This window comes from Chlamydotis macqueenii, chromosome 1, assembly GCF_036417535.1.
Source record: "Chlamydotis macqueenii isolate bChlMac1 chromosome 1, bChlMac1.mat, whole genome shotgun sequence".
Classification (NCBI taxonomy): Eukaryota; Metazoa; Chordata; class Aves; order Otidiformes; family Otididae; genus Chlamydotis; species Chlamydotis macqueenii.
In genome coordinates this window covers 54,518,884-54,643,545 of record NC_141556.1, presented here as the reverse complement: position 1 = coordinate 54,643,545, position 124,662 = coordinate 54,518,884, and the positions used below count along the sequence as shown (strand labels likewise).

Genomic DNA, 124,662 nt, shown 5'->3' with positions numbered 1-124,662 from the left:
ATGCGTGCAATAAAAATATTCATAATGGAAACCCATGGACGTTTCTATCGTGTCAGACGGGACTTCTCTGTAAACTATGTGAGGGCCATTCTAGGTGGCTAGGTTCCGAGAAGCTGAGCACTCCTGCTTTCTTCTTACCCTTTGGACTTCGTACTTTCACCCACGCAAAGTGCAACACAGATCTGCTCGAGCCCACCGCTGCTCTTTGAATGGGAGAGAGAAGCGTGGGCTGGTTGCGGCTGGGAAAGCTGCGTGCATCTGCCCCGAGTCTTTCCCACCCATGTGTTACACAGGCTGTGGCATTCAGGTATTGACACCAATACTCGTGATTGCGGCTCCTAGTTTTGCTTGTTTTGCTGAGCTAGTAATGTTGATAACCTCAGAGACTGTGCGCAGAGCAGGTGCGGATGTTTGTTGCCTCTGTAAAAGCAGCGCTGAGTGTCATCGTCTCCAGCTAAGAATCCGAGAAACCTGGCAAGACCTGCTGTGGGGGGCTCCAACCTCAGTCTGACAGTATGGGGAATAAGAGTTACAGCAGCCGAGCCCTTTCCAGCCATCCTCTGCAGCAAGCACGTCTGCTGAGCTGGGGATTAACCCCTGTTGCGTAATAAATAAGGTGGTTTATTTATATTAAACACAAAACTTAAATAACTGATCATGAACAAGGAGAAGAAAACACGGGCAGCTTTGCGGTACCTGTGACCAGGGCATCAACGGGCTCTGCAGGTAGTTGTCGCTGCCAGATCCTAAATGGCTGGATGGGTAGATGTCGTCTGTTTCCGTCGCCGGAGCCTGCCGGCTGCCTTCTGCCTAAACCATGGGGTTTACTGGAAACTCAGGTTAAACAAAACTCACTTCACAGAACAGCTGCCGTTTCCCTGTGCCACAGTGGGAGGCACATCCTCTGTTTCTTTGGCTGGGAGCAGAGCCAGAAAAAGCTTGGCCGCCGCGCGCAGCCCAAAATACCGCAGCTCTGCTCCCCGCTCGGGATTTCCCAGTGCCCTCTGTCCTTCAGCCTGACCCTGCCCTGAGGAGCATCCCATCTGTGGTCCAGGCTGTCTCTGCGCTGCTGCCCAGCACCCCCATTAGAAAATATTTCTCCCGATTCAGCAGAAATTACACTTAAGAGCCTTCAGTTCCTTCGAGATATTAAACAAAGCAAACCACAGGAGAGGAAAAAGAAATAAACCAAGCATGCATCCTCTTCCCCCGGGGTGGGGGGGGTGAGTGTTGGCAAAAATGTGATGACTTTACAATTAAACCACAAATTTTTCACAGCAATACCATTTCAAGGCAAAAAAAAAAATAGGCTTCTGGAGCTTTTTCGTCCATCTCTAGAGACCCCTGAGATGTAGTACAGAGGCGTATAACCCTATTAGAGATCTCAAATTTTATGAGGTATTCCTGTGTTCATCATACAAGGACTCGGCAAATCGTGCAGGGGAAAAATAGAAGATAATTTTCCAAAAGATTGAAAGTAACACTGGAAGGTGAAAGGAAAGAACAGCAAAGCGTGTCACGGAGAGCATGGTGACATGCTTGAGGGCATCATTGCTCGTTTTGTCTGTGCAGGAGGAGGTCAGGGACTGCCCTGTGCTGCACACACCTGGCTGGGCATCAGACAAAGTTGACCCACTGTACCCCAAAACTGGACCAACCAGATGAGTTTATGGTGCCTCTGTGGAAAGATGTTTAAGAAAGGCCAGTGAATGCTGAAAAAGGAGAGACAAGGCCAGGGCAGGTACAGCACCCAAAGGGACAGTGACTGGTGGGAGAGCCCGTGCTGGAGCAGTTGAGTAGTTCACTAGGAGCAGCAAGAGCAAAGGGACCCCCACACACCCACCCCCAGCTCCTGCACCACCCAAAGTCTCACCAAAGGGCCTGGGGGTAAACTGAGGCATGGGGGTGTGGGACCAGGACAAGGGAGGAGAGAGATGTCTAAGTGTTGGTTGGTTTGTAACTTGGCAATAAATTAATTGGATCGGAAATTTCCCAACTCAAAACAGGTATTTTTTTTGGCCCACAACAGGATGTTTGACAGTGTACCGATTGAATGAGTGCCTTCATAATGCCGTGTCCCAGACAAGACTGGAAAAAGCAGAGGAGATGTCCCCTAGTGAAGCTGAGGTTTGCTTGTGAACAAAAACCAAAGGTGAGGGAAACAAAGGGTGAAAAAGGGAGATGAAATGACTAAGAAAGCTAAGAGGGAAGATGCATCCTTGAGCAATGTACATTGCTACCACAGATCAGGCCAGAGAACCGGGCTCACCACCACGCTCCAGCTTCTCCCACCAAAAAGCATCCACAGCAAGTCAGGGTGCACCAGGATCTACAAGGAGAACATGACACCTACAGAGAGAAGGAAAAGTTGCAAGCAAGTAATTGTAGAAAGTCACATCCCAAAGAAAACCCAGCTCTATCTCCATGCTCCGGACCGGCCTGAGCTCCTTTCCCTTTGGCTAAAGTTGGTGCTTCTCTTTCTTCAGGAGCTCGGTCTCTCCTGGGCTACCCATGTCAAGCACCAGATCCGTGTCCTGCTCTCAGCCAAAAGCTTGGTGCTTTCCCCATCAAACTCCTCCCAGGCGGTTTTGACTCTGGCTCCCAAGGCCTGGGAACCACCAAATCCTGTGGTGCTGTCCTTGCTCCTTCCTCTGCGTCCTTGTGCTGGTGGCCAGGCTCAGCTGAGCGGCGCTTTCCTGGTTTGTGTTTGCCTTCAAAGAGGCAGCAGTCCTGGTGGCACAGGACTTTCCCTCAGGGCTCTCCTGAAATCTGGGAAATTTTTTCTGAGGATTTTGGGATGAGAAAGCAGAAGGCTGTGCAGCTTTCTATCAGACCACTCTTCGTTTGCTGTGGTGAAAAGGGAGAGGTAGGGAAGGGGAGGGTGGTTTTGGCAAAGTCATTTGAGACACCCTTTGGCAGTGGTGGGACACAAGCCCACCAAGACTGATCGGTCTCCATAAAGTTGCAACCACCAATATTTCTGCCCCAGGATACCGGGCTGGTTTTGCTTGCCATGGCACACATTCCTTCCTCGCGCCTGTTCCTTCCATCCCAAACAATACGAGGTTTTGTCTGCGCTGAGCGTCCAGCAACAGTGGCCATTCCTCAAGCCCCTTAGCCCTTATTTCATGTGTGTGCCCCGGGCTTAACCAGAACATTCCTGCCAGAGGTTAAGCCCAGGCATCGCGTGGATAATCCAAGATTTTTTTTTTGCCTCCCATGCCAAGTGACCGTGACAATAACGGGCCCGTACGTGCTGTCTGCAGCTCCACACTGACCCTTGTCCTGCCCCTTATCTCTTTCTCTCCCACAGGCAGATAGGGCTTAGGGACAGGACAGAGATCCTGGCTGCAAGCCAGCAGGATTAGGGTAGCAAAATGCCTGTGCTTCCAGCCTGGGTGTCCTTCACCCATTTATCTCCTGCGTTAAAATGCCATGGCTTGCAAGGGCACTGCGGTCACAGATCATGTGCCCATGCTGTCATCACTGTCCACACAATGGTGTCATTTTGGGCGGGCGATGCCTCCCACCTGCCTGGTAGTGAGGCTGGGAGCAGCCGTGGGGTGACCCCCTGCTAAACCAGAGGGCTGTTGGGAAAGCAGTGACCGTGGCAAGAAAGCAGAACTGGAGAGAGCTGCTGGAGCTGGAAACGGGATCTTTGGATTGAAGGAACAAGAAGTGCTGAGAAGAGGGGACAGCAGGGCACCATGGCGCCCACAGCACAGCAGCGCTTTCGGGAGCAAACCAGGAAAAGTGGTGCTCGAGCAAGGGTCGCCCTCAGGAAAAAGAAGTCAAGCATTCGCCTTGGCAGGGAGAGGAGAGCTGATCTTTTCTCTTTGCCACTGAAAACTCCCTTTTTTTTCCTTTCTCTCCTCAGACAGCAAGATCTTTGCTCTGGCACTTGAGGCCACAGTGAGAGTGCTAGTCCTCCCTCCTCATGTGGTTGGTTTCTTTCCTGATTAAAAGTGATTAGGCAGCCCTAAAGCCCGCAGAAATGTGACTGAGGGGAACGGAGACAAAGAGTCCATTCAACATCTCTTAAATCCCTAGGGCAGTATTTAGAGAGCCCTGAGGAGAGAACTGGAGCAGAACCGCCTCGCCAGGACCTCCCAGTCCTTCTCCCTCCTGCTGCGCCCTTTGTTGCCAGCATCTCCTCCACCATGTCGTTCTCTGAAGCAGAGGTGCAAAGCGCCCGTGGCGCCTGGGAGAAGATATACGTGGATGCCGAGGACAATGGGACAACTGTGCTGGTCAGGTAAGGAAAGAGCCCATCCCACTGCTACCCCAGAGGGTTGAAGGAGGAACGGCAAGAAGGACTGAGTTACCACCTAGGAGCACGTCTTGATGTTTTTTTTTATGTAGACCTTGCTGGGAGCATTTTGGTTTGCTGGTTTCCTCAGGGAGGGAAGAGGGAAGAAGGCAGATCCACACAAAGAAAAGTAAAAGGAAAGTGGAAGGGGGTGGGAAAGGAAGAAAAGATGAGAACAATTTCTTCACTCCACCCATTTAAGGTAAAAGAAAAGAAAGTGTGGTATGAAAGAGAATGGGAACAAAACATGGGCCCTGTTTCCCTCTTCCCCTTTATCCCTAAACTCCCCTAATGATTTTTTTTTTTAACTTGCATGTCCTCAATTTTTCTCTTCTGATTCTCTTTCAGTCTTTCCAGTCCAGAGCCCATCTGTTTCATTATACTGTACCCTGCCTGTGAGCTTTCCTCTCTTAGTTTTCACTCTGTTTTCCTCTCTTCTTCCATAAGACAGAATTTTCTTTTATTAATCTTTCACATATCCCTCTTTCAGCTGGGACTGACATCACCTTCATACCCCCTGCTCAGTCCAAATAATATTTCTGGTTATCACACCTTTACCACTCCCTCTGGCTTTCTTGTATATCACATCTTGCGCCTGGATCAGCCTCAAAAACTGTTGTGCACTGCTCTTTCCTTCTGCAGTCTACGCAACCTGAGGACAGCTAGGGTCAGAAACGCAGCTATAAAATGCTAGTAGCATCCAGTGGCTTGGCTCCCTGGGGTAATTTACTCTAGAAGGTTTTGCCTTGGTGTCCTACAGCCCCAGACCTGCTTTTAGAGAAGTTCCAGGCTCCCAAGTAAAAGAGAGACATGGACATACTGGAGAGAGTCCAACAAAGGCCCACAAAGATCATGAAAGGACTTGGAGCACATCTGAGAGAGCTGGGACTATTCAGACTGGACAAGAGAAGGCTCAGGGGGATCTTATAAAAGTCTATAAAAACCTGAAGGGAGGGTCCAAAGAAGACAGAGCCAGACTCTTCTCAGTGGTGCCCAGGGACAGGACCAGAGGCAATGGGCACGAACTGAAAGACAGGAGGTTCCCTCTGAACATCAGAAAACACTTTGTCACTATGAGGGCAATCGAGCAGTGGCACAGGTTGCCCAGAGAGGCTGCAGAGTCTCCATCCATGGAGATATTCAAAAGCCATCTGGACACGGTCCTGGGCAACTGTCTTGACTGGGGGCAGTTGGACCAGATGACCTCCCAGAGGTCTCTTCAAACTCAACCGTTCTGTGACTCTGTGAAATGCAATCTGGAATTTGCTATTGCTGTTTCAGGTAAATAACTGGTTTACCCAATGGAGTAAACCGCTTTTTTTTAAGAGCTTGACCAAGTTGGCTGTAATTGATGTATTATAAAAGGCAATTCCTTTACAAGTGGCATTGAACTTACTTTTGAATAAACAAAATGAGCAGTACCCAGTACTCAAACAACAGTCCATCATGGGTAGTAAGAAAGCTTTGGGATTGACTCTAGGAAAGTGTTAATTAACAAAAGCAATAGTAGGCTTTCTCCATGAAAACACCCACCGAGAGCACAGTGGAAGTATCTGCTGTCCAGAACATCTCTGGGAATATTGTACTGTCACAGTCGCTCTGTGTGAATGCGCTTCCACTTCTCTGTGGATTTTATCTCCACCTAACACTGAGTCAACACTGAGGAAAAGTTTACTTTAGAAACACTGGAATAAATTAAGGATAGGTAGGTTTTAAGGCAGAGTAAGCAAAGGGAAGTGCCCCGGGGAGAGGCAAGGGAAGGAACAGGCTGCTGTGGGCGCAGGGGTTGTGCACAGATGGCAAGGGCAAAGGAGAACCAAGAAACCCAGGGGAAAGTGGTGTTTGTTCTAATAAAGAGAAGGAAAAATGGCAATAAATACATAAGACAAGGTCTGGAACATGAGGACATATCTGCATCTATGCCTTAGTCCACAAACTAGGACATCTCTCATTTCTTGACAGGATGTTTACTGAGCACCCAGACACCAAGTCCTACTTCACACACTTCAAAGGCATGGACTCTGCTGAAGAGATGAAACAGTCGGATCAGGTCAGGGGCCACGGCAAGAGGGTTTTCACCGCCATCAACGACATGGTGCAACACCTGGACAACTCCGAGGCTTTTCTTGGGATATTGAACCCACTGGGCAAGAAACATGCCACCCAGCTGAAGATTGACCCCAAAAACTTTAAGGTGAGCCAGTGGACCTCTTGCCAGGTGGTGTAATGGTGATGGGAAGATGTCTTCCCTTTGGAGGGGAAAAACTGAGGAAAACAGGATTTGTATATATCAATATATATTATATGCTTCAGAGATTGGAGATGGTGGAAGGTGAGATGGTTGATGGTGAAAGATAATGGGAATCTGGCATCTGTTGGAAAGAAGGCTGTGCAGCAGATGCAATGCAGGCAAGTCTGCTCAGGTGGGAGCTGCCCACAAGCTGCAGTGGGTTTTCAGTGCAATAGGATTCCCACACATTTGTCATTTAATAACAAGACAAAGAAAAGCAGCTTACGCTGCACTTCAGTCCACGATGTCTATTTTTTCTCTAGTAACAGGAGCTGAGCCTGGACAACTAAACCAGCTGTTATTGAGCAACAATGGCAACAGCATTGCCATCACTAAAGAAACACAGATCATAAATACAGGATCAAATAACTTGCCCAAATCCACCTAAGGTCACTAGCAGAGTGCATTTATAACTATTTTGTCTGCCTTACAGAGCACAAAATGCGAAAAAGAGGCATCTTTTGGCAAAGGTCAGTCAGGCACCAGGAGGGTGGTTTCCAAAACAGAGGGCCCAGTTTTTAATAAGTGAGGATTTCTGTCTGGAGAGATCCTGAAAATACTTTTTCAGGCTAAAGATGCACACAAAATCATAAATGTTGCACATAAAAGGAACTGACATTTCAAAGTACACCACCTACCTAGTGACTGTAAGGAAAAATATCCCAGAGTGTTAGATAGCTAAAGAGCAGGAAAAAGTAGGAAGAAACTTATCCCCCAAGCCATGTATTCCATAGGTGTCCGACACAGGGCTCCTTGTGGCCTCTAAATATTTGGGACAGTCCACTGCCAGGAGAAGGATCGCAGCAGATGGACCAAGTGAAACAGCCCTGTACAGCAGTCTTTAAGTGACTGTGTATATGGGTGCAGTCAACATTAACCAGATACTGCAAAGTTACAAAAATAACAACAGTGACCACATTTTTATGTGAATTCTATAATGCACCTCATTTTCCATAACCTATTTCCAGCTCTGCATGCTATATGCCACCAAATTGTTTTTGCACCCCCTTTCCACCCTCCAAGAATCCCCAGTAAAAAAAATACATTTTGTTCTTACACTTCTAATGTGGAGGAAAGTTCACACTGTTTGTTTCTTCCCTTCTCCTTGTTTAGATTATCTGTGACATTATCTTGCAACTGATGGAGGAGAAATTTGGCGGAGACTGCAAAGCTTCCTTTGAGAAGGTGACCAATGAAATCTGCACTCACCTGAACAACGTCTACAAAGAGGCGGGTTGGTGAGGGTGTGCAACCTCCAGGCTCTTCTAACATCTTGCCAGCACTGATTTGCTGCTTTTGGGCCTCCACCCAAGAGGAGGAAGAACGAAAAAGTTTTAAAAAATTAAATAAATAAAAAAGCAAGAGAAAGGCTTCTATAATGTAGATGACAATGTCAATAACTTCCTTAGCAAACCGAGTTTCTGCAGTTGAATAAAACCTGCAGATACGTCAAAGCCAACCAACAAATCCTGATGTGCTTTGCAGCTTTGGTGCTCCAGGTGGGTTTCTCTGGCCACTGTCCTTGAAGACTACATTTTAAGATTATGACTTTAGGCTTGATATTCCTGAGAGAAAGACTTGCTCCTTCCAGCAGCACCAGCCGCTCTTCATCTCAGCTACCACCTCTCCATCCTCATGAATGACGAGCAGGAGACCATTTTGAAGCATTTTGAGGGTCTTTGTAGAGGCATGGGTCTTGTTTTGTGTTTGAACTTTAAAAATGGGGGAAGTGGTGTATGGGAAGGACTAACATCTGAGAAAGACATGAGGAAACTCCTGTCCTACATCAGCCAGCGGAGTTCCCCAACCTGGGGAGAGGTTTCTAGGAGCAACTTGCAGCACAAGGGATGGCAACACTGAACGCGGTCACCAGTGGGTCTCTCTGGGCGGGGAGGAACAGCTCCAGCGTGTGGATTTTGCAGTGCTACTCCCAGCAAATTGCTCTGGCCACGTACCCAGGAGAGGGCAATAGTACCGACCTCTCTCGCTCCTGTGCTTCTCAAAATGCATCCAGCTGAGGGAGGACGCTGCCCTGCTGAGCAGGCAGCGTGGCAGGCTCAGCTCCGTGTGGAATTTCTACGGCACTGCCCTCATCCTGTCCTGTTGCACGGCCTGAGCCTCCCTTCAGTGGTAACTGAGTCCCAAAATATTTAACTGCTTTTGCTTGCATTCCTTAGGCATGGCGAAATCATCAGCTAATAACTGCAAATAACTACACGCCGTTTTGCTTCAGTGTAATGCAATAAACACAGAGAAAGCACACGCATCCTCTCATCTGTAACACAGAAAAGGCACTTGCTGTGCACAGCAGTGTGACTTTGTACACAGTGCACGGTTACTGGTTGTACTGGGGGGTTTATGGAAACCAGCTCGAGCTCCCACCCATGCACCCACCACACTTGCAGTGATCAGTCTCCTCAGGTGGTAGGAAGGGAAGCTTTTCACTTGACCGTGAAACAACAATTCTGTGAACAGCTGAAAATGCAGAACTCTCCTTCATTCGAGGTGTAGGGTGGGTGTCTCACCCATCCCATTTGTTTGGCAAGGGATGCTGAAATCCCAAAGTCCAGAATATGAACTCTTTCTTGCTGGAGAGGGAGGATGGGGCAGGCTGCTTTACTGGATTTGGTATTTTATCCCACTTGGTGAGAAGGGGAAACATATTGCACAGCATCATCAAGTATTGTAAGAAAAGGAAAAGATTTGTAAAAAAAAAAATTACAATCTGAAATCCCTTTGAGGGAGTACAAGTAGTTAACACTCTGAAAAGCTTAAAATAATTTCCCCTTTTTATTTACTTGCTTTAATGCATGTTAAGAGCGCTATTTGCCATGACGATGGTTAGCTGTAATGACATGCTCGTCACTGCCGTAGACACCCTGGGCTGACAGGGGTCTGAAAACACTGGCTGATGGTTTAGGGCTCTTGTGTTCCCTTCTCCTGTGATGGAGAGAAGCATAGCAAAAGCAAAGCGTGTGAAACAAACAAAACTCAGGCTTAAATCAAGAGGGAATTATTTTTAAAATCCATTTGCAAAGGGGGGACACATTAAATTTTTAAAATTTGTATGATGTGAGTGGTTTAGGAGTATATGGCCATTATTTTTTTTGTTCATCTGAGATTTCAAAGGACAGCAGGAAGCTTTCCCAACAACGCATAGATCAGACTACATCCTGACACTGAGAATGCCTGAGCTGGATTCCTAGTTTTCCAGCAGCCTCACCACACAATCCTGTCTGACTTTCCTTGAACCTCACTGTGCCTTTGCAAAAGAGCACCATTCACATACTTGGGAGGCAAACCAAACATCCTCATTGCTTATCGAACAAGTAAATACGTGGTGCTATACATACTGTATGCGTTCTTAGAGATAAATTTGACCCTGTGAAGACAAACCTAAGGAAAACATCATACCTAAAGGTAGCAGGAAGAGATTTCCCATGGAGCACCACCAGTGAGTGGGACCAAAGACCTCACACCAAGCTTCATGGTTTTCTTACAGCCTGTGGGACATCAGGAAGGTGTGGGTGAGACGACAAATCTGTGACATAGCACAGGGAGTTAAGTGCCATGGAGTCATCTTTGTGTCTGACCTAAACCAGAACAGTGCAAACACATGGAAAATACTGAGAAAGGGGAAGAGGAGAGGGAGCTTATGGGGGAAGATTATCGCCTCAGCTAATAAAATCTAAGTGCTTTGCCAATCACGTTGCTGGAGAAAAAAAGCATCCCCACAAGAGGAACTTAACCTTGTAGAGACAAACAAACATTTTCCTGATTCAAAATATTACCTTAACACTGTAAGAACACATATGTACTTAGATTCAGTTAATGGACTTTGTTGAATATTGTAGTTTAGCCTCGCTCAGGACCAAGCTACGCAGTCTGTCTCTCACTCCTCCCACCCTCTAAGGGAGTAGGGTGAGATAATAAAACAAAAAAAGGCTCAAGTTTTGAGATAAAGACAGGGAGAGATCCTTAAAGTTACTGTTAGGGGCAAAGCAGACTCAACTTGGGGAAAACTATTTATTTATTATTAAAACCAAAGCAGGATAATGAGAAAGAGAACAAAGTAATTTCCCTCCACCCCTCCCTCTTCCCAGGCTTGACTTCATGTTCAATTATCTTTACCTCCTTCTTCTCGACCCTGAGCGGCACAGGGGGGAATAGGGGTTATGGTCAGTTCATCACACGTTGCTTTCTGCCACTCCTTCCTCCTCGGGGAAGAACTCCACACATTCCTCCCCTGCTCCAGCATGAGGTCCCTCCCATGGGCTACAGTTCTTCATGAACTTCTCCAGTGTGGGTTGTTTTTCCATGGGGTGCAGTCCCTCTGGAACTGCTGCCCCAGCGATGGCCCTCTATGGGCCACAGCCTCCTTCAAACATCCCCTGCCCTGACGTGGGGTCCTCCATGGGCTGCAGGTGGATCTCTGCTCCTCCGTTGGCCTCCATGGGCTGCAGGGGCACAGCCTGCTGCACCACGGGCTGCAGGGGAATCTTGTCCAGGAGCCGCATTACTCCTCCCCCTCCTTTTTCACTGACCTTGGTGCTGGCAGCCATTCCTCTCACAAGAAATTCTTCACAACAGGCAGGCAGATGCCTCTCAGGTTCTCTTCACATCTCATCTCTTCTCCATGTCTCTCAGCCAGGCTGGGCTGAGTCGGGTCCACTCGGCCACCCAGCAGGAGGCCAGAGGGTGAGGCCTGCAAGGCCCACAAGGCTCATGCCTACCCCTCTCTGCCCCCACTCAGCTTCTTCACATCTTCTTCTCTTTTATAAAATTATTTTTCCCCTTCTTAAATATGTTATCGCAGAGGTGTTATCAGGGAACATTCTTCCACCAATTGGCTTGGCCCTGGGCAGACAGTGTGTCCGCCCTAGGCTCAGCCGAGTCCACTGGACAAAGGAGAAACTTCTAGCAGCTTCTTGCAGAAGCTGCCACCGTAGTCCCCCCCTCACTGAACAAAATCAACATATTGAGTGAACTCAGACTTTCCAATGAGAGCAGCTTTGGGAAACAGAGGAAAATAGGCAAAGAGATGAGAGAAAATTAACTTAAAAAACTTGAGCTGCTGTAGTAACAAAGCAGAAACTTACCCAGAGGCAGGCTGCACTTGCAAGGCATCCCTGTGCAAATACAAACGGATGTTGGGATAAAATCCCAGTGGTATGCGACAGCACCACTGAATCGCTCTGAGACGAGGGCTAGGAATGTACCGAGGCAATTTGAAATGACAGGGAGTGTTTTACAGAAGTAGCTAACCCAGCTGTTGAGGCATTTAAGTCTAATAATTTTCTTGCTAGAGAGTCTGAGCCAAGGAGCCTCCCTGCCCCTGCCAGGAGCACGGGCAGTAGAGGGGCTCAGCAAGGCAAGTGAGGGGGAGAGGTCATCTCAGATATCCCAGGGCTGCCTGGAGAGGGGTCTAGAGACCTTCCAGAGAATTTGGGGAAGCATTTCCCCAGGAGGAAGCACTGTGGTGGCACCACTCTTGCAGGCAGCAACACCATGTTTCATTTTCCCCCTGCACAACCACATGGGAGCAGACGAATCAGGGACATGCTGCTGGTGCTGCTGATCTCCATCCAGCCTTCCCAGGCTGTCCACCAAGGACACCCGGCAGCTGCTAACTGCTGCCATCAGGCAGAGCAGGGTGATCGCAGCATCATGCTGAAGCTTCCCATTAGCACAGGCCACCAGCAGAGCTTTGCACGGGGTTACAGGCAGAGGGAGAATTTGAGGACAAGGAAGATGATGGCTGTGAAACATTAGAGCTGACACCTGGATTACAGTCCTTCCATCAAGGCAGCAGCTGCCCTTGCCTGTTGGAAATGGGCAGTTCTTTACTCCTGTTGCAAACCAGTTTGAGCTTAGTAACACGGCAGCACTTGAGTAAGTTACGGTAGCTCGATGCAAAGTTCCAACCCAGTTATCACCTTCTGGTGGAGGATAGATGGAGGCTTGAGCAGGGCTTTGACGTTGGCGGTGTCTGATGGCTGGTGCTGTGAAAGCTTGCAGCCCCTCTGAGCCAGCACCAGGAACAATTTCTATCCTTTGTGCTCCTGACTGAGCATCACCATCAACACTACTACAGTCAGCATTCACCAGATTGCTTCAGCCTAGGAAATGGCTGTAAAGCCACAGCAGTTCCTGCTGTCCCGCCAGGCCCTTTTTGACCTTGCCTGTGGCCAACTCTGCTTTGTTGCTAGCTAATTCTGACTCCTCACTGGTGCGTTTCCTAGGATGCTGCCTGCCTGCGGTGCTCTGCGCAGCACTACCAAGAACCTGGAAAACTGGTTGGGACTGCAGTTACCCCAGCAACAGGAGGAAAAAAGCCAGAGCCAGGAGAGACAAGTCATGAGAGAATTTTCTAATTGCCTGCTGACTTGTCCATTATGTGCCTGGGAATGGGAAAGCACGGATAAAGAGGAGAGCCTGTGGTAAAAACAAACATTTCTTCCTCTCTTCCCCCAGGCTGCTGATAGAACCCTTGCCCAGCAGTCCACTGCTTCCCAGTTTTGCAGGCTGCAGTGAAAGTCACATCTCCAGGTCGTGGTAAGAAGAATTATTAAAGAATTACATGAGCAGTAACAGTGCAAGAATTTATTAGGAAGCAAGTAGGAAAAAAAAAAAGTGATCAAAGGGTAAAACAAAGAGCAAGAACCATACAGGACTGAATGAAGATCGCATTAACACTTTTTTATAAGCCACTCCATCAGGAGAAACTAACCTCTTCTGTATTCTGAACAAAGGACAACTATACTGAGGAAGGCTGACTGCAACTGCAATCTGCTTGAATCCATGAGTCCTGGAGGAGACAGCACACACATCTGAGTCACAACCAGCACCACAGGAGCTTCTTGTTGCGATACTGAAGTTTCCAGAGCTAAAAGTGTTCATTTAGATGCACCCACCCAGGCCTTTAGCTGTCTTGCATTGGCCCCACATGCCTTAAAACAGGTTGCTACCATTCTCCCTTCAGCTGAACAGACAATCCCTGCCTCAAGGCTAGTTAAGGTTACCAGTCATCCATTCGCACTGGCTTAGGGCGTTCGTTCACACGTTTGCTCCTGATGCCCCTGGGTCAGGATGGAGGATGCCTCAAAGGCACCAACTGGTGCAGAGGGATAAATGCCAGGTTTGCTACCTGATGGAGACAAGAGGACAGATAGGAACAGCCTCCTCTGGCAGCTTCATCCCCAAGTCTGATGGTGGCTAAGGCGATACAGCTGCACCAGGCCAAGCATCTCTGCTTGGAAATGTCACCGTTTTACTGTATGGTCCGTCCTGCTCCAGCAGGAAAAGCAACTCGTAAACATTCAAGAGAAACCTCATTTATGGTAACGTGCCATCCTCTAGCTGCTTACCATCTTAACATTTTTTCTGTTTTATGCTCTCCTGACTAATCCAGAGTGAGACCTTTCCCAGATACAGGAGTAACGTTTGCAGGGTCATTGCATTTCAAACACTTAAATAATCTACTGTTTTTTCTCAATTTGTACACCAGCAGTCTGATAAAAATTGCCATGGAGTTACAATTGTGTCAGTAGAATTTCAAAGAGATGCTCAACTACAGCATCTTTAGGTTCCCTCAGGAGCTTCGTTCTCTTCCCATAGTGCAGTCTGCCTCCTTGCAGGAGAGGGAAGTATTATCCTCAAGTAGGAATGGCCTTGAGCACTCTCAGCACTCAGGCCCTCCCAAAAACCTGCAGACCTGCGAGATCTTTTAGCAAAGAAGCAGAAGCAGTAGCGATCGTTACACAGGTTACTGCACAGCAGCATCCCCCACAGATCTCCTGTGGGTCTGGCACCCCACCTCTGGCGCTCTCGATCTCGTAAGAATCAATGGCTGCAGCCAAGGAGAAAAGCTGGGCAAGCAGGCTTGGTGTGGGAAGTCGCAAGTACGGTGCAGACGGGACAGTCAGTGTGATGTGAAGCTAATATATCCATGTCCACGGGACACATCTGGTCTGGGTTAGGGGGTTGAGTGGGTTGATCTTCTGAGTGATCTCACCATTGTATTTATGAGTTGGTTCCAGACCAGAAGTCAGATTTCACAATTGCTGAACCATTTACTGAAGACTGGGAAATTAAAGACCACAAGTAATGATGCCTGAACTGCCTGCTTGGTGTCAAAGCTCTTTCCCTTGTATGACGCAGCAGAGATGGACAGAGATTTTATTTCCCTCAGATCCCTTTCATAATCATGTCGACCATGCAAACTAACGTCAGTCAATATCGCTCTTCAGTTGTTCACCAGGAAATATACGGGTGATGAACACCTCAGTTTCATCCACTTGGAAATTAATGTAACTTGGTTCTGACGGAAGGGTGGAAGATCCTTATTTACTCAGGCACGGCTAATAAAGCAGTCTCCCTTTCTGATAGACGTTCCAAGTCTCTTGCATCAGGAGACGGGTGTTTCAATCGCCTTAATTCAGTTCTCTTCCTAACTGCACTCCAGTCCTCATTTCAGACCTGAGGCAAATATTTCCGCATGTAATTCAGATTATTTTATCAGGGTACCAGAGGTAAAACTTACCTTCTCTCTGTTTAACATTGGTGTGGTACTTGGATACTATGAAGTTCACCACCCCACGAAAACCTATAAATAAGGAAAGGCCCAAATCCAATCACTCTTTCCTGAATGTAAACGCCATTTGTAAAATCAACAGCATATAATCTGGAATTTGTTAGTAAGGGGTTTAAGCAGTGTTTTGTCACAGTATGCAAATTCCCACCCCACTCCCCTTTTAAAATATAAAATTTCTAGTTGCTGGCTGCAGGGGGAGACAAGTCCAGTATTTCTGGAATATTTTTATTCCAGAAAGGAATTCCAAAAGAGTTAGCAGCCCACCCAATGGCAATTCTGCTATGCAAGACGCATCTGGAAATTACTGTTCCCTTTTTGTCACACTGCTAGAATTCCATTAACAAAGGTGTGACAGTAGATGTTAGCAAGCACCTACAGAGTGCTCACACCAGAGGGACAAACACTGGTAACTTAGATTCATCACGCAGCGGGGCCACACAGGAAATCATAAAGCATTCCCATGAAGAAGACTCACGTTCAGATTTCAAATGGGTAAATAACAAGTGTTAAGTAGTTAGCCATCATTATTACTGTATTTCTTTAGGAGCTTAAAATGATGTGAATCCAAAGTGGAGGGGATGCGCTACAATGGATACCAGTCTTTGCTGAGATGTAAAGGCTCTGTTCTAGCTTTCACTACCAGTCAAAACACTACTGAACTATCTACTGTGTTAGAATTATCACTCGTGTTCTGACCATACCAAAAGAGGCTACAGAAAAGACACTAGGGAAAAATGCACACAGCGAGTTTATAGTGACACCACAGACCTACAATTAGCAGGCCTACAGAGGCACTTGGACTAGAGAGATACAGAGGAGAGTCTGCAGAAGCTGCTGAAAACGCCAGTAAATCACTACAAACACTGCTCTTAAGTGTCACTGTTAAGTAACTCAGTGGTGCTATCTCAAAGGGAACTTACCGATCTCTCAGTTCTTTCTGTGTGAGGGCAGGGCATTATCTTAATAATGCATGCGCTCCAAAGCACTTTCAATCCGACAGAATACACCAACCCCTTTATGTTAAGGCAGCTTGCACTTAAATGAAATATTGCTTTTTGAAACCGAAGTCATTAAGGAGTTTGTGGCTGTGCCACAGTCATTACAACTCCACATGGTTTTGCCTTTGAAGATCTTTGGACAGTCTTTTGTAATCAGAAAGCTTCTCCTAGAGCACATGTGCATGTTAAAACTCTTAATAACCAAATGTTAGTTTTTAAATGACTGAACTGCTAAGTAACCATCTTAAGAGACCAGTATATATCCTTGTTAAGTTATTGGACAATGTGGTTTCTTTTTTTTATTTTTATTTTTATTTTGTGTTATTAATTTTTGTTTGTTGTTGCTGGTTTTTGTTTGTTTTTAATACAATTAAGGATGTGCTGTTTACACCCCACAAGAAAAAGCAGAAAGAGTCCTTATGGAAAAAAACAAATATATTGAACACATACCAATCAAATGGTACAGATATGGGACTGGCTTTGATTTCAAAATTTAAGTAGAAATAAAAAAAAAGATGTAATGCAACAGCTGTTCAATTTCCAAGTCTAAATAGGCACTGTAAGAAGACATTTCCACTTTCTCCAGCACACATTCCTGTCTAAATGCTCCCAACTGTAATCAACTCCTAGGTTCCCAAACAAAAATTAAAAAAAAAAAAAAAAAAAAAAAAAAAAATCATCACTGGGAACATAACCTTAGAGTAAAAGTTAATATCCATCCACCCACCCTCTTACAAAAAAAAAGCAAACAAAAAATTCCCCCAAATACAACCTTTCAGTGCTGCTGTTTTGACTGGAGCAGAATTGGAGAACTTATAAAGGTTCAAAAGCACCCAAGGCAAGTAGTACAATATAATTTGTTCACTAACTTGTATTGGAAAGGAGATTAAAAACATTAAGATCTGCATCTTGGTACATAAAACTGCTGTCCTGAATAAAGAGAAATCTTTCAGAAAAGTTTTACAACTTGGTGGAAGTCCAGGACCCAGCTTTAGGCATCATTAATTGATGGGGTTTAATTCTGACTTGGTTATAACCACTTTTATATACTGTACATCTACCCTAGTTGGATCAGTGTCTGGAACTGCTCACTGGTGTCCCTTTGAACAACTGTAAACTAAACCATAGTATGCAACTCCATAGGAAGCTAGAGATCAGGTGAATATACAGCCAGTTATATCTCCCCTGCTTCACGCTCTTCTGAGCTCCTCGGGTCTTCCGATCTGCCATTAGCGCTTTCGTAAGAACGTTTCTTGTCTTTGAAATCTCGCGGTGACCTCTCTCTCGAGCTTCTATCTTTATCACGTGATGTTCTATCACGGTCTCTTGAACGTTCTTTGTCTCTGGAAGATCTTTCTTTTGAGGATCTGAAAAGTGCAGTAAATTTGAGAATTCAAGTTAGTCACAAATCTGTAGGTATCAAACAGCATTTTGATTTTATGTTTTTCTTCTTTTTCCAACCCACTTTAGATTCATTTAAGAAACCAGAAATCTTTCTACTTTTCTCCCTTTCCTACTTCCAACTTCAAAAGTCAAATATTGATGTGGGCAGAATTTAATCTACACTTATTACAGAGTCCAGATTAAGGTCAACGTGCTTCACTCTTATTTTCAACCTCCACCTTCAAGCTTGCAGTAACAGAAGTTTAATTGAAATTTCTCATCTGTAGTCTCTAGCTTGAGAAGAATGTCTAGCCTACCTCAGATGCATAAATTACAAACTAAAAAAAAAAGTGTTCAAAAAATGGGAGTTTCATAAAAAGCAGGGGGAAATTAAACTCGTGTAATTCCAAAATGACAAATGCATAATTCTATTAAATGACAAATAAAAAAAAAATCTGGAATCTGTGTTACAATTAGATTTTGTTAAAAGAATTATCCCTTGTGTGATTTTGCAATGTTGAGGTGGCACTATTTTAAGATATTTAACTCTTAAATTAGGCATCTCCAAAACCTTTACAATGGAGCCAGAAAAGAGCTGTTCTGTTTAACAATCCACATAATTTAAAATTAAATGAGCTGCCTGTATTGGGAAAATTAGAATTAGACATCCTGCTCTATATTTCCTCACAAACTACACCTAAGCCTGTTGTTGAAAAATATCACATACTCATTTTAAGATGTACTGCAATCATAAGAGAATCTAGTATATTCACAGAAAAATCTTTATAGTATGCTGTTAAGCTAGCCACTAATTTCTTAGGCAAAAGACCTGGTACACTAGACAGCGAGACTGTACTCTTTCCACTTACAGAAAACTACTGTCATCACCTCAAAGCTTCAAAACTAAAGTTTGCAAAATGCTCCTGCACTAATTTCCTTTTATAAGTTTACAAAGAAGTGACCTTCCATTTTAGCTCCTCAGCTGGAAAGATTACTTTCCCTACAACATTTTTGCAAGGCTTAGTATTTGCAAACACTGAGATCCAGAGACATTACTCCTATTCCACAAACTACATGTCCACTAACAAGAGGAGCTACATGCCAATTAAGAAGTTAATACTGGAGTTAGTACAGCTGTTTCACGCATATTTTGCGCTGCAAGTCCCCTGCAGAAGTAACAATGCTTCCGAACAGATTGATTCAGGCTAACTCTAAGTAATTAATCCTAGAACAGGCAAACAGATAGGACGGCTGGACGAATGCATCTTATATTCCTCCATAAATGTGTTGAATGAAAAGCCGAAGCTGTACATGGCATCACATCCTATCTCTCTACAGGTAAGTCTCTAATCAGCTGACAAGAAGATTGGCTTTAATGAATCACAGTATAGTGACATGAAAGTTTATACAATTGCTTTAGCAAGCAGTATTACTACCAGAAGACTTAGAACTAAAATACCACTTCCTGTCTTTCTCAAGGGCAAGGTATAGCCTTTACAATCAGAACCTCTACTAGACTTACATTATCTAGAATGCTTGGAAAGCATTACTTCCTAACTCATCAAGTGGATTCCTTCAGCAGAAATCGCCACCTTCACCGGATATGTAGGCAGCATCAACACTGTCACATTCCCTAACTATGAATTGTGTTATACTATGTGATACTGGTTCCAGGACAGTATCTGTGGATGCCTGCATTGAGTTTTAGGACAAAAAACTATAAGTAGTCTTGGAAAAAAATCCTAGAGCAGCCAGTCAGACCTAGGAAAACAGGGAGAGATACTCCCTGCCCTCCAGCTTTCTCCTCAAAAGAAAAAGTCTGTACTGTCTGTACTTCTCTACCACATCCTGGTTGTCAACCAGGATCTGAAGGATATTTTAAAATAAAGTTGTCTAAATGCTAAGAATGGGATCTATCTCACCCAGCTTTAAATGTCTGCAGTGTAGACATCTAAGCTAATCAGCCAGATTTCCTTAACAGTCAGCAGAAGAAACAGACACTTTAAGGCATAATTTATGTCATCTTAAAATAGACAGAAAATTATGTCAAATGAGTCTGTAATGAGACTCATGAGATTTACATCTGACCTAGTCATCTAACACCACCTTATCACTCCAGGTATTCTATTTGTCCATACAGTGTCTGTACGGGAGTATGTTAGCCCTTGTCACATGAATTCTTACAAGTGAGCTCAAGCATCCTGACACAACCATCTCTCAATTTACCCACACTTAGGTCTGCTGTCATGACTAATCTTATCATTGAGTATGCATCTCAACATCTAACTGCAAATATTCACTTTCTCATTGCAAATCAAGAAGCACAAGTTACATGCTTTGTTTCTAAGGAGATGAAAGATGATTCATTTTAGTTATTTAGAACTTATAGTTAACAGCAAGGAAAAGTAGAACTTTATTTAGACCTGCTCTTGATAAGCCAGTAATCCAAGCCCCGGTAGACCTAGGGTTCCTATTACCTTAAGCATGTTGCTGTTATTACCAGATGGGTTCCCATTATCTTAGACACATTTGCTGCTATTGCCAGATACTTTGTATACATTCAATTGTACCCACAGAGCACGGAGGTTGGCTCTTTATATTGATAAATTTGAAATGAGAATCCAGCCATTAAGAGATTTAAATCTATCCACCTGTTCAGAGGGTGAACAATGACACAAACTAAAGAAAACACATTTGTCAGACCAACGTATATATTTGTAGAATTTTCTCAGATACAGCACAGAATAAACATCCCTTTACTTTCAGAATGAAGAAGTATCCGAGAGGCGGCAGGTTTTCATTTATGTGAAAGGCTCTTCGGAAAATACTTTCTGAAGAAGGGTGGGCAGGAAAACCTGAAGGAACTGCATGGTTTGCTGCAAACAATAACACCCAGCACATGTTTGCCTGTGATAATGTTGTTATACAGAAAAAAAATGGGAAAATTGCTTCCAGGAGAAGCATTCTCCAGAGTTTCTCCAGTAAGGAGTCTAATTGTGTAGTATGCTTACATGTTGAAGCCATAATGGAGGCAATCAAAACTGAAAAAAATCCAGACACATCAACAGCTTTTACAGCAGGATTCAGCAGCCTACAATAACTGTATTTTCTCGTACTTTAACCAAGCCCAAAAACCACACTGAAGGCTTTAGGTTAACATAAAATGATGCAACTTTTCCCATACAGCAACCACCATTCCACACTTATCTTAAGGCCCTAGAATTAGTGGCACCATGGGCTGCCATGGCTGCAGCTTTCAGCTATCTTTCTGTTGCTCCTCGTGTCACACACTGTTTGTCTGCAAGAGTTTAGCAAAAGCACCAAGTTACCCAGATCTGGATTTATTTGGTTATTCAAAACCAAAAGGCTATGACTCCTCCCTGAACAAGTTAACTTGCTGGAGTGTCTTATTTTCCAGAGCATTCTTTGCCAGAATTCCTTGCACAACTGAATGCTTTGAGCTTAAGGAAGACTGGCTTAAATAAAAATATTTCATATCAGGATTTTAAGAAATGCCTCAAAAAAAAAAAAAATTAAAACCACAATATACATACTTTTAAAAGTAAAAATTTTGCTTAACCTCAGAGAAATAAGACGCATGATCTGCTAATGATGGCACAGTAATTTTTTCCCTCAACAGTAATGCCAAACTCTTATTTGTACCAAGGATTCTTCCAGCACATGTGTATCTCATTCCCTCAGGGCAGGAACTGACATCAGGAGAAATATTTACAGTACTGATTATCATAAAAGTTGAAATCTTGTACCCTGAAGTATGTTGTATTTTTTAACTCATTCACACAAAACAAAGCTTGAAGGGCTTATCCTTTGACAGCATCTTGCAACAGGACACTGGCTTCATCTTCAAATTACCTTGTGCTTTTTCAATTCACCTTTGGCAGCTGAGACTGACTGTTATATAGATAGCACCAATGGTCAACACCATTTCCTTGTTCTTACATATTTCTCTGACAACATATAGAAGACAATGCATCATTTGCATTGTGCATATCGTATTGGAGAGTTTGAACAACGACGATGACAATCCTAGAACAATCCATCAGCCTAGTTTTATTTGAAGGAGTGAAATTGAGTCTTGCAAGGCTAGACTTCAAAGTTGAAGAATTAAAGGCAATTTGAGCATATGCTCTATACATTGGTTCATCCAAGTTAACAAACATGTTGACTCAAAGGAAAATGTCTATTTTAAGACTGAAAAACCAGAGGTTTGAAGATTTGCTAATCTGCCATTACAAATGCCTCAAAGAGGCAGGCTCTTTAGGGTAATTGTGATGACAGGCTACAATCAAGACGGAAATTGCTGAGTCTGCAATGTTGACTTTAGGACACTAAAGTAAAGAACACCTTGAAGAAATTTTTAATACCAGACACTAGTGATTATATCAGCTAGAGTGCTGGACATTTAAATTTTATCCATCTGCAACAAAAAGAACGAAACAAGACTTAGACCAACTCTGTCTTCTATGCTCTCTTACAGAGCACAATGTGACTACAGTCACCTACCTACTCCAGGAAGAAATGAGCCCATGAGATACTTTAATAGATTCAGCACATATTTCTCCATCCCTAGTGATTTAACCCCTAAAATAATTTGAATTATAAACCCTGCATGTGCAGCCACTACAAAACCAGATCTTTTATCCTAAGTCAGCACTCTGTCAGGGTTTTAAGACTGGGCATCCAGTCCAATATGCTGCTCTCAAATCTATGTCACCATGGCTGATGTATACAAGAGAGGAATCCTGGTTATGAGCAGACCTCCCTACCAGATACCTTGTTGTGCAATTCCAACGCTCTTTTTAAATTACGCTTGTCTCACTTATCTAAAATAAGCCAGCAAATCCTCAGTAGACAGCAATTGAGTCATTCAAAAGTAACAGCCCCAGACTGCTCTCTGCAGTAATCCTTCAATGAGAGATGGAGCCACTATCCTTGTAAAACAACATCTTCAGATGCAATGCAAGAAGTGTATTTTCAGGCATATCTAAACTTGTTTTCATCTGGCACAATACACAGTAGATGGGCTCCAGTGCTGAGAACGACAGCTCAAGGGGAAAACCAAACAGATGGCAGCAAGACGACTGCCAATATCCCTGGGTTCAAATGCAGATTGTTTCACTTTCTACACTGCAGGAAGCTGGTAGTATTATCATCTTGACCCCGATACCCTATATAACTCCTCCAAAACAGAAATAATACATAAAATTCTATTAATTTTTATTTTTTTAAAAATTTCACTACTGTATGTCAGATCATAGATATGCTAAAGGTGTAACTGAAATCTGCCACAGTCTTAAAATGGCTTTAAATTACTAAGTGATAAATGTAAACTTAATTTAGTGCAAAAATTCTCATCATGCATATAGGAAAAGTAATTTATTACTAGGCCAACATTTACCTCTTTTTGGAGCTGCGGTCTCGACTTCTCTCCCTGGAACTATGCCTGCTTCTATGATGGCTGCGACTCCGGCTGCGGCTGTTAGAGCGAGACCTGTGACGATGGCGTTTCTCATGGGATTTGGAACGAGTTCTTCTCTTTCGTTCCCGGGAGGCTGAGCGAGAGCGATGCCTGCGGCGATCTCGGGACCTAGATCTAGGAACCGAAAGGACTTAAGCCAGACATTGCATTCACCTAGCTACCCTATCAGTGTACTTTGAATTTTATGCACTCTATGCGTAAGCAAATCTGTACACACAGTGGTCCACAGTGTTCACAGCTACTGCATTGTCCTAGCACAGGCAGAGACGGGAAAGCAAAATTAGAAATCCTACAAACTCCTTTGTTTGTATGCAGACAATTCTACAGTTAATTCATGACTGTACGTAAGGCTACAGCATAGTCAATTCAGGCTTCTGAAAGGAATTAAAATATAGAAAAAAAATCTACATTTTAAAATTTTGAAATCTTGTCTTTATCAGGCAAAATTGTAGGACTTTGTGATGCAGTGATAGGGATCATCTATCAGAAGCTGCATTATCATGTTCTTAGAAAACAGGACTATATCCTTCCCCATAGCTACTACAATAAAACCAGTCTGTAACGTTCTAAACACCACACAAATTCATTATTTTTTTTTTTTTCCTTTTTTTTTTTAAAATCACTGTGCAAGAATACCTCACTGGTGACCTTCAACTGTGCAGTTTAGGAAGAAAAGTACTATTGATGGGTCACCTATCTGGTGCTTAGGACTTTAAAAACATGAGTTTTCACCAAAACACATTAACCACAAGCTTTTCTTTTGAACAAAGAGCAATTCTGTGTTCTAAGTGTTACTGGGGACAAAGTTCTTTTGTGGTAGCCACAAAATAGATGTACACATATAAACTCAGTAGCATGGTGATAAATACTGTATAAGCACACTAAGAGATGACTATGTAACAGAATGTTTTGCCTGTAAAGATGGACATCTTAAACTAACAGTGCTAGACAAACATATAATGTTCCAGCTTGTGAAAGGCTGGCTTCACTGTTGGTATTCCTTGTCTGCAGATTTACACACCTTTTGGTATGCTTGCTGTGGGATCTGGATCTGAAATAAACGGAAAATAGTAAATAATTTTTCTTACAGAATAAAATTATCAAATAAAGTACAATTTAGTAATAATAAATCAAACTAGCTGATCTCTTATTTTACTAGCAATTATTTAAAGGCCTTTCAATTGATGTTAACATCTTTAACATATTTACCAGGAAACACATCCCTCTGACAACTGTTTTCTGTTTGTTGGTTTTTACTTATTTTTGAGTCCATCATACTACAAACACAAAAGAATATCTAATCTGCTTTTTTACTCCCCAGAAAAAGCTTACAGTTCAAGTCAGTATTCCCTTATTTCTTGTCAAGCATGTATTATTAGACTGCAACAAATTTCAAAGTGTACATTGTTAACCTCTGAAGCTGACTTGCCAAGAGAACTGCAGTTCAGATTCTATTCCACTCTAGCCCCACAAGGCCTGGAAGCAACTATTTCATAGAAGAACAGGGAATTGGTTTCCTCAGTCATACATTCAACTACTTCCAGGTAAGGAAAAATTTTGAACATCTATAAAGAAAATAACTAACATCTAACAGATGTCAGAAACACACATGCGTGTAAGCTCACATCTGTCAGATCTCAAAACAAGGCACACACCTGAAAATTATTTCATTTAAAGGCCATTTGTTCAAACATGTAGAAACACTCCTATCTGTTGTTTTAAAAAAGGCTTTCTATGAAAACAATTCAGGTTTTAAGAGTTAGACATGAAATTCAATCTCAATCCTTGTAAGTTTCCAAGTAATGCACACTATTGTGATTCTCCAGATTTTAAAATGTGTACAAACTACATAATAGTCTTCTCATTAAACTTAAATAGGTCATTATGTAGACAGAATTAAAATAGATCCCTACCTCCTTAGTTTCTCCCTTTCTTCTCTTTCCCTCTCCTCTCTACGTTTCAGACGCTCCTGATTTCGTTTCTCCTGTTTATCAGCCACAATCCTCTAAAAGCAAAGGAATATATTCATTAAGTTTCATTTCAAAGTTTCTCAGATGAAGGTGCTATAAAAATAACCTAGGCAGTTAATATTAAGTTATTTCGTTCATGTATATTCCCTTTCCCTTGTGTATATTATTCCCTCTCTCTTCCTCAGTGTGTGTATATACACTTTTTTCTCCAAGAAACAGAAGTTATTGCAGAAGAGCTGCAGCAATGGGTGTTACATGAAGATGTGAATTATGTAGAGCTGTATTACGTTTTCCACAAAGGGGAATTCCAAGCAGTAAGTCATGACTTTAATGTCTTTCCATGCCAATCCTGTCATATTTTGGCCACTGGGGAAAGGCAGAAAGGAAATCAGAACTGTGAGAGTTAATTGTTTTATTAATTCCTTCAGCTACGCGGTGACATAAAGAAATCCTTAGTCTTAAAGGACTGGGTTGGGTTGATACCTAGCTTTGAGGCTACTTGTTTCTGTGTTGTGAACATGAGACATATAATTAGAGAGGATGCTTCAGTTGATAGCCCCCAGGTTGAACTCACTACTACTGGGGACAAGGCACGCTCAGTAGAGGGCCCTCAGATGTGGAACTCACAACTGGAGATCTGGCCAAACCCAAGTCTCGCCACCTTCTGGACATGATGCAAGAAATTCAACTCTTTGTAAAGACCTTCTTCTGAGATGTGGAATTGCCCCAGCAGCATCTTGATTAGATCTCTGAGGAGAGCTCTGAGGAAGGAGGGGATAGTTATTGTTTTCTTTTTTTGTTAGCGAAGTACTTCAAAAGATTATTTTATTGATGCTTTGGGAATGTGAAATAATTATCCATGCATTTTTTCCAAATGGTGTAAATAATCAGTTATTTCAACCCTTTATGTCAAATTATATCTATACTTCCTTGTACAATATCAGTAATTAAACTACAAGCAAAATTTCTTGTTCAAGTGACTCTCTACTTAATTTTATGGAGTGATGACAGGAAGCACACATGATCTGTTCTAACCATCTAAGGTTTCAGTTACAACAGCTATATTTAGGTGCCTAAATTGCCAATACAGTCAACAGAAAGAGCTGGGCTTTCCAAAGGGTATGTCACAGTATTCATGCAAGACAGCTGGAATATTATGAATTATAAACCAAGCCAATTTACTTAAACTCAGTGGCAGCATTTTCTGCTTTTAGGGCTTCAACTCATTTAGCTACTGTCTTTAGTGATTTCTACAGTTAAATGCTTAATTGAGCCTTGAACTCCATAATTTGCATATTAAGATCATAAATTGCATCAGTGTCCGAATCCATCCGCTTGAATACCAAAAGTCTAGAAAAAAATTCCAGTAAGTCTTTCCTCCAGTACAGGATTTCTGGTGAAAACAGTGTTGTTTAGGATAATATTCCAACTGGATTTCAAATCTTCACGCTATAGAGAACATGCAATCTCCCTGTAACAATTATTTTAATAGCTAGCTTTACTTCAAGATAAACATCTTTCTGTATTCTGACTTTGGATAGCTACAGTCTTGAGTTGTTGGAACTTATTTATTTAATCTATTGCCAGTTAAGCTTAAAAACCTTCAAAAATGACTTTTAAAAAAGGAATCTTTTTCAGTTGTTGGTACCTACAAACTGAAAGTCACCTCCTAATCTTTTTACGGATAAAATAAACAAATTGAATTTTAGTTTTTCACCATACATCAGGCTCCAAGTGCTTCTGTAGATGTTTTTTTTTTTTTTTTTAGAAAACTTTGCCACATGTTGTCACTCTCCTTACATAATGGTACCAAAAAAGAGGATGTCAACACCAGCCCTATTAACATTTTATCCCCTATATGTTCTTGTATTTTTAAAAGTCTCATTATTGCTTTTAGCCAATCAACTGGCTAAAAATAAAGTTCATTTGACTATCTCCTACGACTGCTAAATATGTTTCAACATCACGGTCATTCCAAATACAGTTCTCCATTTTAAAAGTGGAATCACACTCTTTGTTCCAGAGTTGCATTACTTTGAATGTGTTTTAACATACCTCAGTGTAAAAGAGGTCCTCTTATCAAATTATCCAGATAACTAATATTAAGTTAGAATGTTTAGTGTTTTGTAGACTAACGAAATCCCAGATTTTAAAGTAATATGAAAAAAATTCACATAACTAAGAAAGAAATAAGGCTGCCTGGCAAATACCTAAGTAGGAGCACACACACACATATATACACACACATGAAAATTATTTACCCTGAGTTCCTCAAGCTTCTCTCTTATTTCGATAAATCCTAAATGTAGTTTTCCTCCAAAGTGGTCAGCAAGTCGTCGGTCATTGTCATGAAGACCAAGATAGGCCGAGCACACTTCACAAACCCGTAGCTTCTGCTGCTGAAAGCTGGAGGCAGGCATAGAATTCCTGTATACTTCCTAGAAGAAACCAAATTTGCTGTTACTTCTCAGTGCAGAGAAATACAAAGATAACACTTTATCAAAGATATACTACAAATTGATAACTGAATTCAATGTACACCAGCACATCCTTTAGTTAATTCACATTATTACTAAATCAACTGTCTCATTAAGATATGAGGCAGGTTCCTTACTTTGAAGATTGGACATATTTAAAAGCAGGACATGATCAACTGGTTCTGCAAATTAAACATAGTGGGGTGATTATAACTGTTACTTAAGATCAGACTACTTAAAAGGATGAACAACTTTTTCATGTGCAACAATGAATACATGTTAACACTACAATTACTATGTTAATGTATTATGAAAACATTAAACTAGTTTTAAATCTGAACCCAGTTTAAAACAGTAGTAGTTCCCTGAGAAATCTACCTGCATTTTAGACTCTAATTAAACAAGTTATCTAAGCAAAATTTATCTACAGACACTCAGATGACAGACAAGCAAGACTGTCAGCAACCTCTCTGGTACCATTAGAACAACTGCAAGTGTTTGTTTCTATAAATTTAAGGATCTTGGAGAAATATAACACAGAGAAGCTCTTGGTGAGTTCTGCCACCTGAAAATTACAAACAGGACCATTTTGGCTTGCCTGAAACACAAGTCCTTGGCTAATTATCCTTCAGTGAAGACAATGTTTCACCTCACTGAAGCTTTCCAGCGTGAGCCACATCAGCACACCAGAAGGCACAACAGGGCTGCCACAGCAGGAGTTGTGAGACCCAACAAGATGAGTCCAACAGACACAGAGACACAACTGTAGTGTCCACAGACAAACCGGTCAATACAGCTAAACTAAGATAAACGCATCATCTGTGGAAGTGTGTATAATTTTAATAGGAGAGGAGTCTACTTAAAAGTAGAAACTTTAACTGTACAAGATGCTGCAAAGCAAATTCCATAGTTTTATATAAAGCAATTACTTAAGGACGTGACACCAGATAAGGTAATCTTGCATTACACAGATGCCAACCAATTTAACATTGGACCCTGCCCTATCCTTCCCCCAAGCCTTACACAATCAACTTACTTCTGCTTCTCTCTTCTTTACCCGAGCCTTCTCCACTTCATCCATGACTTTTTGAGACTCTTCCACATTTCCATCAGCTCCAAGTTGCTCTACTTTGGCCAGCAGTTTCCCAATTTCTTCATTCAATTCATGAACTCTTTCAGCCTTGAAATACAAATAAAAGTTTAACATAGGAAATGGTTTTAATTATGGAAAACAATCTGAACTACTACTGAGGTATTATACACAAAATAGGTAGGACAGAATTAAAAGAAACATGGAGATAACTTCTCCAGGTAAAACTGAAACAGAAGTTGCCTCATGTAAAAACACACAGATAAAGGCTGAGTTACCAAGTCTATGTACCAAGTCCAGAGCAGGATTTTGTTCAGAAACATTAAGAAATTCACACTGTTTTATCTATGCCACATAGTCTTGCAAAATTAGTATTTGTACAACCATTCCACCTTGTTTGTGCATACATGTGCAGAAAAATGAAAAAAGTTTTTTTCAGTTAGAAGATCTAGAGAAAAGCACATCAAGTTTTGTTTACTTTATGGATGAAGTTTTGATCAAAAGTGTAGGAATTACTAACATTTGTATGGCATGGTATCACAGAGAGTCAAGCTTCCTGTGCTCCAAAATATCAGAGGTCTCCTCCCTGTGTAATCCTCTCCATGCTTTAAAGGTAGTTTTTGGAACAACAGAGAAAACATCAAATTTTTCCCCCTCCTCAGTATGAATTCTCAGATTGGTAGCTTGACAAGCCTTAAAGTTGGCTCCTTAGAAAAAACAGACCTTCAAAGAGAGTTCAGTAATTAATTTTAGCTAATTCACATGCTTACTTTAGCTGCAACTTCAGCACTGATCTCTTCTTGGGTTTCTGCTAGTCTTTTCTTAGCCACTTCTGTTCTCCTGTCACAGTCTGCAATAAATGACTGCAGGTGGTCCATTGCCTGAAACATCAATAAGAACACTGATCAATGCTGTCAAAAAACTATGAATATTTCATTAGCCTTAACACTTTACAGGTTTATTAAGACTTAAACTTTCATAAGTTTTTATTAGTGAAACTTACAATGATCTAGCAGTTTATGATGACTATAATATGTGAATATTGTGAATAATACACAACATTTTAAAAATCGTAGTCTACAGGTTGTCATAAGTATTTGCAGAAATTTGGAAGTGAATCTGTCTTAAGTCTCCTCTAAGAATAAATAAACATTTCTAACATGCGTTAAAACTCTTCAAAGGATATTCAGGATTCAGGTTCACCTCACTCAGTCAATACATGCACTACTGTAACTTTTTTTTCTCTAGGGTTTTAAACTATTAAGCATATTAACACCATCCCTCCAAACAACAACAGAAAAACCCAAACCTTTTTGTCCTATTGAAGACTATAACTTCCTAGTCAGGAGTTCAAAACTGCATTACTCAAAATACAGTGTACTGAAACATAGCCTATGGCTTGTTATCCCCAATACAAAATTACTTGCTTCAATAAGCACAGAAGTTAAGACTCTCTTCAAAGCATACACAGCCTTAACATTCACTTGCTATTTGATAACATTAAAACAGTATCCAGGTTTACGGTAATTATTTTCTGTGGAAGGCTGTTAACAGTTCCACTTAAAGCTGACTACCAGTACAAATCAAATACTCATATATAATAACAAAGAGGTATGTATCTTTTATGTAACTGTGCAGGGGTTTCTCTGCCTCCTTCTATAAGATTATTTTCCAAAAGTCTTCCTTCCGTGGAAGGAACTTAACTTTTGTTGCTCAGTTTATCCACCTAGGTACACAAATTATGATCTCTCTCCACCATTAAGACAAAATACATACATCAAGCTCAAAGAAGAAATCTTGATCTTTGGATGCTATTTCATAGTCTGCCCTCAATGCGAGGTCATGCACCTTCAGACATTCTCCAAGGTCCATTCTCTGAAAAGAGACAGAGGGAAAGTGGTGTAGCTTTTCAGAAGTGTTACAAGGAATGAAGTTAGCATGATTTTCTTTAACATTCAAATACTTTGAAGCAAATAATCTCTGCTATGGGAATGAAAGGACAGTTTAATAAAGCTGTAAAACAATATCAGACCTTTAACAAACAGGTATGAATCTGGAAATAATAAAAGCAGACAGAATGAACAGCTTATGAAGGCTGTTTGCACTACAGAGTATCATTAATGTCCTGCAAAAATGTTGTTTTACTGAAAGTTTAAAAAAAATGACTGCAGTGGGACATCCTGCATTGAATTAAAACAGCTTAGGACAAACAAGTTCCCTGCAAATAAGTGGCAATTAAATGGTCAAAAGCTTGATTGGAACTATCTGCACTCTCTGTGATCATGTTCCAGTTATATTCATCACCTCAAAGAGCTACAACCACAGCATCACTGTAAGTGCTGCTTAAAAACTGTTCTTGAAGCATTTCAAGTAAGATAGCCAAAAATCAAATCTCAGCAAAACATTTTGCAGATGAGTGAAGATGGCCTGAGTGTTGGACTACATTCACGAATCAGGGAAGAAAAAGTATAGATACTTTACTTGTAATCTAAAATCATTCTAGAATGGGCAGGAAGGAAACATGAACTTAAAAGCAAGTAAACTGCATCACTAATCTTGCGTACAACACAAGAGAAGAGTGCCTAGAATCTTATCAGGTAACAAGTACTTTTTTGAAATTGAAATTCGCAGAGCATATAGCATACAAATTCTAATTCAATCTGTTCCCTGAAAATTTGTTTGGTGATCAAGACAGAGCAATGTACACATGACAAAACAAAAACCAACCCCCAAACAAAACAAAAACCCAAATAAACAAACCCCCAAAACCAATTTGTAATGGAAACAAAATTGAACAAAACCAAGGCAACCTCTCTGCAAAAGCTCAGGCTGATGTATAATTATTGAAAGTGATTTTTATTTGCATCACTTAAAACCAGCACAGTTTCAATTAAGTCTACTCTTGGCACTGCTCACTTACTACTAAGAAAAATTAAACCTTTCTGAACATTGAAAGCACATAAGCAAAGTTGCACTCTGATGGAAAAAGCTGTTACTGTTGTAGTTTAAGAGTTTTAGAACCAGAATGAAAATAATTAATAATTTGTGTTGTGAGTTTTGAAAATAAAAGATGAGTTTTAACTCAGAAACTGCTGCAAATCGCTTGGTATCTAAGCCAAACGAGTGCCTGTTTTTTTTTTTAAATAATGAAAATACTTGGATTTAAATAGCAATTCAAGCCTCACAAGCATAGTAAAAAACCAAACATCTCAATCAGTTTGACGTTCCAACAAATCCATTAAAGTAATTTCTACAGAATTTGTTCATTTATTTCAAATGTCAGAGACAGAAAATACATTCTTAAAATACAGAATTTTGGAAGTTTTTGATCAACTGTAGTTATTTAAATACCCTTCAGCCACCATAAATCTGTTTTCCAGAAAACACTTGATTGCAATAGAGAACATGTGATTACTATGCTAAAGAAAAAGATTAGCTTTTCCTTGTGCAACTACACAGGACTTCAGCAACTTTGTTAACTGATGCAAATCCACAAAGACCTTGCAGCTGAGTAATGTATTACACATGCCTATTTCCAAGTCATTAGACGCTGACATTATTTAAACCGCAGCATTCTTTCAGGAACGTACTTCAGTACTAGGGAAACAATATGAAAGAACATTTTAAAATTATATTAAAATTAGACACTTAAAAATCCTCCTAAAATTGTGAAAAGCTTATTCTTATGCTGATTCATCATTTATTCTGATAAGGTATTTAAGGTTATACTGTAAAACTCAAGGCCAATTATCTTTTAAGTGAAACACTCCAGTTCTAAATGCATAGATAAGGCTAGTGACACACTTTAATAGATCTGAATACGATGACAAAAAGCCTGAAACACATCCACCATAGTATCACAAGAATGCTATTTTAATATGCAATCTACATAAACTTTGAATAAATGCATGAAAAACTTCCATCACAGTCTACTACCTTGTGAATTCTGCTGACTTTACATGTGTTTTACGCTTCTTTTCCCTGAAAGGATGGTAATTACTCTGAGCTAGCATTACTCCTGAAAAAATTTTTGTCCTCCCTTCATCACTGTGCTGTGCCATCCCATACTGGCACATCTGCCTATGCAGTTGAACATAATCTGGGTACATAATGCATAAAATGTATCTCAGCAAATCAAAAACAGAGACAATTTTTCAGCAGTGTACCTTTGTCCAACTTGTCAGGCAGCCACATAAACAGATGTGCCAAGTGTAATAGTGGACTTAGGCAGCTAGGATCTCTTACAGTATCAATATGCCACTTCAGAAGCTCTAACTTCAGTAATACCAGCAGCAATTTTGAGAGATGGATGGGTCTTAAGGAGGATTTATTTTTGTTAGATGTCTCAATCAGAGGACAGGGAATTTTGGCTCCCCTTCCCTCCTTTGATCCAAGAGCGCAGCCTTAAAAATACTCATGTAGCATAACAGGGAGCAAGAACAAGCAGGTACAAGAGGAAAAAAAAAACTATTTTTCATTGGCTTTGCTGCTAGAGAAATTGTATCGTTGTTGGAACTGCTCCTTAATGCAGCCTATACTAGTCTTGGCTAACCCTTTGAAAGCACCTTCACAGAAATATTACTACTAAATGTTTTTCTTAAAAGTTCTATCAGCAAACCCCAATGTAGAGAGACATAAAAACTCCCACATTTAAAACTCCTAAATTAGTTTGCATACTATGTGCAAAATCAGGCTAAAAAGCACTTCTGCTCATATAAGTCATGCAACATCAGACAGAGACAATTTATCTTGGGAATGATTCACTGCTGTCAGAAGCCTACACTGGATCAGGATTGCCGAGGATTTCCATAAGCACAGAGCAGCTCAAAACTTGGCTCATATGGCTGGCTGCAAAGCAGGTGGACAGCAGAAGGAAATGGACAGAAGACACATTAATTTCACTTTCCATATCGTTCACCTTGCAATTTGGTGCCAAGACATGCCCTGCCCCAGAGGCAAAGCAGCTGCACTGGTAGTCAGCCATTTAAAGACCAATCACATCTGAAACAGAAAATGGCTATGGGGAAGACTAACGTTCAGACATTGAGCTACTAACGGAGGCTTAAAAAGAATGCACATATTTTTCACTGTCCATACACTTTCAGACAGACTTACACTACTTAAAGTGATTTACAGAGCAGTCCTGATGAGTAAAGCACAGAGGTGAGAACACTCAAGTCCTCAGGCTAGACATAACTAAAGTTTATTGAACATGTGAAGCCATGCTTTGGGGCTTTTTGCAGTTACCGCACTTTTACTGAAGATTAAAACTAGAAAACAAACAAACAACCCTACATATTTGGAGAATCTTTCTTACAAGTGAAAGTTATAGCTGAAGATTAGTCTAGAAAATAGTCTATGCAACCACATGCAAAGCAGAGTATCAAGAGTCCTTTTACTATTGCTGAGCTCTGCTTAAGAAACTAGTGCCTTCTACTAAAAACTTGCTCACCATTTTCTGTAACACTTTTTTTACTTCTCAGTGTTAGGTGAGCAATTGAAGCTACTTGATTTCCCAGAGCTCAGGTTTAGACAACTGGTCTTTCATCCCAAACAATCTCATATTGAAAGGACTTAGTAATCATTTTTTGTCATCCCATCCACAAAATTGATAGAATGCCTTTGGTATTAATACAGAAATATGGATTACATACATTTAGTTTAATAATGACACATAGCTCTGCTTCAATCAAATCAGGTACCAAAAAAAAAAAAAGAAAAAAAAAATCACAGAATTGCATGTGTTAAGAACAAAAAGACAAGGAATAACTGGCTGAGGACTCAGGCAATAGAGAATTCAGTCTGAAGAGTTTAGCTGTAAAACAAATGTGCACTCACAGTAGCTGATATTAATAAATGAAACAGAGACCAAACTCTGACATAATGTTCTTTCTAGAGTATGAAATTAAGGTGGCTTTCTTTTGAGATCTTGAGCTACCTACAGCAAAATTCCCTTTTTGGCACTTTAACAACTACTGCACATTCCTTTGACATCTGAGATTAGATTGTTGAATGTACTCTATATGGAGTGCAGAAAGAGCATAGAAAAGGCAAAGCTACTTAAAACACAGAGGGCTGATGTTGAGCCAAGCGTGACATAGTAGCACACGCTATCAATGCTTCTAAAAACAGCGTGCATCTTTTGAAAGAAGATACTCTAGGCAGTGTTTATGTAGAAAACTCTTTCTAGCTATGAAGATACCCATACCAAAGCAGTTCACATCCAGCAAAATAAGGGGTTTTTTGACTGCCTGTTTGCTTAGGGAGATCTGACATGACTGAAAAATTTATATTGGAGGAAACAGATCTCTCCCTTTATCAAACTGTTAAATTGTCAATTCTCATACTGGGGTCTGTATGAGAACACCTATGCTATGGATAAAATGAAGCTGCAGATAGACTCCTTGCTGAGATTTTTGTTATTATGGAACTCACTTTTCATCTGTGCTAACTGTTTTGTTTCCGACATATTTCTAGATTTGTAATAAAGCCCATCCTTTCTTGTAGGCAACATGTTCAGAAGGGGAGTCTTTAGGATGATATAACAATGCATGATTTAAGTCCTCTGACTCCACTAACAAAGTTAAGTTTTGTAGAACTTCACTAGCAGGAAACAATTGCTGAGCTAAAAAGAGGCAGAAATTATTAAAGTCCTTAGCAACGCCCGAAAATTACAAGTATCTTCAGAAGTATAATACTTATTTGAAGACACTTTTCCCTTTAACCATACTCTCACTTCTGAAGACTTCAAGTCCTTAGAATAGATCTTCACTGGAAGACAAAGCTAGCAGCAGTCTTTGTTATTTATTATTTTTAAATGAGATATTTCAGTATTTACATAGGATTTGATTTCATAGCCTGACTATAAAGTATATTAACATCGAAGTTACATAACCATACAGAGAGTAACAAAAAAACCCTCCACCTAGATAAATTAAGCCCATTAAAATGGAATATGGTACAATTAGTTCACTTTCCTGACACTGGTCAACGAATTAAAGAGTAAGTTTCAAGAGACTGACATGATCACTTGCCAGGACAACAGAGCAATTTATAATTCATCACCACTGAGTTGAAGGCTACAAATTGAGGTAGCTTATGCAAGCCTAATTTAATTTGATTTGCAAAGCTAAAGCAGTTCACATGATCAAATCAGTCCTGAACTGAAAAGCTGACACCCTCCAGCAAAATACTCACTTTTTGTAACGCTGCACCAGATAATCACAGTGGCACACCTAAGTTTTACGCATGGGAATAGTTCCACTGAAACAATGGGACTACTGGCAAAGAAAACAACTTCAGATTAAAATATCTTACTAACACCTATTTGCAGATATGTGAACTATCCAAATTTCTTTTCCACAGTAAAAGGTGATATAGGAAGTACAGCCACTGAGCCTAAATGTATTAAGCCCACCTTGAGAGTGATACCCAGTGTCAGATGAACTGAATCTTTCTCGAGGCTCCACTGCCTAGATCCCTTCTGACTCCAGTGCAAGCTTCGACTCCTAGCTCCTCAGCTGAAACCTAAATTTAGATGTTTTAATCTGGAGATGAATTCCACCCCTAATAAGCTTAATGTTAATATTGCTAAACCAAGCTCTCAATCAATATGGTTTTAGTCAGCAAGAGTCCTGAAGAGCTGAGCGCAATAAATTCATGAGCACCTGAAGATATGCTTAACTGCAGGACAGAGCTGACAAAGTATACTTTGAGGTCTGTATAAATAAAATGCAAGAAGCAATGTTCCACAACAAATATACAGACAAAGTTAATCCACTGAGCAGAAAGGAGTTTCTCAAACCATGGTTTGTAAGACTACCTACAGTGTTTGTGACATTTTTTTTTCCAACAGGGAAGCACAATTAAGCTAATAAGAAAGCCAGATTGCTGCAAAAGTGTTGAACTGCTCAGACTCTTCAAAGATAGCTTAAAGGTTACTATAAATACTCAGGACACTACTACTTTTAACCTCATTAAAGGTATTTTCTTTACATCTTCTCACTTTGTCTTCATTAGTACTCAGCTATTTATTCAGAAACACAGAAAGATAGAGAAAACACATTCTTACAAATTTTGTAAAACCTGCCAAAGACAGCACAGAGCTTACATCAAGAGAATGTCACTTAATAGGTTTGTACCACTAAAGGGGAGTTATCTGACTCCTACATGTGTAGCTTCAGTCCTAATCTCATAATATAGATAAATACAAACAAACATTTTGTAATATTGATGAAAAATAACTCAAGAATCATAGTCTGGAAAAAAAAAAACCACCCCAAAACCACAAGCCTGATCATCAGCAACTATTAAGGATAAAGCTAAAGTAAGAGTGTTAACCCTTTAAGATAAAAAAAAATTAAATAAAAATTGCTAATTGGTAATATTCACTGTGTCACAGTACCAGGGTTTACAAAGTCTTACTAATCTCTCATTATAGAACTCCCGACTTGAAAGGAGTGAACTTTTAAACCACTGACTTACGCATATGAACCAGTGCCCAAGTGATCATTATGAAAAAGCAGAGCACCAAAACATGAAAAAAAAAGTCAGTTAAAAAGAAAAGAGCTTTTATGAGCAGCATTGTCAAAAGCAGATTCTGAACAAACATTGTTCCACAATCTTGAATACAAAGTCATTTCCGTGATCTTACCAATTAGTTTACTATGTGCCTCACACAAACTTTAAAGCACATTTCAAATAAAGCGATAATCACAGAGCACAACAGATTTGGAATTGTAATTTGTATCTTTGTTTACATTTTTGCTGTTGGGACTCACTATTCTACCTATATCTTCAACGTAGCTCATTATTCTCACTGCCCCTAGAAGCAGACCACAAAAAAATCAGAACTTAGACTCTCTCTGTCTCTCCCCAAAGTGACACGAAGTAATTTCCTGTGGCACTGAGACACCTCTGACTGCTTGACTTAGCATTTTCAAGTCCACAAAATCAGAAATCTAGTAGCGCAAAAACATGTTCCTAAATAAAATGAAATAAACCAGAAATGAAATGAAACAAAAACATCCTGATTTAAGTAGGTAATAATTGAAACTCATTAACAACTAGATGTCTATCCAGAAAAGTGGAAGAAGACGGTAACTGATACAGAATGAACTGTTCTGTGGGCAACAGCAGCCAGAAGAAAGAATCTAATTTCAAAATATAGCTAATTCTTATGGCTTTACACTCTTAAGTCAAATATTTAGGGCTCCTTTAAAGACAACTTTATTGTTCCTTTAAATACAAACTACTCTGAGGAAGCCAAAGTGCAAAAGAAAGCTCAAAAAAGTAGGAAGCTTTCCATTGTTGCCAATCTAGACAATGGAAGTTTCCTAGTAAAACTCAAAACTTTACTAATGTGTATGGATGGTTTTTTCTTGATACATTTCTGATGTTAACCAAAAGATAAATCTGATCAAAGAAATTTGAGGAAAATACCTACTGCAAGTGTTCCGGAGAAGTCTAGAAATAACAAAAGATTTCATACAGTATTCTTAAAACTAAGCACAAACTTCATCTAACAAGAGAACAGATAATATATGCAGAAATCTGAACAACAAAGAGAAAGTCTCTAATCTTATAAGAAAAGTATACATGCATTACTTTCACCAATACATACTGCAGCCCGGAGAACACGATTTTTGCTGTCAAGGGAAATAAATTCTTTGGCAGAGTTTTGGGTATTTGGCCATTAAGCAAAAAAATCACACTAAATGAACAAAGCCTAGTCATATGAGTCATTTTGTTTGTCTTGCATTATCTGTGAATGTCCTCCTTGAGTGCTTTTGAAAGAGTGGGTGGACTGGTATAGCACAGAAGCCTGCATTTTGCAGACAGAAACAGTAATATCCAGTTTACAAGAATTGCATGGATTATCTTGTGACACAAAAAAAATGGAAATTCAAGTCCAGTATTTTACTGATAATCTAATCAATGAAGAGATTTAACATCATAAAATGTCCCCAGATAATTTATTCTTTCAGAAGCATAAGATTCTGGATTTGAATTAAGAGAATCACTCACTCTTTGTTACCTACGGCTCTTGAATGTGAAGATGCATCAAAATTTTCCTATCAAAACTCAGGAGAAAACTCCACAATCACCTTCCAAATCAACAATAAACTGTTTAGTCACAGTACATGCTTCTTGGCTTTTAAAAAATTGTGCTATTAAGGCATAAGGTCCTTTTCTTCATACCCATGACTGTGTAAACAGCAGAACATCACACAGGTCAGATAAAGCCCGACTTTTTTCTTGTTTTTCTGGACCCAGAATTACAAGTGGAACACATTTTGTGGTCCAATGACTAACTGCACTATCGGGGGAGAAGAAAAAAAAAGCAAAACAAACAAAAAAGAGAAAGATTTGTATTCACTGGATAAGTAGTTTAGATTAATACTCCAAGAACAGCAGCAGCAGAATCCCATACGAAACAGATGAGAACTTTCAGTGAGGACTAACAAGGTGGGCAAACAGCCCCAACCTACATGCTTGCTCTGCACCGTAAGAGGCGTTATTGCATGACACCTGTGACTTTACCTGTTCTAAAGATACAACATTTCTTATTTGCTAGAGACAGCCATTCTAGAAATCCTCACTTATAGAGATTAGATCACAATGAAAAGTTGTCAAATAAATCTTTTAACAGTATCTTCTTGTGGATTCTGACCCATCACTTTGTATGTTTTTGTAGCATATATTATGTCCCATATCTTCGCCCAACCATGAGCTATTTTGCTCAACACACAACCAAAACACCAGACAACATAACAGATGGGCAAAGAGGAACACACTCTTCTCCCTTTCCTCCTCCCATTTTGTTCGGACAGTAATGCACAGAACAGTTAAAATAAGACTACATATGCACTGATGCATAATGCATCGTTATCAATTTGTTATCACTTATAAAAAAGGATGACTCGAAGGTAAGTAAAGACATGCATAATCTTCAGAGTGAATTATCTTCCATATATGCCAAACACATCACATTAACTTCAAGACATCTGACTTCCGTGGTATGACAGAACTTTGCTATACAAAGGAAAGAGTGCCTTTAAGGATTGGAAAAAAAATTGGGAAGCCACAAGAATTATGAAGAAGCTCAACAAGTGGACGTTTTCTGTTCCACTGCCTTTTTATTAAGACAAATGCTAAGTTTTTTAGTTTGGTTCTACTATTATTTTGCCTCTTCTCCTTCTGCTTCTTAGCAATTAGTTGTGCCTACTTTTACAGGGACTGTTAAGAGGAGGGAAGGACAGACCATAACTATTGCTCTATCAGTCCAAGTGCCAAAATTAGTAAACCAAACAAAATTAGTGTGTGCACACGTTTGAAGCCCTTTGATGAACCACAGCTGTTAACAGTAATTTTAAAAAATCACAGCTACTTGGAAAGCGTATTAGAGGCCAGGTGACAGGTAAATCAGTAACCAAGTCTACATATTTCAGTTTTCCATTTTGCAAATGAATTTCATTCTGTACTTCATTAAAAGTTCCAGTCAAGTTAGTTATTTAGAATGAGATAGCATGGAGAACCAATAATGCTTCAAATAATCCTTAAGACAGGTTTTCCAGTACTCACATTCCCCTCTGCCACAGGGTAAGAAAATGTGCTAACGTGAATAAGGAAAGCTACCAAGGTGCAGCATTAAGAACTGCAGGCACACAAGACTGCATATCGTATCATATCATATCATACTACATCTCTCCACTGTTAATTCTTCTAATTCCATGAAGCACTAGGTTAAATAATCAATGCAGCGTAACTTACCTGCCTTTCACAAAGAATAAGCTACTTTAATTAGGCACGACAGGGTAAAGCACGGGCACACTGACAAAGCTACCAGCCCCTTGTTTGCTATGCTCAGGCAGAGGAACTCTGCTATAGAATACACAAAAATCCAAGGAAAAAAGTGAAGTTTTTAAAATCTCCACTTAGGACATATTAATATTGCTTTATAATTTGTGAAAATGGCACAGTAACTGAATATTGTACACCGAATATCACTCGTGTTCAATATATCTGTTTCTAGAAATGAAATTATTTGAGCATCCAACTGTTTTCACAAAAGTATTTGTGAAGAAAGATCACCTATCTTCCCTATACAAATATTTCTGGAATAATTTCTCACTGCAATACAAAGTTTTAAGATAGTAACTTCACAGTTTATACATAAATTATATTTTCTTTTTTTTTTCTGCTAGTTGCAACAGTACCAGCTTAAAACCACTTTGCTATAGGACAATTCATGTAAGTAACCTTATGTATTTTAGAGTTTTTTTATGTTATAGCAAACAAAGATGAATTTGTAAGTAATAATTAGCACATAGCATCAAAACTTCTAAAAAACACCTAATTTATGGGTTACGAAATTATTTATAAAAGCTCTTCTAAACTACCAGAGAGCGCTAGACAGATACTGAAAGCAGTGAAGTTGAAAGATATTATGAAGAACAACTATAATTCAATTTCTCCATTCTTATCTAAATAAAACACAACATTTAGCTACATACAGTTCCAGAGAGCACATCATGAGGGCAGCAGTTGAGAAGGTGGCTCTTGCACACTCTGTCATCACTGAATTTGATTCGCTGACGGGTCGTGTCACCTGCAATATAGAAACCAATGCATTCCAGGTCAGAAATCTGGGGAAGCCAGGTGTGTTCTGCAAGTTACATGCAAAGCGTTAACACTGCCCTGTACATAGTGAAGGCCTATGGAAACTAGAACTTAAAACACTGTATACTTCTTTGCCAAATAACACGAAAAACACAAATACATGTTTTAATGCTCTAAAACGCTATTTTAAAATCCTCTCACACTTCTCCTTCAAAAATGCAGTGTGAAAAGTGCTTGAAACCAGAAAGCATTAGCTTAAAAAATACTTTGCTATAACAGCATTTGTTAAATGAACTATACAACACTCTATTCAGATTTTGCATGAAATAGTGATGTATTTGTATGCAACAATTAGAATATTAAAGCAGCCTCATAAACACAAGATGATACACATTGAGTCTTCACCTGATACTCATTTTATGATTTTGCTCTTGGATACAATGCACCCTCTCACTTCTGATGGGAGTAGCATAAAGAGTTGGCAGAAGAATGATTTTAAATGCTTACACACCTGAAAAAAAGTCAGTCAAACAAATGGACATAGCCTATATGCAAATTATTTTACAGATGTTTGCATATCTCCATATTTTTTTTCTACATGCTGTTTGTTGGGCTGGAAACATCTTAATTTTATCTTCATCATGGCTGGTTGTAGCTCCTGCATCAGCAGAAGCATCAACCTGCCCAGACACTGAGGTCCAATTTCAAGTTTAAATAACTCCATCTTGGAGCAAGACCTAAAGTCTTCAGAACAAAGTAACCAGCTGGTATTTTGGGGATGAGAGCAGGAATATGTTTTCCTTCCAGTCATATAATTGTCACTATTTGAGATTCGGAAGAGAGATCACTGCTACAGCTCTCTTGTTAAGACACAGGCATTATAAAATGCCTTAATCTCTCTCAGGATGTATCTATTTATTAATTTTTTAAAAACATAACAACTTGTTAAAATCTCCAGTCATTGAAAACCTACTGGTGAATTACTGAAGCAAGGAGAGCTGCTGTCAGAAAAAAAAAAAAAAAAAAAAAAAAAAAGACATACGACGAGTTCAGATAGCAGCCTTTTCCATTTCATCAAATATTTTAACTAGTATAGATATATTTTGCAGTTATTAAAGTTTCTTATGGCTTCATGACCTGAGACAGACTTTTAAATCTATTAAACAATTCAAGAAGCCAAACTCATTACTTAGGTAACCACAGAGGGGAATAAAAAAAATCCATACCTTAATAGTCAAGCCTTTCTTCCTATTATGTAATCAGATTTTTATATATCAGTTCACTGCATAGGATGCTAATATATAACGTTTTCAGACAGGCCAAGTTTCAGATTATTAAGCAAACAAAAGTTTCCAAAATCACCACATGCTTAATTTGCCTGCAGGACATAAAAGTTAAAACCTGTAATCCACAGGGTAAAGACAGCTTCAAAGCAGTTCAACAATAGGTTTTCTAGAAGGCGACCGTACTGCTTAGTTATCCTTACACTACTAAAAATTTAGAGCAATCCCTTTATAATCATGCCTGCTACTGCAGTTAAGGGTTTTGAGTTTTGCTTTTCCTTTTTTTTTTTTTTTTGTTTTTTTTTTTTAGGAGGTGGATCCATATTTTTTTTAAACACATAACTGCGTTTGTTCCACATTCATTAACACATCTGAAAAGTTATTGATAACTCACGGCTCGGCGAATGCGGGGCCTTTCTGACACTCCCTTGCAGATTGATGTAGGCAGGCAAAGATACATTGAACCTTTATAAATAAAACAAGGGGCCAGATTGTTCAGTTTGTATAGAATAATAGACTCTGCCAGCAATTTTAACACAGCATCTAGAAATACATGTTGACTGTAAAGGATCTTCTATATAAAGACACATGAACAAAATCACAAAAAGTATTTTAAAAAAGACAGCTGATAGCCTAATAGCACTAATCTATCAGGAGTCAAGGAGTTATCAAAACCAGAAAATTGCTAAAAACCTCATGGTTTCTTCGGTAATGTTGGCAAGTAGTGGCATCTTCTCAAACCTCAACATCTAGACGTAGCTTTTTTCATACCTCTACCACAACTAGGAACTGATGCTACAATACATTTTTTTTTCATCTAAGTGGCTAGCATGATAATCACAATTACCAAACTGAGATAAGACAACATAGGAAAAAGAAAAAAAAAAAAAAAAAAAAAAAAGGTAGCAGAAATTGATCAATGACAGCCTCAAGAACGTGTTCCACATTTACATTTTAAATATTTATCCTTTGGTCTAGTATTTAAGAGCCTTCAGAAAGGCTCCCATACACAAAACATTTAGGTATTTACCTTCTCCTTCCTATGAAAAGCAGTTTCATACATACATTTGCATTTATTTTTCATCTATGCTGTTTCAGAAGGAAAGGTTTATCAAAAAGAAAAGGTGTCATACACTATGTTCTAACAAATGACTGAATTTTGTGTCCCTCTGGCAGCTCATTCCAGAGTCTGATAACCTCAGAAGAAAATGCTTTTATTTCTTCTTTAATTTTGTAAGCTCCAATAGCCCTAAATAGTGCAGACTTGCTGGCAATGACAGAAGATGCATTCTGCTTCTGACCTATGGATAAATCATCTTGAGCAAGTGATGACCTGAGGTCTACATGGGTTGCTGCGGGGAAGGGCAGAATAAAATCTACAGATCCACTATACACCTGACATTCAGCCCATAGCAAGACACTCTTCTGCAGATGCCTTCTGAGAACTAAACCAACATGAACAGATGCGTTCTTAAGCCAAAGACTTCAGTGGTATGTCAGATAACCAAGCCGCTACTTCTCTCTGTCAAACTGTATGTAGGTTGACACATTCTTTGTATGGCAAACAATCAAGTGAATGCTAAGCAATGTTTGTATTTTTTAAAAGGCTTCATATATTCTGAAAAAAAAAAAATACATCTAGATACCAAGTAGCTGCAGTCATCAGAATTTTAGAATTATTCTTAAATGTTTATAAAGGGGATGCTATCACTGATATTTCAGACCTTGCAACAAGTATTTTGGCTCAGAATAACAACTTACTTAACCCTGACTCTGAAGAATAATGAGGTATTCAACTGCTTGATCTTTAGGACTCATGCTCATTAAAGAAATCATAGTAATTCACCAGGGCATTACAGGAGTCAACATCTACTACTATAAGTCATCCCTGTGTTTCCAATTAGATTTTCTCAATTTAAAAAAAATATACCATATGATCAATAAAATTTATGTGGAGATATAGAAAAAATAAATTAAATTTTCCCCAAGAAGCAGCAGATACTTAAAGTATCTGGCCCAAACCACATTTCTATAAGAGACTACTTTCTAGATGAATGGAGAACTTTGAAACGAATAGAAACCATTCAAGAGAAAAAGCCCAACATCAAGGAAATTTCTACACTTGCACATCTCTCATCCTTTATAAGGATAAGGAAACGGCACACTAGGGACACAAAGAGACTATGGCACTAATGTCAACTTTCTAAAGGAAATCTTCTAGCTTGTATTAAATGTGCTCACTACAAAAGTAACATCAATATTCAATACCAATGCCTACTGCCGATTAAGGAACATCCAGAGGTCAGGATCACAAAGTGCATTTGTACTATACAATTCACTTTGAAGTCCCAAGTCTAACCCATTAAAATGCCTCCACAATGTCATTCCTGTTCAGTGTATTTTAACCACAAACCATCACAATGAACACTTATGTATCAACAATGCTTAGCATTATAACATGCTTGTAACAATGACTTATTTGATCCAGCACCTCTTACTATTCCGATGTATCCTAATACACTACTAACAACCCCAGAGTATTGACGAGAATTACCCTTTATAATCCAACTGTAACCTCTAATCGCACACTAATGGTGCAATTCATGCAAAGACAATAACGTGCATTTTCATTTTCATGCTGTTGACTTCCACCATTAAGCTACATCAACCGAAACTGGTCAGCTTTCCACTCAAATTTTTGAAGCATTAGTCCCAACATGCTGGCAAGGGACTCTGAAAGCTCTGCTCAGGAAGAGCTACTAACTGGGTGGAATACCAGGCTAAAGACTGTGTATCAAATTTCACCAGCAAAGCAAGCCCTGGATAACAAGTATTTAAGATCACTAATTGAGGCTTATACAGTCACAGAAGATCCTGTTACTGCTGCATACTGAACCGGCAGCTAATTCTGGTGTTCTTGTCACTAATAGTGGATGCATCTTTACTGTAACACCTTTAGAATAATACATTTCTAAGCAGGATTGCTTCTAGTTTACAGTGTGACTGAATTAATACTTGTGAATGCAGACTACAATTAAACTATTTTTTATCTAATGCATTACAAGTGGAACAAATATAGGAATGATTTTCTATGAGGTATGAATATGCCCATTTGCTTCTTCAGAAATGCCAGTGTCCCAAAACTAGACTAGAAAAATTCCTCAAGTCTTTCATTGTTCTCCTCATTTTTAAGGGCTGAAGTACTGAAAATTTACAACAAAGCCAGCAAGTACATGTAATTCACTAAACATGATCTTAAAGCCTTCTGATCACTCCTGACTGACAAATAATCTTTCCATGAAATCTGCGTGGTGCTACTACTTTCAGGTTTCTGAGCTGATATAAATTCAACATTTTGGGTAGGCTTTGCAGAAATTAGTGTATACAAGATACTTTTTTTTCTGCCCTTACTTTGCTGCCGATCTGTATTTGAAAGAAGAGTCTCAGAGAAGGCTCCTGGCTCCCTCATCTCGCACTCAGCCTGAAGCTACCCAAATGGCTATCATGATGTCCTCCAGTAACGGACAATAACGTATTGAAACTGACTTTGAAAGCACACACTACCTTCCACCTGCAAGTGTAAAGCAAAGTGGAAAACAGAAGCTATGTACCCTGAAAATACCAACCTCAACTCACCACCCATCCTTAAGCACAGAGAGAACTCTTCAACAATCCCATATGGAAATAAAGACATTAAAAAGGGGTTACACGTTCTAGACTACACCTCTCTTACTATATAAAGGGTGTCACTAAACACAGAACGACTTTAAGACAAGCATGAGGGTGTCTCTTCAACTCCTCCCAAACAAGGAGGACAGAAAAGTCACACGTGAGTAACCACTACTAAGGGTAACTGAACTGGCCAGTGCAAAATTGATTAAGATGTGAAGAGATGCAGAAGATACTTTAAGCTTCAATGCCAGAAGATGATGATCTAGAATAAGAAAAGTGCTTTGCTAGTAACAGCTAAGGAACTGAGTTAAAGACTCCAAATGCAGCGGTTCAGCTCAAAAACCTAGCAGGTAAAGCAAAAGAGGTGCTGATTGGCACTTCATACACACAGGTTCTGTACATCCAACGACTCAAAAATTTTTTGTGCTAGTTACATAGCATAGAATTTGTTAGGATGTTTGGGAAAACATTTTAATGACCACATCCAAGTCTCAGAAGCACGCACAAATTTCCCTGTCTCTTCAGAAGAATCTAATTAACTTTGCTACTCTGCTAGTGTTTCATATTTCTAGACTATAACCTAATTTTGATGCAGTGGCAATTATTTAAAAAAACAAACAAACAAAAAACAAAAAAAACCCCCAACACACCACCACCACGTTTCTTTGCAACAGTCAAGTCTTGGCAGTTTCATGGTGTTGTGTTGTTCCATGGCCATTCTGATCTCCTCTGTGTCTGCACTACTGTCAGAAGTAATGATCCTGGCTCCACCCTCTGCTTCAGCACTCATGCGGCAAGGCAGAGCAGGTAACTGACCTAGCAGAAAATGAACCAGTTGAGCAAGACAATCTGATTTAAGATAAAATGGAATCTTTACAATCAGGGCTTTTAAAGAAAACTCAGCAATCTTTGCTCATTCCAGCTATATTCTGAAGGAAAAAGGGGGCCTACAAGAAAGATGGGGATAGGCTGTTTAGTAGGGCCTGTTGCGATAGGACGAGAGGTAATGGTTTTAAAATAGAGGGGGGTAGATTTAGATTGGAAATTAGGAAAAAATTTTTTACGATGCGGGTTATAGAACACTGGAACAGGTTGCCCAGAAAGGTGGTGGAGGCCCCATCTCTGGAAGCGTTCAGGGCCAGGCTGAGGCTCTGAGCAACCTGACCTAGTCAGGGATGTCCCTGCTCCTTGCAGGGGGGTTGGACTAGATGACCTTTGAAGGTCCCTTCCAACCCTAACCATTCTATGATTCTATGAAAAAAAAAAATCCTGGGCTACTAATATGAACTGTTAACATCTCACTCAATTTGTAAATGACTTGATTTTATTTAAAACAGTTATGATACTATTTGTAAAGATCACTCCTGTTTTCTAGAGAATAAGGATGGCAAAACCAAGGTTTACCTAAGCATATTAAAAACGTTTAATCAATTTTACACTTGAAAAATAGTATTTAAAAAAAAAAATAAAATCCACACTTTTCTGTCAGCTTATTCCTAATATTTCTGAGTGACAAGTTCTGGTCATCAACAATAAATTAAATTTGAACTAATCCTTTAACTATTGACATATGTAATAAAAAGTCCTTTAGTTTAACTGCTGACAGTAAAAAAAACAACATGAAGAAAACATTTGGATGTAAGTACATAAGCTTAGCATCTGGTCTTTAGCACTCCTTATTTCTCAATATCTGGGAAACCCATGTTTTGGGTTCTGTATTCAGTAGTTTATATTTAAGCTTCTTATTTAAGTATGCCAAGTGATCAGTACTTGGAACGACATACTTCAGGAAAGATTTTTTTTCAACCTGCAATCATGACTATATTGAATTAGTCCAGCTTTTCACTAACATCAAAATCTAAGCCACTTTTTTTTTGTCACGGTCCACATGCAATTCAGTTTTCCACTTCCTGTCAGAGAAGCATGCAAGAGAAGTTTAAGTTGGCTATATTTAAGGTATTTTTAAAAGCACTTGTTTTTAAATAATGTGCTTTCCCAGGTGTGTAACAAAACCACACCTGCCATTTACAGAATGATTTAATTGTAGTGACATTAATAATACAACTGCTTTTTAGATATCCAGATGAATTCTAAGAACTGCAACTCACTGGGAACACCCAAAAAGCACCTGCCAAGTCCCTTCTGTTTCACTCCTCTGTCAGGTGTCTGTCACATGAACAAAAGCAAACACAGACCAGTGGGGCACCGGGGCGGGCAGCTGGCAAGAGGCTGCCTGAATCTCACATCCTGGCAGGTAGCAGGCAGCTCATCACACGCTGAGCGATGCCGTGTGACTACAAGTGTGTCTATCCCACTGCCAAAATTCAGACAAGGGAGGAAGCAGGTTGCCAAAGCAAGTCACAAAGCTCTCTGTTCTCCCTTGCTCGCAAGCACAGGGCCTTCTGGGAAAGGATACAGCAAGGGGCAGGCCCAGAGCCGCACGCATAGTTCTAGACAGCCACACACCGGGCAACTCTGGAACAGGAAGCCTCCTTACTAACACAGCTTATTTTTTATAAATATTCCTACAGCAACATTAGGGCTCAGTGGGTATTTTCTGAACCAATTTGTCCAACACAGAACCGTGCTTTCTAGGTGTTCCCAGAGCTCAACAGCAAATCCATAACAACATTTCATAACTACCTCCTTCAAGCTTCTCCATTCTAGCCCCAGGGACACCAGTCATAACGACCGTGCACAAACCTCCACAAATTACAGCCTACAGCTCATTTCCTAAAACCATGTTTGAGCATCTCATTGTGGAATTTTCAAAATAATTTTCAGAGCACACTCCTGTTTTCTACAAAGGATACTATATGCTAAAAAAAAAGTAACATAGACTACATATTCAGGCACCACTATTAGCTTTAAATTTACATCAGTTTGCTCTATTCTCACTGAAGAGATCAGATGTTTGATCTTCCTTTTCTAACATAGGTAAGAATTTTAAACTTGCACATTCTAGGCTCCTCAAAACCCCCCCAAAAAACAACCACCACCATCACCACAAAAAATCTGAACTATGTAAAGTATAAAATTCTGTTAACAATGAAATTAAAAAGCACTTGGGTAATTTTGAACATAAACCACAAACATCACTCAAGAAAGATTATTTTTTAAGAAACATTTTAAACTCTATTGCATTGCCAGGCACAGCAAAATCAAAGGAAATGGGCGTAAGTGGTGAAACAAGAGCTACAATCTACCAAAAAATGGAAAAAAAAAAAAAAAGCCACATTCTAATGAAAAGCTCCAATTTGCATATTACTAGAAATAGAATATTTGTCAAAGGTGATAGGAACATAAAAAAAAACCAAATGATCCCAAAACCTACTACTCTCAAGGTTAGCAATATTTCAATGACCTTGAGCTTGGCCTTGAATTTAATTAGCACTAGCTCTGAAGAAAAAGATGATTTTCAATCCCTGTGTACTTCATTTGAAGTAATGCTTCACTGGATTTTTTTATTCTTTAAAAAAAACTAGAATGGTGTTACACTGAGATCCTCAATTGCCCACTTAATCCAATAATGGAAGCCAGTTTTGCAAAGAGTCTTTTCTCCTTATCCTTCCCCATCCTGCCCATTTCATTTAAATGCTTCCTCTCTGGTCAGTTAGTTTCTGAACAGCTCAGCATATGCAATTTGAGAATTACAGGGTGGCTGTAAAAAAAACAACTACCAATAAAATAACTGCTTTCTCACAAAACCAAAGAAAATCTAGTCTGAAATTGCTTTTCTCGGTTTAGATCTTAGACACTTAGGATTTTCAAGCAACTGTCACAGGTAAATCACGCTCTTCTCCCACCATGCAACAGAAAATACATTCAGAAGCTGAAACAGCCCTCCTCCCTCTTTAAACCTTCTGTGTAGTCTCAGGTAGCTCTGAGATAAGCCACTTCGGTGCCAACACTGGGAAAACTTGAGTTTCATGAGCACAATATTACTTTGCCAAGCACTTTGACACATGCAGCCACAACAGGAAGTATTCAAAAAATCTTCTGGGCCCAGACTAACGCTAAGTCAGATCCTGCATGATGACTACTCACTAACCAGCCTTGCTCTGGAAGGCAATCTCTGCAGAAAAATAATTTTCCAATGAGATTATCACGCCCTTGTTTAAAACAACTACAAACACTTAGCAGAAAGCATTCATGACATGCTGGGTATGTGAAAACTCGTTAAATTTATTTACAATTCTAGATTATACAAAAAAAAAAAAACTGTCAGAAAGATCAGATTACCAACAGATGACTGGCACATACAAGGTACGTCCCAGTTCACCCATCCTACTCAGTGCATGGGAAAACAAGTAACCATTAATTTGGCGTGAAGCTTCAACAAACATGTAACATCTGCAAGTACAACATGCAGAACATTAAAATAATCTCTAATTGCAGACTACCCTCGGGTGCAGCATTCTCTTGTTCATAAGTAAAACACTACAGAGCATAAACAGCAACAGCGCCGGTCTAGCCCTCCCCAAACTATCTGGATTTATGGATGGCAGCCAATTCAAACTTTCACATTGATCACAGTGCACCCTGACAAAAATTCTGAGAAGCTTTACACAGCGGTAATTCTTCAGTTCACTACGTGACCGCAGAGTGATCTGAAACTTGACTGTACATCTAGTATCTCTCTCCTGGGATTACTGCCTCTAGATGTTAAGCTTTTAGTTAGCCGCTTGGGGCTTGTTTGTTTTTAAAGAGTTCGTCCACTCGGGTTAACTACTCTGTCTCTTTCAGAAAGCAACAGCCATACCCACCTGCTAACTGAAATGATGGTTTGGGTCAGACTTTAGACAAAACTATAATACAGTTTTAGTAATAAAAACATAATGTGTCCCCGCTGGGTATACACACACACACACAAAAACCCTGCTCTACTGAAGCGGCTGTTGGTTTGGGGGGCATTTTTTGGTTTGCTGCCTGCCCACGATCTGGCTTTCGCAAACTGCCGTCTCCCTCCGCGGTGAGCTGCGCGGGAAGGCTCGGCGGGCGCGCCTTTAGCGGCGCGGTTCCGCTGGGAGCCCCGGACAACGCGGGGAGCAGATCTTAAACGGCAGCTAAAATGGCAACACGACCTCCCGCTGGCAGCTCCGCGGAGGGAGGCGGCGCCCGGCTCCCCCGAACCCCGGGGGCGGCAGGGCCGAAGGCCCCCATTCCGCCGCCGACCTACGGCCTCAGCAGGCCCCGCCCCACTGGTGCGGGGGGGGGGGGGGGTGTCCAGGGAGCACGCCCCGGGCCTGCCAATCATGGTGAACGGCCGGCCGGCCTGCCCGGTACCGCCGTGTCCTCGGGGGCTTCGGCGGCTCCGCTCCCTCCTTCCCTCCCCTGCCCCGGCCGGGGGGCACTTACCGTCCCGGGACGTGCCCATGAGCTGGTCCAGCATGGCGCGCATCTGGGCTTGCGCCGACATCTTGAGCGCGCGGGGGGCCGGCTCGGCCCGGCCGAGTCACGCCGACAGCGGCCTACAAGGCCCGAGGCCCGGCGCGGCGCTCAGCCCTCCCCCTCGCGTCACTGGCGGGCCCGGGCGGAGCCGCTCCCCCGGCGCCGCGGCGGGGGGGGCGCAGGGGGAAAGCGGGCGCTGCCTCTGTCTCGCGCTCCCGGCGGAAAGCGGAGCGAGAAACCTGCCTCGCACCGGCCTCGCCGCTGCCGCCACTACCGCCTGGCCTGGCCTGGCCTCCCCTCCCCCCTCCGCTCCTCCCGCTTCCTCTCACGCCTGCCACGCGCGCGCGCCAGCGGTAACGGAAACCCGCGCGCACGCGCCCTGGGCCTCCTCGTCCGCTCCTCGACGTCAGCGCGGAGAGGCCTTGGCACCTCCTGATTGGCCACGGCGCGCGGTGTTCTGCCGGTGACGCACCGCGCGGCGGGGTCTCTGATTGGACCTTCGAGCCTTTCGCCGTGCTGGGCCCCTGAGGCGCAGTGATTGGCCGGACGGCCCCGCGGGGCCGCCGTGACGTCCCCCGTCTCCAGGTGAGCGGTCCCCACCGGGAGCGACCCCAGGGCGGCGGGGGCCGCCGCCTGCTCCCGGGGAGCGGAAGCCGGGCAACGGCCGCTGCGGTGCGTCCGTGCCGGGTTCTTGCCCGTCTGAGGGGAAACCCAACCGGAACAGTTTCACGACGGTTGATTCTAACGCGCCAGAGCACGTGGCTGAGCTGACATGTAACGCAAAGCAGGGGGCAACCGGGGCCGTGTAACGGCGGCCTCGTACAGCTCAGCCGCCCGGGCCGGGCACCTCCGCTTGGCGCTGGGACGCTCCCCGAGTGACAGGGGGGCCCGGCATTAAACGCCGGGGCGTGCGTACACGTCTGAAGTGGAGAGCAGCGGGAGCGAACGGGGTCGTATGCCTGAGCTGGCGCTGAGGGAACGTGCTTCTTGCAGGCAATTCCCTTTATTTGACTGACATTCCGCACCGCTTCAACGGCTCTGTTCTTCTCTCAAGCGGTCAGGTGCAGTCACGGTGCGTGGGCGAGGAAAGCTACCGTAATACTCACTTTTTGGAGAACCTCCCTTAAAACTCAGGCCACTGTTACATGCTGTCGCTAATTCAACTTACAGAGCACCAAGATCCAGTCTGAAAAACAGTATTTTCACAATTTCTATCTATCCTAATGCCTGCATTTTGTGACTGTCCCTTTCTTAGCCATCCCGTTGCCATCTAGTGCTCAAAGGCCGCCACTGACTGTCACAATGGTCGGTTCTAGCTGTCCACTGCCCGGGGTCGTGTTCAACTTGAAAGGTTAGCTTAATGCAAGAGAGAAAAGGCAACATAAAAAAAAAGCATTGAAAAACCCTGACAACTTCCCCCAGGCATCTGGATTTCACAAGGATGCTCAGACAGGAGTCCTCTACAACATGTTTAGGAAAAGGTTCCCTACTCTGCTCCTCAGCCCCATTCAAAACACATCCTGGCTTCATTTCTTCTTTAACATACACATTTACTTTTGTTAGGCATTATATTACTTTGGACTGAAGGTGAAGTAATTGGAAGAGATACAGATAGTGGTTAAAATTTCCTCTATTAGTACCTTAGTATGTTTAGGGGAAATTGAGACATTTTAGCTATTATTTGCACCCATACCGTACAGCCTTTAGCTCCAGGTACTCTTTAAATAAAGAGCATTGGTTTCTGGCCAAATCTCAGCTTTTCTTCCAAAAGCGGTTTCAGTGAGACACTTATTTTTCTTCTGGAGCAATATACTGTAGGCTTTGGATGGACTGAACCTTTAGTCCGAATGGAAAGTTAATTGCAGAATGCAGCAGCTGCATAAAATACCTCAGAACAACAAATACATTCCCAGGGTATGGTGACCTCCCGTAACTTTCATCTACTGAGCTGCAAATAGGTTGGCACTTTCCCACCTGACGTATCAACACTTTTCCAAAAAACAACCAGTTTAACTAGTGAGACACAGCAAGCATTGCATATAGATTTAGATGAAGTAATTCTATTTGCAATGCTTTTCTGACAGAATACTTTGTTTTCCTGGTAGTAAAAAAAAAAAAAAAACAAAAAACAAGCACTCTCTTGTTAGCCTTGCTTATAACTCCTCCTCCATGTAAACAAGCCTCACATTTTTAGCCATTTATAAATCATCCTTATTACAGATTTCTTACACATCTTGCATATAATTCAGCCTTCTGAGGAGAGGGCAGCAACAATTCAAGCCAGCACTTCTTTTCTTACAAAAAGAAGTTTGCTGTTCCAGATTGCGAGACAAACAAGAAAATGGCAGCCTGATTTCTGTATCTACTGTAACTGCCAGTAATCAGTTCACTTTAGTTTTTCTGAGATTCACAATGTGTAAGAACAGCACAGAAAGCCTACAGTCGCAGTTGACTGCTCAGAAACACTAAGAAACAAACATGTAATTCATTAAGTAGTATTCGTTTCTTTGAATTGTTACCACTAGCTCACTGACATGGAGGAAAAAAAAATCTTCAAGATGAAAGAGGTTTGTGCTACCGTAGTGCTTGCCAGAATCCACTAATGTTCTAAAGAAAGGGCCTTCACTCTTGGGAGAGCAGAAAATTCCCCCCTCCCTCCACAAAGTGGCTGGAAAAACCTGAAGTAAACAGACAAATTCTTTCACCTACAGATTTTGAGGGGGAAACCAACAGCCCTTGCAACTCCTTAGACGTAACAGTTTAGCAGTGAAGGCTTTGTCATGTTTTTCCACTATAAACAGCCTTCCTCTCATTCTGTGGAGGAGGCTGCCTGTCATACCACACGTTCAGATCGAAGGCGTGTGTTAGGTATGAACCGAGACAAGGATTCCCAGTCATGGCTCTTTCACACCACACCTGCAACCTAAAATGGACGGAGCACACAAACTAGAGACCCCAGTCCATTTCCATAGTCCAGGGTATTTATTCAGGAATAAAGAGGGAATACGACACAATCAACTCAGCCCTTCCCTCCCGGCTGCTGAGGCAACCTGAAGCCCACCAGGCCGGCGACCTCCTCGGGCGAGCGCTCCCCCTTGCCGTGGTACTCCTGGTGAAGGGCAGCGTGCTCCCGGACGCTGCGGAGCAGGCAGAGGTAGGTGGCGGCCTGGAAGTGCAGCTCCTGCTGGGCCCGGCACAGCTTCTCGCTGGTCACCTGCCGAGAGGCGGGAACAAGCCACGGAGGCTTCACCTCCCCTCCAGGCGGCGGGCAGGAGCGTTCCCGCTTCGCCTGCCCTAAGAGACGGAGGACAGAGGGACGGGGATGGGGGAGCCGACGCGTACCCGGTGGGCGCGGAAGGCTGCGGCGATGTGCCGGTAGGCGGGCGTCTCCCGGTAGGGCCGGCCGCTGGCGTGGCGGAGCTCGCGTAGGAGCCCGCGGAAGGTCCGCAGCGGAGAGCCCAGCGCCGCCATCTTGCGGAGACCAAGCGCCGAAGGTCGAGCGGCGACAGCAGGCTGCGCACGAGGCCCCCGCGCGCGCCCCGTCTCGCGCCTGGCCGTTGAGGCGGGGAGGAGCCAGCCACCACCGGCCTCTGCGTGGCGCGCGTGGGCCGCTCGCGCCGGCGGGAGGTAGCGGACGGGGGGTCACTGAGAGGCACGCGAGGGGCCCATCCCGCTGCGGGAAGCCGAGCTGGGCCGTGGCACCTCGCCTCCCCGAGGAGCCCACGCGTGTTTCCGAGAAGTCCGGTGTGAAAACAATCTACACCTCGTTAGAATCCCAGGAGACGCAGCCCCGCAGCAGCCCGCGGCTCACGGCCAGCGCTGTGGAACGCCGCGGGGCTTGGAGCGTTGCGGACCTCATGCGGGTTGCGGCTGTCTCGCCTCCGACACAAAAGGTGGGAAAAAAAATGCCCACCCCAGATGGGACTCGAACCCACAATCCCTGGCTTAGGAGGCCAATGCCTTATCCATTAGGCCACTGGGGCTGCCGCGAAAAGGTTTTCTCTATGCCATTACTTCTCCGCTGTCCCCGCCCTTCTTTTCCTTTTATGGAAAGCGTTGCCAACTGCTGCCTGGGCAGCGCCTCCCCGCGCGCGGCTGGCGGACCGGAAGCCTCTGCCGCGCAGGCCCTTGGGAGCACGGGGAGGGGCTGGTGCTGGGAGGCGGGAGCGGCGGCCGGGCCTCGGGGAGGGCTGGTGTCCCTCCGCGCCCACAGCGGGGCGGGGCGCCAGACTTTGCCTTGGAACAACGGCCCCCGAAAGGCTTGAGCTCCGTGCTATAGTAATCATCTGCTACTTTAAAAGCAGCATTTCCTTTGCTTTTGTGAGGAAAGCTCTAACCCTCCTTCAAAAACAGACCCCACAACTCAAAACCAGTGAAAAAACCTCCAAACAACTGCCCCAAGCAACAACCCTTCAAGTGAAACCTTTTAACATCTTTATTTTTTTTTTTTTTTTTGTGATAAATCACAGAAACTGGGCTCATATGTACATTCCTCTTTATTTAATACAGCACAGACACATGACACATAAAAAAAAGAAAAGTACACTCATGAAAAAAGCCTGTCGCAGCGAGGGACAGGGAACAGCTACGCCAAATTGAGTAAGGCTCCCACTGCAGAACAGGGGTCTGCCAGCAAGGTTGGATCCCAGACCAAAGTCTGCTGCCAAGAAAATCTTTGCACTCCTTTCAGGAAAGCAGAAAACAAAAGGGCAGGGCCCTCTTGGAACAGGCATCATCTGCAAGGCTCGCAGGATACAAACCCTATTACTGTGTTTGGACAAAGCATGGAAAATGAGAAATGCTCTCCAGCTATTCTTGCAGAGGGCCAACAGTCCTGACCTCTGAAAACATCAGGCTTCTCAGGGATAGCAAACCTGAGTATCTGCAAGGAGTGAAAACATCAAGTAGTCATACAGAAGAGAATTAAAATTAGTCTCCCTGATAGGGCTCTGCTAGCCACAACTGGGAATGTGCAGGGGAACAAAACAGCTTCCCAACTAACAAAAGACTTAACAGCCATTAAACTGACCAGAACAATATACACATTTGGAACTGATGCGGGCTTTTGTGGCAGCAGCTTCTTCCTTTTCCTGCTTCAGTTCAGGATGGAAATTAAGCAGGCACCAGTTCCTCTGGCAAAGAGCCTTACACACTTTTAAAAAATTAAAATACAAAAAAGGGAGACAGGTGTATTTACAAAATCCATGGCTGGTACAGTACATCATTTTTAAGACACACTAAATGCTACAATCTTTCAGGTCCTGAGATTATTACAAAAAAAAAAAAACCCCAACAACTCAAAATTGCGTTCAGGTCCAGTTTTATATGGGGAGAGGAAAGAAATCACACATTTGAAACACAGTATCCTTTGAAGTTATTGGAACACACCTCCCTAAGAATCCAAATAAAAGTGGTGCTAACCACCCAAATGTAGCTGCGTTTGGTTGTTCAGGCTTGTTATCACAAGAGGGGAGCATTTCACAGGGGAGTTTATTTGGAGAGCTCATCAGGTAAGCACATGGCTGTTAGGATCCTCTCTCCATCACTAAGCCCCATGATCCGAAATATGCAAGTATTAAAAGGAGGAAGGTGACCTTGTACAGTTTTATGCTGGACTGAGTAAAGCATCGCAGAAATCACCAACTCAATTAGGTTTGCTGTCTCGTAGTAACTGTGCATTCCTTTGTTTGAAGCTGAGGAACGCAAATAATTTGTGATTTAACATCCATTTATAACAAAACACTTGCCAGCTGTTTGTTCTGAGCTACCTAAAGAAAGGCAGGAAAACTTCGTCCATCTGTTTCTCAGCCTTTCATTGTCCTGGTGATCACAGCAAGTCCAGTAGAGTTAAGCTAGCTATATCCAAACTTGCTAATATATATATATACACACACACACTGAAAGTGACACCAAACAAAGGATACTGAAGCCAAACCTCTGTCGAGAGGATGATCCCCACTGCCATTAGCTGTGCAGGCAGGTATTTGGATGCTCTGTTCCTGACTGAACCTCTTTATTGGGCAGAACTAAAGGGATTTGAACACACATCTGTTGTTTTTTTTTTTTCCCAATGAAATATTCTGAACATAGGGCTTTTGTATCATCAGAAGTTATCACCACAGATGCCCTTTTATTATAAGCACCTGAGTTTAAGCTAGAGAATGCCAACATTTTAAAGAGTACTCATGAAATGCTTCTAACTCTCAGTAAAAGAAGACTACAAGAGACAAATCACATAACAAGGGTACTAGTTTACCTGCTAAAATATAACGCTGCTCAGTAGACTTCTGAGGGTAAATAGCAGTAGTTAATTTTGTATTTTTTTTTTTAACAGTAGTCCAAAAATAAAGTTTCTCCATCTATTTCCAGTATGGATCTTGAGAACTATGCAAGAACATGGTACTAATTGCTACATGATGGAATCACCGGCAATAAAACACACACTACAGTTCTCATCTCTGAGCTAAATTGTTATTTGTAGTTACATACAACAAGACTAAAACATCAGTGAGAAATACCTGGGGATTGTGATTTAGCTTTTATTTAAAGACACAGCTACTGCGTAGCTGCTAACTCCCCTTGTTTAGAAGCAACTTCATTTAAGTGAGAAATTGACTTAAATCACTCCTAACACTGGAAGGAAACCTGGGATGTCTCATTAGTTTCTCCCCAAATCCAATCTGTACATTAAAAAACATTGCTGCGGCTTCTTAAACCAACTTTTGAGAGCTGAATATTCTAAAAAGCTCTCAGACTAAAACCTGTCACGAGGCGTCTTTAGCTTCCCTCTTGAAGCAACTTCATGACACTTGACACTTGGTGTTGCACCAGTGAAAGGGTTTCTTTTTTAAAATACAAATGTCTTTCTTCACATTAGCAAAAAAGACTTATGCAGTACAGACATTCAAAAAATATTCAATTTTCTTTGGGCAAAACGTGTTGAGAGGGGTAGCTGGGGGAAGGAACGCATGTAACACTGAAACATGTAAATACTTATCTGCATAGTTGATATTAGTGACTACTAATCAAACTAAGGCCTTATCTAGAAAAAGCTGAGAACACAAGAAAGTTTCTTCCCTCACTCCCCACTCCTCTGATGAAATCTGGCAAGTCTCAAAGAAGCTCTGGCTGCCTTACCAGCTACTTGGTTTGGCCTACAATGGTGGTTTCTCCTGACTGGTTTTGGTCGATTCTTTCCCTCCCTTTTTCTCTTGGTACTAGACAGTAACAAACATAACTATCTGTTGATAAAATACATCTGAGGGAGGAAAGAAAAACAAAACAAAAACCCCACCCACAAACAACCACCACCCAAAAAAAACACAAATAAAGCCTCTTAGTATTGAGCATAATAGAAGTCAAACATAGTGTACACTGCTTGCTTTGGATTACTTCACCATAAAGAAAAACTTACTAGTTAATGGTTATTATTTAAACAGGAGATGACAACAAGGGAAGAGACAGAAATTCACTTCTAAGTACAAAAGATGGGGTTTGTTTTTCTTTTTTTTTTTCCCCCCTCCAGAGTTGCTCTATAGAATTATAGCTGTCAAAAATGGCTACAAAATAGAGACCTATATCCTTGACTACTGACAAGATTAGCACAGTTTTATTTATGAGGAGTGTGCAAAAACAGCTGTAGGGAATCTTTGTACTTCCCCAGTTTTGGGCCAGTTCCAGGCCATGCTTATCTCTCAGCATAACTCATAGCAGCAGCATGGCTTTCCATGGCCCCAAAAGGCTATTACAGCAGCAAGGGATCACCAGGTCATAGAAAAAGGATGATGAAGCCACACCAGAAGTTTCCACAAACAAAGCATTCCCCTATGTAACAGTTATCTTTCCAGTGGGCCAGTAAGCATACTCTGGCTGCTTATTTTGGCAGTGATTTCTTAAGCAGTAGACAGATACAGATTTTCACAACAGCTGCATTTGTTAAAAAAAAAAAAAAAAACAACAAAACCCCCCCCCCCCCGTAACAGTCAACCATCATCATCAGCTGTAGATTCCCCATCTCACAGATCAGCCTAGGATAAAGAACATGTGGGCCCAAAATGAATTAAATAGCAACAGAAGAGCCTAGCTATCTCAGTTTACTGCCACAGGTAGTAGCAAACTCCACTGAAGTAACTCCACTGATGCATCCTCATTATCACTCCAACTGGCTGAGCTACCAGCAATAGTCCTATCTTTGACTGGCACCATTAGATTGGTAGAAGAAATCTGCCTGTGGCCTAGTTTACATAAACAGGTTCACTGAAACATGTGAAGACAAGCTAAGAACTGAAACAGCAGTGAGGCTATTCTCTTCCTCATGAACATGTTGTATTTGATATCCTATTTTCTGCTCTCTAAACAAGTTCTCCACCTATGAAGGACTCCTCATTCCATTCCCATTCTGGAAAGTAAATGCTTCAATTCAAAATTAGACCTTCCCCAGGGGAAGCACATCACCCAGCTAGCACAGTCTAGTGATGCGTGTGAATGTTACCTTAAGTTTAGCACTTGGTCAACAAGTGAATTGTTAATTTCAGGTATGCATATTTATAATAATCTTAAGTTAGACAGATTCTGAGCACAGAACTGTTAAAATCACTAGATGATCTATTGCAGATTGCTAATTTTGTCAGAGAACAAGGGAACAGGCATAGACACTATTATGAGGGTTCACTTGCAGCTAACACCACATGAATTTACTGTTCATTATATTAAGATAACAAACCATTAATGACATTCCAATAAACTGCGAAAAAGTTCAACTAGAAAAGTACTTCATGGTGAATGATTTAGGCAGCATGTGAAGTAGCACCAGCTTGAACTTCCATTAGCAGCTGCACTCTTGCAGATTTTACCAAATTCCTTCTTAGATGTGATGCATGGTAGGAAGTGACAGCTTGGGTAAATGTGAGAATCCTTGCAATAATTGGTGTCAAGTAGATATGACTAGCCACATACAAGATTCCTTGCAATTCATCTCAACTCAAACTTTTTGCAAGCTGCTATTTTAACCTTCTTTTGCCTCCCATATCCTTGGCATTGTCAGCCACACATCTTTGCCCGAGACTCAGTAATTGTGTGAAGTGGTCCAGTATTTACTAAGGCTGTCAGACAGGGCCCATAATGTTTTACTTGTGACCTAATTCAGATCCAAATTTAAAACCTTCAGAGAAAAATGCAAGAAGTTTCTTTCCCATTAGCCACTTCCTTTCTCTCATGCACATTTACACACACTCACACACACTCTTTTATTGTACTTTGCACAAACGTTCACCTTTAAAGTGTTTAACAGAGCCAGGACAATGTAGGAGGATGAACAGGTTTCTCAGGAATATTGCTGTTTATGTGTGTGTGCGCACGTGTGTGAGTGGGAGAGAAAGAACGCACAAGCACACAGAACCAACACCATGGTACAGCAGCTATGAAGTTACACACATTACACACTTTTTTTCTTTACAAAAGGGAAAAATAGTATAACAGCATAAAGCCATCTTGGCAAGCTTAAGATTTTCCTCCAGAATGCCTTCCAGCACTTCAGGATCTCTGAGAACAGTTTAAAGAGGGTAGGGTAATAAAATTGAAAAAAAAAAAAAAAAAGGCACTTAAATAAAGGACAAAGGCCTGAATCAAGTAAGTCATGGAGGGTAACAGCCATTTAACCAGAGCTAGGACCAACCAAAGTTTACCAACCTTTAATTTCTATAAAATTAAAATTGCATAAAGTGTTAATTAATCAGCCATTTACCTACTGCTTTCACCTTCTGGTTCATTTTATGGAAAAAAAAAACAAACAACCAAAACTAAACAAAAAGCAAGTGTCCCTTTAATGATTTCCCCCCAGTTTAGTAAAACATGGAAGTTAAGTCTGGGAGGAGGCCTTCCACAGCTTGGCTTGGCTGCAGGTTTTCCCTGCAATGCCATCTTCAGAAAAACCCAAAACAAAAGCAGAAGAGGGACCACTGTGCCTTCACCAATTCACTCAAAAAAACCCAAAACAAATAAAAACAACCAACCCAAACACCCCAACATTTCTAATCCATCTGTGGGCAAAAACTACTCAAAAGAAAAACCAAACAAACTGTAAACTAGATTAAAATTTGCTAATAAATACAGCCAAAAGTTCATTTTACGAATGTAGCAGCAAATGTGATAAAGTTAGTTGGAGCCCAGGATGACTCCCAGAGGGTTAATGGTTCACACAACTGATGGCAGCTTGGGAGAGTTGCAGGATTTCTCTGTTTTCATGTCCTCAAGGGTCTTGCACCAAGTGGAGAAGGAGTGTGGAGGAAGGGTCAGGTGATGGGACTGCGGGAAGGAAACAGGCTCTTGGCACCTGTCCCACCGCCAAATCTGTGCATCAGACAACTTTGATCGGATTCAAACAAGAAGCAGAACCCAGGTAATTAAAAGTTACTTCTGATTAGCAGAAAACAGATGTGAAACCCACAGCATCCACACTTGTGACTTAGTTGATTGGTATTAGTCATGTTTCTCAAATCAACAGAGAAGGCTGGACAAAGTGATTTAGGCCATTTGCATCTTGGAGTGGGAGAACACAGGTATAGTCCAAGGTATCAGGAAACTTTGCAGCCTGCTTTTCATCTAGCCTGCCTTCTTTGCAAGTATCTCAAAAGGATTATAATAGCTACCACAACTTTTGGGACTTTGGATCATGTAGCAGAAAATATTACCTAGATGGTTTTAACATCTAAAACCTGTGTTTGAAATTATTGCTTGCATTTGTTTGGGGCTTTCAATGAGCATGACGTGTTAGCTCATATACAGTCCCCAAACCAAGTTCAGCCCTGCTGCCTGGAAGAGACAGCTCTACTTGGCTTTCTTATTGCTTGTGAATACTGAGGGTTATTTAGTATGTACAACTACAGTTTATTTATTAACAAAGGCCCTTAAAAAGTAGTAAAAACTTGGGGGGAAAATGTCTTTAGAAGAGCTGCTGTGCAGAAAATAGTAAAACATTAACCTAATTTTGCATTTGGACATTGCAAAAGTCTTTCACTTCCCCGTCCTCTTTATGCTACCCGCAAATGTCTCTGGCAGCCACCCCATTATTTCCTTTGATTTGGCCTTGCTAGGTTTAACCAGAGAAAAGAGAACAGGGAGTGTAAACCCTTTCATTGCTATGTTGCTGACTCCAAAGAAGCTCAGAAGCGTAATGACTGAAAACAGTTACCCTCTGGGGGGCTGTTTGAACTGGCTTCACAAACAATGCATGGTCATCTTTATTCTCATCATCCTACTACCTATTTCCACAAGAAGTATTAGTTTACATGTTTCCCAAGACTGAGAAGCTCAACAGGCCACACAGACAGGGCTACTCCTACCCTCCAGAAGATTTATAGAGGATACTCCTCAACTGAAGATGAGGCATACTTCCAGGAAGAAAGGAATGTTGAAAGGAAATTTGTGCTGTAGTTATTATGGGCTCCAAGTCTCCCAGTCTAAAATTTCATTAAGTATGAAGACAAAATATGGCAATTTGAATGAGATGCCTTGATGAGGAAAAAGGAGAACACAGAAGAGGTAGAACTCTCTTAGGACAGGGTCTTTTAAATACACTGCTGCCTAGTGCCTCACTGCAGCAACTCCCTTAGCTACATGCATTAAGTAGTATCAGGTCTGATCACAGAATTAGCATCCTGCCAGAAATTTCAGGCCTCAAAAAACAAAAGTTGTCTTCCTTCACCCCTTCCTGGAGAAAAGAGGAAAAAAAAAATCAGATGGAGCTTGCATTCTAAATGTTTTATGGTATTTTGACAGAATTTGCACAGTGTCAAGAATGCCAGTCTACGTAGCTGTATGTTTCAACTCTAAATAACCTTGATGATAGAGATGCAAGCTTACCTAATCAACTCACCACATACAAAACATGAGCACTAGCTAAAAAGCATTTAGTTGGCAGATGTTGTGGAGTGAAATTAACAAACTAATGAATCTTATTTTAATTCAATCTGTCTTTCACAGAAGTGTTGTGCAAAAACATTTATTGCTGAGCTCAACCCAACATTTTTATACTAAATACACAATATATATTATTTTAAATTCACGTATATATATTTATATAAAATTAAAATGAGCTCTAAATAGAAAAGAAATTGTTGTCTGGTCTAAGAAAAATAAATCACATGTAAAAGAAACCTGAAAGCTATAAGTTAATCTAGAAAAAAAAAACCAAACCATTAAAGGTTCACTATCCATGGGTCAGTCTAGAAGCTCTGAGATAACCAGTAGTCGCTGGTTCAGTTTCAAATCAAACTACTGGCAAGACTAACTACTAGGAATTTCAGCATCACTGACCAAAGGAATGTTTTGGGGTTGAAGAAGGGCATCATACTATTTTATTTGCTCCTTTCCCACATGACTTATTTCAGTTTCTGCCATTCTCACCTTTTATCTGACAGCGCAAGGGACTCAACAGCTAAGTTCTGTCCTAGTGTCAAAAGTGCAACATGTGCTGGATACTTCCTAACCTTAAAAAAAAGAACCAGTCGATGTATTGCTATCCAAAAAAAAAAAAAAAAGCCAGCTTTGCAGTCTTGTGCTACCATGTAAGGAAGAGTTCAGGTCAGGAACTCCCCAGGCCAGCAGGGGCTGGAAATGCTGGAGACAACCCATTCAGCCCCCAGAAGAGAAGGCACCTCTGGTCGCTTTTGAACGACTCCTCTTTGGCTAATGCCTGAAACAGTACTAACCTGGCTCTGGAAGAGGTCACAACCAGCTTTAACTAGCAAATCAGTATGATGCATGGCTTTTGGTAGGAGTTAAATGAAAGATGAGGAAGATCTAGAATGAGTAAATAACTTGTTGTGTTTTATAAAAGACATAAATAGAACATTACTTAATTTCAGTAGCAGATAAGCACAAGATAAAGGAAAAGAAAGTTTTAACAAATAGGAGGACTGAAAAAAGTGTGCCTTAACAAAAAAAGATATGGGAAAGAAATGCTAGTTTGACCAATAAAATGTCGGTTTCCTTTTCATGTAAATGGAAAAACTTCCATCCCCTTCCTCCCTTACCTTAAAATAAGAATCTTTATATTAAAAAAAAACTCAAAAAACAAGGAGCAAGGGATTTCCCAGTAGTCTGTGTCTCACATCCATGCACCAGATCTGTTTTTGAAGACAACTCTGAGACTGCACTCATCAGTAGGCTCCCTAAAGCTAAACAGCCTTGTAAAGCTGGAAAAATGCCTGTATCAGAAACTGCATTTGTGTAAGGGTTTAATTAAAATGCAAAGTATCCCAGCGCCACCTCTACTCTACATAACCTCTGGTCCACAACCATATAGTACACTCGGGACCTACACAATCTAATACTGGGCACTTCAGGCATTAATGAAGTGGATGATTCCACCTTACACAATGGATGGAGAAACCTATTCTAGCTCCTCTCATGTGTTCAACTCTTCATTGGACATCATCCAGAAAAAAAATGTTTGTGCTGCTGTGGGTTTGACGATCAATTTCTTTTAAAAGCCAATCAGAACAGATAAAAAAAAAGCTTGTTTCTTTAGGCAAGATCAAACCATGACCAGTCTGCATGACCAGGAGGACCAGTCCTCCTTTTCCTTCTCTCTTTGATCAAGTATTGTTTTCTTTTTCTTCTTCCTCTCACCACAGTGCTTGGGATCAGAATATGTAAACATCGACAGAAACAGCAGCCCTGTGACAATAAGCACTTTCCCAACTGGGCAGATTCTGTCAGCCAACCAGAACTGCTTCAGCTCCCTTGCTTGTCCAGAAGTCACTGGTTTTTCCGCTGTAACTTAGTGTCCCCTTTACTTTGGCCTCCATCTGTAGTTTAGAGACAGGGTAAAAAAAAAAAAGGGAAGAATAAAAGCATAAGTGAATTTTTATATTTGTAGCTTACAGCAAAAGAGACAGGAATTTGGCACATTCAGCTTTAGCATCACCAAAAAGTACATTGTTTTTATGGGGTGGAAGGCTTCACATCTTCTCTGCAGTTTACCTATTAGAAATAGCACTGTTGAAGCCTGATATCTCAGGCTTCATACTAAAAGATACCATCTTTCTAAAGATTAAGCTGCAACTTGGGATACTCAAAAAATATTTAAAATCAAGCCTTTCTTTAGAGCTCTTCACATTTTGATAAAGCGTTTTTAGTATTCAACCTGTGGCACTCACCGTGACAAAAAAATAAAAGTTGTACCAAATACAGCCAACTGATTTGTTTTCACAGCCTGTTAGAGCAACACTTGTTGCTCATTTTTTTGGTGCTGAGGTTTCTGAAAAGAGGATGAAGAACCCCCACCAAGCCACTGCTACCCTTCCTGTTCCTTCTCCTGGCCAGAAAAAAAACCCCTCTATAGGTGGCAAAGAAAGGAGTCCACCCTAAATTGTACCTTCTAAAGCATTATGACAGTTTTTCCGCTCTAAGCCTTACAAACAGAAGAATGAGATGTTCTACTTCAAGCTTCTCTTCTCAAAACACACACCTTTTAAGGATAAAATTCCCAGGAAACATAGATCTTCCATTAGGAAACCATCACACTGTTCACACATGTATACAGTCTTACAAGAAACATGAAGAAGCTTCTAGCTGGAAGGTCAGTTTCTCCTCCAAAGGAGAAACTAAAATTCAGTGGAAAAAAACCAATCTTGCCAATACAGACTTTATGCAGCCTGTAAACAGTCATGTTAGCATCCAGTAAGTAGTATTCCTTTTTTCCCCGCCAGTTGAATTCATACACTTTGGTTTCTAGAACTGCTACTATAAAGTATTATTGAAATTTTTGAACTTTTTTTTGTTCCTGACATTGAAGAAAAGTAGAAAACACAATTGTTTGGGTTCCAAAAATATTGCTGCAGTAGGATGTGTACAGTCTGCTGCTACCAAAGCTTATCCCTGTGTTGTGTCTTCTTTAAATCAACTTCAGTTCTGGTGTACATTTTATTTCAGTCTAGGGCAGAAATCTGACTTTTAAGTTAAAACTAAGCAATAAGAAAAATACAACGTCTTTACCTGTGTAAGCTTGCTGCAAGTGAGCAGGCAGAGGTGAGTGAGACAGCGTTGCTGCGTGCTGAGCACCTGGCTGTAAACCCTTCAGTAAGTCTGGGGGAAACAAAAGAGAGCAACAAAGATTAAAAACAAATCTCAAGGACAGAGGTAGCCTTTGTGAAATAAGAAGGTTTTTATTTTTTAGTGTAGCTATAGTAGCATGATAATTTGCACAGATTTCTGAAGATGTATCTAACAACAAAAATAAATACCTGATTTCTGATGGCTGGAATAAGTCAACAGAAACAGACCTATTCAGATATGGTTAATCAAAAAGTCAGAGAAAGGACCACGCCTTGCTATTGGGATGCAACTCTTTGTATCATTTCCTTCAGCAGAAAGACCAAAAACTGATGTAAGTTAAAAACCTAAAGAATTTCCTTTTAAGCAACCAGAAAAAATAAGTGCCAACTTGGTTGATACTTCCTCATAAGAGAAGTGTTTGGTATCTGAGAATACTGAGCCAAGGATATTTTGAGGAATCACCATATTAAGTCTCTTACTTGTATGGTGACATTTGGACACTTTTAAGCTATATTCCTTTCTAAAGATAAGGGACTACAAGTTAACCCAAAGAAGCATGTTCAAAACTAAGTATATTATGTGAGTGTAACAGTGAAGTTAAGCTTATCAAAGGTGATTCATGACATTTGGATAATTACATAAACAAAGTTTTACCAGTGAGGAAATGACATTTACTATCCTGTAGGGATTTTTATGAACCAAACTGGAGCGCCTCAACTTTATTCCTTCCCTTTTTAATCTCGATTTTCAGGATGCATCTTTCCTTATAGTACAGTGTAATAACTAATTCCACTCACTCTGAGTTAGGCTATGGTGGAAAGCTGCTGAGGTAGATCCCGAGGTGGTTGTCACTCCAGCTGTGTCCGTCCCAAAGCCAAGCAGCTCCAAGGGAAACTGGAAGGGCACGGTCACAGGAACAAGGCCACCCAGCATCCCAAAAGGAGTTAATGGTGCAGACGTCACGTTCTGACTGGTTACAGACAGGGGTGATGCCATGAGAGTCAGAGGTGCGGCGTTAGCCAGTAATGATGCTCCTGCTGTTGACTGTACAAAGAAAAGGAGTACTTCAAGATTTTAAAGCTTTGAGTTGTATTCTTTAAGGAGGTAAGCACCAACTATTTTCTGTTAAGCATGGCCTTATTAAGAAATGCATGAAACTATTAACAAATATCCACTTATCCACCTAGGAGGTCTTCCCACTGTTCATCTGCTAAGCAAATACAATTAGATCTCAGATTCAGACATGACAGTATGATTCATCTCATGTTTTTCTCAGCCTTGCAAGTAATTTCCTGTGTCCTCTTTTAATTATGCACAGGGTCTACAGTCAGAATCTAATGCAACTTCTTTTATTAGATTAGTAATATGAAGTTATCAGATGTAGATCTGAAGTTCTTTAGAAGCATAGGATTAGTCTCCCCTCTCCAAACCTGGGTCTTAACAGAATATTATTTCCAAATAGGTTGCTTAGAAGCAATGATTTTTGAAATTAAGATTCATACATAAGAACCCCTACACTTCGAGAGAAGTCAGGTTACCAAGATGCAGACATGCGTATGTATGTGTAGATGTGTATGCACATGCCAAAGCAAAAGGCAAAGGAAAATAATCTCTCCACTCTCCATATATCACAATGAAGTTAAATTCTCTTTAGTTTAAAAATGAAAATGCAAGATTAGCCAGAATATTCTAGCTAAAACAGCTCCCGAATCATATTAATTCCTCTAACATTAGAACAGCTCATTCTTGTTTAACAAATGTTTCCTTCACTATGCATATAGTTTTATATGCTAACATTCAATTCTCTAATTATCTAGTACAACACAATTAGTATAGAAAGCATTGTGAATCAGATTCAAGCTCAGATATTTCAGATATCTGAGTTAAAAAGACCCAGACTGAACAGGACTTCAAACCTGTGCATTTATACAAGTAAGCCTTAACTAAAACCAAAACAGAATCATTTTAATGAATATGTGAGCTTAAAATGGAAATGCAAGCTCCTTGAGTTCTGTAGTATCAACTTACAGAAACAGCAAAGTGATGAAAACTAGCAGGAAAAAAGTTTTATTACCAGTTTTGGTCTTAAGGTGTTCAGATGAAAGCAGCTAAAGAAAGGTTAGTTGCTGCTTACAAGAAAACACAACATTTTAAAACAGTAACCCTGTAAGTGTAAACAACTACAGATGTGATGTTCATAGCAAATGTTTGCATTGGTCATCTTAGGAGTGACAGCTTCTGAGACATACTCCCTCCCACAAGTAGAAAAAAATTACTAAAAAATTCAACATACATGATTATTCTCTTTTGCCTTTACAAGTACTAATTTCACAATAAGCCTATATAGAAAAAAAAGTACAACCATTCACCATCTATATAATCACTGTGGAACTATATATTTCACTGTGGAAGAAAATAAAATCCATACAGTAATCTCCTGCAATTGTGGATTTGTAAAATGCCTGAAAACAGAAAGAAGCTTTGTAATGTGCTCTGCCATGACCTTGCTTACTGTCTCAAAAAGGAGAGAGAAGTTCTGTGATGGAAAGAGCTACAGAGAATGTCCTAGAAGAGCTGCAGTTCAGATGTTTCTATTTATCTCGCCTATCACAGTATTTCATAGAAGGGTTCATCCTAGTCATGTAAATCTGAGTGACTAAAACTCAGAAGTCTAAGCCAGATTCTGCTCTAAAGTACCAATGGTGGGTCAAGCTTTTTAAGGAAATCACACATGATAATTGCTGAATTTTAAATTATTTTGGCTCTGTGTTCTTAAGATGTAATTTAGAGCATTCCAGAATAAAATTTCTCTGGAGCTACATCAGGTGTAAGCTTATATACTGGTAAATAACTGTGTCAAAAGGGGAAAAGAGAAACACTTCTATTCAAACTAGATATAAGGAAGAAATTTTTACGATGAGGGTGGCGAAACGCTGAGACAGGTTGCTGAGAGACTGTAGATGCCCCATCCCTAGAAACACTCAAGGCCAGGTTGGACAGGGCTCTTAGAAACCTGATCCAGTTGGAGATGTCCCTGCTTCTTGCAGGGGGGTTGGGCTAGATGACCTTTAAAGGTCCCTTCCAACCCAAACTATTCTATGATTCTTGGAAACTCTTCCTAGTTAGGAACATCTTTATTATTATATGAACTCATCTAGTCTGATCTTCAATGGAAGCAGACCAGAACATTCTAATGAGCAACTCAAGTACCATCCTCATCTTCCGACCAATTAATAGCATCTCAGATATGAATTAAATCCCTAAATCATTAATGGAAAGGAGATTAACATTTAGTCTCATGCAAAGTTTTAAGAGAGGTAACTAACTCCTTAGTGCATTGTACCTAACAACTAGTCTGGAATTAAGTTCAGCAGCCAGCCATTAGATCTTTAAGGCTAAATAAAGCCCTCTTATCACAAATGTCTTCCCCTTCAGTGTACTTGAAGTAGGAGGTAATATGATTCTTCTCTCTTGAATGTACTCCACTAAGCCTCAGTCTGCACAGTACCAACAGCCACGGAATAATCCGTGGTTTACCTTCCTTGCACCATTCTTCTGAACCATTTCTAGGTTACCAAAGTAACTTCTAAAGTGTCAAAAAACCCACATGTAAAGTCACAGTAATTATTTTAATGATACCATATGCTGCTCAGTACTTCTGTCTGATTTCCCCCCTTCTATATACCAACACACCTTATTTTGCTGTATTACAGTATGCACTCATGTTACTTGTTTATTCACCACACCCCCTCCAGTCCTCTTCAACATCACTGTCTGGCAAAATGCATTTCATTCCCCAGGTGACCAGTGTTTCTAAAAAAAATTACTTGCTGTTAACTACAGGAAAGTTTGCCAGAATTAATCTCATCATCCAACACAGTACTAATTTCCCTCATCCATCATCTTTAAGCACTACCACACCCATTTCACATTTTCTTCTACATCACAGCAATTTGATCCACTAGATTCTGTTGATTGCACCAGGAAGAAACAACTCTGTTCCCAGTCCGTTCACTGTAGCCTTTGTCTCCTCGAGGCACCTTCCAGAGTACCCAAACTGCACTCTATCTGGCTCAGCTCTTCTCTAGGTCCTATGTAGTACCTCAGTGGCCCTTACACAGCATATTGGTTGTGGGTTTTTCATTCAAGTATCCAAAATATGGAGAAGGCTGTGTCAGAGCCTGCCAGACATTTCCGGTTTACTGCAAAAGACTTAAGGTATAGTAGGATGAAAGACCATAGAAATGTCTTGTAAAAATCATCTTCCTCCTGTTATTCAGCTGCATTACAAAAAAAAAATTTGATAGCAAGCTAAAAGATTATAAACCATGGCTACAAGTATGCATCGCTGCCATGCAATAGCTATGTACATTGTTCAAAAAAATACAAAGCTTTTACATTTACTGTATACCGAGACACTGATTTACAGCAACATTGCTTTTCTTAACTTCGTTTAAGTAGTGAAGACTTCAGGATACAGAAAGCAATAAAGAGAAGAAAACCTTAAATCATCTCAGTAATTCAATCATTCCCACTAACAAGGATGCACAACTTGGGAAAGCAGGTTGTCTTCTAGGTAAATAATAGTTTTGCTTGGGTTTTAGAACAACAGTATTTTAAAAATATTTGTTTTGTATGACTTGTTTTATCTTTAGTGATAAAAGTTTGGCATAAGGTCTCTCTCAAACAATTTCTAGGATATTTATATAACAATGAGGTCTCTCATTGAGTCTGACTAGATCCTACAAAACAAAATACTTAATTACAAATACTAAAGAAAGCCCTTGCAAGTATAAATTTTAAATTCAAGTCTTGCATTACACTCAAACCACAAGCAACTGAACTCTAGTTTTACAAGTTAATGATTAAGCTTGGCAACAAGTGTACCAAGACACCTTTTCATGACCGACATCATTACAAATAAGTAAATATGCAAGAATACACAAATCCAATAATGCAAGAAAATACTACACAAAGCTTACCTTTTCTAGTGCTCTTTAAAAAAACCCAAAACCAAATGTAAATTCTGTTCCACAGTACAGAATGACCAGCCAACAGTTCACAGTGAGGATTTGTTCCACACTGATCCTTGCATTTCACAACAGCTGGAAATACCTATTCACTAGTGCAAAATAGTTTTGGCAGTATTAGCATTTATGCTTAGTAAAGTATAAACATTAAATTTATAAACACATTTTCAAATCAAGATATTGCAAGAAAGAATGATTACAAAATACATGTGATAAATATTAATGTAAAGTTTAAATGTAAACTCATCAGATGCGTACCTGCACACTGGCTGCTACAACTGGAGACCCTGAGGCAGAAGATGGTCTGTGTGGAGTTGACAATTGTTTAGTAGCACCCTGTGTTCCACTTCCTGCTCCCCCAGACAGACTAGTCCTACTAGCTCCACTTGAGTTAAGGTTACTGCCTCTGCTGGCAGGTACATTCATTCCAACTCCACTCAAATTATTTTTACCAACAGTTCCAGAAGGAGAAGAGTTGGGCAATTTTGAAGAAGCCTGAGGGTTCTTTGCAGGCTGAAGGCCTGAGGTGCGATTAGAGGGCAGCAAATTCATTGTGGGAGACTGTCTGCTGATATTTACACCACTGGTCTGTTTATGAACGGGGTTGTTGCTGGAGTGACTACTCTGGGAAACTAGTGCACTTGAACTGGAAGAACTGGGTGTTGTTGCAGGCCTGGGGGATGAGGTGGACTTAGATGAAAATTTAGGTGATGCATTGGGCTTGGGTGTCACAGAGGGCTTAGATGCACTGGGCTTGGGAGAGGCAGCAGGCTTGGGAGAGGCAGCCATGGAGAAGGGAGGCTTGAAACCCTGGGAAGAAACTTGTGATACCATAGCCTTGGCTAAATAGTTACTAGAGGTAGAGGTGCTGGATGTTGTCCGAGAAACCAGTGGGTGAGACACTTGAGAGCCACTTCCAGATGAGGGATTAGACAAAGGCAGGCGATATACTACAGACTTATCTTGAGCCTTGACGACTGGTGAGGAGCAAGATAGTTTGGGATTGCTACTCAATTTCACCACTGGATTGGTCTGTGATTTACTAATAGTTGCTTGTAAAGGAGATACATATTTCTGCTGTACAGCTGAATGCTGGTGCACCTTTGTCACTTGTGATGTTGAGGAAGAACCACCTTGAGCCTCAGAAGATGATACCAAGATATTAGCATCCTTGGTTCTTTGAGAGGAGGTGGAAATAGCTGCTTGGGTCTTAGAGGAAGAAACATGAGTCTGTGAAGAGGAGGAAGCAGCTTGGATCTGACTTGACCTCTGTAGTCCTTGCTGAAGTAGTTTGGCCGGCAAAGGCTCTAAGGAAACCTTCGGATTTTGAATTGAAGATCCAGCAATAAGGCCTGAAGAGATACCAGTGTGAACTAGGTCCTGGGGTTTCTTTGGTACTGGCCCTGTGTGACCAGCAATAAGACTTGATGAATGGGGTGTCTGAGTGGGCTCTACTTTCTTTGAAGTTGCCAGAGGCAACTTACTCATAATGCTTGCTAGCTTCTCTTCCCTCAGCCCTGGGCGAGGTCTGGATGTTGGTGTGTCTATGGTGGACCCAAGAGGTGATCCCTTGGCACCATTATTGATAACTGCCAGAGCATCAGAAATAGAGTCCAGTGAGGGTGGGTGGAAAGAAAGTTCTTCATCCAGTGAGTCGTCCAAGCAGATCGTCTCTGGAGCTGGTGTGCAGCTAGAGCTGGCTGGGGTACAGACAGGTGTGCTGGAGCTCAGTACAGTAGCACAAGCTGAATTGACTGAAGACACACAGGTTTTCTGTTCTTTCTTTGGACTGGAGTCCTGAGAATGAAGAGACAAGAAGAGACAGGTTTAACAGCCTTTCTCGAGCAGATCTAAAATATCCTTTAGTGTAATATTTATATTGTTCTGTAATTCAGAATACTCCAGAAAACGCCAATTCTGTAAATTCAGACGAACTGAAGATCTACTATTGAAATTTTAATGTTAAGATACCTATGATATGTAGGTGTTGGAGTCCTGTATGCTAATTCAATATTTGTATTAAAAACCCTAGTGCTGTTGCTCCACATAACTAAAAGTGCCCCACACAGTTAAGAATAATCAATGCTGTGAAGAATAGGGTTGCTAATCTGATCACTAGGTAAAACTGCTACTGAACTAAGACAACACCTATTTGTGTCTAATGAGAACTTCTATCAACTTACTATGTTATCCTCCCAACCACATATTTTTCCAGTGTTGCCAAACTTAATACAAGCTGAAAACAAACACAAAGCACACAAAACTGTGAAACTTCACTGGAAACAGTCCCTCTTTGTCATCAATTTTGAAATAACTAATAGAGCTTAAAGTCAAGTCTTTTGTACTACTTTCTTTACAGTAATACACCACCAAGTCAATAAGCTCTTATAGCATTTCCTGATGGAATCCTTCTGACAGAATTTTTCTGATCAGAGGCAGGCAACAGGTTGTATCAAATAGTCATATAAAATTCAGGTATCTAAATAGACATTTACCTTCACTTTGGGTTTAGGGGCCAGAATCACCTTTTTCTTTGCCCTAAAATAGAGGAGATATACGCATCAGAAGACGAAAGAAAGGCAAGTAATTTCTGTTTTAACTGTTACCCTGATTATATCCAAATAAACTAGAAGGATGATACTGGAGTCCACCTTTAATAATAAAATATCCTAGAAATAGAAAATGGGTTAAAATATTGGGGAGAAAGAATAAGCATGCTTTTAATCCTTTTTTTGGTCATGTATCTCTAAGTAAATTTGATGCAAAGTTAACTGAATTGCTGTTATAACCTGATATCAGGAGAGCAATTTTTTACTCTTGTGATTTAGAGAAACTTTGAAATATCAAGTCATTTCAGCCTCTTACAATCTAGAGTTTGTCTACTTTGTAGAGCATTTTCTAAACTGAAGTAATCTGTAAGAGTTATATATTTTCACTTTACATTGATGTTTTTGTCACCAAGGAACATACTTCGTGTTCTCATTTATATTAAAAACCATATAAAATAGTTGCTTTTACCCCCCAAAAGCGTTTCACTGCTTATCAACTGTGAAACAGTTGTATTTAACTTCTATTATTGCAAAAAGTCATGTAACAAAATTCCAGGTTCTTTTGCAGTGTAAGTGAACACCATAGCACCAACTGCAGTTAGGTAGGCAAGGAGCATAAAGGATTATTAGTCATCAGCTTCAACTTAGAAGTTACGCATTTCACAACATCTTTTCTTCATTTCTACTTTGTCAAGAGGATCAGATTTACATCTTAAAGGTCCTTTATTCTCCTTTCCTAAGCCACTAGAAATATGCCTGGTTAAAAAAAAGACTTTACTGTAGGCGGACCATAACTCAGTTTTGCTATTATGAACAAAAATATCCTGTGTTAATCATTTTTATCACAAAAGGGGCAATTTGGTGTGGTTCAAAGTCATAACTTCAGGACATGGTTTAGTTTCAGGACATGGTTTAGTAGGCATGGTGGTGTTAGGTTGACAGTTGGACTTTATGATCCTGGAGGTCTCATCCAACCTTAAGATTCTATGATTCTATGATAATTGTCTACTTGAATTCTGTCTGAATGCAGACAGCTCCCAAGAGACAGTGTTGTGTGAAAATCAAAAAGGTAAAATTCCACTACTTCCAAGTCTTCTGTAGTTAAATACATTTATGAGGAAAAGAGTAGGAAGTATTGCAGTCTCTGACTTCAATTTAATATGCTGCACAGTAAAATTTAGGTAGCATACAGTGCTTTGAAATACTCTGAGTAAAAGGCATTAATCCAGGAATTAATATCTACTTGAGTTACCTAGCCACTTCATAACTGAGTGAAGATATAATTCCACAATAACATCACAGTTCTATGTCTGAATTAAAGCATTAAATTTTATTAACATTTTAAGTCTCTTCAAACAAATCCCCAAGTATGTCCCTTTCTTCCCCTCTGTCAAAAAAAATGTGGCATAAAGATGGAAAAAGATGCTATGAACAACCTAAAGATACCGGTAAGTTGTCAATATACTCACGGGGCAGAAGTGAGGTGATTGTGAACACTTCGGCTTTCTTTAAAAAGCATCCTAAAAGAGCAGCAAGAGAAGAAACGTAAGGTGATCCTACAGGGACAATGAGCATATGACCACCAAATAAACAAGTGTCCTTGAATTTTCAGAACCACCCTTGGATTATCTATCCCCAAAGCAGTTAGTAGGCAGTTTGTCTGTACTGCTTTCACACTGTAGTTCCAGGCAGCCATAAACAGGAGAAAACAAGGGGAAAAAAAAAAAAAAAAAGATTTCAAGTTTACATTCAAAATATCTCACTAAATGGCCCGGCAGATATGTCAACATAACTGAATATTACCTCCTTCAGTTGACAGAAGTAGTACATTTTGAATTCTCTCTCCTCAAAGGCTAATGAAATATTTCAAGTTATCAAGTTAAGGATTATTGTAAACTCTTCACACTATGTGTTCACACATTGATCACAGGTTTAGGTTTTGTTATTAGTCTGTTGTGCTTTGTTTCTTTTTTTTTTTCACCAAAAACAGAGGAAAAAAAATCAGAATATAGTAGCTAAGCTTGTTTCTAATTTTCTTCAGTATTTTCTATGGGTCATTGTGTACCATTTCTGTGACTTCAGTTACACTGGACTTACACATACATTTTACTGCAGAGACAATCAATAGCAAGAGTTGATAAAGACAAACCTCAACACTTCACATGCTTTTATTTCCATGTTATCAACTCCTGAGCTGAGAAGCGGGGAGTGAAAACAATTCCTGACCTGTACCTGTCCTACAGCTTGCTACTCAAATGCAGCTATAAGTAGACAATTAATGAAAACTTGGTCCCTTTCACTGTTTCTAGGTAGGCAAACTAGAACAGACAAGATTTTCCTGCACCATCACTATCACACTAGCAGTGACCACATCATGAACAGCTGACTAAACAAGAGCTTTTCACCACTGAAAATACATCCTGTAGGGTTGCAATAGTTATGGAAAAATCCAAGTATCCACAAACCTCATGTAATATGGTAAGAAAACACTGACATCCTCTCACTACAGTTCCAAAGCCTTACTTCTCAGATCATGCTTGGGTCGATTTTCACATTTTCTCCACCATACTAACCTCCAAATCTGTATTACATTGCCTCCCATCAGAGACCACTGAATGCCTATGAAGAATATAATGGAGCAAAAGGAACATTCCCTCATTACAAGTTCAATGTTCTACTGTCTGACCCATGCAGCTTCTCCAGAAGATTTCCCTCCTCACCTCCTTCCTGATGCTTTGTCTATTCCTTAAACTTTTTCATTTGGGAATGATTCTCAGACCCCAGTAATTTGTAGTATTATCCTTAAAGGTTCAAAATAAAAGTGTAACTGCTACAGGAACAGAAGTCAAAGACACAGTACAAAGAAAGGAGTGCAGTATATGTTCCAAAGCAAGAATTCATCTATTGCATACATACATTTAGATGTAAAAGTTTGAGAGAGCTCAGTACGAGATTGTTTCTCTTTGATCACAATTTCAAGTCAAGCGTGCTGCTTGACCTGCACAAGATATATGTGCTGCAGCCCTACTTGCATGACCACCTCCAAAGATGATGGAACTCTTAGAATTAAAGAAAACAGATTTCCTGTTCCTTACACTTTTTTGAACATACACATATTTACTTTGCAGACTTTTTTCAGACACACATGGAATTAATATGCAACCCAGTTACAAAAAAAAAAAAAAAGTATGTTACATTATTTGAAAAGGCTTTAGGATCTTTTAGGCCATAAACTATTTCTCTATATCCATCAATATTAATAAAACAATCTCCTAGGGCAGAGTATGGAAGTTACATGCATAGAAAATTCATGTGACAAATAGAAAATAGAAATTCATGTTACACATGGACAAGTGAATGAGGTGCAATTTAAAGTTATGATCAATACCTTACCTCATGCTTCTATACTGTGCTATGAGGAACATTAAATACAGTTAACGTTGAAAGAGCAAGTAATTTTTCCTCTAGGCTGAACCCACACAGTTCTGGTACCACAGACCTACTCTGATAAGTAAGAATTCTTTATGAAATACATAGTTAGTAAGCAATTTTTAATATTCAATGCTTAACTTTTTTCCCAGTTTACATAGCTCCTTCTTACTGGAGGCCACATATACAAGTAAAAAAATTGTAAGCCTTCAGCATGATTATCTCTACCCTAACATCCCAACAAGATGAACATCCAGCATATGAATAACGTGCTGTATTAGGAATTACCACGCTCAGACCCCAGGAAATACTTGCTTTTCCTCTTTCCATGCATAACTGTTTGCCTAAAAAATTACAATACGTCACTTCCTAAGCAGAAAGCAGGGAAGCGTCTCCCCATAAACACAGGGCAATTTGCAAATCATTATGGTACCAAAACTGCCCAGTTTGTAAATAAAGTCTTGTTGGTCAACAAAAAGTTATGATCAAGCAGCTCTTGGGGTTTGTTTGGTTTGTTAGTGATTTTTGGTTTTTTGGATTTGAGGGTTTTTTTTTTTGTTTTATTTGGGTTTGTTTTTTGTCTTTTTTGTTGAAACCACTTGTATAGATAGATAAAAAGCTTATGGAAATTTTCAGCACACTTATCACATGGAAAGGAGAGAATCATATATGTTTTATGGCTTTCAAATACAAAGTTTTAACATGCTTCATTTCTACATATTCTTCGATGACCTCACACTATCACTTGACTACTTCACCACCACCAGTGATCTCCATATCTGTTCTTAAGCTAAACTGGGATTCCTTGTCCCATCTACATCAATAAAATCTTCCTAAGAGATAACATCTCACTCATCAGCGTACTTACTATACAAAACTAGATCCTTGAACAGAAGTAAATCAGCTGTATGCCAAGAAGTGTAAAACATCATTTGTTCCTTTCATTACTGTTTCACAAGCAGCTTATTACACCCTCATTTTCTACACTGACAATTCTAGGAAACATCCCAGTACAGCTGTTTTTACAGCTCTATATAAATTTGACTAACCTACAATCACAGTATTCTTGAGCAAACTGATTAGTATTGTTATATCATTTAGCTTTCACAGATCAAGATTTAATGGGAAATTGCTTTTTACAATGGGTGCTACAGAAGGAAAGAATTTGCATAATCTATAGTTGCTTCTCTTCGTCCACTTCGAAGTGTTTGAAAACTTTGTCAAATTTGTATTTCACAATGATTACTACTGTTCTTTCCCTGCGCACTCCCCTGCCTTTGTGTGGTTCTTTCCTCTTAAGAAGTCAGTAGGAAGCAAGTGTACGTTTTCATTAAGAAACTGGTGTATTTTACCTGCAGCATCACAGATCATCCCAATTGCATACAGGAAATAAAGAGCACAAACCTTCGTGTTTTGTGAACTCTGGTGTTGAAATTACAGTGTATAATTTTAAAGTCTATATCACACTGCATTATCAGTGTGCTTAAAACATACAAGCAAAACTGCTTTCTATATCCCTATCTCTTTCTGTATCACAGAAAGAACTTCCCAAGCAGTTACCCCTTGCCTCATACTTCCCCTTAAATGAAGCATCATGCACTGTGTTAAGAACTTTAGTAAATTCAGTCTCTCTGACAAAAGCAAATAGTTCAAGGAGAACAGTGGCATTTTTTAGCTCTCAAGCTTGTAATCATTGAGAAAATTAACTTCTAAAAACATTCATTCTTCTAAAATATTCTAGTTCCACTGACGTATTTTGAGATTTTAACCAACAGTAATAACACACAGCTGAATTAACTATTTCTTGGATCTTATCTACTGTCATACATTTAACAACAGAATGAATAAAGCAGCTCTCCTACCTTGCCTGCATCCAGCCTTTAGGCCAAAGTGGTTTAACTTCTGTTTCCATAAAGGTTTTGAGGTAATCTTCAGCAGATTGACTTCTATTTGGCTCTAGCTCATAGCATCCCAGCTTGATCTTGACAAGATTACACAACAGAGACCTGCAGAAACACACACAATAAACATATTTAAAGAAACAGTCCTTTCAAAAGCTCAGCAGAAAAAGGCTGAGAAATGGAAGCTCTGATGCTATACAGCTGCTGCCCATTGCTAGTTGTAGGAAGAGCTCAGTTACAATCACATTTTTCGGAAGCTTGCCATTGCACAAATTTGCTACTATAATTAGTATGATCTGACACTCACTTCTCTATGTTCAACAGATCGTATGGCTCTTTCATCCTTACTACCATTTTGTAACTGGTTTTACATTTTCTTTGCGATTTCCTTATAGCTGAAACATCTCCTCTCACTTTACTCAGTGACCTCTCTCTCATTTAAGATGGAGAATGTCTGGAAAGCAAGTGAAATCCATTCTACACTTAATACTTCAACAGAAGATTCTGTCTTTTACTGTCCTTAAAAGTATAAAAGTGCAAACAGTTAGGTAACATTGGCCTTTCAGAGCCTCTTGAATGAAAAAAAACAGATTTAAATATATCTTCTTTAAGTATTGTTCCCTCCAGGTCAGTTCAAGCTATACTGATCGTATATATTTCATGAAGCTCGCTTCCCTATTATCTTAATATACTAAAAAGACACATCATGAGAAATCCACCAGTCCCTTTTAATAAGTATACTTGTACTAAATTTAGCTTAGATATTGCATGGGACATTACGAATTTTGAAGGCTTTTAAGCAAGCAGATCCTATCTATCTAGATTATTTAAGTAACAGTAATCTCAGTTTCCAATAAAATCTATTCTAGGAAACAGAACAGTGACATTTCATCATTTCAGACAAGAATCTGTGTTGCTTTTGAGAGATAACACAGAATTTGTATTCAGAGGGGATGGGAGGGGTTAAGATTCATGCATTCTGGATGCTGGTTGCCCAAGGACTGGGAGGCCTGCCAAAAAAGCACAGCCAGTTTTGGTGCTCTGCCCTATTGTGACAGAAATCTTTACTACTCATTAGGTGACAGTGTTTTGTGACCTATTCATAAAACAGTGGGAAGCGGGTACAACTCTGCTTACACCTCTGTTCTTTGCTTAAAGAAGCTCAAGAAGTCCTAGGACCAGGAAAATTGTCATGTATTTGGACAAAGCAGATAAGCAAGCAGCGGGGAACGAAAAAAAAAGTTGGATACAAGATGTTGCCTTTCAAGTTAAAGAAAAATGTGTTTTACCATTGCAGCATTCCAGCTTGTCTTTCTAGACCAAACGCTCTCCAAAACTCCTCTGAGGTGTACTTCTGAGAACGATTATTTAACAGTATCATGTAATAATATTCCCTTGGAGCTTCCTCTACAAAGTAAGTGAAAATTCTTGGTGGAAAAGGTAGTTTTTGTCTCACCTCACTGTGTCATCCCAATGAAACTTCTTTCTGGGTCCCACAACCCTCTTTCCAGGTTTCTCATCATCATCTTCCTCTGATCCATTTCTCTCTCGTTCATCTTCCGCTTGCAACCTACAGTTAGAACAATTGTTTTCTTTGGAAGTATACAACACAGGCCAAATGTTTCCTTGAGAAAGAAGTGTTGTTTTAGGTGTTGTGGAAAAAGAAAAAAAAAAAAAAAAGAAAAAAAAAAAGTCCTGTCTTCAGATTTTCCTTATACCCTTCCTGAAAGGGTAAACAGTTCATCTTCATTTCCTCACTGCTTCATGGTCCTCAGAGATAAGTGAAAAGGACACACTGTACGGATGTTATCAAGGATGCTGGCTATATGTTTCAGGCAATGCCTCTATTGGGAAATGGTGGGATGCTTATCAATCTATTAATGCTTCTGCAAGTCTAAAATTACTTAGCTATGAAACAATTACAATGAACAAGGACAAAAATCAAGAACCTGAATGCACCATCTTCCTCCATTAGTCCAGCATTTTGAGAAACTCCAGTATCCTACTCACAGTTTATAATTTATTTCTCTCAAAAATCTATCTAATTCAGTTAATGGAAGTTCTTTCTAGAGTCAGGTGATAACATCACTTACACAAAACTAAGGACTTTGTACAACTCAAAATTTACAGACACCTGTAAACTGGAGCCGAGTACTTTGATGAGCTCAGAGGTTGAACACCATGGAGCCAGACTTTCAGCTGGACTCTAGAACAGGCATGCACAGACTCCAGAAATACCTACTTGGCATTCTTGGCTTGATTGCGGGCCTGACAGTCCTCTTGATACTTGCATAACTGTTCAGGCATGACGTTACTGACAGCCAGTTTCAGCTTTTGCAGTGGTTCTCTCAAGCGGTCATCCTGTGAAAAGAGAAACACCAAAGCAGTCCTATTAGATGTAATGTAAAGAGTGTTTCAGAGTGTTATTTCCCACTCACTCCTGAGGCAATATTCCCAGTACTAATGACAGCCAATTCCTACATGGCACTTGAATCATGATGCACTTGTGAGGTGCAACAGCGTTACAGAAATGCACATACAACTTATGTAAGTCTTGAGACCAGAAACAATGAGAGATAGTCACAAGGAAACATATCATAAATATCCCAAAACATTAGGGCACAATGTCATTAAATAATGCTTTTTAATCAAAATAGGGAAGAAAACGTGAGGGAAAAGGCAAGATGACTTGACCAATGAGTATCTCAACACTTGCAAAAAAAGTATCTAATTAATCAAGTCTCAAAAAACTCTATGGTATAAAAACATCCTAGGTAATGAACAAAATACATAAGATTATCTGAGTATTAGATTATTATTATTATATATAATTTATGTACCTCAAAGGTAAGGACTATGTACATAGTCTATGAATTGTCTCCAAATTTTAAGAACTTCCAACGTTAAAGTAATATAGTATATACTTCCCTACATGTTTTAAATTCTCTTCCTACACCTTCTGACTTCACATTCTTAATCATAATTGCTTATTGAGAAGAACTACAATACTATGTGCTATTATGTCTTACTGCTTAGAAATAGCATATGAAACGGGATGCCTTCTTAGGAAGTTTTGAGATCTCTGCATTCATATCCTCAGATCCTCTGCAAGATTTAGTGTTGAATTTAATCTAAAGAATCGGGTCAGGATACTTCAGATCACAGATAACTTTTTTATTCAACAGGAAAACATTAAGAGAAAAGTAACTGCAAATGACAAAGTATTTGTAAGATCTAGCCACAAAGGCAAATTTGCACAAACAGTACAGGCTGTGGCATTTATTATCCATCTAGTCTTTCTTTTTTCTTGAAACAAAAGTGAATGCAATAGTAATTTATTTTTTAGCCTGTCATAACCACGATTATTGTGGTTCTCTCATTCTGCTACTTTGATATGTACCCTGTACCCAGCTTCCAAGATGAAATCAATTCGTTCTCAAATAAAGAATCTGAAATATTTAAAATATCTGTTCCTAAAGTAGTGACAATAGCAGGTACAAAGAAAAAAGCTTTTAAACTGACCTAGCAACAGATCCAACATCTTTTGCTTTATTGGAGACTGTGCAGCTGTTGCTCTACTCTCCTGCATTCTGCCCTCATCACTATTACATAACTGACTCATGTTGGAGCTACTCTCGCTGTCATTACCTGGACATTGAGGTGTAACTTCTTCAGACGCTTTATCAGTGTGTCCTTATTGCATGGCACAAAAGCCTCGAGGTGAGAGTACACTCCATTGCGGACGGCAGGATTTATCTCCTGTAACTGTAGCTCAATACTGGCAAACAAACAAGAGACAGTCAACCAGTGAGGCACTCCAGGACAAAGATAACAACTGAAGAAAAACCTAAGGAAGCTTTGTGTGTTTAATATATACTAGCTATGCATGCTAAAAATAAACTTTTTTTTTAACAAACAGAAGAAGTCTTAATCAAAAAAACCATTCATGTACATACTTCTCCAGCCATGTTGAACACTGTCATTCAAATCTTGTTTACCCCCACTGCACATCAGTCTTGATTCAATTTTGACTGCTACAGTCTTCTAGAGATTGATTACTTTTTGTTTCTTAGAATACAAACACAGAACCTTCTACATTAAACGCTTAGTTGAAGGATTATAGAGCAAAAAGAGCTGGCATCTTCCTTCATGAAAGCTGAAGGTGTTTTAAGTTATGAAAGTGGGGGACAGGAAGAAACAACAGCAGTTTTGTTGAATTTTACACATGAAGTCAAGGACACAGGGCACTACAAAACACTTTACACTGGATACAGACAGACAGTCATGACAGGAATTCTATTAATATATAAATCTCTTTAGCTAATAACTAGCTTAGACTGATCTACCTTCATTGACTTTTAAGGGCTTTGTTGGAACAACCTCAATAACATTTCCTCTTCTGTACTTTTCCTCTCACCCCCTTTCCATAAAGGGAAGGTTGTACAGATAAGCACTTACTCCAGCAGAATATTATTCATGTCTTGTGTGAAAAACTTCTTCCTGCCTTCTTCATCAAACATCTTGGCAGCCTGAAAATACAGCAATAAAGAATATACCAAAGTTCATAGAGCATTTTATCCCAACAACCTTTGTATCTTTACTTTTACAGTCATATCATAATTTTTATTTTCCAGAGAAGAGCATTACTTGGAAAAAAAAAAAAACCACACCACCAAAATCAAATTATACTCAGCTGTTGAGAAAAAAAAGGTAAATATTATTCTTAAACTCCAATGAAAATACCCTCCTCTAGGGCAAACAATCATTCTATTTACAATCTGCCTGGAACACTGATGTTAACATATTCATCATTTAAATAATCATAAAGAAAATGGTAGAGATGTTTTATTATCTCACCACCAGCAACATTCCGTTACCACTGTTCGCTTTAAAAAGAGGAGCACTGCTTGACATGTCAAGGAGGCAAGAGCATCAACACGTTTCTACTCTCAATTTATGAAAGGCTCCTTTTCTACCTCCATTACGTGCCTCACCCAGTTACAGCTTCCTAGCCTTCTTAGATCTATCTTAGTCTTTCATTGTGATTTCTACAAAGGAATTATGTATGCTAGAGGAATACCTCATCCCTCTTTTCTGGTGCTGTCCAGCATTCTCGCCATCTTTAGACTATCTCTCTAGTATTTCTGACTGGTCTCTTCCTGAGTCTGTTTGAGGTGGGGAAAAAAAATACAGCCTTATTCCTATACATATTTCCTTTCATTAGGAATTGAAAAACTGATCTCATGGGAATTCCCATGCAGAATCTTTATCTTTGTTCTAATCACCTAGATTCTTATTTCCACAAACAATGACAGCTTGTAGGAGAAAGCCAATTCCCTGGACTGCTCTACAAAAGTCAGCAAGATCTTCTCTGTAGTATTCGTTCATTCTGCAGATTTATAGAAGTCAAGAGAAAAAACACTCCCACTTTTAGAGGCTTATTGTTATCTTATATTCTGGCACTGGGACCAAAGAGCAAATATCTAAAGGAGCTGGAAAAGGATATGCATGCAGAAAAGTAGGCAAGTGTAGTATCATTATAGTGATCAACAAACATTAGAGGTAGCCAACATGCTCTGAGGTTGAATATTCGAAGAAATTAAAAATCTCTAATTCTGCCTTTAAAAAAAATTTAGTGACTTGTCACAATGTAGCTAAAAGCTACAAATAAATGCAAGTGTTAATTTTATAAAATTCCTTATTACTATGAAATACTTACTGTTCTTGCTCTTTAACTGACCCATTTAAGTTTGAAAGAAAAATATTTTCTGGAATTGTGAACTCTACACTGCACAAGAAAACAAGAGTGATACTCTACCAGAAACCCTAAAGTAGCCCATTGTTTGAATGCTTTATTGCTTGAGTCATGAACATTGATATCAGAGCTTTTAAAGTTCCTGTAATGACTGCACTCTACTCACTACTTGCTACTGTAAACTCAGCTGCTGAGGGGATGGTACTATCTGCTTAAGAATACTGAAGCATTTGTCCTGCTAAAAAAATTAGAAAGGTTATAGACATTTACAAGTGACAGGATACCAAAAATAAAGTATGACAGTCTTAAATCCAGTATCTTTAAGTCTAACTAACACAAATATTATCATCATCTAGTTTACAAAAAGTGGAAGGAAATACATGCTTTGAAATTTCGGTCCCATGTAGACCTTAAAAGGTGATTTCAGCATTATACTATCATACTGAACAGTGTTGCTGGCTCTCAAAGAGAGCAACACTTGCAGATTCAAAAACTGTATTGCTATCACTGAACTGTGGGTTTTTTTTTTTCTTCCCACAGACAGATTATCTTGACAGTTCGCAATTTTAAAAAGTCATTTTATTACTGTCCTGCTTGTGTACAATATTGTCTTCTGCCATGGTAACTCAGAACTGCCCACTTTGGGAACTAGAAGACATTACTCTACAAAAGGAAGTCAGAAAGTTTTTATTGTATATAGCCAGTGGCTATTTTTTTAAAACTAGATATATCGTACTCCATTCATGGAACATAGGCTTTATCCTATGGCTTTACAAACTTCTTAGCTTTCTTTGCACTAGAGAGCACTAAAGCTGCGAACATGTTAAGTATCTGAAAAAACCCATTTCTTTCTTTCTGCTTTTTAAGAAGATTCCCCCCACCATTGACAATGTGTCAGTTGTTTGCAATTTGCAGAAGGTAAGGAAGTTGCAATCTAAGTCAACACATAGTCCAGTTTTCCCCCAACTCTACAAATAGACTTGCTCTCCCAGCAAACTTCCAGAAGACATTAACGAAAGCAGAAGATGGAAGAGTTAGGTTTTCCAAGAGCCACTGAATTAAAACTTTCATCCATCTGGGTGGGGCTTGTTATACAGTGTAGCAGCACAAATTTGGGGCAGGGCACTTAAGACTTCCTAACTTTGGGCCTAATCCAGTTCTTCTGCAGTTTCTCTAGAAGCTTATTGATGTTTCACAGCAAAATTAACCTGAATATTGAAAGACAGTAAAACTAATCTCCTCACTTCTGTAAATATTAACCCCTTGGCTGTATTTAACTTGGTACATTTAAAAATAACTACAAACACTAAGACATTTACATACAGATAGGATGAACATTATGTTTTATCATTACACTAACATATAGCAGAGGAAGCTCTGCTACTGTTTAAATTATTTTTGTCCAAAAAGGTAGTAACCTGAACTGCTTCTTAAAAACTAACTCTTAAATAAGGAAAAGCTGCACTTTATTCTGAGTAAGGAAAAGTTTAATAGCAGAATCTGGACAATCAAACAACAAACTTATTCTCAACTTCAGATAATATCCACAACTGAAACAATGAGCTTACAATACCTTAATAGCTCTAATTCCTTTCAATAAGCTACTGGGATGTTTGTATCCTGTGGATTTAATACTTTTCATTAATATTCTTGACAAGTTTGAATTCCATTCTAACCTTTCAGAATAAAATATTCAGTTTTGTGGGTTTGGGTTTTTTTTTTCTTTTTTTTTTTTCCTTTTCTTTTTTTTTTTTTTGTTTTTGGTTTTTTTTTTTTAGTTTGTTGGTGGTTATGGTGGATTATTTTGCTGTTCCTGGTTGGTTTTTTTTTTTTTTTTAAACCGGCAACTTAGCATTTAGGTTAAAGCCAAAAAATCAAGACAAATTTGTAAGCTGCAGTCCTCTTTCAGGTTTCCTCCTCCAAAGTAAGACAACACCCATCCATTTCACCAACTAATAATTCAAGTTGCAGTAACAGAGATATTCCATCATGGAAAAAATCCAAACTTTACAAGTTACTGTACACAGAAGATTTAGAAAAAGTTGTCTCCACTGTGAAACAAACACCACTTTAACAATTTACCTGCATCATCTCTGTACCCGTTTTCATCTGAGTATAAATACAGTCATTGACATTAAGATCAATGCTACTTTTTTAGAGTTTCAGCCAACAATTCAAGCATGACAACTTGAGTTGTAATTATTCTTCCTCGTTCTCTCAGATTCTTCAATGCAATCCCTTACCAGGGAATTCATACTTACTGTTCGAAGGTCTCCAATGCGCTTTTCAAGTAGCATAGGCAGACCTTCTGGGAGGGCAGGCACCTGCTTGGGTGTCATGACCTGAGAGGTGTAGGTTGCCTGAGTGACATTTCCATTTTCTCCTGACAGCTCAGAAACAGGGCTGCCATCAGAAGTGCCATCAAGCAGCTTGTCAAAGTCAATGTCTCCCAGCATCTCCAGGGCACTTTCAGCTTCTTGCAGGAGCTCAGGTTCATTTGTGCTACCAAAAATGGAGAGGACAGGATCACTGATCCTAAGATTCAAGTCAGAGATATCGTTTCCTGCACTGAGAGAGGAGGAAGGAATTTTACTAGGGGTAGAGGTTGCAACAGTCACTGGCGGTTTTGGACTAGATTCCTTCTTCCTCATGGCTTCCTTCTCCTTTTGAAATTTACGGATCATGGCAGCCAGAGAGAGTGAGTCTTTATACAATTTCTTTTTCTTCTTGTCAGACTTGTGTGAATTTAAGGCCATTACTCTGTAGAGGAAAGGAATCTTTCATTAGAATGCATGTGACTTTTGAGGCCTTTGTAATCTTTAACAAAAATCTAGGAGTTTAGTACAACTACATTATCAGAGCGAAGCAGCAAGTGCTTTGTGCTTCCATCTTTAGACTACTGTATCAACTACCACAAACCTTTGTTGTTCATGTGATTTCATATGCTCTCCAACTGATTTGGTAACTTTTATATGCACTAAGGCAAAGGTAGTTTACTTTTGACTTCTCAATTTAATAACAACTGTGCCAATTTCTCTGTAAAACTCATGCCTGATCTATGCTACTAAAATACTTAAACTTGCCTCTCAAGACTCCTGAATGGTGGACAGTTGCTTTAAGTTTAGGCACACTGCATATGCTGAAAAAAATATCGTTGTTGCTAAGAATTTTGACATGCAGGCTCAACATCGTACGCTACTTAAACTGAATATTTTCCACAAATTTATCACTTTGATAAAAATACTATCAATAAGTTTTCAATACCAACTTGAATATTCATAAGACAATTTTTACTCAATGACAGTTTTCTAGAAGCCAATTAAAAAAACCTATCACCTTAATCCCTCCATGCTAGCCTCAGAACTCAGGAAAGCACACACAAAGTTAGCTTAATTATTCTACATGTTTGTTACTATCTTTATAGTTTTTCAGATTAGGGAAAGGAAGAAATTTTTTCATTAGAAGATGCAATTTAGTGCTATATAAAACTTCAAGTAGAACAATCATTAATAATGTTATTCATAGACTCAACATTTCTTTTCTGCAATTTGTCTTTCCTTGTTTTGTTACTCCTTGTTCAAGATTTTGGAGGATAAAAAATAGCTTGTAGGATATATTTATGCAAAAAATCCCACATAAATCCCAAACCCAATATCTATTAGCTATTAATTATAGTTTAAAAATACAATATTGTAAACAGCTGTGATAAGTTGCTACGGCACACAATCTTGAAACCAAACCTCACATACAATTCAAGGGTTCATCTAAAGAAAGATACCTACCCCAACTGTTTAGGAACTTTCATTTTCCGAGGCTTCTTCTCCTTTTCAGTCCCTTCATCTTTCCGCTTGCGCTTCTTCATTCCACGATCTTCACTTTCTTTTAACTTTGCTATCTAGAAAAGAGAGCAAATAAAGGACAATGATTCTTCCACCCTAAAGCACTCTTACAGGAAGAAGCATTCAGTTTTCCTTACACTTTCCAATTCAGAACCAGTTAAAATACCTCAATGTGCATATAGGCAATCAGTACCACTGGATTCCTAGCAGCAACTGCAGCTACTGACAAGTGTCAATCATTAACCATTTTTAAACAGTTACGGAATTCAGAGTTTTCAATAAGAAGAATACTTTAAGGTACAGACAGACTGATGCCCAGCCAGTATGAGCAACAGCCACCTTGGAAGACACCTCCTCCTGCTAGCACTGTTTCATTGCTGAGTATGAAGTTACATAGCATGGAATATCTTTTTAGTCAATTTAGATCAGCTGTCTCCCCTCTCAAGTTCTTGCTGATCTCTAGCTTACTTGCTGGTGCAGGGTAGGGAAAGAGAAAGCCTTCACACTGTGCAAACATTCAGCAACAGACAAAACTTTCATGTCTTACCAAAACCATTTTGGTCACAAATACAAATCATAGCACCATGAGAGCTGCTATGAAAAAAGTTAACTCCATCCTTGTCAAATCCAAAACAAGAACCTTAAAATTATGTTAAGTTTAAAGAATAATAGAGCAGTAAAGGACATCAGAAAGCAAGAAGTTCTTGGGATGCCGTGAAACTGTGAATGTCATATGCAAGCAGCTATGTTTGCATTGATCATAACTTGTCAAAGTACATAGAATGGCACACTGTTTGGGAAAGACTGTGTATATATTTTTTAATACAGCTATTCTTGTGCCCTGAGTTTATTTTAACAAATATTTTGTTTAAGTGTTATTCTGAATATTAGGAACAATTTCAAATCATACAAGCTTTGTGTAAAATCATAAACACAATGTTGGAGAATTTAAGTTCTCATCTCATATAATAAAATTACTGTAAAATTACTGAATCATCTGTCACTTCAAGATAGACAGACAACTTGTTCACTTGCTTAAACAGACGGTTCGTCTTAGAAGACTAGACAGCCTGTGGACATCTTGATTTATTTCCCAAATGCTAGTACATTAGACACAAAATGCAATAAAACAGTACTGTGCATCATTGTGCTTTCAACCTCTTCATCTGAGCCATTCTAAGCATATTCAGTATTTTCGAATGTCCACCTAGCTATAAGTTCGGTATAAAAAGTATAATTAGGATTACTCACTTTAGGTGGCCTATGCTTTTTGTCTTCTGCAAAGTCTTCATCCTCTGAGTCAGATGCCTGGCGGAACTGCAGTGTACCGGTGTTGATATAAAACCCTCCATATTTGGTTGTCAGGGATGCAGGAACCAATTCATCATACTGGGCAGGAAAAAGAAGATGAGTTTATCAGCATTTCTTAATAAAATGAATATGCAGTTCATTTACCAGTCCTTATATATAAAAAATTATATACAAGTACACAGCATAGCTTGCTAGAATAGAAACAGGATAGTAATGCTATTGAAAACTTACTGGTCAAGTCACAGAACATTAATATCACAGAATAACCTTTCTACTTTCAAAACAATGCTTTTTTTTTTTTTTTTGGAAAAAAGATGGGATAACAGCACTAGAAGGAAATGAGGATGGGCACAGAGGCTTTTCCCCTCTGTCCCCAAGAAAAAAAAAGCCCCAAAACATTTAGATTTCCCCCCCCCAATATTCTATCTCACAGTATGTTACATTACACTAGACATTAAATCTCAAGATGCGTAAACCATACGAACAATGATGCACCACCTGCCTATCAACAACTTCACTTGATCATTCACTCACTGTTTTTGTCCAGGAAGTAGGCTGGTACACAGTGAATTATTTGTTTTCATCTACAACAGCCTTACAGGTGTATCAGCAATATCACTGGTTGAAAACAGATTTTGTAAAAAAAAAAAAAAAAAACACACACACAAAAAAACCACAAAAAAACCAACACACCACACACAAAAACAAAACAAAAGAAAACCAAACACCCAAACAACCAACCAACCCTGCCTCTATCAATTTTAAACTTTAAGTTTCATATTTCTATTGAATACCTTTCCATTTTATTAGACAATGTGTGGTTTAAATTACCTCTGTTAGTCATACACTTTTATCACAGGTCCTTTAAGTTATCATCTCTAAGTGGTAGCTACAGCTATTTCCAGAACCTATTTTTTCCATATTTTTGAAAAAGACGACAGTCTGAACAAGCACTGTATTGCAATGGAAGAAACCTAATCTATATCAGAATTTTACAGAACTGGATGCTATATCCAGGAAATAGGACTGAAGATAGTAGAGATTTTTTTTTAAATAAAGCATTAAAAAACTTGTCACATTGTATGCTTTGTTTCATTAAGACTGCCACAGTCTTCATTAATACCAATCTCTGCAGTGCACTTGGCACGTTCAGATGTTCCAATACACAATACACTTAGTACTAACTCTAATCGCAGTGCCCTGCTCAAAAAGCTACTTCTCTTACAAAGTTCTCTGAAATTTTCTTTTATTAAAAATCATATCCCAGACATGACAAACTCAAACTTAGCCACAGTATATGTTAGCTTATTTCCAATTTTAGGTGTTGAACTGCCTCTTATACAAATACCACAATGCCAGGACTTGTTTCATTCAAAAATCAATATATTCTCACTCTGTTTAGACAGTTTTAAAACAACAAAAGGCTTCAAACTCTTATACACACTTCATTTTGAAAAGCACTTAGTATTTATGGAGGAGTTTCCAAGTTAGAATTACAAAGCTGTATCTCAAAAATACTGAAATCAAAAGACATCGGAAAAGTGGCCTGTATTAAGTATAATGGAAGACAACACTAATTCTATTATTTCATGACCAGCAGCCTTCTTATTATGACATTCTCCCCCAAGTATTACCAGAAAACTGTTAATCTCTATGAAATAGCTTGTTAACAACAAACTCTCAAAAAGGCTGGGAGGATGAGGCTCTGAGCAACCTGATCGAGTTGTGGATGTCCCTGCTTCTTGCAGGGGGGTTGGACTAGATGACCGTTGAAGGTCCCTTCCAACTCTAACTATTCTATGATTCTATGATGAACAGATTCATTCTAGCTCTATGCATAAGTATCAATGCAGCAAGCCATGCAAGTGTTTGCAAGAGAACTGAGGGAGAGTTGTCTTGACAATGCTGTTATCACTATGCAGAAGGACAATGTTTTCCTGAACTACTCTAAATTCGAACTATCGGAATTAGTTTTCAGATACTGATAATTTTAAGATGGTGAACTTAAGCAACAAATAAAATTTTGGAAGCTATAGCCTGTCTGGAAGCATAAAAACAGAATGCCTGAGACAATCTGCCAACAAAGATAAGGAGGAAGCATTTACAGGACCTATAAAGTGTTACAAAAGTACCAGAAAAACATAACAACAGTGCAATGACTAAGAATCAATTTCTGCCCTTCTCCTGAAAGAAAGAGTAGGATTTTGACACACCTCAGAGTTCTGCACTTTGGCAGAGGAAAAAAAAATTATTTTTAGTTACAGCTGCAACCAATAAGTGTTTGGTAGCACAGCCAAACGATTAAGAATTAAGATACTTGACAAGGAAACAATGTGTTTGTTATTTTGAAGTTTGAAGAACCAGTAGGCCTTCCACCACATGTCTGTTAAGACAGAATTCAACAGGCTGAATAAATGAGTAGGCAGTTTTAACTGCCATTACCTTAACTAAAGACTTGAGATCACCTCCATTAAGGGAGCGCACACAGTGCAAAGTGAAGTGTCAGCTACCCGCTTATTTCATTTTCCCCAGTATGCCATGCAAAATATACTGAAGATAAAATTTAAGAACCAAAAAGTCTGGGCTACCAAAAGCATTAAGACGGGAAGCCTACTAATCCAGAAGAGGAAGAAGTGAATGTATACTTCCACAGGGAAGCTGGTAAAAGAGCCTGAACTGAAGACCTATGTGGATTTGATCTAAGTAGTTAGATATTTCAGTGAGTCACCACCTTTTATCTTTCCGGAATGGAAGGCTTAACAAGCAGTAGTGAAAGATAGAATAGGAAATAAGAAGTGGTGACAAGATCTATGAAGTACCCTCAGATCATATGAAAGACTAATGCAAGAAAACAGAATATTAATTGGACAAAATGAAAAAAAAATCGCTTAGTTGTGGACTTGTCATTCATCATAAGAGACCAGGACAATCATGCAAAGCAGGAGGTGTAAAGTAAACTTAAGAGTGGAGGCTGATTAAGAATTTCAGAGAAATCTAATGTTTTTCCACAGCTCTCGGAACAAGCTTCATTACATACAAGGTAGAAGAAAGGGAAAGAAAATAAGTTACTATCCACAGTGTTTAGTAGACAGAGCATGCATTTCCTTTTTGAGTTGACAGGGTGTGAACTGAATTGGTGAGGCTGGGTCAGTACGGGATCAAAACAGAAGAATACAGTAGTTGCCAAGTTTGAAGTAGAAAACACAAAGTCAAAGCTGGAACTATTATCATAAGAAGTGAAGAACAAGTAAAGGGAAACAGTGAAGACTTGGCACAGAGCAGGAAAGGAAGCCCTGAAGAACACACAAGAAAAAGTAAGGATTAAAGACAGTCCACAAGTGAGGAAGCCATGAATCACAGCAAATAATTAGAAAGATCAACATGCCACAGGAACAAGGCAACCAGAAAGCCAGAATTCATTCAATATACAGATGAACAAACTATCCCATAACAGCTGGTACGCAAACAAGGTCAGCAAGATGGGGATGTGTAACTTACCAGTTGAGGTTTCAACAGCTTCTGCTGAATTTAGTCAGCCTTTCAAAGACCTTTTCGACATTCAGCTTTCCTTAACCCTTTAGAGAGCTTACTTTTCCCTACCAAAATTTGTTTTGTCCTCAGCCTACTGAATAAAGTATAACCTTTAACTCAGTGTTTCATTTTATTTTCAACTTACCTAAAACTGGGGCCTGGAAACCACAATGTACCTAGTACCCCCTCCTTCAAGGTCAAGCTTATATTTCATAGTACCCTAACTGAACAGAAAATTTGAATATGATTATATAAGATATTTGCAACAGCTAGATTAAACTTCATTTCAAAGTTTTTTCAGGACTCTCAGTTAAAGGGAACACTGCGCTTGTAACTTCCAAATCTTCTGATGAATTTGTTTCAAGACTTCTGCTTTGCACTAGCTTTTTCTGTGCATGAGATCCGTGTTTTGCTCTTCCTTATACATTCTAAGATTGAGACTTAAAATTATCAGACCTACAAACAGACAGGACTTCATAGATGATTGACTTCTGTGAATACAGATTTCTCCCATGAGATATTATGGAATCATTCTGCAGGTAACAAGACTGATATATTGTCTGATCATCTAAAAGCAGATCAGTACGTAAGTTATTTTCAATCATTGTCCTTGAGCTACGTTACTATGCTTCTAGTGCTATTCATCTAACTAAATGTTTAGGTGTGAAAGATACTCTTTAAAAAAAAGACTAAGTTAAGTGAGCCATTTTCAACTTCTTTGTTATATCCAGAACAACAGTGAAATTTTATGGATCATACAAATTTAGTTCTCAAATCTAGACCCACAGTACACAGCAGTATCTTATACGAATATTGTCTACTCTTATGTTCAGATACTTTGACCATGATCGTCCTCATTCAGCTCCCCCTTCCAGGGAGAAACCTATACTATAAAAGTAAATGTGAAAAGGCTTTTTAACTGTATTAAGTGCTCAAAATGAGACTTGCTGCAAACATGTCAAAATATTCAATTTATTTTTTTATTATAAATAAACATGCAATATATTACAATATATTACATGAAACCTTTCCAAGTTTCATGTTACAGAATTACTAGAAGATTCTGTAGAAAAAAAGTTATGCTTTCCTTTTCATTTATTAAACTTGAAGAGCAGACTTACCACATATGACACTCATTAAAAAAATCTGTTATTTTGGCATGTTATAAAACTCCCCTTTATATTCTATTAATAATCATATTGTTTGTATATTTTCCAGAAAACATTTAAGTTCCTTGTGCTGCTTAAACATTCATCTACTCATGAAGAATAGTTGATCCTAGGCCATAATCTACCCCTCCAGTAGCTCAGATTACTTTGAAAAGTGATTTTGTGCTCTTCAAAAAATAATATTTAGCAAAAAGCAAGAAGTCGCTACACCTATTATCATTATTATTTCTTAATTATTTCTTACTCCTGCATTCTTGATGTGCACTAATTTAAACAATGGTATTACAAAGGCCAGATATCAGTCTCAGATTTTTTTCAAGTACCTGTGCAGATGCCGAGTTTTCAGTTTCACAGTTGTCACACTGAGGTCATAAAATACACGAGCAGCCCTAAACTACCTGGTTGAAATCTAGGCCAGAACATGAGATTAAAAAATTATTTAAGAAATTACTTATTCCTTCTTAAAAAAAAAAAAAGGATATGATATTTTGCAGAAGGAGCAAAAGAACACTACTGTTGCTTTAACAAGTATCAGACTTGTTCTGCGAATTCAACTACCTTTGTCCCTCTAGCCATAATGGTTCTTGTACTGGAGAACCGCTGAGTATATAGTTGAAACATGTCTGTTCTGCATTAAGCAGAACAGCATCTGCTTTGTTTGGTACTCCACTTTACACCTTTATTTATCTTGGGGTGATTAAAGATAAAAAGCAAAGAGTCTCCTAACTGAAACTTCCCCTTGTATTCACTCAAATGTGTATGACATGTCAGGTGCCAACCAGCACATCTACCCTGAAGACACCTGGTAAACATGCAAGACATCTTTTATTAAACGTGACATGGTGCACTCAGCTAAGTAAGCACTATTCCCCAATCACAGGACTTCCAAGACTGGGCAAAGTGACAATAAACAAGACAGACCAGTAATACAAACACACAAATCCACAGCCAATGAAACAGCTACTAAGGGCATATCTCTCATAAAAAAACCCCAGCTTTAATGTACCTTTACACATTCAGTGTGAATGAAGTTTCTGATAGAGGTCTACAAATGTAGCTTTTTCCACATGAAAAATGTGGTCATTTTAAATGTTAAATCTCTCAATCCAATGTGAAAGTATGTTTGATATTGGATCTTATGTAGTATTCTCCTGTAGATGCTCTGAGAATCCATCACTTCAAGTTTTAGATCACAACAGCAGGAAGTCTTGAGGGGAAAACAGGGTGGGAGAGAAAATATTAAATCTATCACACCTTTAATAAGCCCAGAGATTACAAGATTAAGTAACCCAAATTTATCCTGAAAAGGTGTGAAAACTGTGTATCATGACACAGAATTTTTGCAAAGACTAAGCCCTTAAATTATGGAAAGTATTCTAGTGAACCTAGATAGAAGACAACAAATCCCTTACCAGTGTGTCTGGAATCAATAGTAAGGCTGTCTTTTAAGAGGTCTGAGCTGTTGAGGCAAGATGTAGCTAAAAAAAGTTCTCTCTTTAAATTGAAGTACTTGTTTTGGAGAAGTTTTCCATGCATGAGAAACCACTGGTAGGCTAGTTGTCTCTACCCAGCAGCACAGGACTCTTACACCAGTGTTCAGAAGGCTGCTGGGGAACCATGAATATAGCAGACCAGGTGTCCCAAGTACCGAACTGCACATGTATGCGTATGTGTGCATGCAGGAAGAACAGCAGGGAAGCAGACATCTACAGGAATACTATTCCACAAAGAACGTAGTTCTCGGCAGTTTACAGTACAACAGAACTTATTTTCAACATCAAAGCACTGGAACACTGAGGAGGGACAGCTTTACTCACGTTAAGAAGATTTTGTGTGTTACTACCTACCACAGAGGTTCACTAAGATAAACAAAGACTAGGACTTGCCATCAATTATTAACTGCTACATAGTGGTTAGAAACAATAGTAAGATGATCTTGATTTAGGGTTTTTTTCTGTAATGAAGAGTTCACAACCCACTGACAACAGATAAAATGCTCGATCTAAAAATATCCACTGTACAGACTGAAGCATGCATTTCCCACTTGCCTGCAATTGCGTTCAGAAAGGAAAAGCTACTTCTTCCAAACCAGACCAGCTAAAAATCTTCCAAGGAGGACAGCAAGGTAAAAGACTGAACAGCATATATACCAGACAGAGGTTGCTGCTTGCTTTGGATGTAACTATGCACTTATTCCTGTGAGAGGAGACAAGTCTGAAGGAAGATGTGAGGTAGCAATTGACTGTGTCACTTGGTTCTTGGACACATATTACCTACCTCCGATATTTTCCTTTAGTTGGCTTTATGTCCGAGTCCACTGAATTGCTCCTCAGGAACCCTTAATTTCTGTGTCCAGTAGCCATAAGGACTTTGATGGTCTTAATGCAGTCATGCTGCTAAAGTCTTTACTACACTGTAGGAAAGTACTGATTCTTCCCAGAGTAAATAATGAAAGCAAGTCTGTAAGAATCTCATGCATGGTTTTCATTTCCACAGAAGGCAAACAATGGCCATCTAGCCTGCTACACAGCTCAAAAGGTACCCTACTTCATCATGGCAGGCACCAGTGCCCTTTGAGGAGTCTGACAGAAAAAAAAAAATATCTCTGCTTTGGAGAAGCTCCCTTCTATTACTACTTTCCAAGAATCTTCCTCTAGAAAAGCATGTCCTGTACCTGTCTGTATTCCAGCCCCATTTAAAATCCATTACCTGAGAATCATGCCATTAGCAGATTCCCTGCACTTGACCCTGATCCCTGCCCTCAAGTAAACAAGCGGAACAACTGCCTTCCTGGATCCCTGGAGGAACTAAATGCTTTGTTACATATGCTATTTGTTATATATGCATCTATATTACATGTACAAAATTGCTTCATTGGAAATGGATCCAAAGGAACCAGAATTCCTTAATTCAATTATAATGCCTGCTATAAACAGGCTTAGAGTTTTATTGGTTTGATTTTTTTAAATAATATTTGATGGCATTACTTCAAAATCTGTTTTCAGAAGGAAAGTATCTCTAAAGCTCTGGAATAAATACATTTCGGTGCCAAAGAGCTCAGTATTTCTCTCACACCTGTGACAAGAAAAAGAACTAAAGTTCTAAGGAACCATTCTTTTTTTTTTTTCCTAGGATACAGAGGGAGACAACAGGATGCCGATCCTGGTGCAGTTCAAGAGGCACTCATACTCATTTTTCAAGTGTTTGTGCCCAGGGTATTACAGCTTTTTATGTGTAAGAAAGTATATCTTCCAAACGGAAGTAAGTCTAGGCTAGGCCTGGCTGTGACATTTCTCAGGGTACATGGTGATTTAATAGCTGGCCACATAGAAGATGAGCAAGCCAGACACATAGATTTTCTTTCTGAACACTTTCCATTTGCATCTGAGATGGAATGAGAGGTTTTGTCCACCTTAACTCCTACATTACAGGACCCTTAAGCTCTGCAACAGCAACTTAGATTGCAGCTTGCACACAGTGCATTTTTATTTTCCTAAACAGAAACAGGGATAAAAGCAAAACAGAGATAGCCTCTCACTAGTCTGTATTTGTAATGCAGACACAAGGCATAATGATTTGTTCAGGAGAGCAATCTTTACAGAATACACCACTCTCCCCAGTAGCTTCCACAGCTACCACATGATGCAACCATCTGGTCCTCAAACAACTGCCTTTTGTATGTGCTTGCAAGGAGTCTGGCAAGAGATATCCGAAGTAAATGCTCCTGCAAATCTAATGGATCTGCTGCTGGTAACAAGAACAGCGCTGGAAGGAAGCACAGTATGAGAAGTACTAATACACCAGTAAGTGTTCAACCCTGCTAGACTCATGTACATCTTTGAGAGAGACCTGTATTACGAGTATTAAAAGTTATCCGAACTACATATCAGATCTGTGGTAGGTCTCAATAAATCCAGAAAAAGCAAGATACAATTGGGGTCCTGTATCATAAAAGTTCAAAACTGAAGACTGTTAACTTAAGCAACAGCGAGAAAGCAGACAAGCCTATAGGCAGGAGTGAAGCACCTCTGTTCTTACTGAGCTGAAGATGAGAATCTGACCCTTGGAAAGGACATACCAAGGCTCAGGCCTTAATAATGTTCCAGCAGCACAATCTAAAGCTGAGAGATAATGATAGGACAGTTTAATACTGGCACATTCAACTAAAATTTTAATCTATACCAAGAAAAAGGACAAATTAATACAACCTACAATAAGCATCTACAAGCAAACTCACTTTTCACACAACTTGTTCACCTGCCTTCACACCAGATGAGGTGAGCCTGCTATCCACTGTGGTTAACAGCTGAACTTTTGCTCAGGAAAGTATCAGTTCTGCAGCATGTCTCCTGTGTACCTCACACAGTTCATAAGAGCAATATTCATTGCAACATCTACATAGAAACCTCACAGCTCAGTGTTCGCAGAATCTCTTTTAAAAGTTTTATAATTTCCCAGATCTACTACCACATTAAATGGAGGCTCAACGTAACGTATGCTAAGCAATGTACGTCACTTCTGTGCTTTTCTTAATCTCTTCTCACAAATCCTTTTCATAATCTCGCCCACTCAGTTTTAGCTCCCTCCTCTTCAGAGCAGATCATTGATACTTTGTCCAGTATCACTCAGCAGTGTTAAGAAAATTGAAGGCTGGCTGACATGTCAGGTGTTTTTTGTTGGTTTTTGTTCATTTTTACGTGACTAAACAGTACACTTACTTCTTCCTGACATCTAATAAAGGATAATTATAGGAGGTATCCAAGCTTTTATATCATTCACCCTTCTCTTCCAAGCTTTTTCCTCATTTACATAGTTTCATATATCACCTCTAAGATATCTTCAAATGCCCTCCTATAAACCTCCTGATATCCCTGATATTGCCTGCACCTAATACCTTTTCCTTTTACCTCAGGATTTGGTTTTGTTTCTGAAAAATATTCAGACAACATAAGCTGTAATATCCCGCTGCTTAACCAAGTTGTTTTATCTCAAATTTTTCAGACATTTGTTGAAGGTTTAGAATAACCGTCCTGTTCTTATTGCTTTTTAAGAGCAGAATAGCTTCCTGATCTAATACAGCAAATCTAACACCAGTAATCTACTAATAATCCAAATAGCTAGTACAAGAAACTAAACAGAGCCAGGGTAATTTGAATCCACAGTAAAGGAAAGGCACAAATAATAATTTAATTTCTAAAGATGGAAAACTATGTGATATAGCAATAGCCTTCTTCAGCCTCACAGTGTACAATGATATCTGAATGAGACTACAAATACAATAATTCATTGGATTCCCAAAGTAGTATGGCCTTTAGATCCACACCACGGGCACAAAGTGTTTTCCCTTACCTTTCTTCTTTATCAAAGAAATAAAGCATTGTCTTACTACTTCTTGCTGCTTTGATGAGGCTTACTTACCGCTTCAGAATTATCAATGAAAGGGTCTGTTTCATCATAACCATAACCTATATCGATTAGATCCTGCAGGCGATCCTTCCGATGTTTGTGGGGTTTTCCACCCTAAAAACAAAGCAAGCATTACATTATTTGTGAAACAGGGAAGCAACGCACTAAAGTCTACAAGTCAAGCCTAAGTCAAAGGAGGAAAATATTGATCCAGTACTTGCAGATACAGTGTCTATGAGTTTTCAAGAAGTTCCAGCATTCATACAACATAACTGAAGAAAAATATATTAAGATAAAATCCTTTGAAATGCAAAAGCTGTCACCTAGGTTGATAGAATTGGACATGAAATAGTTATTTGAGTAACTTAAAGCCAGAAAATGCATCACAGACTGTGGGCTCGCTTACTTCCAGGAGACAGTAAACTTCATTTTAACCTTTTTTCATGTCAAAGTTTTATTGTTAAATCAAATCAAGTTAAGAACTCATAACCAGCTCAAACATTCAGGGAATCTAAACTTACAGTTAAACAAATGGGAATTTGCTTAGGATATAAGGCCTAGTTTCCTGACTCCTATATATTGTCAAAATCATCAATATAAAAGTCTTTAAAGATAAAATTCTCCAAAAGACACCATCTTCACTAAAACAGTAACCAGTATTCTTCCATGAATGCAAAAGATTTGCTCCTGAAGCTTTGCAGTCTGTACTCTATACAGTTCTAAGCAGGTTTAGAATAAGTACAAGTCTCTTCAGTTGTAACATTCAAATATCACAACCCACTTGTTACTCTAAGTATGCAGACACTGTTCAAAGGAGCTTTCATCCTTGCTTTTGAGAAGTGTAAGCATCTGAATACCTCTATTTAAACAATACTTTGCAAGGATTCAAGTTTGTAACTAAGTAAAGCATGTGCTCTTGCAAGCAAACAGGAATCTCCCAGGTATAAATAAATAAATAAATGCAATAGTCCTAGGAGAAAGACCTCAAAAGAGAGTTCTGTTTTTAATTCAGGTTTCCAAGCTAAGTACTCCTAACTTTTCTTATCAGTCTTACCCCCTACAGTCACTTATCTGGTAAAACATCTGAATGACTGCACGCTCCCAAAACATGCAGTACTTTATTTTTCTAAGATTTTTTTCTTCTCTTATACAAACTCATTTAAAAAAAATAATTAAAAAGACAGCACTTAAGAATTCTGTTTAAACTCCAGTGCAAAAGCTTATGTAATTCTCATGATCCTGAGGTACCAGCAGGCTGTCTGAAGAATGCTACATAAACTATACTTTATCTCTACTGATCTCACTAATGTGTAATGCAATCCATCTTCGCACCATATCTCTTGCTAAGCCCAAGTAATCATCAACATCCTTGTTTGTGAGTTCAAAACAGTTTTGCAGCAATGGCTATTCTATTATTTCAGTGACTAAGCATTTTAAAAAAATTAAAAATTTTCAATACATTCTCACTGTCTACATAGTGTAGATATGGAACAAAGTTAATAAAAAAGAAGTCTCATAATAGCCAAATTAATAAAAGTAAGATTTAAATAGTATCCACTATTTAGACATATGAAAATACCTGAACCATTGTATATATACTTCAAGAATTCCCTTCAGGCCTGCTTCTACCCATTTATGTTTAAAGGAAGTGCATTGAAAGTCCATCAGATCAAGATGTTAGGCATTTAAGAACACAGCAGAAGAACTGAAGGTATCATCTGCCTCAGTGTTTACTATACAGTAGTTCATGAAAGTTTTACCACTGAAGCTTTTCACCTTTCCCAAAAAAATTTCCCCAACCTTTCCGTCCCACAACATAAGCAGTCATGATACTAGAGCAAATTAAGATGTCTGGTTCCTGAGGCTGCAAATAGTACTCATGTAAGTATTCAGAAAACTTGTATTTGTTCAACAAATTAACTTTGGCATGTAACCTAAGGTTTAATCAACCTTTGCCCAATAGGGCTAGAAGGTGGCAAACACAATGCCAGTTTTTGAAGAATCTTCCAAGGGCCACAGAAAAAAAAAAAAACAAAACACACAGTAAATCTGATCTCTGTACTGGGCAAGTTAGTAGGAGTTACAAAGAACAGAACCAGCAGGCACAAGAATATACATTCCAGAGCAGGAAAGAATTTTGGCAGAAGGAAGCAGTACTTCAAATTCTTTTAAAAAGGTCCAAAGATCTTAAAGACAAGAAACTATAATTGGATAAGAGACAAGGTCCACACAAATTAGTGTCTGGTTTAAGGCTAGTGAAGAAAGGGTAGGAATAAATATTTCATTTTGGTAAAGAAAGTAATAAGCGAAATCACCAAGGAATGTGTATTAATTCATCTGAAGTAATAGAGAGGGCTAACAGTTGTGGGGTGGGGGGTGAGATACAGAAATTTCTGAGGATAGTAAATAAAAAAAGACAACTGAAGAATCACTGAAAGACCTCACAGTTGCTCTGAACTTAATATGATAAATTATGAATAGAATTCACTATCAATAAAAGATAATCCACACAAAGGACATACAACCCAAACAAGAAAAAAAACACAGTGTGCTCCCAATTTGTTATGCTACTCAGGAAGCACTGTAGTTGTTACATACAGTTCTATGACATTTGCTCAACAATCAACAGCGGTCAAACAAGAAAAGAGTTGGGACTTAGAAGAAAAAGGAACAGAACAAACCCAGAAGTCATCATTATATCACTGATAAATCAGGGCATCCTACCATTAATATCCTTTCATTTAAAAAAAGAAATTAGAACAAAAAAGGGAACAGTAAGCCAACAAGGATGTTTAAAGGTAAAAAACACTGCTTTCGTACAGTAACAGAATGTTAAGACACTTCAGCTCAGGAATGAAAGGGCTGAATTTAAACGACAGCATCAGAATTACATTCAGAATGAGAAAGAACAGGAAATATTTCACTGTTTCTTACAATACAGAAACTATGAGGCAGCAAGTGAATTCATCATGTTTAAGCACAAAGTACGTTTTCATACGACAATCATCATTGTACTCAATGCTGCAGAACACAATGTGAAATTCAGTGAACTCAAAGTGATCTGGCAAATTTATAGCAGAAAGCTATACAAAGGGTAAACACGCAGCCTTTGGCTTTGGGAGAAATTAAGCCACAGACTGCTAGACAGGCACAGTGAAGTAATATCAATGTGCACTTGTTCCACTTTCAAGTATGAGATTCCACTAGTGTCTGAGGAGTATATGCTGCTATCCATTAGAGGGACCTTTGTTTTGATCCAATAAAAATTCTTACATTATGTACAATATTGAGAGAGATTCAATATCATGTTTTTACAACACAGTGATTTTGTCTAGAGAATAACAGTAATCAAAAGAATGAAAATGGGAGCAATCCAGAACAGATTTTTACGCTGCCGTTTAAAACATGCAGTAATTGCAGAAAAGTTCTGAATAATCAAGTAAACAAATGGTGCGTTAATTTTATGCATCTTGTTTTGCAAAAATGTATTTATTCATAGGCTTCTTCTTAGTATCTGCAATACCATACCGATTTCACTATGAGTACAGGAATTTATCTGAAAAGAAGCAAAAAGTCTCCATGGAAGACTGTTCTTCACGCATTGAGTTATTCAGCAATACTGCCACGTGGGCTATCATTAAAAAGATTGTTTGACTCAATTTTAAATGTATATAGATAACTAATACCTAATTAATTCAAGGAGGACATACTACTTCCTGCAAATCTGAAAAAAACCCTCTACTTTCTCATACAACCAGTGATTACTTTTATACTAAAGCAGTGCTAAAAAGAAGAGAATGTGTAACTACTTCATGTGATCCCTCTTCTAGTTTAAGCTAAGGAGCAAATATCTTGCCACAAGAATCAGAAGATGGCTGGATGCTGTTAGAAAGTGAGCAATTGTACTGGCTCAGCATACAGAGATGCAATTTCTTTGAGCATGGATGGTAAGTAGAGACTGATGGTTCTCATATTGGAAGGGAGAAAGAACAGAGAGTATCTAACACAAGAACTGTCAATCCCTCACCACTCTCCATGCTTAGTGGCCCTAACCTAATAAATGATTCTTTACAAAAAAGACATTCCCCTTCCAGGAATTTTGTGGGGCTGAGTGGCAGAAAGTATGGCAGAGAATAAGAGAAAGGCAAGAAATTAGAAGTGCAAACAGTAATCAAGATACAAGTGCACCATAAATTTAAACTTTGTAAAACTGTAGTTTTTGTTACCTACTGCTTTCTAATAGTGAAAAGTATATTTGCCCCCTTTCATGACTACTGAGCATTGAACTCAAGTTTTCATAAGTCTAGTAACACCATGTTTTGTCCATAAATGTACACGTTTAGTTTTGATGTATGCATAAATGTATATGTAAAATTTGATTGCTTCCACTACCACTCCCTCCTACATATATATATTGCTTTACATGCTCTACACTGCCTTTCATCTGCTGTAGTTAAGCAACTTGTTTCAGGACCTTATAGAATCCTTAACTTGTATCATGAAAATGAGTCTTCTAGAAAAGTACAGCTGAAACATTTCTCTCTCATGTTCAGAAAATAATTTATCATTCAAAAGAAAAGCAAACAGGATTCCGGAATTGCCTTCTCAATTCACTGGGTATACTGGGTTCTGTCAATCCCTCCAAAAGATTATTCTTTTCAGTTTAAGGGGTTCTTTTGTTACGTATCACAGCCAACATGCCCTGAAATAATAATTACTTCTACAGAATATATAGACTGGGCACTCAGAGAAATCTGCCTTGGCCAGGAAAAAAAAAAAACAAAACTCAAGTAAACCAGACAAGAAAGACTGTAGCATGTATATTAATAGCAAGAGAGATAAATTACTGCTCTTTTTTGCCTTTATTATTGAGGCACTCTATTAGCAATCCAGAATATCAACATGCCTAAGCATGATGCTGAGTTTTGATTGCCAGCTCAGAATTAATCACCCATCCCTACCCATATGAATTCTTTAAGACCTGTTTGGGTGTGGTTTTAGTCAACATTTTCTGATTTCTACCTTCATTCATTAGTGAAAGCCTCTTTATGTTACTACCTAGTGTTGTTCAAGTCATTCATGCTACACTTTCAGGAGCCAGCAGAGTATCTTTAGGCAGCTGGCAGCTACAAGATAAACTCATCAAGTAATGACTTACTATTCAACAATAACTTCCTATGGAAGCATTCCAAACTAGTCAGAAATTCATCAAGATTCATCAGTATTTAGCCCAAACAGAAGAACTGTTCAATAGTGCAAAACAGCATCACATAAAAATTCTTTCCTCTGGCACAATATTTATCATTAATATCGACCTGCATCTATTACTCAGTTGTCAGGAAGCTTTTCCAAGAATAGCTTCACAAGCTACAACATCCTATAGACAAATCTATTTAGCAGACTTGTCTAATAAGCTTGTAGCAGCTCCAGGTTGCTTAAATTAAATACAATGAGACAGTCAGCTCCAAAATGTACAGAAGTCATTTGACACTATATTAGGAACCCTGTTCAAGAAAAAAAAACCTGATGTTAACATCTGTACAGCATCATAAGTTATCACTATTAAATATATGTACATTTTAATACAGGTACAGTAACTCACATATTTTGCCTCGAACTTCTTGGCCAGCATTTCTACTTCATGTCGCTCACGTTGTTCGTCATTAAAGGGATCTTCCGAGTGAACCGATTTCTTCTGAAAAATGCAGAAGTTAAATATTCATTCCACAAGAAACAGAGTTATCTAATAAAAACCTATTAAATGTCAATAAACAATGCTCTGTTTAGAATCAGAATTAATACTAAGAGAGTACAAATACTTTATTCTCTAAAAATTAGTTTGACCCATTCAATTATGATTCAGTTACTTTCCTTCTAATCAGAACACAACTGGAAAATATAAGAGACACTCAGATTTGTATTTTCCCAAGCATTCCAATACAACCTCGACTGAAAGCGTAAGCATAAGAGAACTACAGCCATTTGAGGTTCAAAGAGAAAGAGCTCTCTCTAAGTACAACTCCTTTTCACTTCTGCTTCTTATTGGTGCCGTGGTCCTTCTAGATACAATACACAAGATGCATCTGGTACACTAATCAGCAGGAAAGCAGCCAGAAGACTAAAAGGCTCAGTAAGTTACAATCATAACTAATGTAACTCCTTTAACTCTTGTACTGTTATTTTTTGTTCTTCAGATAATTTCAGTAATCATAGCATGAATTCTACAGGATTGCCACTATGGTAGCCACAATGAAAATACAGATTAAATATTCCAGCTGTACAAATAAGCAAGAAGTATCCTGCCCCCCCCCCCTTTTTTTTTTTTGCAATTTTCAATGACACAAAGTCAATGAACAGTAACCAAGGGCACACATAATGCTTTTTTTGGGGGGAAATAAGGTATGGCAGAAAAACAGGGCTGCCTTGTTCAAATCAGAGTTCACATAAAGCAGGGGAAGGTACTAGGAAGCTAAAGTACGGTGGAATGGAATTCCCTTTTACAGAACTTTATGGATAGCAAATAACTTTACTGCACACGGACCACTCATCAATGAATAAATGAACACTGATGGTAAACTAAGAAAGAACCAAAACAACCATTAAGTTCAGAAGAGCAAGATTCTTCCTCTACAGTATGAAAAGCCAATATACTGACTAAACAATGACCAAATGACAACAAACTCAATAGTATCAAGACCAACATAATGAGGAAGGTAAGCCGAGCAAAACTGCAAACACCACATGATTATCTTATATTTTCTAAACTGAGTACTTAGAGGGGGGAAAAAAAAAAGGTTATAGTTAATCCTGAAACTAAATTTAAATTACATACCTATTTCTTGCAGGCGTAATATAAAATACTGCTCAATTCATGCAACAACATTTCCTCTGGTTTTAGCTGGGAAAACCTATTCCACATCCTCTGCTAGGCAGTTTTTTTTTTTTAATGTGTAATTAGACAAGGTTTAGGCCACAGGTCAAGCAAAATTTAGTACTTAAGTGTTAACTTTTCTCTCTTCATCAAACTCCCAAAGTTGTAGCTGACTATCACTTTCATTAGTTAAGTGCTATTGGAATCTCAAATTCAAGCAAGTTTTAGTTTTGATGGCTTCTGAGGGCTCTGATGAACAGCTCTCAGACTTTGCAGTAACTTTAAGACATTACCACTCCAGCCTGCTTGACAGAAGCCAACTTGGGCTTCTGGCTCACCAGAAGCTTGGTGGTTTTACACACCAAGCTTCAATTGCACCAACAGAAAAGGGATCACACTTTCACTTCTGCCAGTTTAAGAGGCAAATAAACTTCTCAACCACACTAACTTATTGCTAACATTCAAAAATTTTACATAAATAATTCCTACCAAAAGATGAACTCTACCAACAACCTTGTCAAAGGATTTTCTCTTTATCAAGGCAAAAAAAGCAGGACAAGGAGAGCACAAGTTTTAACATAAACATTTACACTAGCTTCTGACTCAGACAAGGAACTCAAGTTTGGAATAAAACAAAAAAATTAGAAGTTGCACTCATCCTGTCAAATAAGTTTTGGGATTCTCTACCATTTCACTAAGAGACCTACTAAAGAAATGTTTGAAGTTATTCCTGTGCACTAGTCCTCGCCTTCCCAGAACAGCCTGCCTCTGGAGAACCTCTCCTGGTTGCTCCATTTACAAGCAACACTACAAGACAGAAAGACAAGGTCCTAATTTTGTGATGTTGAACTTTAACGGGAACAATTACAAGGCAGTCAAGCATCTTCTTATAAGGAATAAGGAGTCAATTACAGCTTTCAGAAAACCAAGTCAACCTTCACCCTACAAAAACAGTTTGCATAAATAAGTTTATATGAATTGTTTGTTTTAAACTGAATCATTATTAAACAACAAAAAAACTCCACTTAAAACCACAGCATTAACTGCTGACTAGTTACTACCTACTTGGAAAGAGTAAATCTCAGATTCTGCAGAAAAGTGGTAGAGGGCAGGTGTTTCTTGATCAAGCTTCAATTTAATTGGGTAGTTTTCTCTGCTGCATTAACTGGTATAAATCACCACAGCTGTTCTATTCCACAAGCAGGATCAGTTTTCCTGTCATGATTTTTTCCTATTCTAGAATTTTTAACAGGTTACATAATTTTTTTTGGTCTGAGAATGACCAGGGTAAAAGACAAGCTTCTATCAGCCTAAGACTCCTGTACAGTGCAGAGCAAATTCTCCTCTTGTGTTTGCTTTAACTGTGGAGGAACCAGCATACACTAATTTTATTGCTGGATAAAATGCATTTCCCCTCCCTTTTCATGCTGATTAATACAAGATTTTTTAAGTCCTCCCTACCATATATCAGAGTAGCTTTTCCAGCTTCTACCATGTAGCAAGCAAAAAGTTAAACTGACAGGCCAAGTGCACATCAGTTTTTAAACAAGAGTCCAGAATCACTTTAAAAGGATCACAATTTATGACATTGTTTTACATAATCAGCTGATTGTTCCACAAGGTCCAGCAATAGACAGGCCGTTATGATCCATTCATTTCAATCTGGACTCTACAGAGAGCTGAAAAACATACACAATTTCTTACAAAGCATTTCTGTTGCTGTTTCTACCTTAAAAGCAGTCTGATGCTAATGGTACCAAAGATCCCCAAATCAATGCTCCCCCCCAGAAGACATGGAATTTGCATTAGAACTACATAAAAAAAGTAATTTCCCCCCGATTATGTGATTCACGTATTAGCAACTTACAGAAAAAAGGCAGTTAAGGAACTGGGAACTGACAAAGGGAAAAGTCAACCTCCACATTCTGACCGACATCTAAACACTAACACAGTTTTCACCTTCTTATAGGAACTGCTCAGAAAGTTGGCACTTCACAGAGCCGCGTGCTTATGCTACACCACTTCAGAGGAGTCATAACTGGCACTGTTTGCCCACAGCAGCTGTAGGACAGGATGAACAGAAGGAACCTTTTAACTTGCATCAGAACATCTCAGAGGGATTGAAACCACAGTCATTGATTTTTCTGTCTTCAACATTTGCACACAATCCATCCAGTGTTTACATCTCCCCTACTACAGAACAAAAAGTAGGCAGGCTGCTAAGTATAGTCACAGCATCATCATCACCTACAAACACTTTGGTTCATAAAACAGAAGTTTTCACCATTCTTGAGTTTGTGCTAGATGTAACAATCCAATGGTGATATTATACTGGTACTGGAGGTTTGCTTTTATCACCAAAGCTATCACAATCTTCTCAGCAGCAGTCACTTCCTTGCCCCCTGCACTTTCCCATAAGATATAAACTTTCTCTAAAATTGTCTATGTACCGAAATTAAGAGGATTCATAACTATTTAAATCAAGTGCAACTTCACTGCTATCCAAGTCACTGAGTGGCTTAAGTGCGACTGGCTTAAGGACATGCACCTCTCCTTCCTACTTGAACACCGGGTCCTGTTGTTTGGCTAACGCTGCTTCCCTCTTAAAGCTGTCTGCATAAGCTCTTCTCCTGAAAAACCAAAGGAGTTCAAGTACCAAATATTCTCCGGTTGGGAAGCACAGGAGAAGGGAAAGTACTTTTTTTCTTGCATTAAGTTCTTAACAGTTACAAGTGAAGTTACAGTTTCAACAGCATTAATTCTCATTCATTCCTGTCGCCCCACAAGATTGCAGAAACTCATTTCCAAATCCGCTAATGCTCACTTCACTGCTTCTCAAGGCTTGTCGCTTCATTTACCTGCACACAACTCAGAAAACAGACCAGCACGGTAACAAGTTTCATTCAGATGCCAGAAAAAGCTCCCAGGAAGGGAGGATGCCACACTACCGCTCCCGGGGCGGGCAAGGTGACGGGAGGAGAGGTGGGGTAAACGAAGCACTAAGACACTGGCGCTCTCCCGCCCCTGCTCGCAGCAAGAGCCAGTAGCCCTGGGCCAGCTCAGGGCCGTCAAGCGAAGCCTCCCCTTCCCCCCACGGGCACAGGCGCAGCCTCAGCGCCAGGAGGAGCCCGGAGCAACGACGAGGCCGCCGGACTTCCCTCCAGGGCGCCGCCCCGCCGGGCCGGGACCACCCCCCCAGCAGCGCAGGGCCACCGATAACATTATCGGCAGGGCCGGGGACGCGGGCAGCTGCCCGCCAGGAGGAGGAGGAAGGAGGAGGAAGCGCGACGGGGCCCGTCCCGGCGGGAGGGGAGGGGGAAGGGGAGGTCCCGTACCCGCGAGTCCCCGCAGAGCAGCAGCTCCGGGTAGCTGAACTCCACGCAGCCCTCCTCGGTGGGGTCCTTCAGCACCACCTCCAGGCGGACCGTCTGGCGGAGCGGGAGCGCCTCCTGCGGCGGCGGCGGCTCCTGCCGGCTGCTCTGGCGCGGCGGCGGTGGCGGCGGTAGCTGCGACGGCGGCGGCAGCGGCGGCGGCTCGGGCCGGGGGGGCTCCCGCTGCGGCTGCTGCTCGGGCCGGGCGGTCTCGCGGGGTGGCGGCGTCGGCGGCTCCGGCCGGGGGAGCTCGTGCGGCGGCTCCGGCGGCGCCAACAGCGGCGCCTCGCGGCCCGCCGGCGGCGGCTGCGGCTCCGGCTCGCGGCCCCCCGGCTCCCGCTCCAGGGCCGGGCTCTCGCCCTCGCGGCGCCTCACGGGTGACAGGCTAATGAACGGCACCCGGCGCGGCTCCGCCATCCTCCGCCGCCCCCCCCCACCCACCCCCCGCCCGCCCGTTCGTTCGCCGGCCCCCGCCTCACGCGTTCGGTGACACCGCTCTCCGCGCTCCCTCCCACCGGCTTCGGCTCCTCCTCCCTCCCCCCTCCGCCGCCCGGTCGGAGCTGCCCCCTACGTTCTCCTCGCCGCCTCCACCCCCGCCATCTTGCCGCCCCCCCACATAAATAGAAGCAGGCCCGCAGGCCGCGCAGGCGCACCGCGGACGCCGACGCCGCCGCGCCGCCCCGCGTCGCTGTTGTTATTGCTCAGCTTCCCCCCGACGTCAGCGCGGCCGTCGGCGTCTACACGCCGCGGCCGCCGGCGCCCGCCCCCGGTTGCCTTGGCGATGTGCACGCTGCCCTGCCGTCGGCGCCTTAAAGGGCCCGCGGCCCTCCGGGGCCACTCGGCACCCTCCCGACCGCCCCGAGCTGAGCCGGGCGGGGCGATGGCGGCCGCGCCGCCGCCTCCTCTTCCCTTCTCCCTCTTGCGGCTGCCCGAGGGCGGCCGTTGGCGCCAGGGGAGCGGCTTCGGCGGGGATCCCCCCCCCGCCCCGAGGCGCGGCCCCGCTGAGGCGGGAGGGGAGGAAGGGGCAGCCCCGGGCCGGGCTGCTTCGCGCTGAGCGGGGCTGCCCCCGCCGCCAGCAGCGGCCGTTGGCGGGGCTGGGCAACGCTCGTCCTCTCGGGGCAGCGTGGGATGGCTGCTGGGGCCGCGGGCCTGCTGAGAGGAAAGTGCTCTGAGGCCTCTTGAATTCGGTAAAGAAAAAAAAAAAAAAAAAGAAAAAAAAAAAAGAGAAAGAAAAAAACACCCCTAAATTCTAACCACGACCCCGTTCACTTGCGGGGGCAGACCAGCCGTTTCCAGGCTGCAAGGGTGATGGTGTGAACGCATCTTGTCCTGGTGGTGTCAACACTGCTGGCTCGGCTGAGGCGATCAGGGGTGACAAAATTCCTACGTAAAGGGTTGAGCCCAGGCTGCTCCCGGGGAACCACAGGGCCTGCTCTGGCAGCCAGGCTGCCCTCAGAGGAAGGGCGGCCTCTTCGGCGGCCATGCCTGGGCTGTAGGCTACCGCTTCTGGTTGCAGGGAGCAGCTATGGGTTGGTGAGGAAGAGTTCTCCTCCAGACGGGGGACAGCGCAAGGAAGGCAGGGTACGAGCAGCGGCGAGACTTCCTGCGTGAGCGAGAGCTGCCGGCAAACAGTGCAGTGTTTCAGTCTGTCACCACCTACTTTGACAGACTAGTGGCTGGTGTTTCCAGATGGAGGTGTGCCACCAAGGCTCTGCGAAGTTTCAGAGAGCGATGAATATCTTAATGTGCATTGTATTCTCCAGCCTCGTTGGAGCAGAGAGAAAGGCAGGATCATTTTTTGCTCTTTTTTTTTAGCCTCGGTAGGTAGGAGGGGGTTCTCTTCTTTAAAAAAAATATGCTCATGTTATGCAAAGCAACCATAATTCACGTATGTGTATTATTTTGCATAATTGTAGCAAACCATTCTGTGCAGCACATTACTCCACTTTCCAAACTGCATTCATCACAGCGCTTGCTTTTTTCCTCTCATTGCATATGAAGTCTTTTGACTCAACTCCTTACTTTCACCTAGACTCCAGAGAAGATCTGTGACACTAGAACACTGTTATTGAAAGTTGTGATTTCACTAACAGCCAACGGAGGACATTCCGGAATACTGCTTGCAGCAGGAAGTCAGTGGAATGACTGACCTGATCTGAGAAGCGTAGGCTGTCTCCTTTTGAAGCTTGAAAGGCTTTGTTGAGGTTTATAGTCAAAGGGATTTGTTTTATCTTAAAGCTATGCATGTCCTAGTATGACTAGCAAGCTCAGTAGAGGTATTCCTCAAATATGTTTTTACTTTCAGCATCATAATAAAATTATTTGGAACTCCCACTTGTTCCTCTGTTGCAAATTTCATACAGCTATTTGATGATGCACATAACAGGCAATGTATTTCTGGATTCAAACTGAATGAGTATCACTAAGCTCCAGACCTGCAGATCCTGCCAGAGAGATTCTAGTTCTCATCAAATTTTCTATGTGACTCCTGTCATTAAACCTTGTGATGGTAGAAAGGGGTCTTTTTTGCAGGGAAAAAAAAAAAAGGCAATTTATTTCTCAGCAAACAAAAGTCTTATGTGGAAATTATGGGCTCTTCTGCAGCTCTGCTGAATGCTTGTTTTCAGTCACCAGATGGGAGACGAAACATTTAAACAAGTACGACTGGAATACAACAATTTTTGTTCGCAGGTAATACTTGGACATATCCTTGAAAAGGGGTGAAGATAAGCTTTTAAGTATCCAGCCTAAAACTGAGTTCTGTCTTTCAGTCTCCTAAGATATGGATTCAGAAATAACAAATGTAGGACAGGTACTCCACAAGAAAATGAGTTTTGCAAGTGTCTGAATTCAGTACTTTAAATTTTCTTGGTTGTAGTGTAGATATACCTGGAAGCACATCCTGGCCAGATTTTTAACACACTTTTTAAGTAGGAAAAAAATAAGCTGGATAGGAATAACTCATCTGACCCATGATAGAGTTACAGAGAAAAACAGAAATAGTTCTTGGAAATACTTTTAGGTAGCCATTTGTTCTAAGTTATGAGATTGCAGACTTTGATAGTATAAGCAGCCTTTCAGATCTAAGATTTTGGTAGATATTTACTTGTTTGTTTATACACCCTCTCTTCCTCTCTGTCTTCTGGGAGTTTAATTAGACAAATAAATCCTCGCATTTATATGTTGTCTAACCTCTAAGCATCTTGGAGCACACATTTTTTTTTTTTTTATGAGGCTCAACATTTGTTTACGCAACTGAACAAAGAGTAGTTCTGGATCTTTGAGTTAAAGTGAAGTCACCAAAACCAGCTTGCTCTGGATCTGAGTATCTGAACGAAACCAGAAAGAAACTTGGCAGCAGATCTGAGCATAGCGGTTGCTGGAATACGTTATCATTACATTTGGCCTAAGATACTGGAAGCACTCAGGAAAGACTCCCAAGAAACAAACCAAATCCACTTGATCTTAAATTCTCCAGGAATTTAGTTTTAAATACACCAGAAGAGTTCCAGGCTAGTGCCATATCAAACAGTTTCAAGAGGAGTTAGATTTGTATTTTTTTTCATCACTGTTTTTCTGTTCTGCAACCTGTTTTGTTCTTTTGCATTAAGCTCTGTCTCAGGTATTGTTTGTACATAGTATAATGTGCTGCACTTGTCAGAGGAGCACAAAATATTTTTTTTAATTTTTTTTAAAGTAATTAGATATGTTTTCCCAATTATTGTGCTTTCTCTCAGGATATGACCATGCTACAATAGTCCAATATAGAATACTCCTTCCTTTTGTATGTTATCTGAAGGACACTTTATAATGAAAGTGTCTCTTGAAAGAGGCACATTATGAGTTTTTAAAAATGCAACTACTGCAGAAATAGAGTAATTTTGAAGTTAATTTGAAGAAGCTTTTTATTTCATTGGTGAAAGCCAGTATGAGAGGATCATACCAAGCGGATGCTCAGAACTACAGGTGCTACAGCCACATCAGTGACTGGAAGTTTAGTGACCTGACCTTGTTTCAAATACAGAAAACGACAGAGACAGCCCAGAAAGCCGGCAGAGGCCTCTGCCCTGGTGCAGGTGGGATCCTCTTGCCCTGCCTTGGGATGGCTTCTCAGTCTTGGAGAGAAACCTCTAACACTTTCTCTTCCTTTGGGGCTGTTAGTGTTTGCTGTGTTGGAGTCAGAGTTGTCCCCTGTTTCGTTACAGACCAGTGGTAGCTGATCTCCTGGCCCTAATGGCAGCTGCTGTTCTGGACGGCTTCCTCTGGGCTGGATGCCTCACAGCAGGAGGCCTAGGGTCCCATCAGAAGGTAGCGCTGTCCTTAGGATCAGTTGTCTCTATCTGCAGGGAGCTTGCCTCCAGCTTCAGTACTGTGCTTCCATGAGCTGTGAGGGTCCTAAGATGGGAATGTGGAGGAAAACCTGTTGTGATTATATCAATAATAAGTTTCTCCACTTAAGCTTAGGTGGCATGGGATGGCAGTTTGTCTTCTGCTTCGCTTAAGGTGAGCACTAGGACCCACACTGACGTAGGAGCTGTATTGGTGGCCAGCTCGTGCCTCTGCCAAGTTGCATCTCAGCCTCTCAGAAGTCTCCAAGAGATACTTCTACCAGGTTTGGGTTTTTTGACAGAATATCCTAGTTTTCCATTGGTTAGTTCCTCACTTTGTCCTCCTGGTATCTTGGTTTCTTACCAACCAGGCTCCTTGATGATCCTCACGGTCCTTTTGCTGAAACTGCTGCCACAGCTGTAACTTTCATTGCTGTGTCAGGAGATGATATAGCTGCAGGTAGGGTGGTGTTTGTGTGGCTTTTACTACAATTGCTGCTGCGTCGCAAGAATGCAATCCACCAACAATGCGGCTGGCATTACTGTTTTTCTATTTAATGAGGCTCTCTGAGTTCAAGTATGCTTTTTTTTTAACTTGTCTTCTCTCCTACAGTTTTACTAAGTTGCTTCCTGCTAGATCCAGAATTGAGGAATAACAAAACACCTTTCCCCAAACCAAGTACCAATGCCCTGCAAAACATTTAGTATTCTTGTGATTAAAAATACTGTTTCTTGCAGAACGTACCTCTAGATTTCCCTCCTCTGGCACATGTACCTAGAGTTGTTACCAGCTGCTCTGCCACATCCTTGAAAGTTCTGAAGTACTCTGTTCAGTGAGGTAAACAGTGGTTTAGAAGGGCTGTAGATGGGTAGAGAAATGCCAGATGTTGGGACTAGAAAAAGTGCATTAGCTGCAGGTAATTACGATATACTTTACCAGGGCAGTAATACTCATTTATCACCATTTCAAGGCAGAGGAACCATGACTGTCAACTTTATCCCATGCATTGGTGTATTGCTTCTGGGGAACTGGTCAAACCTTCCTTCTTGGAGAGAGCAAGTTTGAGCCTATGAGACAGTGGACTCCTTTCAAGAACTTTGAGAAAACTTTGAACAAACCATATGAAGTTTTAAGAGTAACAACAATTTTTGTGCAAAAGGTATTTACTGCTCCTGTAACTGGTATGTTTTTTGCTCACTTACTCAAATGAGGAATCATCTTCCAATACTGTGTTGTGTGCCAGAACAGCTTAAATGGCAGTACTAGGTACCTAGGAGGTAGCTGATGAAAACAAAACATTGGCTTTTATCTCGTGTTGAAAATAAGCTAGAAACCAGAGCAAGTCTTCGTGATAGAAAAATAAAGACATTTATAGGACTGCATGTGTCATGGCAATGTGAGTTCCTCAACAAAAGTTGGGGGTGTTATCTATCATCTGTCCTGTTCACGTGCAATTTCTCAGTGAGAACTCCAAAACTGACACAACTTCTGTACGACTGGTGATTTTTATGTTCTACAGAACATTATAACACTCTTTAGGCTAATAAATATAATAAGATCTTAAGGGAACCTCTGAGAAAACAGAACACTTCAAATGCTGCATTTACATGGAATAGCGGATTGGGAACAAAGAAGGATTAGAGGAAATGGAAAGAAGCATTGCATCTTGGCCAAGGAAGAGCAAGCTGCTCCAAGAAGCTGCTGTTGGGAACGGCTTTCGATCCTGGAGCAGAGATGAGATCTTAAGACATTAACATCAGCTCTTAACTGGGTGCATTTACCAAGCAAAATGCAGGTAATTTGTTCCTTCAGGTGACGATAGCAAAGTCAATTCTAACTAACAAGATAAGAACACTTTTCTAGTTACATCTTATTTTTTACTTAATTGTTAATTTTTTTTCTGCTTCTGGTGTCAAAATTTCTTGCCAGAACAAGCATGCGACTTTGTCTTTAAGCTTTCCTAATGTAAAGGGTGAACTCAGCTGACGCCGACAAATAAGCTGTAAACTTTTCCAGTAGTAATGATCCTAGGTGAAGTGGTGTGTGGACTCCGTGTTTTAACTGAAATTAATTTGGGAATGTCTGCAAGGTTTTCTCTGCCAAGCAGTGAAGATTAGTTTGAGGTCACTAGGAAATTCCTTCTTGCAGGTGTACCCTTTACTTTTCTAAGAAGGGGGAAGAAGCAGAGGCAAAAAAAATCAGGTAACTTCTAAGTGGTTACAATTAAATTAAAACCACTAAAATACCAAAGATAAAATAACCTTTTATCTAAAATCCTGGAATTTTCTTTTAGATATAAAGAATAGCAAGAAGAAGTACATCAGGAATAAACAAAGAAGAGATTTTGTTGAGGAGTACTGGGTAACACATACACACACAAAAAAGCTTTTTGCATTAAAAACACAAATGAAAGGAAGCAGAATTCAATGAACTGGTGAAGAAACTTAAATCGAGGAGCACCTGCCTGTCTTGTGTTGATTGTGACTAACAATGTCACTTAAACTGTACTTAAGCTGAGTTTAAAATTGAAGAGGAAAGAATAGATTTCCTTAATGGTAGCTCTTTTAGGATTCACAACTGCTTATTTGGCAGTGTAAAACCACACAGGTATTAACAGAGATTGAGAAGGATTATGTGCTCTGGGGAGTTGTCCCTCACTTTTTTTTTTCTCCTAATTTGCACCATTTATTTCAAGATACTTGCAGCATGGGATGCTTATCTCCCACCAAAAGCCTGTTCCATCAGGCCAGCAGCCCCGGAGGCAGCCTGTCTGAAACACTGGAGTCAGGTTATGGTCTTATCTCTGCTGGTTTTATTCTTCCAGTGGTAATTAAAACCACACAAGAATATATGAGTCACAATTTCAAGTAGCTACCCCACCCACCTGTGAGAGGAATAAGAAAGATTGGCCGTGTAGGGAATTCTCAGCTGGAATGGCAATTTCTAGACTAAAAGCAGCAGTAACTAACGCTGTTTAATGAGGTAAAAGGATCTGGAAGTAATTCGTGGCCATACAGAAGCTGATGTGCCATAGATTTGCTCTTGCCGAGGGTTTCTCTTGTGAGTGTTGACCTAGGACGAGACAAACTCTTTCAGTGCCCATCAAAACAGGCTGCAGACTAGTTCTGGTCATTCAATACTGTGATCTTTTCTGGTTTGTTCTGTTTTGTTTGTTTGTTTGTTTGTTTGTTTTAGCGAAATACAAATATTTTAATAATTAGCAGAAATTTATTTCATTTATTAAAGACTGTAATATATTAAAAATGAATATAGTTACTGTTCAGGAAACAACTGTCAAGCCATGTTCACCCTCCCCAAAAGGAGAGTTACTGATAATATATAAGTTGATTGCAAAGCAACCTTCTAGGAATCATAAAGATATACAATGTAATATTTGGCTGTGACCTTGGAGGAATTTTCTTTATTTTTCCTCTAGTTTCTCCTTTGGCTTTCAGGCTGGTTTTACCAAAAATTCAGTTTCCTAACCATTTTTTTTCAATGCCTCTCAGCACTTTATAAACTACTTTTGCTTATATAAAGTTCTACATCTAAATAAGTGCACGTTATCACAGACAGCTGAGGGTGATTGCGTAAACAAATTACCCCATTTTAAGCATTCATACAAGCTTACGATCAGAATAGTCGGAAGCATACTTTGCATGTGCAGTTCAGCATTTCCATACTTCCATGATTTTATTTCCAAGCCAAATTGCCTTCAAAAAGCAAAGCACATATTCATCACTGAGAATTAACTACCTACCGAGCTTGCAGACTCAACACAAAGCTGCTTTTGAGTTGCCACAGCATTAAAAATAGCATCTGAAAAATTACTTATGAAAAACATATTTTCATACATGAATAACTTAAATAGACAAACGAAATTTTATTAAACTCTCTTTTCTTACCACCTGAAGTTGTATTTGGAAAAGATGTATGAAATGTAAAGATTTTTGGGAATACAAACCCAGGTGTAGAATAGCAGTGATAGCAGCGATGCTTTTAAGAACAGAGTGGATGCTACATACCAGAAATGCTTGTGAAAACAAGCTGCATTTTCTGTATGGCAGCTGTGTTTCAAATGTCATTTTCCTAGCCTTCAAAGAATTCCCCCTTATACTGACAAATAATTGTACAGTCACATTTAACTTATATTGAGTACTTATCTGAATACTCTCTCACTGTTGAAAGAGATTGAGTTATTTCTTAGTGTTGTGCTGATTTCTAGTCCTCCATAGGACTCAGCGTATTTTACAAATCTGACCAAAACTTCCCTAGAAAGTCCATGAAGGAGAACAGTGCACATGATGCTCAGAGATGTGGCGAGGGGAGGAAGGGATATCTGGAAACCGGCAGTATTTTGGCAGTACTTTGGCGGTACTTCGTGGTAGTCCTGGAAGGCCGGTAACATCAGTAGATGGATGGGAAAGCAAACACTCAGCAGGGAAGGAGAACATGCAGAAATGAAAAATGGACACAGCAACACAACCTGTTTGGGGATAACTAGCTAAACTGAGTGGGAAGTCTTGCAAAGCTTGCCTCAGAAATTACTTTGCTATGAATTGAAAATAACTCTTCTGCCTTTAATGCTGGGGAAAACCACCACTGTTTTATATAAATAAATAGTCTGTTCAGTGGTGACTGAGTTCAGCACTTGTGGCATGATGAGTAAGTCAGACAAAAGTGAGACTGAACTTGTAGAATACGAATATTATTATAACCATGAGTATTGGGAGCATACCAGGCTGTTTAAGACCTGGTTTAGCAATTTTTGTAATTTAATTTTTCTAAAGTTTTCTTAGACACAGCTTTCACAGGTGGATTGATATTCAAGAGATATTTACTTCATGTGGTATTAATTAATTCACTAGCTCTGCAAGGTAAGACATTGTGTTTTGTCACATGTACCAGTGGCTTTAGAGTAGACAAGCATAATGATCCCATCACGCTTAAGAAGGACAAAATCATCAAAGAAAATTATAGCTGTTACAATGCGCAATGCAACTGTTAGAATTGAAGCATGGTCCTTTCTTACGTGACAGAAACCATCTCAACGTTGTTGTATGTATTCTTAAAATGTTATTGTATATGATATAATTCTGCATTGCTGTGTGTGGTTTTTCATGGAACTGACCACATGGAAGTTGCTTACAGTGATCAAGGAACAGATGGTGGAGTCTGTGGCTCATCACTCTTCCTCAGTTAAGGGCCAGCTTAAAGTGTGGTTTGAAGACTCCAGAAAAGCTATGCAACTCCTAGGTCCACAGAAGTGCAATGTAGAGACAACAGCATGGGTAGTATCCTACTATTCATTTAGATTTAGCTGCATTTTGAGAACTGCTACAAACTATCCCACAGCGTGTTTCCCATCAAAATAACTTAAGTCCCAGATTCTTGAAGATCTACTTGTAAAAACATTTTAAAGAGCATTACTTATTTTACTCCATTATTTTAAATTATCTTAAATAATTACTAAGACTAATATAATGTGGAGCAATTAAGCACAATACAATGTATTAGTATGAATTGAATCAGAAGTTCCCGTTTTATTTGAAGAAACATTGTGCCTTCTCAAAAGTCACAGCTCTTACTAAATATAGATTTTTATTTTTAATCTATAAATAGATGCTAGTGTAATTCATCAATTAAACAAGACCTAAAAGGAATTTAGGAACTGTCCCTTAGCCAGAGATGTGAAATGTCTGCTTTATTTGTTCCAAATGAAAGTTTAAACTTTACAAAGTCAAAAGTAATCTTTTTGGTGTATAGCTTCTAAATATGATACAGGGCAAAAAAAAAAAAAAAAAAAAAAAAGTTGTTTCAAATTCTGCAAGCAGCCTTGAATAACTGGGCTCCATCAATCTTTCTGGGATGCTGTAAGATTCATCTAATAAAGAATGAATGGGAAGTATTAGCTCCCATGCTATGGATCTTTTACAAGTTCAGCTGAATACAACAATATTGCAGTTATACAAATGCAATACGTACATTTCTGATGTCATATACCTAATTTAAAAGAATAGCATAATCCAGTATCCATAAGGTACATGTTAAATAAGTTGAGAATGACAAATGATGAAAAGTAGCCATCAGTCATCGTTAATGGAATGTTTTGGGGGTTTACTTTAGTAGGGTCATGGAAGGCTGTAGCATCCAACATATGCCTTGATGTTCCAGATGTAAACGTAAAAAAAGCACTAATAAAAGGCTCCAGAGAAACAGACAGTAATTAGTGAGGATGAGGTGGTCACACAGAGTGATCTGCATAAGCTGGAAAACTGAGCCCATTCAAACACAAAATATTTTTTTTTGTAGAGCTAAAGGTAGGCTTTCTCTTCTGAAGGGTAGATTATATCCTGGAAAATACCAGTTCTGGAAAAAGCCACCATGTCATTCACAGTCAAGAAGCGATGTAATGCAAGCCCCTCCCTGTGATAATATGGCAAAAAGGGTGAATGCAGTCTTTGAGTACACATGTAGGAGAATAGTGAGCAGCAGTATGGAGGAACATATTCCAACGTCACATACGGTGACAAATTATGCCCAGTGCTTCATGACCATGTTTTTTTTTTTAAATCTGTTGACAAATTGATTGCCAGTTTTCCAGCCTGGAAAATATCCATAAAAGGGATGCTATCTTCAATACAGAGGTGACTTGCTTGCAGTTTATGCATACTTAAAGATGAAAAAAAAATACCACCACAAAATAAAAAAAAAAAACCGAAAACCAAAGAATACTAGGCTTTAATGACTAACAGCAAAGATGAACATTGGAAGAATCAAATATTGGAAAACACGGCCGAAAAAGCTGAATTTAGAACTAAGATACAATTTTGAAAAGAGCAAAGGTGATTTAACCATCTGAATAAATTGCAAAGTGAAACTATGAATTTTTCATTACCACCTTCAAATTAAGACTCTTTTCTGGCAAATATTTTTATGGAAATTCAAGTTATTGCATTCAACACAAAGATTAGCATATGAAATCTACCATCTTGCAATATGAAAGTTCAGGCCAGATTATCCAGTAGTCAATTAAAGACTTGATTGTAATAGTTACTGGTGATGGTAACTATGCTGTTCATGCAATTATCTGCCTTAATCAATGATCGTATGAATAGATGAAATGGGGAGAGGGAAGTCTGGAAATTAAACTCAAAAAAGGGTGGCTGGAAATTACTTCTGGCTGTAATACAGGGAAAAATTTGTTAAAGAGCAAACCAATGGGCAAAACCCAGATGTGTTCCTCAACGTAGGTATAGCTCCCATCTAGTGAACCTACACCTGGAGTACTGTGTCCAGTTCTGGAGCCCCCAACACAAGAAGGACATGGACCAGTTGGAGAAGGTCCAGAGGAGGGCCACAAAGATGATAAAAGGGCTGGAGCACCTCTCCTATGAGGACAGGCTGAGAGAGTTGGGGCTGTTCAGCCTGCAGAAGAGAAGGGTCCGGGCAGACCTTATAGCAGCCTTCCAGTACCTCAAGGGGGCCTACAAGAAAGATGAGGACAGACTGTTCAGTAGGGCCTGTTGCGATAGGACAAGGAGTAATGGTTTTAAAATAGAGGGGTGTAGATTTAGATTAGATATTAAGAAAAAAATTTTTTACAATGTGAGTTATAGAACACTGGAACAGGTTGCCCAGAGAGGTGGTGGAAGCCCCATCCCTGGAAATGTTCAAGGCCAGGCTGGATGAGGCTCTGAGCAACCTGATCTAGTTGGGGATGTCCCTGCTTCTTGCAGGGGGGTTGGACTAGATGATCTTTGAAGGTCCCTTCCAACCCTAACCATTCTATGATTCTACACGTAGCATGTAACTGTGTCTTACTTGCTAATGGCCAAGTTCCTTATTCAACCTTAGACAACTTTCTTATGAAGATCAATGAGCAATCTTCAAGCTGAGGGAACCACATAAACCTAGATGCCTGCTACAGTCCGCAGAGTTGGAACATGATGTGATTTTTCCTTCACAGTGAACTTGCCACCTCCAGTTTAGTACGTTACTTGGCTCCAGCTGTGACTGCGCTTAGAAGTTATATGCTGGATTCCAGAATTAATCCAAGAGGGTTGCTGCTGTATTGGATCAGTTCAGATGCTGGCCAAACAGATGTTATCCTGGAACTCACTTGCAGTAACGGGTGGGATAAATGTCCTCCCCTGCAGTGTCATTCACTTAGACGTTATTGGCAAAAATGTTGTTCAGGTATTACAAAGTTTAATTAAAGGTCACCACCGAACTAAAAGCAGTTAAAGAGTGTTTCGGGTTTGGCTTTCTCTACTGGTCACTATTAATGATATGATTGCTAGTGCAATACCATCTGTGTATTCTCTAGATCCTATTTTCCAGAATCAGATGCTTATTCAGAGTGTAAGAAGTAACACTATTTTCCATACTCTTCCTTGAAATTCTAAACATGCAGCAATTTCTTTCTGCCTTAGCTTCTCTTCCACTAGATTATGCAAAATGCTGCTGTTTCAATTTTATATTCACTTACTCCCAACCCAATAAACTTACCTGTTTCCATGACTCTGCACATGCATTCTTCACTGCCTGCTTGTTCTGTATAGGTCACTTTTGTTGCTGTTTTTCTCTGCATATACCTTCACTCCTAGCTGTCCTGTTTAGAGTACCTTGATGCCTTAAATTTCCACAGTTCAGGGAAATAAGGAAACGGGCAGGGATAAAACTTTGTTAACTCTATCTGAGAAACAGCTTTAGAAATTCTTTATTAACTTTTCTTTCTGTATCAGCTAAGGCAACTTCTATTCACACCTGTGTTCTTTGAATATGATCTCAGATTAAGGAATGGAAGAGGTTCTTAGAATGTATTTCTAAGGTAAAATAAACACCAATATTTCAGCACTTTTCTTGTTCTGCATTTTAATAATACCTACATATCAGTTCCATTACCAAAAGCCTAAATGCTAGGACAATATGTAACACATCTTTTATTTCATCACTGCTCAAGGCAAAGCCCTGCAGTTCCCAGTTCTTTATGTCTTAAATGACAAAAGCTTTATTACTAGTCAATAAAATGCACTGTGCTAAACCCCACGTTATTTAGCATACCAGATATGACTTTGTGACTATAGTGAATAAAGGTGATGTTTTCAAAAACTTCTTCACTGGTCACAAACAAAGAATCTAAAATTAGTCGCTAAGCCCTTGTGCTGCAATGCCACCACACTTATTTCAGAAGATTCAACCAACATGTAAAATGGTCTGCAATAGATTTGGATGCTCTTCAGCTCTCCTGCAGGTTAAGCTTCAATAAAGGGAGCAATTAGATGCATTTAACATCTGCTACAAAGCCACCAACGTGATTTTTTGAAGCTTTGTACCAAGACTCATAATTGTATTCCCGGTCTGCTTCCAAGTTAATTCAAGTGGGAGGGAAAACAAAAATGCCTTCTACAAGTGAAAGGCATTTTCTTACTGCTTTCAGTGAAAATACTGCTCCTTTCACACTTCTTTTGGATCAGTGTAATATTGCCACTGCTGAAAGGCTCTATTATTGTTGCTGGTATGATGGATCAGTTT

The 124,662-nt window shown here is 40.0% G+C and overlaps 3 protein-coding genes and 1 non-coding gene across 10 annotated transcripts; 1 reads left to right on the top strand and 3 right to left on the bottom strand.

Annotated features, from left to right (window-relative positions):
* Positions 1-4,160: 4,160 nt before the first annotated feature.
* On the top strand, positions 4,161-7,841 carry LOC104474696 (cytoglobin-1). The gene is made up of 3 exons (XM_010123605.2): positions 4,161-4,255; positions 6,272-6,503; positions 7,713-7,841. Exons 1-3 carry the CDS (start codon positions 4,161-4,163, stop codon positions 7,839-7,841), a joined length of 456 nt encoding a protein of 151 aa, XP_010121907.1.
* An 8,766-nt stretch (positions 7,842-16,607) lies between these two features.
* Positions 16,608-55,460, bottom strand: LOC104484037 (putative RNA-binding protein Luc7-like 2). Of its 5 annotated transcripts, XM_086751672.1 has the most exons (12): positions 51,545-51,872; positions 42,909-42,979; positions 41,637-41,742; positions 41,126-41,220; positions 30,387-30,485; positions 29,381-29,491; positions 28,557-28,700; positions 27,305-27,481; positions 24,987-25,078; positions 24,095-24,124; positions 22,993-23,187; positions 16,608-17,557 (listed from the first exon to the last, which is right to left on the bottom strand). In XM_086751672.1, exons 5-12 carry the CDS (start codon positions 30,480-30,482, stop codon positions 17,365-17,367), a joined length of 1,038 nt encoding a protein of 345 aa, XP_086607798.1. In that variant the 5' UTR covers positions 30,483-30,485; positions 41,126-41,220; positions 41,637-41,742; positions 42,909-42,979; positions 51,545-51,872; the 3' UTR covers positions 16,608-17,364. The 5 variants fall into 5 exon arrangements, with proteins under 5 accessions (XP_086607798.1, XP_086607816.1, XP_086607812.1 ...); XM_086751690.1 differs by lacking the exons at positions 41,637-41,742; positions 42,909-42,979; positions 51,545-51,872 and adding exons at positions 54,665-54,791; positions 54,920-55,460; XM_086751686.1 differs by lacking the exon at positions 41,637-41,742 and having other exon boundaries at positions 51,545-51,621.
* Positions 55,461-55,487: 27 nt separating this feature from the next.
* On the bottom strand, positions 55,488-55,560 carry TRNAR-CCU (transfer RNA arginine (anticodon CCU)). Its single transcript has one exon. It is a non-coding gene; the product is annotated as a tRNA-Arg (tRNA).
* A 495-nt stretch (positions 55,561-56,055) lies between these two features.
* UBN2 (ubinuclein 2) lies at positions 56,056-113,203 on the bottom strand. Of its 3 annotated transcripts, XM_086751652.1 has the most exons (18): positions 112,066-113,203; positions 110,761-110,784; positions 106,157-106,249; positions 100,567-100,668; positions 90,389-90,526; positions 89,081-89,193; positions 87,560-88,058; positions 84,002-84,072; positions 83,192-83,321; positions 81,786-81,904; positions 81,000-81,113; positions 79,505-79,648; positions 75,683-75,733; positions 74,160-74,202; positions 71,923-73,461; positions 67,432-67,678; positions 66,575-66,664; positions 56,056-65,385 (listed from the first exon to the last, which is right to left on the bottom strand). In XM_086751652.1, exons 1-18 carry the CDS (start codon positions 112,117-112,119, stop codon positions 65,336-65,338), a joined length of 3,621 nt encoding a protein of 1,206 aa, XP_086607778.1. In that variant the 5' UTR covers positions 112,120-113,203; the 3' UTR covers positions 56,056-65,335. The 3 variants fall into 3 exon arrangements, with proteins under 3 accessions (XP_086607778.1, XP_086607770.1, XP_086607773.1); XM_086751644.1 differs by lacking the exon at positions 112,066-113,203 and having other exon boundaries at positions 110,761-111,213; XM_086751647.1 differs by lacking the exons at positions 56,056-65,385; positions 66,575-66,664; positions 67,432-67,678; positions 112,066-113,203 and adding an exon at positions 70,359-70,447 and having other exon boundaries at positions 110,761-111,213.
* Positions 113,204-124,662: the final 11,459 nt, after the last annotated feature.

What these genes read in the sequence shown, in the direction of transcription:
- LOC104474696 (XM_010123605.2), top strand. Translation starts at nt 4,161, where the DNA reads ATGTCGTTCTCTGAAGCAGAGGTGCAAAGCGCCCGTGGCGCCTGGGAG. An exon ending in GGGACAACTGTGCTGGTCAG is followed by an intron (nt 4,256 to 6,271) that starts GTAAGGAAAGAG and finishes ATTTCTTGACAG; the next exon opens with GATGTTTACTGAGCACCCAG. An exon ending in TTGACCCCAAAAACTTTAAG is followed by an intron (nt 6,504 to 7,712) that starts GTGAGCCAGTGG and finishes CTCCTTGTTTAG; the next exon opens with ATTATCTGTGACATTATCTT.
- UBN2 (XM_086751644.1), bottom strand. Translation starts at nt 111,213, where the DNA reads ATGGCGGAGCCGCGCCGGGTGCCGTTCATTAGCCTGTCACCCGTGAGG. An exon ending in ATGAATAATATTCTGCTGGA is followed by an intron (nt 83,322 to 84,001) that starts GTAAGTGCTTAT and finishes TTTGTTTGCCAG; the next exon opens with TATTGAGCTACAGTTACAGG. An exon ending in CCACCATAGCCTAACTCAGA is followed by an intron (nt 66,665 to 67,431) that starts GTGAGTGGAATT and finishes TGTTTCCCCCAG; the next exon opens with ACTTACTGAAGGGTTTACAG.
- LOC104484037 (XM_086751690.1), bottom strand. Translation starts at nt 55,048, where the DNA reads ATGGCGGCGCTGGGCTCTCCGCTGCGGACCTTCCGCGGGCTCCTACGC. An exon ending in GTACCACGGCAAGGGGGAGC is followed by an intron (nt 41,221 to 54,664) that starts GCTCGCCCGAGG and finishes TCTATATTGCAG; the next exon opens with GTGACACGACCCGTCAGCGA. An exon ending in CACAGCAAGCATACCAAAAG is followed by an intron (nt 23,188 to 24,094) that starts GTGTGTAAATCT and finishes TTCGGTTCCTAG; the next exon opens with ATCTAGGTCCCGAGATCGCC.